The sequence below is a fragment of the Vanellus vanellus genome (assembly GCF_965231255.1).
Source record: "Vanellus vanellus genome assembly, chromosome: Z".
Taxonomy (NCBI): domain Eukaryota; kingdom Metazoa; phylum Chordata; class Aves; order Charadriiformes; family Charadriidae; genus Vanellus; species Vanellus vanellus.
Window position 1 is genome coordinate 60830549 of NC_138908.1, and position 121414 is coordinate 60951962.

General features: G+C 41.9%; 4 protein-coding genes across 5 annotated transcripts; 2 read left to right on the forward strand and 2 right to left on the reverse strand.

The window, feature by feature from the left end:
- Positions 1 to 32916: 32916 nt before the first annotated feature.
- On the reverse strand, positions 32917 to 34711 carry ENC1 (ectodermal-neural cortex 1; the record flags this gene model as incomplete). Its single annotated transcript, XM_082497634.1, has 1 exon — positions 32917 to 34711. One exon carries the CDS (start codon positions 34709 to 34711, stop codon positions 32942 to 32944), a length of 1770 nt encoding a protein of 589 aa, XP_082353760.1. The 3' UTR covers positions 32917 to 32941.
- Positions 34712 to 73065: 38354 nt separating this feature from the next.
- HEXB (hexosaminidase subunit beta) lies at positions 73066 to 91464 on the forward strand (the record flags this gene model as incomplete). Its single annotated transcript, XM_082497029.1, has 14 exons — positions 73066 to 73352; positions 73460 to 73617; positions 76473 to 76538; positions 77324 to 77370; positions 77585 to 77695; positions 80103 to 80204; positions 81244 to 81373; positions 83116 to 83296; positions 84364 to 84450; positions 85043 to 85115; positions 85747 to 85921; positions 86748 to 86838; positions 87054 to 87158; positions 91239 to 91464. The coding sequence occupies 14 exons, from the start codon at positions 73066 to 73068 to the stop codon at positions 91300 to 91302; spliced, it is 1677 nt and encodes a 558-aa protein (XP_082353155.1). The 3' UTR covers positions 91303 to 91464.
- Positions 91465 to 91593: 129 nt separating this feature from the next.
- GFM2 (GTP dependent ribosome recycling factor mitochondrial 2) lies at positions 91594 to 112012 on the reverse strand. Of its 2 annotated transcripts, XM_082497491.1 has the most exons (22): positions 111946 to 112012; positions 111762 to 111829; positions 111582 to 111671; positions 110931 to 111015; positions 109124 to 109169; positions 108050 to 108147; positions 106894 to 107019; positions 106409 to 106497; positions 105160 to 105248; positions 104854 to 104914; positions 104572 to 104757; positions 101656 to 101736; positions 100816 to 100964; positions 100153 to 100293; positions 99972 to 100071; positions 98956 to 99145; positions 95816 to 95892; positions 95194 to 95332; positions 94866 to 95051; positions 93305 to 93420; positions 92963 to 93145; positions 91594 to 92511 (listed from the first exon to the last, which is right to left on the reverse strand). In XM_082497491.1, the coding sequence occupies exons 3-22, from the start codon at positions 111642 to 111644 to the stop codon at positions 92383 to 92385; spliced, it is 2334 nt and encodes a 777-aa protein (XP_082353617.1). In that variant the 5' UTR covers positions 111645 to 111671; positions 111762 to 111829; positions 111946 to 112012; the 3' UTR covers positions 91594 to 92382. The 2 variants fall into 2 exon arrangements, 1 of the variants encoding a protein (XP_082353617.1); XR_014270193.1 differs by lacking the exons at positions 91594 to 92511; positions 92963 to 93145; positions 93305 to 93420; positions 95816 to 95892 and having other exon boundaries at positions 94913 to 95051; positions 111762 to 111967.
- Positions 112013 to 112710: 698 nt separating this feature from the next.
- NSA2 (NSA2 ribosome biogenesis factor) lies at positions 112711 to 117317 on the forward strand. Its single transcript, XM_082497163.1, has 6 exons — positions 112711 to 112860; positions 113141 to 113328; positions 114424 to 114574; positions 114800 to 114979; positions 116178 to 116370; positions 117028 to 117317. The coding sequence occupies exons 1-6, from the start codon at positions 112858 to 112860 to the stop codon at positions 117093 to 117095; spliced, it is 783 nt and encodes a 260-aa protein (XP_082353289.1). The 5' UTR covers positions 112711 to 112857; the 3' UTR covers positions 117096 to 117317.
- The last annotated feature ends 4097 nt before the right edge of the window (positions 117318 to 121414 follow it).

Below are 121414 nucleotides of genomic sequence, written 5' to 3' on the forward strand. Positions count from 1 at the left end.
AAACAAACCAAACAAATAAATCAAAAAAACCTCCACTATGTAAAAACTGCCCAGCAAGACTCCTCTTTTGTGGCAGGAATTGATGGGGACATTCCAACAGATTATTTTGACATCAGAAGGAGCTGAGATAGCACAGTGATATAAATGCCAGAGCACAATTGTTACCAACCATTGGCTCTCAATTAGCCCTTTGTAGAACCAAGATTATTGGGGATTAATACATGAGTCTGCCTGCTTACACACAGAACTGCACAAACAAGAAAAAGAGTATCTCAGGATACAAGCTGTTTACTAGATCAATACAAGAGAGGAAGGTACCCACATTTAAATGATAAAACATAATAGGAGACAATGTAGACAGAACAAGTTTTTCCAAGAAAATATCAGGGGAAGCAATCATGAAGATAAAACAAATATTAGGGAAATAATCTCACTCAACGGACAATGAAGTGACAGGGCCACAAAAGGAACAAAGGACCTGCGGAACATAAGTTTTACATCAACTCACTCTGAATAACGGATAGCTAGGAGTCCTTTCCAAAGTAAGCAATTCTTATACTAACACTGAAGGGGCAAGATACAGTAAAATAAAAAATATATCATAATGGAAAGAGTATAGAAAAAGCAATACGGCTGAAGGTAATGACTGCTGAACAGATAAGCCACTTGCCGGAAAGATCCTAAAAGATCCCAGTGGCAGCTTTATGATATTCCGTAGATTAAAAAGTGCAAAGTGCATCATAGGTAAAAGGTGAGGAAAAATGGGGAGAAAAACGTCTGTAAAAAAACCTACCAAAGCTCTTTTGTTCTACCTTAGCTATTTCAAGGCACTGTAAAATCATAAATGAAGTCTTCCACCACAAGAAAAACAAAGGTCTTCAAAGCGATTGTTACCAAATGGCAAGAGATGTTTAATCATTTGCTTCAGTAGACTTGTGAACTGACCTTGGGGCAAATTTTGGAAGAATTAATACCGTTAAATGAAACTTCCGATTCCACTCTGACTAGCCCAACTGCAATCATATTCACTCTGCATATGAGAAAACCCTCTCTCTGGTGCTGTTTTCTGCATTTGTGTACTCATATTAACAGGTATTTCCTCCTCTCAGGGAAGACAGATATCCACAACATCAGCAAGAGAACCTTCTGGAGCACTTCTTACGTAGCCCAGGAGAGAGAGGGAAGCCCAGTCTGCACACCTCATGGGTCACTACAAGTCAGAAGCAGAGAGCAATGATGTGGGTTGTGGGATGTTCCTCCCTAGAATTACCCTAGTGGGCTGCAGCCATTAGACTCCATACAAGCTTAGGAAAATATCATCCCCTTAGATTTGTGCTTTTGATTGACCCTTTTGCATTGTGTCAGCTGATGACTCCCTCAGGTTTTGTTCCCATCGTGTACTAAGGAAATCTGCAGGGAGGACCCCGCTACATTCACCTCAGTGGTCCCCCCCATCCATTTCCCAGTGTGAACAAAGCCAGACAGCAGCCAAGAACAACTCATGCATTGTACGATCCCTGGAGCTGTGAGAAGACAAGCCTTTTCAGCAGTCAGCAGGCTGGGTTCTCTGAAATGGAGGTTTCCTGCTGCTTTCTACTAGGAAAGAGTTGTCTGAACTTTCTCCAAAATGATGCACAAACAAATCTGGAGGAGCAAACAAAAAGTCTGGCAATCTACAAATTCCTCCAGACAGTAGGTTTCTATTTCAAAGGTAGGATGGTTTCAGTTGCAATGAGGTAATTGCAGTCAGATGCCTCACAAGGGGCAATCAGGGTATCTCTGTGATACACAGGGTTATCTATGGGTATCTATGGTTGGGTCCTGATGCTGAAATTGTTTTAATTCTTATTATCCAATTTCTCCTTGTTTGTGCTTGTGAAGGGCATAAAGGCTACTTGCCCAGAGTTTGGCCTGTAACTGATTGAAATATGGACACTGTGTTCATTTCATTTTTAAGCATCTAGCTGAAAAAAAGGCTTGAGATGATTGATATGAGGATAGTACTCGATAAAGTCCTATTACAACTTAAAGCATAACAGATTTCACTTGGCGCTATTCAGTGGGAAATTGAAATCAAATACAGTAGCAGAGCAATCTGTCAAAGAAAACTTGTTTCACTGAGCAGCAGAACCCACTTAAAAGTACATAACTCAACAGCATATGAAAAAAATGACATTTTCATTTCTTTCATTCCTCATGTCTTAAGGATATGGGATCTAATGCATAAGATCCATTATTATAAATCAGAAAAACTGTAAGTAAGAGGCAACGTCTATAGGTTACTCTCTATTTAAGATTGTTCTGCACCTTTACCTTCTTCCCCAAGGCTTATCTCTCAGCCACATCTGTCTTAGTAAGAATGACATAATGGGAAATTGTTACAGGTTTGAAGAATTTGTAGAAGAATGACTGACTAAAGGATTACTCATTGAGCTTCCTGCATTCCTCAGATAATGACAAGGTACTATCTTCGTCACTGAAAATAAATGTTCAGGGTGGCATATTAAAGTATAACACGTGATTTGGAAGAAAGGGCAGGCTGTGTAACATACTAGCTTTTCACAAGAACAACAGAAATATTTTGTCATTCAAAGTCACTTCTGGTGATGCTACAGTACAATTCTTGCAGGAGAGTCTGCAAGTAATTAATTTGGGCTGTAATTTCTCAAGTTTACCTACGCAGAATAAAATAGACAGTTCAGAAGCTTGTTGAGCTCCAGCGTCCCAATGTTGATTACTTGAAAACATGAGGAAAATGATAGAATTCTATTTATCTTTTTGATTAGAAAAGGGGTATCTTGCCTTTTTTTTTGGCAGCCTGAGCTTTTACTTGCATTTCCTGCTGGTTTCTACGACAGTAGTTGAGACAGGTTAAACCCCCGACTCTCTACGAGCCCTCACTCAAAAGTTGTCACTTTAGAAGAGGCAGAAGATCACATGGATTGCCCAGCAACTTGAACCCAAGTGGATAGTAGTTGAAATTAGTAGGCAGGGCTGTGCAATGTGGTATCCTTTGGCAAGAGGGTGGCTGGAGAGGGGTACAGTGATCTCCTTAGCCACTACAACCAAAGCAGGCAGGAACCATAGCTCAGAGACCTTAGCAGGTAATTTCCTCTTCCCCTACCCCACATCACACCTTTTCATGCGTGTTCTCTTCCCTCCCTCTTCAGGACCCAATTTGGCAAATATAATTTGTGGGATTTATCTTGGGGTTAAATTCCTAACCTTGTCATATGAAACCACCAAAGTGCCATAGCCGAGCACCAGCTCTCTCCATCCTATTTTAAACCACCCCCTGCTCCCTCCAGGGCTGCAGTGCTCTGAAAAGTCATCTATAGAGTGTGAACATGTATATCACACATAAGATCTCTCACAAAAGGACGTGCATTTTTTCATGGCTTTTCTTGCATTGCTGAGCCTGTGTTTTCCTCATGACACTTTGCCTGCCACTTTATATTAAACCTGAGCATTACATTTCTGGAGTGAGGGAGAAGTCTTCCGGGTAACAAAAGTATTTTATCAAGAAGAGAAACATGTGCAGAAACATGTAAAAGGTACTTTCGACTGTAACATTTCCCGACAGTTTTTTATTGTATTATTTGATATCAGAACAAAAAATTGCACTTGGCAACTATAAATCATTAACTGCAGGCCCATCAATATTGTGCTTCACAGTGTCACTCTAAAGCAGCTAGAAATCAAAGACATATTGATCCATGTTGTGGCATGATTAAGCAACACATCACTTTTCAGTTTTGCAGTCCCAACTGTTTTTCTGCTGCTGAATACACATCAGATTTTATTGCAAGTTAGCAAAAGAAAAAAAAAATTGCTCTTCAGGGTGGGAAAAGGGGTATGTTTTTTCTTGTTGTGTCCTTCAGTTACATAAAATGTAGCACAAAAGTACTAATGACGAAAATACATACTCAAAGATATCAGAAAAGTAGCCCACCAGAGTAAAATGATATGGATATATTTTCACACATATTCTTTGTTCCAAAATCTTTGGTTTCTGCTGTCACACCCAGCATAAGTCACCAGGCCAATGAAATGTCTTCTCTGACCGCCTGGGAAAGGGACCAAACTCTGAGACGGGAAACAGACAGTTTGATGGGCCAGCACCAAGCAGTAGCTAGCAACAGAATTGGACTTACTTCAGACCTTGGAACAGAAATCCAGATTTCCCAGTCCTAGTATGTTCTCACTTAGCAAAGAGCTCTGCAGCTCATTTGCCCGGACTGTGATAGATGCTGCTCTTAACATTTGCCCATTATTAATAGGTACTATTTTCTTACCCAGGTAGATCACACTGCTGCACTGCCTTTGTATCAAAGGCACTAGTAGTCTCTTTTGATATGGTACCACCACACCCAAGAACAATGAGGAAGACACTTATCTGATGATCTGATGGAAAGAGCAAAGAGGGAGATGGTGGAGACAGCACTGCTGTACAAAGCTCCCAGCCACCAGAAAGGGAAAGATACCTCTGACTCTAGCAAACAGCATGTGACAGCAGTGGTGGAACAAGCCCAGAACTGGACACAGTATGCAAATCCCACTTCGTGGGAAACTGCGTGGTTTTGGAAAATGTATTCTTTTTCAACCAGAAGAAATGTTTGATGAAAGGTTAGAGCTGCACATACACGCTGCCAGTGACACTCTTCAGGGCACACACTTACTGGGAAGCCCAGAATACAGCTTTTATTGTCCGATCTGAGGCTGGACTTGGGACCTCCAAGTGAAATCCCTCACCACTGGGCTGCTGTCTGGCTCAAATGTGCTCAACGTCTGTCTCTTCCCATTGCTTTTCAATAGGGAGTATGCAAAGAAAGGCATCACCACATACATCCTCTGTTCTTAAATGCTCTCCATGGGCATCTAGTTCCAAGCACTGGCAGAAAATAGGATCTTTGGTCTGATCCAGTAGAATCAGATGTATGTGCTCCCTCGTTCCGTCTTTTCCCTTTTCTCTGTCACCCTCTTCTGAAGTCCCAGTCCTCAGTGAGAAGGCTTTTCCAGCCATAACTTCAACAAATCTGTTTCAAGAAAGCTTCCTTTTCAACAAATCAGCATCTTACAATGATGTTTCTTATGACAGGAAAATTTTCCAGCACAGCCTCAGTAAGAGCTTTCTCTGAGACAGGCAGAAGTTTATCCTTACACTTTGCTGGTACCGTTTATCTCATCAAGCAAATAAAGTCTTATTGACTGTGTGTGGAAGCCCGTGAAGTTAAAGCCCTGGCTTTTTCCTATGTAGCAGCAGTCTGTCTTAGGCAGCAATGTTCCTGGCATCCCACCAAAGTCCATGGAAAGATTGCTGTACATTTCAGCAGGCTTTGGTTTAGACTCTCTCTGCATGACTAGCAGGCTAGGCCACTACGAGATATACCTACCTGCATTAAAAAAAAATCATGGCATATTAAAATTCAAAACTAAATGGTACCTAGTAATTATCCTACCTTGACACTTGTGTGGGTCCCTTGAACAAATTCTGCTTATTTCAAGAGTACTGCAGCCTTTTTTACAACACTGAAGCCAAAATAGATTTGTTCCTCGTGGGAAGTAAATGTGGTGCTCTATAAGGATATAAGGCTCTGTGCACCTATAAGGATAGGGTGGATAAAGAAGGCAAGCGTCCCGTCATCCTCTGACCCTGGAGCTGGCCGAAGAACTGCAACCATAAGTCTGGACAGCGCTGAACATACTGCTGCCCACACCAGCCTGTCCCAGCATGTCCCCAGTTCAGAACAGGGAGGAAATGTAGGGTTGAGCTGTCATAGCTGAGACTCCTCCAGGCTTTTAGTGCAATGGACCATCACAAAAGGGCCATAGATGTTTTAGGATCCCATGGCCCTGAAACACTCCCTAGAAACTAACTGGTTTCCAGTGACCCAGATAGCCAAACCTGAAAAGATCAATTAATTGCTCTGCTACATTCTCCAGCGACCCAGAACCCAGAACTGCGACCCTAGAAACTTGGTCTGCTTGAACCTTGTGACCAGCAAGTCCCCAAATAACTACAGCAGGCAATTCTGCAGTATGTGGAGTTGTCATTCTGACCCCAGGCTCCTAAGAGCTCTAGTGAAGCCGACTGCCTTTTTCCTTACGAGATGTCAGAAATGACTGCACTGAAGGCAGTAACCACACTGAATGAACCTCCTGCTGAAGCAGCATTGAGCACTGAGAGTCTCACAGTACACCCAAACCTGTACGGCTGACTGGTGCTATGGGGGGGAATTCAGGCTTTTCTGCCACAATGAACATGTGAATTGTTCTGCACAAACTGGACACTGACTGCATTCCAGTAAGGAGGCGGAGGATCGTACAAAATAGGGCTGGAAGGGACTGCAAGGGGTCACCTCATCCGCCCCCCTGCCCCAAGGCAAGCTCAGCTCTACCTAAACCATTCCTGACAGATGTTTGTCTAACCTGTTCTGAAAAACATCCAACGACAGACATCCCACGGCCTCCTTAGGCAGTAAAAATAACTTTTTCTGATCTTCCAGAACTCAGCTCAACATGTGTACCAACTTACTTAAAGTACAAAGATGAGAGGGACATCAACTTTTAAATGCGCTAATGGGATTTAACTTCTCTATTTTAAGGAAAGCCCTCATGGATACAAGGGTGACACCACAGTATCTCACACATATTTATATTTTGGACTTGATGATCTTAAATGTCCCTTCCAACCTCAGCAATTCTATGATTCTATATTAAAAGAGGAGGTCTTCCAGAGCAGCCAACAAAGGAGCACAGGCCAGCAGCTGATCTGCTTTGAAATAACAGCCATAACTCCAGACTATGCCATTCCCCTGTAATCCACCTCAGTGCACACAAGTGCATCGGCCCCTTTGTGCTTTGCAGTGCAGTCTTCAGCTGCAACACCAGCAAAGCTTACAGCCTCAGTGCCTGGTAGGATTGGTCTTGAAGAAGGTGCCTGAGATGGCCCCAGTGTCAAGGTCCCACACACTCTCGCTGGGAAAGTCACCAGGAGCAATCAGTGCATACAGGTGCTGCCATTTCCAGGGGGTCTTCCCTTCTCTGGGAGAGAGGAGGGAGACTGTTGCCCCACAGCAGGCTAATAGTTGCTTTAACTGACAGTGGAGGGAAAAGAGGAATAAAAGAATATGACACTGTATGACAGTGTTACCCCATTCAGTATAGATATTTGTGTATGTGCATTTGTATGCATGTGTTCAATAAAGTGAACAAGAGACAAGTCTCATAAAGGTCAACTCCCAGTTTCATCCTTTTCGGTAACTTCTGACTTCCATTCTGCTTGCTGAAGTCGCAGAAACTGTAAAACATAGGTCCTATTTGATCTCAAGACAGTTTTCTGAAAAAAAAAAAAAAAAAAAAAGTTCCTTGATATCCTTGGCCAAAATGTTTATTCTTTCATGTGGCCTTTCTCTCCACCAGTAGAGTGGCTGCACACCAGTGGTATTGAACACAATTAGAGTTTCACTCTCCATCCCTCAAAGTCAACATGTCTTGAAGTTGTCTTCAAAATGGCTCTGAGGCAATTTATAACATTATTTTTTAATCCTGCAGGCTAGAAATTAATATAATAGGAGAATAGGTGATTGATTTTAGTATAATTAGATAAGCCATTCTTAGAAAGAGGGGAAAGATATGATGGCTAAAAAGCAAGTAGTGTAATTTATAATAGAGAACACGGCCGAGTGGGAGAGAAGCTCCTTTGTGACTGGTGGATTGATTGGCCTCATCCAGTTAAAACACATAAGGAACCTGCATCACTGATCTTCCCCCTGGAAACATGCAGTTAGGTGAGCCATAGCCATGAGTTACTCCCAGGCAGAAATGTAATTCTTGAGCTACATGACCGCCCTGAATTCACCGTGTAGCACTAGCTGCACGACGCTGGATGCCCCAAAGCTTCCCCCTCACACATGGCTGCGAGTTGCTTTTGCAATATCAGTGACCTGAATATATGAGAGCAAAACTCTCAGAGAGAATTAGATTCAAGAGTCTCGAAGCTTCCCAGGAATCTGAAAGAGCGGGCATTTAGGTCTTCATGGCCCACTAGAGCCAGTTAAAAGCTCAGAAATAAAAGGTTATTGACCTGTGGATTTTCTTGAGACTCAGAGGGCACCATGACTTCAGCCCTTGAGTTCTTCTCACAACACAGGGATCATAAAGGGGTTTGCAGGTCACCGACCCCACAGCATATGAAATCAGGAAAATGACTGGTAAATTTACTCTATATTTTATTTGATTGCCATTGAATTTAAATAAATTACAAAGCAATTATCACTAATCGGGAAAGCTCATGAAGGGCACAAGTAACGCTCACTGCAAGAAATAGTAAATGACATTCTGCAGCCTAAATTATATAGCCAGTCAAATGATGAGATCATAAGGTCCTGTCTGACCTTACAGTCTATGAATCTCTGTTGTTTGCCTGTAGCAAAGCTAAGTCTCTGTGTCTGAATTTAGTTTTCCCTGTATTCCTTAAGCTATATCTCCATCCTAAAATCTATGCAGTTACCCTTTCTTCAAACAGACACAGTCTATGCAACAAATCATATTATTATATATTACGCACAAGAAGGGTTTGTTCTTGACATGTTGCCAAGAAAGCTTGAGAACACAAGTCTCTCTATCACTTTGATCATGAAAGACAAGTGGCTCCAGTTATTTGAAACTGTATTTGACAGGATGGAAGTGAGATAGGAAGTGAAATGTTAAACTCCACCATTAAAGATCAATGCTTGAGAAACATATAAGCAAAACAGAACAGAAGAAGTGGATTTTCAAAAGTCAATACAGGTCGAGCAGGGAAAGACTCTGGTGTACATTTTATCAAATACCCCTTTAAAAGCCTGGCCCTGGTGCAAGTGAACTCTTGATTGTTGCTGTGCTCAGAGCACTCTGGCTAATTCTAGAAAGCCACTCGCTGGCAACAGCAGATTGCTAGTGTTTAACAGTGCTAATCTGCATCAAAATGCTGCTGCAGCTTTATGAGCACCTTTTCACCCACATTCTTCCCTCACAGCAACTAAATCCTTGAAGTCAGTAGAATTAGTCCTGATCCACGCTGGTGGAAACGAGACGAGAATCAGCGCCTTGTCCCTTCAAGTCATAATCCTTGTAATCGTCTTTTCCTAACAGGAAAGCAAAAGCCACTGCCTGAAGAAGTCACCCCAACTTTCAGCTGGACCTCAAATATTTTGCACACAAAGCAAAGCCTTGGAGAAATGACATCAGAAGTGGGTGTTTATTTTAGTGTGGCTCTCCTGACATTACTGAGCAACTCAAGCTTTGCTTCAGGCCAAAAGCATATTATATAGATGGAAGACTAATAGCTTATCTAGCCAGCCTGATGACTGTTAGGATAGGGCTGAGCAAGAGCAAATATTTTAAATGGAAATAGTTTCAATTTTTTAAAAGATTCAAAGAGCTGAGAATTTTTTTGTGTTTTTCTCTGTATGGAGTTTATGTTTAACGGCCATTAACAGCCAATATACTAATGAGACAGAAGCAGGCATCGTGATGACTGCTCAAAGTAAACTGGACTAATAGCCCCGGAAGCGCTCATCTTCCCTCTAGTCAGGAGACAGATCCTAAGCAGTAACCGCTTTATGTCCCACTACTATGGATCCCTTCACATGAGAGAGCAATGCAATGCAGCACAGCTGCCATAGCCATTAACGCTTTCTGCACTCTGCTTTATACTCCCGTAGACACAGAGGACAAGGACACATAACATGTAATCATTGAATAGCACACTAGCAGTCATCTATTTTTTCCCACAGAAATTGCCCCTTCGTGTATGTTTCCATCCCACAGTATCACTTGGCAAATGCAAACTGGTCCATCCATTTTTCATCAAAGGGCACACAATTGCAAACTACCTCACCCTTACCATGGAGGAGGAGAAGGCACGGGAGCCTGCAGACCAGCTGATGTAGAGTAACCTGTTATCTCCAGTATCTTCTTCAGATACCCGTGGTTTGAGAACTCCCATGCAGTTCTGCAGTATTGACACCAGCCTAATGGGAAGACATTTTCAGCTCATATATGAGAATCAATGGCCTTCAGTCCATTCTAACCAGAGATCTATGAGCCCTGAGCCTAAGCCACCAACCTTCCTATTGTTTTATCTACGAAAATCCGTTTCAGCTGTTCGCTTTTTTTCCTTCCTCTGGTGAAAACCCAATCATAATTCCTTTGAAACCAAAGTTCCCATCAACGTTTGCGATATGAAGCCTGGAATAACATATTAAAATGTCAAGAGCTGTTGTAGAGATCTCTGAGATAAAATCGGTGACAGACGGCAGTGCAGCAATCTGCCTGGTAGGCCAAATTGGAGGCTGATATATTTTCTGACCTGCTTTCACTCTAGCCAGTTCTGAGCAGACTTTGGAGAAGCAAGGAAAATAGGACATTCCCATCATGTCCTGCTAAGGAGAATAAAAGAACTGGAAATGTGTCAGTAGGCCTCAGAATGACCATTTAAGAGCCAATAACCCTGGCCTGACGTCTGTAACTCCTCCACAGCAGCATAACAGTAGAGCCACCAAAACGTATCTCCACTTGATCTTTCCTCTGTTTCCTTACACTGTGACGTCTGACAACACTCATTATTTGTTTCCCATGCTAGATGTCTTGTTGGGGGTGTTGGAATCATCTTTTGGTCCGTGTTGGAACATCTGCATACACCAGGCAGATCTCATTGTGTGTGGTGGAATATCTTGACATGTGGTATTACAACAATAAGAAACGACATTTTGTTTTTGTTGTATTTAATAATAGCTAGAGATACTGCAACCATTAATCCCAGCTCTGATGTGAAGCCAGCGGGCCTGGATCTCTTCTGTTTGTGTTGTTCCCCACCATTTACTACTGAATGCTCCCCTCTGTTCCCTTCCTGTCCAACAATACCCATTGATCCTCTCTTTTCCTTCCATAATTAGGCCATTACTAAGAGCTGAAAGCTTTCTCTTCCACAGCTCATTATTTACTAGCTGTTTTCAAATTACATCCAAAAGCAGAGCTGGCTGACATACACACTGAAGCAACAGAGAGAAAGAGCAGGAGAGAGAGCATTCCCCAGAAGAAAGAGCCACAGGACCCCATCCTGTGTTCTTCCACAGCTGTTCCAGTTAAACATTTTCCTCCTGCTCTCTTAGCTTTTCTCAATCCCATGCTTGTAGAGTCGGGGATTTGGGCACTACTACTGCTGACGCACTGATTGGGCTAACCCCAGGCACCAGTGCTGCTCAATAACTCTTGAAACAGAGGTAAAAAGGTTCATCCTAGTGCATTGTGGTGGTGACTAGAGTAATAGGGGTATTTTCACACAGATTAATCCAGCAATGCTAGTATATAACTATTTAAACTGTTCTCTGAATTGCAGTAACTGGTCAAACCTGTTCTAACAACAGCTTCTGGCTTTGAGAGCAACTCCAGTGAAGCTGCGGCTGGAGAGGATCTGATCTTTCGAATGGAAATATTTTACACGGGCTTGAACTTTCTCCAGGCAACTGTAAATGATTTTTGGGAGAGGGCAAAGTCCTACAGCTATCTCCCTAACTCAATCATCATTCTCAGTTTGCAGCATTTGATACATTTTTTTTCCCACCTTAGGAAAACATATCATTGTAGGCAGAGCACATATTCCCACCAGGTACTTTAACGTAAGCTGTTAATGACTTGTGACTTCCTTATGCAGTCAGGCAGAGAAGACTTGTTTCACACTAAGCAGGTAAGCAAAATTTAAACCAGATGGTTCCAAAAAGGAGGGGCATTGAGAGAAGCAGGATTAACATAATTTTATACACCTAAGCAGGGGGCCCAAAGCATGGGAGGAAAATAGCAATACATTTTCAGCCTTCAGTGTTTACTTGGAAGACAAGACAAGCGGCTCACCATCTGGAGTCCTAGAAAAACCTTATCAGTTAGGAAGTTCTTGGAACCACTTATAAACCTTGACCTAGAGCATTCATTTATTGGAACAAGATTCTTGGTCAACTTCTGGCCTGTACAGTTGGACTGTAAAGACACACTGTGAGGCATTAATCGTGTAACAAGCAGAAATCAGCCATGAGAAGACTGCTTTAAATTTCATGAGCCACCATGTGAATCCAATTTCACCTGCCTTTCCAGTTCGAACAACAGAACTACACGGATATGTGGATTTAAACAAGGCCTCCCTTTATGTAATAGCAGCTTCAGCTGGAGTGGAGGGATGATGCAAATGAAAAAATTTTCGTAACACTTTACCAGCACCTCACTTCACTTGAACAGGGAGCAAACTGGTATTTGCAATCAAACTTAAATCTGGTTCCAGTAATTAAAGGGATCTTCTAAATCTCCTCCTCAGTGGCAAAAGACTCTATTTACTGGTTAATTAAAGACTGTTTCTTAAGCCCTTTCAGAACAGACATTAAAAAAAAAAAAAGAGTGAGAATGCGAGGCTGCAATTATTGGTTAGGCTCTAACCAAAAGCAAAGATTTACATTTATCCACTAGCTCATATGTGCCTGTGTTTTGAAATATCTTGTTTCCTTTGATACAGCTGAGGGTGAGAAGGAAGGTGCATGTCTTTTAACAGCTTCGTGAGCACAACTGAGCTTGCCAGAGCCCCATGCCCCAGCTGTGGTGGGCAATGGGCTACAGTGGCAGCGCACCTGGGCTCTCACATGCACTGACCACACGGCAGGTCACCCCGTTATCAACTCTGCAGGGGACCCTGAGCACACTCCAGATGTCTAGGGACATCCTGTACGAGACAGGGGGAAGGACAGTAAGGGACAGATTAGCACAGCTGCAGTATTAGCACAAGTCTATGACTGTCATACCAATTGAGGAAAAAGTATGTATGTCGTATCTTCAGTTGTCAACATCATTTCACTTTGAACAAACTTTCCTATGTTTCATTCCAGCCATTGAGGTCATTAATTTTGAGAGTAAGGGTGGTCCGGCAGTCTGGATGCTGTTTAAGGCTCTGGCAGATCAGAATTTCTTTCCATCCTACACCACAAAGTTCCTTTGTAACCCCTTGTTATCACAGCGTAAGACAGTACAAATTACAGTTTACATGGCCATACTCCTGTGACTCCCTGTACTGCAGTGATTGCTCAGTAAAATTACCTCACGTACACAAGACACCCTGTCCCTCTTTGCCAATGCACAGCATGAAGCCTTCCCTCATGGACCTGTTATAAGAACAAATACACTAGAAACCATCTGGTTCCTGGGATCCATTTCAGTGGACACAAAATAGATTTTCAGCCAGAGGAGCATGTTTGGGCTGTTCTTAGTTCCTGACACTAAACTGCAAAATCAAACTTTCCAAAGGCAAGATCTTAAAACTTTTCGCTAATGCAGCTAATCAGTTAAAGGTAAGTTCTTGCAGATCCAGTGCTGCATTGTCTGAGGGGGTGTAGTTCAGTCGGGCAGAAATGAGTCCTCTTCCTGCCCCGAGCCAACAAGCAGCACCGTGAGCAGGTCAGCACAGTCCAAGCACAAGCTGCTACTGCTTCTGCTAATATACTTTGACCCTCTACAAAGCTTAATTCCTCCAACATAGAATAATGTTATCTACTCCTACACAACTTTCTGTCAGTCCAGGCTATGAACAGAAAAAGTGGGGGTCTAGCCACAGTATACTGTAGGGATTTGCCAATTTTCTCCAGTTTGTTGTTAAAAAAAATCTCAAGCATCCTTCCTCATAAATGTAGGACTCTGAATGTTTGCAGTAGATTACTGCATAATATAATATTTAATTTGATAATACTTCTCTACCTCACAGCCAGGATTAGAAATATTTATTCAATTAATTACAATGCAGGTGTCTGTTGTGTCATGTGCAGCTTCTTACTCTATCTTTATCAGCATAAAACGGAATTAATTCAAGCGGTGTCTGAGCACACATGGGTGTTGCAGAGGACAGCTGAGTATGAGGGCATGGGGTGGTTTGTATGTACACACCTGTGTTGATACATGCACACATACACACAGGCTGCTACGCTTTGGTTTAGAGAATTTGAGGAAATCTGAGCATAAAGGCAATTTAATGGGTCTTTGATTCAAAGGAAGTTAATTTCACACTTTTCTAATTCTTATTCAGTGCCCCACACACCCCAGGTCTCCCTTCCCACAAAAGTCCCGTCTCCTGCCCAGGCCATCCTCACCTTCCTGTGCAGGTGCTGGGGAAGCGACACAGAATCCAGCCCGGCACCTGCAGCACTTGTGGAGTTGACAAAACACCATGCACGGCAAGGCTCACACACCACAATGCAGCTTTATGGAGACAGCCATGGACTACTGCAGTAGGTTAGCAGGTAGACATGAAACCAGGATAAAATCTGATACAAAAACATCTTAACCTCTTGCATTGTGTACCTGAATCAGCTGCCTTTTTTTCATATGCTTAAATCTTGCTGAGTATTTCACAATAGAGGCTGCATAAAAGGTCTCCAGGGACAAGGGCAGTTGTATGGTGGTGCTCCCTACGCTGGTTGTGTTCACAGTCCTGAATTCAGCACAAAACTACACTCCTGGTCTTCAGAGGGCCCTCTGCCTTCTTACTGGCCCTTGCCATCTCATAGTCATTTGCTTTCCCAGCAGGAGTAATCTCCTGTCTCTGCTGGCTTGAATGTCTCCCTGTCCTCTGTATAGTCTTGGCTGTTAGGAAGTTTCTTTCTCTAACAGCCAGGTTAGCTTTGGGAAAGCTCTACCTCATGCTCCTCAGCCCTTCCTGCGTATCTCCTTTCAGCCATTCTGCTTATTTAATCCTCCCTTTGGACTCCTTTCTCATCCATAGCAGGGAAGTGTGACAGACAAGTAAATCTTCAGCTGTCGTCACTTCTTCCCTGGCGAGAAGAAGGACTGACAACCTGGCCTTTTCCCACGGCTGAGCAAACTAGAACCCATGGGCTATACCTTTGCCAGAAAATTAAACCACTAATCTGTTGTGCTTAACTGTTACAACAGGTCTAAGCATACTTTCTGCTAAGGCAAATTCACATCTTCCTGAATATTACTGATTTATATACGTTATTGATTGATTAGCAGGTTCTGTTCTTGTAAGGGGATGTTTTACCTCTTTGCTGCACACTTTCCAACAGGAATGATCTGTCTCAATTCACTGGTCAAAAACTGATCACAACCTGCAAAAGGCAAACCCTGCTGTGGTTAAAGCCAGCAAAGTGCAATGCCATGCAGCTTGCTCTGTTTGTGTAAGTCACTCCAACGCCCAGCATCAATCAAGAGGTGAAAGTTGCTGACAAAGGCCACCTTTCATAAACATTTCCTCATCCCACCACTTTCACAGCCTTTTCTTTCTCCTCTGGGAAACAGGTAGTTTTTTCCCTTTGCTCCCAAGTTCTCCCCAAAAGTATGTTTCCCATCAGTGCCTAACAAAGTCCTACCTTCCCTTTGGAGCACATTGCAGTCCCATCACCTTCTGGTGTCCAAAACAGTCAAAAAGTTATGAAGTCTCATCCTTCTATTATTCAGAGGGCAGAGCATATGGAGGTCACATACCGTCCCCTCTGCAAGACCCTGTCACATCCTGCAGTGGCAGTCACATATGCCCAAACTCCTCCTCGCTGACAGCAGGTACACTCAAGCAGTACTGATCACTCTTTAGCCAAGGCTATTCAATGCTCCATCATGAACCGGGCACAAAACGTGAGCCTATTCAAAGCACGTAAGCATGTCTTCAGCATGATGCATCAGGTAAAGAAAAATTCTGTCTTGGAAAACGGGGACATTTGTGAAAGCTACTCTAAAACATGAAGAAAGAGGTCCAAAGAAAAGGAAAAGGCTTCTTTAGGCTTTTGTTTGCTTATGTATCGGTGTGACCTTTCAAGTTAGCTGCACATCTAACTTGTTGTATATCCTTGGGAGGGTCTCTTAAGCTTTGAATTTCGGTTCCCAGCCACGCTCAGCCATCACTTGGTGTTTCCCAAGTAACTCCATCTCCCTGGAAACACAGGGGAGAACATCCAACATGTATTCTCTGTAACATTGTCAACAATTAACATTTAAAGGCAATAGTATAATACAAACGAGATAATTTGATTAAATTATATAGAGTTATGGTTGCTTCCAGATGGGAGAAATTTCTTATCTTTTTGAGATTATATGATAAGAACAGTCAGTTGCTTCTACCCTTTTAGCCTTTTTAACCGAAAATGAACAGTTTTCATTTGATTCTACTGGATGTATGTTTAAGATTTTTAGCAGTAACTGTTGGACCTTAAATCTCATTGCTTTTGCAGTCAGGAATGAATCCTGACCAAAGAACACGGTTTTGCATAATGCTATATTCTCACAGTGTGCAGACACTCCTGTAGATTTAAAAACATATATTTGGGGGAGAAATAGCAGCATAAGAGTTTTTCAAGTTTCTCAAGCTAATAAAGACCAATTCTCAAATTAATTTAAATGCCAAATTCAACGTCACCAGCAAGTTGGAGATTGTTCCATTGGAGGCAGAGGGATTCCAGCTCCTGAACACCTCCAGCAGGGCTTTTGGACAAAAGGCACCCTGTTGAGAAGACTGCGGAGAAACTGTGTATGATCAGAGGAAAGTGGGACTGGATATGCACTGATCGGATACACCTAGCAACTCTCTACAGCTCATTAATCCCTTTGTAGCTACAGCCTATATAACTGTGATCATGGTTTTTTTCTGCAAAGAGAAAAAAGTGAATATCTACAACTATTTTAAGCATGTTTTTGAACAGTGGATATCTTGAAGATATAACACTCAATTTTTTGGTTTAAAATAATTATTTTATTTAAGCCATGGGGGGACAAAAACAATAAGTGGAAGGCTGTAGCTACAATTCATGGAAGAGGGGAACAAAGATAAATCTGAGTCTTGAATCTGCAAAGGCTGTTCCCTAGAAAATTCTCACGGTTCTGGAGATCTGCTTACCCACATAGACCTGTTTGAGAGAATGCTTGTGGACAATGGCCACAGTCAAGGCAAACTCCAAATTTTTCCGGACTTTTTTTTTTTTTTTTCAGGAGTATTGTTGGAAGTATTCCTCAATGTCAGCAGCACAGTCAAGACAAAACACAAGCAACTAGTTCTCTCTTTCTGATCTATAACACATGTTAACTAATCTACTTTTTAATTTACCAGTAAACCAGCAGTTAACTATCATCTGATGACCAGTCCTGCCTTCATGGCAAACTGTTTTGTAGGTTTGGTTTCATGATTTAGCTAACAACATATGGAAGCTGAGCCGCACTTTTTCCTTCCAGATCCTGACAGAAATATAAGGTATTTGGCTATAACTATCCAGTTAAATAAAAACAATCTTTTGATCTCAAAAGTCCCAACAGCACCATTGTTGCCACCCTCCAGCAGCACAACAGCATGCACGTGTTTTTTTGAGAGTGAGTCCAAAGTGTAGGTACAGAGATCTGAAACACAACAGGAAGGTTTAGGTCTGAAATCATTATTTTCATAAGGGCTGATGCCTTTGTTGATGATTTGCATTTCATCTCTACACACTGGCCTGATGAATAAACCATCTCTTCTACCCTCTGTGTCAAACACAATACACTATTTACTCACTTGCCAATAAACTTATTCCTCCTAACAAAGCCTCTCAAACCGTCATTTTAGGACTTGCAGCAACACCTTCTCTGCCTACAATATATGAGTGCCACAACAATGCAGTATTAGCAAGATTTGTACTTTGTTGACTGTAGTTCCATGTAAGTCCTGCTCTGTTTCACACACCCATTGCCCACTCATTTCTTTGTGAGCACGAGGTTACCAAAAAGACACAGAATCAAGACCTCAGCTACTGGCAGAAAGGGAAACTTACTATCTAATAACAAGAAATATTTTCCTTCCAAACCTTACATATTTTAATGTATTTACTAGCCAACTTCCCTGCCCCAAAGATTACCTACCTCACTCATTGGAATGATATAGCTTGTCTGTAAAATAATACTAATTTCTAGGTGTCTGCCGCCTTATAAAAAAAACGATCCTTATTTTATTACATTCTGAAAATATATTTTCAGTGGTGGAGCAGCAGACTATATCTCTGAAGCTCATAGATATGGTTAATATATTCAGGGTTCATATAGTAAGAGTCCTGGTGAAAGAAGACAAAATACACGGGGTTTGTAATTTAATAGATACCTCCTGTTCTACAAGAGACGCGGAATCCATCAGCTATATTATAATACATAATTCTTGTTTTAATTTAGTACCAAATCTTGGTTAGATGGGTCATAGATTATGACTAGATTATGCATACCACACACATTCATTGTAAACAACTTCAATAAAACATCCTTTCTACTGTAATGTCATTTCAGCAGATGATTTAAAAAAGAGAAACATTTGTCTATTTTTAAAACACAGCTGAATTGAAAACATGTAGTCAATGACCTGATGGGAGGGTGTGGAGACCTATCCAGACTCTTCAGACAACTGCCCAGGGACAGCACAAGAGGCAATGGGCACAAACTGAAATATAAGAAATTCCACTTAAACACAAATAAAAATATTTTACTGTGAGGGTGGCAAAACACTGGCACAGGTTTCCCAGAGAGGCTGTAGTATCTCCATCCTTGGAGATATTCAAACCTGACTGGACATGGCCCTGAGGAACCTGCTGGGAGCTGGGGCAGAGGTTGGACTGCACCATCTCCAGAGGCCACTTCCAACCTCAGCCCTTCTGGGATTTGATGACTGTGTGATGCTTGAATGTGCTGGATAGACACTTTTTCAGCTCTTTATACTAATACTATACTAAACTATAAAATTATTATATGCACTATTTTCCAGGTCATGCATGCATGCAGGTCCTGGGTTGAGATCTTCTGTCCCCTGTTGCAGTCTCAGGTGAGGAGGTGGAGGCGGAGTGTTTCCCTGAGCTGTGTGGCTGCTGGCAGACAGGGTAACTCTGAGATTTCTTGCAACTGCTTTGATGCATTTTATAAGGTGACTAATCCATGCAGGATCAACTAGAGTTACAACTAGAGTAACAACTATCTGCCCCAGCCTGATGGTAGCCCCAGTCTATGCACCTGATCCCAAGAACATGTCCAGTGCTAACAGTGCATTCACTGGGCACGTCTCCATCAGAGGTGCTGCTGGTGTTCAACAGCAGCAGAGAATGGGTAGATCACTAGCTGTCATGGTCGTAAGAACAGAAAGAAATAGATTTAAGACTTTTGCATGTAACTCTTCACAAATACTGTGAACTCTCAGACTGGGCTGTCAAGATCACTACGTAGCTAGTCTCTTCCTATTTATTCAGAGAAGAAAAAGTAATGCCATTTCTGCCTCTGCCAATACAGTTCTTGGCAACCTGCTGGAAAGTATTTTATATGTTTTTTTTTAAATGCACACACCAGTGTTTAGACAGGGGAAATGTACACAGAATATGTTTTTGCATTTTATCCTGTACAGAAACTAATATAGCATAACTAGAAAAGAATGCTAAATAAATTCTAACAATGACAACATAAAACTATTAAAATTGTATTGCTCATATGGATTATTAGGATTTTCCAAGGCATCTTAATTGCTTTCTGTCTATTCTTTTGTTCAAACACCCTTAGGAGCAGGTAATTTCTGTTTGTCACAGGAACTATCTGTGATACCCTCAATAGAAAAATTAAACAGTTTGGCCATCCCTCAACCCTTTATATAAGTACCTTGGAATGCTCCATCATGAAATTGTTTCCTATTAGCATGGGTATCAATTCTGCAAGTGATGAATGCTAACGTTATGGTCTTTGAACAAATCCACTGACCTCAACCGGAGTACTCAGACTTTGTGAAGTTAAGCACATACAGACATGCTCTCAGGGTAAAGGTTGTATCTGAGATGACAGGGGGAAAACAGGCATTTTATAGACCAGCTTTTAACAGAATAGCTCAACAAAAACAGGAAAGAAAGTCTTTATCTATTTTAGAGATCAAAAAGAATCCATTGTTTGCTATTCCAACTAAATAAAAAATTACCCTTACACCTTTTTATTTAAATATTATTGTTATGGGTCTTGACTGTACAATTGTCTAAACAGCCAGCTAGTTCACCTCTGAATTTATGAAGCCCGTATCATAGTTTTTAATGTTTGGGGGGTTTTTTTGAAACCATAAATATTTTTTCTCCTTGCAACTTCGAAATGGATTAGAGCAGGAGAAAGAAATGACTTCTTCTTCCAAGGACCAAACTACCTGCAGGGAGTGAGAAAAATGTGCCTTAGCTTATTGGTAGCTGCATTTGTAGTTACCTGAAGTTGAACCTCAGCGTAGTCAGGATGCAGCGCCGCATCCTCAGTTTCTGGGGCTGCAATCAGCTCTGAGCCATCTGTCCACCAGGGCCAGTAATTATAGCAAGTCGTTTCTCCCCATTTTCTGTTCAAAGTCCCATGCAAGCAGTGCCACACAGCAGCTCAACACAACCCTGAATGAGGCAGAGGCTTGAGGTGAGCATGCCCTACTCTCTCCTGAAAGTGAGACAGACCACAAACAACCACAGGCTTTTGATCAGTAAAGTCATATTTTATTATAGCATAAGATAAAAAAAAAAAACAACAACTTTTAAATAGAGACACCTGAATAGACCACATGAGCAAAGTAGAGGTGCTTGGACACAAATATTGTGTTTTCTTGGAGGAAGAGCATGACTCAGAAAAATAGGTATTTTTTCCTGCAGCCTTGGCCACTAGTCCAGCAACTCTGAGCACTGAAGAAACCCCACAAAATCTCCTCTGGGTCCCTCAGAAACTCTCTTCTTTCAGCATCTTGGAGTCTTTGTCTTAGGTCTGCTCCAACAGGAAAAAAGCTCCTGTATTTCTCAAGGTGTCGCAGTCACCACTTATGCTATCAATGGCTCCACCCCTACATCCCAGGCTGCACAGCCAGAGTATCTCCCACAAGCAGCCGCTTTTTACTGGAGCAGATCTCCTTCCAATCCACAGTGCCCACCTCACTGCGACGCTGCAGCCAGGAGGACACAAGCAGGTCAGTTCCCTGGCGGCTGCCAAGTCACACCTAGAAAAAGAGTTCCACTTTCTTGTAGGAAACCAAGCAAACCAAATGTCCATCACAAGGAGATTGGCAAAAAATAATCTGAAAAAAAAACCATAAGGTGAGGAAAGACAGACTTACCTACTCTGTGTCTAAATGGGCGGTATTTTCATCTGGGTGGGAGATGGAGAGAAGGGAACTGTTTCTATCAACTCGAATCGATTTGCTGAAAATGCAAAGTAGCTAATAAATCCCAAAATAAACCGCTGGTAAGAGGGAGGGTGTTTGGGTGCCCGTGAGCAGGGTACGGCGGTCCCTGCGAGAGCGTCTGCATGCGCCCAACTGTTCCAGAACCCCGTTTGCAGGATCAAAGAGGAAAGGCATGTTTCAGCTAAACAGAAGAGGACGTACATCAGCACTGATGACTAACCCTTTTAAAGCTAACAAAACACTAGCTAACACAACACATTGGATCTTACCTTATGACATGAGTATTTTCAGGGTTTTTGCAAAGTTAACCAGAAACAGCTAGAAACCGGCCTGTGCCAAACAGGGTTGCAAACAGCCAATAGCCGTGAGCTGTGTGAAAAAGGGGCTAAAGCTCTGCTATTCAGGTAGAGCGAGACAAAGGCAGATCCTCTGCAGGGTTATCAGGCCATGGGATATAGCTCCTGGACCCCAGTCAACGGCAATATGTAAGCAAATGCCATCAAGAGCTTTTCACCTCCCTTCCTCCCAATGCCTTCAAAACTCACTGCTCTCCCCATCTAACTGTACGAGCTGGGGCGATGGGTCTGGGAGGAGCTTATGCAGGGACCAGCTGAAAGGGAAAAGGCGGGGATGAAGGAAAGTAAGGGCTAAGTTGACATGGAAATGAAAGCTGGACCCTTATTCTGTGTGCCCAGGGACCCTTCCACCAACTCACTGACCTCCTCTCACCCCGCTGCTTCCCATACCCTGAGCCAGGCCGCTCCAGCCAGCCACTCGCCCCAGGAGAAAAACTGCATTGCCTGGGTCCCTTTTACAGCAATCCCCAGGTTTTATACTACTCTTTCCTGTATTTGTAAGACAATATGTTTCCATTTTTGGAATGGAAAAGAAAGCCTGTTGCCTTTAAGATAAAATGCCCAACCTGCATCTTTCTTTTGCTCAGTATGTCTCCATACTGGTAGGGATGCTGGGCAGCAGGATCACCTTTTGAATATGCTACCAGCAGCTCCCCAAACCTGTCTGCTTCCTATCAGCACTCTTTAGCTAAAGAGTAACCATCTGCCTGAAAGAACTATTGTCCCTCATGGCTATATAAAATGCCAGCTCGCTTGTGTTTACCATGTGGCAAGTCCCCCCTAGTTCTGCTAGTCCTGAGAGACAACATGTCTATAAATAGTTTAACCCCTTCTCAAGCCAATTAACAACTTGAATGAGTGGACAAGTTTTCAGAGCCAGTCTCTCAAAGCAGCCTGACATCTCATTGACGGGCACTGCATACGCAGTGGCTCCAGGAGAAGGTGCCAGGAGACCCCAGGAGGCTCTGCTGCGATTCCCATTGCATCCTTCAACAGATCCCCCATGTCCCGGCTTTCTGGCCTGAGGCTGGGACTGAATATTTTTGCTCCCTCACAAACCTGTTTTTGAGTTGAAATGTGATGAGAGATGTTGAAATCTCATGGAAACTTGTAAAATCTTAGTTTGTATTTGTGACTCTGGCTTTTATAAATGTATAATCGCCACTAAGTAACACAGTCAACCATAAACTTTACCTCTGAATCAGAGCACAGGCTATGACCCACAAATTCCGCACAGTGATTACAAAATATCTAATGAACTTCATCTAATACGCAAGCGTTAAGTAATTTACTAAATGTCTGATAAAATAAGAGTAGGATTAGGAGAGGTCCTGGCAGAAATTCCAGTGGCTTTGCCTCCTTCACAGCTCCCCATCGCTTCGGAGATAAAGATTATGGTTTCTAGGGTAACTAGACACACATACACACAAAAAGGACACATTGTCTATTTTGGTTTCCTGAGACTGTCAGAGCATTGTCGGGCCAGAAGCATAGCCTAAACATGATTATGAAAGAAATTTGTGATTTATTTAACCACTTGTTTTAATTCACAGTCATGCCTTACATACATTTTTAGTTTTAAGGATAATTCTCATATTTAAATGTACAGTTTCTAACAAATACTGACACTCTAAAACTCACAGACCATTATTAAAGACGCAGAGAGGACAGATGGTCCTGTTGTGTATGTGCATATGTTACCACTGAGGGAGTTTATACTTTGCTTCATGCCACACCCACACATATATACAAAGATTTTAATAAACATAATTTTCCTATGATATTTATGTTTCTGCATGGCTTAGGTGCAGACACATGCACAGATGATAGACCAGATTACCATTTCAGATCACAGCCTTTCACACTGCGGAGGGGAGTAAATGATGCAGCTCTCAGAGAGGCGTAAGGGCCAGAAATGATGATATACTGGTAAAGCTGGGGATTAGTGTTCCTTTAAAACAGAAGAGACTTAACTTTGTCTCATTTGATATTTGCTAGCCAAGGGTATGGGCACACATATGCGTTCTCACGTGGACACTTGAGCTGTCTCTTTCTGACACAGCTCTGCTCCATTTTCTTTGTTTGAAACCAGGAGGAGAAGACACCATGCTGCTGCCGCAAAGCCCGCAGAGTGCTGCCACATCCTCCCGTCAGGCCCACCAACCGTTCTTCACCCGTGTGGGCACTCCTGCCCTCTTCTCTCTGCACTTCCAAAGCTTTGTGTCACAGCATTTGAAGAAGCAGTGTATCTCCACCTCTTCAGGACTCATCTTTTCCACTTATCAAGGTCCGGGTGACTCAGAGACAGCATTCCTTCATCCTCCCTCAGCAGCATCTAGGTCACTAATGCTGGGTCAGGCAACTTCCACCCAGTTATCCAGGACCTAAACATGACGTTACTCAGATATCCCGGCTGAGGCAATGGCAATATGTTAAACTGTGCTCAGGAACATTCCCAGGTACTGGAAGGTTATCGTCAGTTCTTCTAAATTGTCTGAGAGGCCCTGGCATGTTTTTGGCCTATGCAAACTTGTACTCCTCCCAGGCAGGGTTCAGGAGCCAGAGCACTCCAGCAGCCACCCCAAGCAGCTCACATGCAGTAATTCTCTCTTACCAGGACGAGGGGCTGCTCAAAGAGCTCAGGGCAGTTTCATCACAGCTGGCCTCAGTGCCAGAGATCATTCCCAGGCATGTTCAATTTACTAGTATAGACAGAGCCTTTGAGACTTTCCCAGGTCAAGGCTGATCACTCAGGTATACTTGATGGAGCCATACTCAACCCTAATGAGCCGACTCCTTTCTAATAATTCAAGGCGTTTAGTATTCATACTTACTGTGAATAGAGCGAATGCCTTGCAGGTGTCTATTTTACAGATTATCAGCTGTTTTAAATCTAAGAATAATTTTCTATTTTAAATTCTCACCATAAACATCAGACCTCCAGTATAAGAAGTCTTCATCATTCAGAGGCAAGCAAAAGAGTTTGAATCCACCACCAGACAAAAGTCCTCCAATAAGTAACTGGACACCCTAGCATGCCACCAGTGAGTCACTCTACAGTGATCTGTTCATGCCCAGTGCTGCTGTAAGCATCCCAGGCCATGGTGAAATCCAAACGAAAAAAAAAAAGCACCCAGGTTACTGTCCAGCAAAGAGCTTGCAATGGGCACTGTAACTGATTTAACCGTATCCTGTTCTGTGGGAAGGCTGATTTCTTCCAGCATTTCACATTTCAAGATTCTCTGTGACAAGCGTCCCACTCCCCCAGCCAAGAGCAATTGCAAAGGCCTCAAGCACAGGTTAACTGAGCAGTGCCGAGGCCTGAAAGTCACTTAATACTGTGGCCCTGACTCTTTGGGGCAAATAAACACCCCAAGAAACCTGTGACTTTTGGGCAGCTGCAGGAATTTTTAGCAGAGGTAGATTAGAAGATTTCAGAAAACTTAATTATTGCAGAAAGCAATACTTCCTGCTACTGCTTTGCCTTTCTCCAGCTCTGCTGAACTAGCGCTACCATTTCTTTTCCAGGGCCACGAACCCATGTTCTTGGTTACACAAGTCACACCGTTCAGGCTAGTGATGGCAACCGAAGCATCAGCATCCTCACTGCACTGTGCTGTGACCTGTGAAAACCTCCTACTCTTGTACTTCCTCCTTCAGAGGAAGCTGTCTAGGCAAAGGGATGAGGTGATAGCTAGTGAAACATCTCAAGCAAGGAAGAAAGGCCGTGTTCCTTTGCTCCAAAGCAATGGATGCACGCTTGAGGAAAATGCTCTTCCAGGCAGGACAGCCAGTCAGTACTTAGCAGGCCGGAGCAACTGAACCTCCAGGGTGTGTGCAGGAGTGCCCCTGCATGATGTTTTTTAGACTTGGACAGTGGTCAGCAACACCTTAAGGCCAGAGAGGTGCTAAGCCAACAGAGAAAATCAATAGCATTTAAAAAAAAAAAAACAAAAACAAAAAAAAAAACCAACCAACCACCCTGTATACACATAAAAATGTAAGCAAGTTTAAAGATCAAAGAGTTTGGCTATATGTGTGCATTATATAGAACAACTGGAATGTTTTACACACAGCCAGCATTTTTTGCCTTGAGAATAATTAGGAAGGATTTGAGATGCTTAATTCCGCTTCCAAGTAGTATCAGGCACTAGCTAAACTGTACTGCAAGCATCAACAAACTTGCATTTCCTGTTCTGAAATGTTTTGAGGCTCTCCAGTTTTAACTGCTGAACTTTGAGATACAGATCATAGTAACAGCAGCAGAACAGAACAAAGGGAAGGGAAGTGCAACTGAAGCAGAAGCTTAAACCAAAGCAGTAAACTGCATGTAGTCGATGCGCTTTTATTAAGAGGACATGAAAAGGACATTACAAGGGATTCAAAGCGTTCGGGGGTGGGGATAGAGGGGAGGAAGAGACAACACTTGAAATAAACATTCCATGGAGAGAAAATCTCTAATAATTTATTGACCTTCGGTTTCACATTGTGAAAAAAAAAATAAATGCAAGTTTTACAAAACCTTAAGATGTAGTAGCAAACAGAAGAGACACAACATAGACAATTTTACTTCTTCACTTGCACAGTTTTCTTTTAGCACATGAACCACATCTTCAACAGCCAGGAAAGGGAACATTATTCTGCTCTAATCACTCTTATTCAGACAGGTGTCAGACCTAGAGAAAAGGGGCTGCACAATTATACCAGAAGAGGAAGGCTGTCCTTTGTTATATGTTTCTACAGCAACCAGCCTTCAAAATAAGAGGAACCTTCCCGTCTTATGCCAGGGTTTTTGTGTGCACTCCGCTGTGAACTGCATTTGCTTCAAAGTGTGGGGTGTTTTGCAGGACTGGAATGGTCAAGTAGCTAGCCAGGATTCTCACATCAATTCAAAGAGCAAGAGCCTAGCGTATTCCCTGCAGAGCCAGAGGCCCACCCTGGCTTCAGCTTCCTTCAGCCTACACACAGGAATCAATCGAGGACTTGAAAGCAGACCACAACTTTGGAAACAGCTGCAGAAAATTCATCCCACTTTCGGAAGCTGCATGGCACTACACAACAGATTTCACAAGCTAAGTAGTTATATGCAGCGCAGCTTCACGTCTGGACTCTAATCAGTTTGACGGACAAAACAGGTCTTGAACCTGTATGCCCTTATTCAAACAAGGGGGCCCCTGGGGACCCCGTCCTTCACTTCCTCGCGCAGTCACTAGCGCCTGGGGAGAGGACATGCAGAGCACGGGAAGTCCGATTTTATGGCTCCCTTCGCACTCCTGGGAGCGATCCAGAAGACGAAAGGCAACAGCAATTCAAAGCTCTTTGCTTCAACAGGGCAACCCGTGCAAGTACAAGGATATAGAAAGGAGCCCTAACCTATCTAAGATGTTTTCCTATTGCTTAAAAGCCATCTAAGAGAAAAGAACAAACGCTGGGGGTGGGGGGAGGGGGGAAAGGCTGTGGGTTTAAATACTTTTTCAATCTAACATTTCAAGAAATCAGTTTAACCAGAGGAATTAATAACTGTTCACATCTAGCTGGGCCTCACCCTTTAAAAAACGGCTAACGCCTTTGCTAATTAATCCACGTTCTCTTAGTATTCACAGAACTCCAAATACTCTATTTCTGAAATGTACGGGTCTACTCCAAACGGTCTACTCCAAACAGCAAGTCAAATGTAAGGCAGCACAGAGAAACTTCCAGTGACCAGTGTAAACACTTTCAGATGACAAAGCTTTCACAAATACAGCTACATCACTGTCACACAGAGAAAGGCAAGCATCACCAATGTGACTATTTTTGTTTTGCATGCACGCATGCAGCTGTTTACTTATACTGCAGCACACACCAACCATGTAACTTAATGTGCCAGTAAAGTTGGGCTCCAGAAACATTTAGGAAAAAACACAATACATGCTTCATGACAGGATCTGGCAAAGAAAGCACCTGTGAAACATAAGCTTCTGAAATCCAGAAGAAAAAGAGTAGCTTCATCTCTGTCTCAAGACCAGACTGGTAAGAAACAAATTTATTTAAAAATCAACGTTCAGTTTCTCAGGATTGTATCTGACGCTTCTGAGTGACCAAGTGTTTAAAGACACACCTGGCTAAGGAAAATAAAAGGCAGCAGAGTTAGAGGGCTATTTTTAAGATTAAGAGGTCGGAAATTCATTTTCTATCCCCATAAGAATTTTGCCAGAGCACTTGGGTCTTTGACATCTGGCCACTCAGATGATCATCTGAAATCCAGACGGATGAGGCAATCCAGTCAGTGCAAAATTGCTGCTCTTCTCTTTTTTTTTTTTTTTTTTTTTTAAGACTATCTTGAGGTTTTTTGTTTTTATTCTTGAATCACCATACTCCACTCACTCAGCTCAAGGTGGCTATATTGTAGGTACCCCTCCTCCAACCCAATAAATAAATAAATAACTTTGGACAATGACTTCATCTGGGCTTGGTATCCAGAAGCTCTTCCACAGTATCTGCGTCGCAATCAGGAAGCTGCACAAAGAGAGAGCTGCAAGAGATTTTGGCTATTTCCAGATTAGAAATTGAAAGGCATGACCAACAAATGAAATGTAGCAAGGACACCATCCACAAGACACACCACATGCAACCTGGGGAGCTGGTGGCCTGAGAAAGTGACCTCCATGGCTTCTTCCTTTAGTACACGTGTAATTTAAGATCCTGCCTTGTAATCCTTCCATTTCCGACCGGGAAGCCACCCCTCCCTCCCACCTCCAACTGTTACCCAACAGTTTTCTTTCTTTGTGCAGCAGAGCAAGTCAGAGATCACAAAATGTGCAAAACATACAACAATTCACACAAGCCCTTGCAACATGAAGACAATTGCAGGCATTGTTTCAGCATGCAAGCACTGAACAATAAATAACTATATCTACAACAAATAACAGGAATGGGACAGTTTGAATTACTTATAAATACAGGGGAGGAAAGGGAACAAGGAGCATTTGGGGGACATCGTTCGTTCCCCACTGTTGCAGAAACATTTCACCACTGGGCTGTTCCTTATCAAGCGGAAGGTCACTCGCTGCACGCAGGACGATGCAACGCAGGATCTAAGAGATGCTGTAGGCGCTGCCCACAGACAAGCACACTCCGGTTCACAGAGTTCAGCAGCAAGACCGCTGTATCTTCATTCACAGCAGCATCTCGCTGATTCAGACCTGGCCTGCTTCCCCTGCAGCTGGCGCGGGCACTTCAAACCACCATAAAGAGAGGTGACAACCATTTCAAATTTCACATACAAACAGCGGAGTCCATGGAAATCAAGTGCTGTGTGCTGCACAGCTCAGAGAAGTTCTGTCTCTTTTTCTCCTTTGAAGGACTGATTAATATTGGCATTAATCCACAATTACTAGCACAACGACCAGTTCATAGGTTCGTCCATTCATATTTAAACCATGTGCTGAAGCACTGAAGACAGTTATTTTTCCTCCCATTCCTTCATGTCTAGGTTAGATAATTTACAAGGTGCAGATGACTTTCTTCAAATGCAAGAGACGCTGAATGACTTTTCTTCATTAAAACCATTTCTCGAGATCTGAGGTTCCAAATCTCTTCTCCAAATAAAGGAGTAAACTAAAAGCATGGGAAGACAGGGAAGGAAGAAAAAAAAAAAAAAAAAAAGATGAGAGGGAAGACTTAAAGGGGTTTACTGAGACAATGTACCATAATGTTTTTGTTAGATGTCAAAGAAAATTTCAAAGCTATGCTGAGGATACAATCCCATTGATAGGCTTCCCCCCACCCTCAGTATTCCTGTGCGAACCACTGATAAATAAGCCAGCCAAGAACAGAATTATTTGTGGTCAGATTCTGCCTTTATTATTCTACTAGCCTTACTCTGCAAACCATCCTACTCTACCCCAGAAAGACTGTTTAATTTTGGGGGTATAAATTCAGTCATTTGAAACCCAAACCAAACCAGCCCAATACAGTTCAACATGATGGGCTCGGCATCCGGCATGCTTCAGCACTTCTATGTTCCCCCCAAATCTTAAAGCTTTGTGGATTTGTTTAAAGCAAACAGAACCATGTGCAACTTCTCTTCCACAAAAGTCCACGTGAATGCTTGATGCAAAGAGTTTTTTCTACCCCTGGGCCAAGGCAAACCTGGTTGGTGTAAAGCTGAAGTGGAGGTGAAGGTGTCTCACCCCAGTTCACTATGAAGAATTCTGAATTGAATTTATTCACAATATAGAAAGGGACATATAATCCTCTTACTTAAAACATATCTGCTATTCATTGGAGCAGAAGTCTGCTCATTTCTTTTCACACAGCAATGTACCATGCATCAATAATCCCAACGTAGAGTCATTTATAAAAATTGGTTATTCAATGAGAAATTCAGCCTTCGGATCCTGAGATTGTGCTTTGCTTTTTCACTATGAAGCTGTATTAAAATGCCAGCTTCCAAACCATCATCGGCTCATCACAGTCATTTCTGACAGCACTGCTAGAATTTTAGGAGGCAAATCCTACATCATTACAATGCAAAGGAGCTCCAGTGAACTTAGAGTTCGTTTGAACATACCACATCTCTCTCAAGCTGTGATGTCTAAGAACAACAGGGAACACTCAAAGGGAACACCACAGCCTACATAACAGCCCAGAGCATCAAGCCTCTTTGCAACTGTGGACTTGAAACACTATCTTCATTATGTCCAAAAAGAGGGCTCTGCACTTAGGGTTGATTAGTATTTTCTAGACATTCTTCAGCATAACATGCTAGTCTTCCCACTGAAATACACTATCAACACTAAAACCTAAACAATGTTCCCTGTCATGGGATGACCTTTAAAAAAATATTATAAACAATTCCAAAACGGAGGGGGGGAAAAAACGAAATCCCCAACCTACTCAAAAGCCCCGAGTTTCAGGAACAGGACAAAGCAGACTGAAGTCTTCCTAAAAGCTGTCAGACTGGGGCCACACAGCACCATGAAAACAGAGGGTAATCAGAAGTAATTTCCTCTTTGTCCCTCCCACCCACTGACAAAGCAGCAGGAGCCAGTAGAAAAAAAAAAATCCTACTTTCTGGATGAGCACGCAGCATTGGAGAGATTTCAGTCTATGGCTGCATTCAGCCAGTTATCTTGTGTGTTAGTTAAGCCAGTTATCTTGTGTTAGTGAAGCTAAAATAATGGCTTTTAACAAGATACTGCAGAGCAAAGGAAAGCTTTTTGCACCGTTATATTATGAGGACTCTTTTTCAAAATAAAGCACTCCCTCTCATGTAGTGTAAACTTCAGAACAATTAAGTCAGTCTCAGAAGAATAAGTCAATATTTTTCTTGGCACAGACCTGAGTCCGGGCATTCAATACTGCTGCTCTGATAACACTGAGAACTGCTGAAAGTCAGTAATAACAGAAATTAACAGAAGATGTCAAGACATTGTTCCCAGCTAGGGAGGAAGCCACCACGCAGAAATCAGGGCTTCCATCTGCCAGCTATCGGGGGGCGTGATTACTCCCAGCACCCAGGATCTGGTTAAGTCTCAAGGGTTTTCCCTGCTTTCCCAAGAGTAAGTCTGGAGAAAACAAAGCAAGGAGTGGAGAGCGGGCAGTGTCTTCCAGACAAACAACCACCTGAGACAAGAGCAGCTGATGGCTCAACACAGCCCAATTTCACACTAGATTTCCACACTGACCTGCTGCTTTGCACCAGCCCAGCCTCGTAGTCTTTACTCAATCAAAGCTCCCAGTCGGCTGAAAGACAACTACAAGACGAATCCTCAGTGTAACACAGAGAAAGGAATTTCACGACTACCCTACATTTCTAGTTAAATACTTCTATCTACTCTGCCTCAAAGACATTTGGGTTTCATGTTTACTGCAGGAGTCAGGCAAATGTCTCCAGCTGCAAAAGACACCAGAAAAAAAGTACAGTCCGTCCCAAACAGAAGAACCTAAAGTCTTTATACGCAAGCTGTTCTTCCTATTTTCTGGAGAACTTCCATCAGTCTGAACTTCTAGGTAACTTAGATGCAAAGGCAGAGCTCATTTAATTACTGCAACTGCATTTATTTGCCTTGTTCCTTCTAATCTGCCTGCTTTCATGGTTACACTATACACTGTTCAAATCCAAAAAGAAACTACCACTCACAGGGCATGGATTATTTAGGATTAAGCATGCCACTATATTTATTTGGTTGGCTGGTGGTAACTGTGATTCTGCACTAATGTCTCAAGGGAGGAGTGGGGGAAGACAGCAACACAACACTAAGGGGAGTCTGCCAGACATGTTGCAAAACACACAGATTAATAGTTCTGGAAAATGTCTGTGACTTATTTTAAGTGATGTAACTCTAGAACAGACAAAAATAAGGAAAAATTAGTAATAGCTGAAGTAACAGTTAGTGGTTAGCATGAAAACAAACAGATTTGAAAAATACTACGTGTAAGTACCCAGATTTTTTAGTGTTATTTTTTAAGGAACCTTTTTTCCCTTCCTCCTAAAAATCAGAAATTCTCAACAACCAAAACAAGCAAGGCCAAATTCAGACTTGCTTGTGAGAAGATACAATGCTGAAGCTGCACTTGGTAAGAGCTTGGCCCATTATGTATAATTAAATTGTTTTGGAACGGTGTGTGTTATAGACTGGTAATTATTTCAGCCAGCAATATTAATTATATGTCTTCCCAACACTATATCTAGTCCAATATATATGACCGTAACTATTTTGAAAAAATCTGTATTTTAAAGTGTATCAATGGAGCAAACACAACCTTTGTCCATGCAGGTGCAACCATGCTGTCTGGATGAGATGGAAAATTAGGCTTGAAGTGCCTGTAAAACACCTTTCATAAGATAGCAAGTTTCCCCAAAGGCTGTCTGCATGGAGAAAGCATGCTGCCTGCCTGGAAATTCAAGTGATTTCACTATCGGGCTTGAGATCAGAATTTACAGTAGCTTTTTGGGGCCCTGTTACTGGATATGTGGAACGACCTGGCCTCTGTCATCAGGAACACAGCACCGAACCCTTGTTTAACATGCATTTGGTATCTAAACACCGAGCAGGATTCAATTTCTGAATTTTCTGCCCTTCCACACAGGTAAAGGACTGAGCAAAAATAACATTTTCAACGTCTAAATTACGCAGGAAAAGGCCCTGTAAAGAGAATTGGCTGCAAGATATGTGGCAAAACTACTTCCAGCATCTTGGCTTTGTCACAGACGCGGTGCCTGGCTTACAACAGCCCGTGTATATATTTGTCTCAGTTGCTCCAGCGGTAAAATTGCATTGGATATACTCACCCTCCTCAAAGCTGCTGCTGAAATGCTTTGTGAAAAGCTTTATTACAGAGGAATTCAAAGGTGCTATTTCTTACCTGATAATTTGTAATTGCAACACACACACAATTATGAGGGGAGGTGCTTCCATGTGCTGACAAATGCCGTGGGAATTAACGAATAGGGCACTGTTGTTATGCTGTTCCACACATCTAACGTGGGATCGTAGCAGTCCAACGTTTTGCACCTCTGAATGCCAAAGTAGCCTCCAACCACGTACAATTTGTTTCCAGATGCCACTGCATGGCAGCTCATTCGCTTCGCTGTCACATCTCCCACCTTAGTCCACTGGTATGTCTCACTGTTGAATTTATAAGCGGAGCACGCAGAGAATTCGGTATCTCCGCCCATAATAAAAATCTGGTTACCCAGAACAGCTGCAGCTGTGTAGCGCCAGGGCTGGGGGCAGGTGGCTGGTACTGTCCATCTGTTTTCACACTGATCATAGCACTGAACTTTGGGCAGCTTGTCATGGCTAACGCTGGTACCTCCAAAGGCAAACAGCTTGAGCTTTGCGCTGACTACAGCTGCATTGCTTACTCCCTCTCGCAGCGGGGCAACCATGGTCCATTTGTTGGTCACAGGGTCATATTGTTCTACTTGCTTTAAGGATACTGAAGGGGAAGCTGGAAGGCAACCAGTTGCTGCAGTGTGCCCTCCTACTACATACAAACAGTGCTTAAGCTCGGCAGAGCCATGCCCAAACCTAGCTACCAGCATGGGAGCAGCCTTCGACCACTCCTCGTGAAGGGTGTCATAGACCCACACGTCTTTGGAGACTCCGTTTTCTGACCCTCGTCCCCCTGTGATATACACTTTGCAGCCTATGGCACAAGCGCTGAACTCTTTCCGTGGACTTGGTATGTCAGCCTTTGGAATGATCTCCTTTGCCTTTTGGTCCACCAGGTACAGCTTGTCACACATAAAGGTTTGGCCACCCAAAAGAAAAAGCGAATGTCCAGTTTTACGGGGTCTGGCACACAAACTAGTGACTACTCCATCATTCTGTAAGATCTTTAACTTGCATCTTATCGATTCTTCTACAATCTCCTTGCTTTTCCTTTGCTTGGTGATAAGTTCTTCCATGGCCACGTTCTCCATAAGGTAGATAGCTGGCAAGAGGGCCAGTCTCACCGTCTGCAATAGCTCGGGCAGATAACAGTGACGCTTACTCAGGTCATAGTTGACCCAGTTGATAGCTGATTCATACACCAGCCTTTCATCTTCAGTTTCTAATTCTTCACTGGAAAGGAGCTGCACTACCATGTCTTTTGGCAGCTGGAGGAAGTCTTCGCTTTTACTGATACTCTGGAAGTTGCTAAGGCACATCCTCCACGAGAGTTCATACAGCTTGGTGCACTGGTGAGCATCCGACAGCAGCAACATGCCAAGACAGTTGGTGGGATGAAGGTTTTTCTCCAGAAATTCTGCACAAGCATCCCGAATGTCCTGAAACTCCAGCATGTCACCAGCCTCCAGCAGCGACTCTGCGTTCTCCTCATTGATGATAACCCTGGAGGAATACGCATAGTCCAGAAGAAGCTCCAAGACTTCTGGGTGAATCGAATTATGAAAGTTGACTTCACTGTCCTGGCTCTCCTTCAGTCCTCCACTGAACATTGCTTCGAAATAGCGGCTACAAGCAGCTAGAACGGCTCTGTGGCAGGGGAATGACCTGTTCCCAGCATGGAGAAGTACATCTGTAAAGAGACGCTGCTGACGCAGAAGGTTCAGGTGAGTAAGGACACTATCAGCATAGGATGACTTGTGGAACAAGTATATGTTTATGGAGCCAGTGCTGGCCCTAGATTTGCGATTTTCATGCATGCTGACTGACATTTTCTTTCACACCTATAAAAGAAAAAAATTAGTAAGATTAATGAGACAGTTACATTCGTTATTATTTTTTACATACCAAAAAGTGTCTCTATTATTCACTACAAGATGGAAAAAAAGCCTTAATTTATACATGAGTGGACACAAAATTGCATCTACCTTTGGCATGTGTTTATTTTTTTGTAAGATGAGTTTCACAAATGACATACTCTAAATTTGTTGCCCAAGAGCAGGTTTATCTTGGGAAACCTGATCTCCAACTTTCATAGCAATACAGCAAGCAAGTAAGTCAGAGGAGAAAGAAAAGGAACCAGGACTGATTTTCTCACCCTTCCCCAACCTAGACCAGCTGATTCATTACATATGTACACATGCACATGCTTGAAACATTCTCCTGTACTGAATCATAGCAGGAAGAGCTACCAGACAGAATACCTAAGGAATGTCAAAAGCTGCACGGGGAACAAAAACCTACTAATCCCATTAGGAAGCTTCCCTTTGGTATAATGATTCCATATGCAACAGCAGAGAATGAAAAAAAGGGAACTTTAAAATAAAACCCTAGCAACGATCACAAACTTACACTTGCAAAACCTTTACAAAAATATGACACGCGAATTGTAGAGATTACATCTTGAACTCCGCCAGCGGCCGCCTCTTATAGTGGTACAGTGTATACACAGGCAGAGTCAGCAAAAAAACGTGTTTTGACTATCAACTGAAGTCACCGAGGCATCGCCTCTGAAGTTGCCTCGAGAGTCAGGTACACGGAGCACAAGACATTGGCTCATTCTGAGGTTTGGAGGAGACATGAAACACAAGACGTATCCTATCCTACTCTGTTCCTAACAGACACAGTGCTATGCAGTCCCTGTTTGTGGAGGTGAACGTTGCTGTTATCTGCCATGATACGCATGCCTATGTACGATTACAGCAGCAAGTTTCTAGGTTTAATTAAGTCAAGCCAAAACCATATGGAGTGTAGGGAAAGGGAGGAATATTGGCAGCCATATAAAGCTAATGGCCAAAAAGCCACAGTGTGAGTAATCGGAGATGAAGCACACGGAGCCCAGTGCAAGCTGTGGCTGTGACCGCTACTGTAATAATCTCACCTCTCTCTCCCCAAACTGCAGAGGAAGCTTGGAGAAAGAAGAGAACCAAACTTCCCTAATTACTGTGATATTCACATGCCCAGCATCCCCTTTTCTGCACCTTCAAATAAGGAACAAGGCAAAAGCCTAGCTGGGAAGCACCCAATGCTCCAGGTCAGAGCATGACCTGGGGCCGCTTGTGCAGGTTTTTAATGTGGATACACTTCCCTCTCTCCCAGACTCGAACATTTTCATATTGCTAAGCATGTTTAAGCAGTACAGAACTGTAAAACTCTTCCCACATTTCACGCTTCAAGATGACACAAGAGCTTTACAAGCCTCAAAAAAACCCAACAAAATGGCATTTTAAATTAAATATATGTATTGTGCTAGATTCATATGACCAGAACCTTCAACAAAATCAAAACCCTATACAATTAATTTCAGCAGCAGACTCCATTTCAGAACAACCTATTTGTGCATATGCAATATACAACACCCGCAGATTAACTGCTGCATAGCCAGTACCATCCTCCTCCCTACCTGTGCTATTGTACAGAATAATTGATTCCTCACATCAAACAGCAAGTTTGTGTTACACCTTTCCCTTCAGTCACAGCAAAAAAAGCCCCTCAAACCAACATCAATTAAGGAACAAAGAGACACTTTACTGCAAAAGTACCAGAGCCCATTTCCTTTAATCTGGAACATGACTTCCTGATGCAATTTAGCTGAGATTGAAAAGAACAAGCAACACAGCTCAGTACACAATGCTCAATCCAAAATCCTCTAACAGAGAGAGGAATCCTTCCCATCGGAGCCACAGGGCAGAGTATCTGTCTCACTCTACTACACAAAAGTTTGGAAAGTTATTTTACCAATGCTCCCTAGACCAAGCTATTAAATGCACTAAGCACAGAAGAACTTAAGGAAGCTGGTACATCTTCACAACACAAATCCTTTTACAAGGAAAATTAAGTTACCTTTAATGCAATTGTATTGCCTAGCAAATAAAGACTCAGATGGCATTCAAGGATCCTGAGCACTAATCTCAGACTAAAATTACCCACTTAATCTATAGCCAAAAAGATTATACTGACCATACAGAGGTCAAAACCTGCTGGAACTCAAGGATTACAGAAAGGGTCATGGCTTGAAATACTAGCACATAAACAGTTTGGAGACGCAGATGGGAAGGTGAACCCTTTACTGGCAAAGCACCATCATAATATACTATTACGATGCAGTGCAAAGCATTCACTGGATCTCTACAGATTGGCTTTCCTCACATTGAGGACCTACTCCCGCAAGGTCTCCTGCCAGGGAGCAGGACAGGAGCTAAACACCCACTGATCAGAGACAACAGAGTCACCAGGATATAAACCTGCTCATTGCCCCCCAGGTCTCCATCCTAACTAAGTGAATGCGTAGACACCACAGTCTAGGCATGTCAAGATCTCTATAGAAACACGGTTCCTCTCCTTTCCCCCCCACATATAGGGGGAATTTAGAGCATACTGAAAACTTTCTTTTATCGTGCATAGAGTTCAGAAATGGGACAGGTAACATTCACGTCAGAGGCTGCAAACACAAGACATTCAGATCTTTCAGCGGGCTCTGCACTCCGGCGAGCACCACTTGCTCTGCATCATTCAGAGTGAGTCCATAACCACAACAAAATAGAGACAAACATAAAAAACCCACCCTGCAATTATGCGCACATTGGAGGCTAGCAAGCTACAGAACATACGCAGAGGGGAAGAACAGATCACTGTGTGTTACTCAAGCCCACCCACATCCATAGTAATGAACACCACTATAAAAAAAAAATAAATTGTAAGAGCCATTCTCAAACAGCTACTCAGTATGGCACTCAGCATTTCACCCCACCACTTGGTCTTCCAGTGGGCAATACCATTTCTTACAAAGCACTTGCAGATTTCACATATGCCGGTCTTTAACTGTTCCAGTAACATTGCTTTTATCACCACAATGTCATCTATTGAGAAGAATTCAAAGTATGCGAATTCACATTTAAGATAAGCTAACATATTTCCCCAAACATAAGAAAGATACATATCTATACATATCTTTTTTCCTCCACTGTGGTTGCTGAGATGAGTTCACACATGGAGTAGTCGAACAAACACCCTTACAAGCAATTACCATAATTTACTAAACAAGCAGTGTTTCTGTAAACATGTGCTTTTGCAGTTTCTGACAATTAGCTCAGTCCGGAATCTTATAAAAATATTAAAATGTATAAATGACATCTCTGATTTCTCTATTTGGTGTTGGAAATTATGCAAGCCTCAAATACTTCAGCAGAGGTAATTTACAGTCAGTGAGCAAATGTTCATCTTGAATAATGAGTCAACTCCCTTCAGGCATTTTTTTCCTTAGAAATAACAATATTTGTATGTAAAAGACAAGAAGTGGTCAGTAAATTACAGATATAGATTTTATCGAGGAACAGAGGTCGAACCAAGACTTTGATTTATAATTACACTTCAACAGGCTGCTTGTCACAGCAGCCCAGTAGTAAACACTACTTTAAGACTAAACAACAGACTCCCTGCCCTACTTCTCAACAGCTCTGCAACATGCAGGTCTCGGCCTAAATCAAATGAAAAATTAAGTATTTTCAAATTAGTGACACATCCCTGATGTAGGCTCATTTTAGCACGACTCTGTAATTACACGGTGGTGGTTGCGTTTTTGTTTAGAATCAGTGAAACAGCTGAAGGAGTGGAAATCTGCTAAACATCCCAGCGATTTAACCAACACCGCTTTCCACTGCTGAATCTGCAGCGATACTATCAGTTTTGCGGAGCCAAATCCGGACACCCTACCTAAAGTCCTCTAGCACAAACCCAGTGGCTTCCCAGGACCTGGCAGCGAGACGGAAAGCAGAACACGCTGCTCCTGCTCGGAATGCACCACTGCTCACCACATGCAGACAAAGAAACCCCAACTCTAAATCCCCCTCCGGTCCACTCCATCATAACGCCTGAACAGCTCCCTCTCTGAAAAGAGACTTGCTGGGTTTCTTCCCAACCTGACAAAGGAGCAGTACGAGAAGTTAAAATCCATCAGAGCAACAACCACGTGCAGAAGTTTCTGCACCATGGCAGGGAGCTCAGCGTTGCAGCCAGCTCCGGCAGCAGCCGGGCGCTCCCTCCTCCCCCTGCCCTGCCTCCCGCCGGCCGAGGGATGCTCCGGCACTCCCGGGGCACCCAGCAGGAAAATTAAGCCCACCGGAGTTCCGTAGCAGCCTTCCTAACCGGAGCCGGCACTCTCCGAGGACAGCCGCGTACCGCAGAGACACTACACAGCCACCGCGGATGCCCACCCACCGGCCGCCCGGTGCCTGCAGACGGGGCGGTGGTCCCCGGCGCTCCGGCCCGAGCGGAGAAGGGCCGGGACTCCGCTTGTGCCGGGGACCTGCGGGACAGCCCGGCTCCATCCGGGGCGGCAGCGCAGGGCCCCGCGGGCGCGGACCCGACCGCGCTGCGGACAGCGCCGACCCCGCGCAGCGCCCGCCCGGAGCCTGCGGCGGCTCTGCCCGCCGGCCGGGCCCCCGCCGCCCTGCGCACGGCAACGAGCGGGTCCGGCCCCTCGCCCCGCCGACCCGCGCTGCCCACCCCGCCTCCCCACCGCCGCCGGTGCTGCAACAGGTCGACGGCCACCGACTTACAGCGGCGGCGGCTCCCGGGCGAGCGCGGACGTCCGTCTGCATGGGATGGGGGGTGGGGGGGGGAGCGCGGCTGCCGGTTCGGCTCGGCGCGGCGGTCCCGCGGAGAGGCGGCCGGGCAGGCTGCGGTGCCGGGAGCCGCGCAGCGCCGGGCGGGCGGGCGGAGGTGGTGCCGCTGGCGGGAGGCGGGCCGCGGAGCGGAGGGCGGGCGGGAGGGAGGTAGGAAAGAGGGACGGAAGGAAGGGGAGAAGGCGGTGGCTGCTGCTGGCACCGCCGAGCCGCAGCTCTGCCCCGGCGGCGGCGCGAAGAAGGGGTATATGGGCTGGGGGGCGGGGGGAGCGTTTATGCAAAGCGGGTGAGTGACAGGCGGGGGAGGGACGGGAGGACCGGGCAGCGCTCTCGCAGAGGTTGCCGTCCCGACTGGGCGACAGGCAAGGTGCAAAGGTGCCCCCGCGCCGCCCCGCCGGCGGGTTGCAGGACGGCCTCCCCCGCCCCCGCCGGCAGCGCAAGGCGCCGTCCCGCACCCGCACCGCACCGGGGGGGGAGCTGGGGCGGCGCGGCGCGGCGGCCCCGCGGGGTTACAGCCGGGCACCCCCGCGCTGTGCGAGCGGGGCGAGGCGGGTGTTCCGCGGGGGAACCGGCTGCCAGCGCTCGGGGTGACCGATGAGGGGACGCGCTGCTCTTTGCGGACACCGAAATGACTCCACGGCGGGGGGGGGGGGGGGAGCGGGGAGCAGAGCCGGTCAGAGGGTGCGGTACCGCCCGGAGGGGCCCGAGGGCGCCGGGGGCAGCGCCGCTCCTGTCCCGCGTGGCCGTGGCCGAGCCCGGGGGGCCGTTGAGCAAAGCAGCCGCTGGGGAGCCCCTCCGCAGCGCCCCGAGGCGCGGCCGGGTGGGCACGGCGGGGGGCCGAGCGGCGGTGCCGGGCGCGGGTCCCCCCCCGGGGCGGCGGCGCGGAGCTGCGGGTACCGCGCTGCCTTTGCGCTCGCTCTGGTGAGGCCTCCGCAGGGCCGCCGCTTCGTGGCCGCACGCTGGGGCGGCACGGCAGCACAAAGCTGAGCCTGGCTTTAATTATTCACCAATTAACAAAGTATGAGAAAAACGCACTTGTGCAAAAGGCCGATTTCAAACGTAAACATCTTCTAGACATAACAGTAGTGTTTACATAATGTGCAGCTCTCTACCAGAAAAATACAGGATACCATACCAAACATTGTACATATTGCTAATTTACCGTTTGCTAATACCATTTAAAGCAATGGTATTAGTGTAAAGAGGCTTCAAGGAACACAAGAATAATTATTTTAGTCCCACCTGGAGGAAACTCCTAGCTGCATATAATAGTTTGGAGAATTTGTTCATTCCTCATAATGAAATGTCAGCCAAATTTCTCCTGTTAAAAAAAAAAAAAAGACCTGCAAGCAGTTCACTAACATGCAGAGGGTTACTTGTACTCCTGTGCTGGACTCCAAAGTCTGCAGATAAGCACAGTCTCATGTACAGCAGGACACATCTGAAACTCCAGAGAGCCTGGGGGCATACTCAAGCCTGGAGAGCACGGCTCTAACAGGGAGCAGATGAAAGAGTAATTTGTTTCATAGATTATTTCTTTTTACAATATTGTTTGATTACAACACAAAGCATTGTGGATTGGAAAGTCTAAAAATGCTGCACATCTGTATGTAATAAAGTGTGTTTCAAAGCTGTTTAGGTGTGAGAAGGTGCTGGAAATTGTAAACGACCTTATGCAAGGGGTATTCACGGACACCACGGGTCTAATCCAGTGCTCACTTGAGTCGTGTAGCTCTAGAGGATTTTGGTTTAGACTGTGAATGTTCGACCTTTGTTGCACATTGCATTGTTCATGTTATGAGTCCAGGTTTTTCCTCCTGTCATAATATTTCCCATAAAATGCCTTGATCCTGTTTTCTCCCATTTTCCCCCAAGAAAACCTGCAGACATTCCACCCAAATCCTGTCCCCTTAGAGCTAATTCCATTACAGTGAATTTTCCATAGTCTGGTGTCAGAAAGTCAGATTGTATCAACTGAAAACACAGGGATGCATCACGTCACACAGTGTCAGGACAAACTTCAAATAGTCAGAATGAGTACCATGAGTGAAAAACGGGAATGGTAGAGTAAAGTCACTTAATCTACCACTCAGCGACATCTGATTTTGAGCATAGCTATGAGGACTGGTCAGTGACAAATGAGGTCTGTAGAGAGGAAAACATACAAGGCTTACACAGCTGCCCACAGCACGTGGATTTGGGCAACACTGCACTAACAGAGCGAGGCAATAATCCTGTAAGAGAGTGACCAGAGTGATCTTTCTTGTCCCATATAAAATGAGGAACCTGTTGAAGTTAATCAGGGCAGAATGATTGGATGAAGCTATACATCATCTGTTGGGGAAACAGCTACACAGCCAGACAGCCCCTTCTGTGTGCGTGGAATTGGGTGCATATGCACTGTGTAAAGCAGTGCTACTGGTGGGAGCAGAGAGAGAAGAAGAAAAAGTAACTCCATAGATCTCTGCCTGTAATTCCACACCTGGAACGCTTACAAACCACAACAGCGGTTCTCTTGAACGTGCTCACAGGAGCTCCTATTTATGCTCAGGTGACAAAAAGCGTCCAAAGTGCCTCTGCTCCTTTCTGCACAAGAGTAAAAACTACGTAGCTCTGGCTGAATACAGCTTAAAACATGCTTAGAGTAAGGATGCTTGCTTGGCTAGCAGGGAAAAAAACACTCAAGAAATTAACCTGGTCCAAAGTGAATCTTTGGCCTGGTTTATGTTGGTCTAAGAACTAAGTCAGGTCACATTTAAACACAGTTCCGGTTAAGCCAGTTTTGTAGATGGGCCAATCTGTATTTTGACACTGCAGAAAACAAAGCTGGTCTAGCCTATCCCAGGACATAGTTTAACATGCCCACTGAACTAGTTTAAACATGTTTCTCCTAGCATTCATATGCCAGGGTAGATAGGATCTTTGAAATGTTGCTAAATATCATGATTTTATCACAAATCACAAGATAATTGGCCCTTTTCTCAAAGCCCAAGCTTCTAGAGTCATGTGAAATTGATAATCTCTTAGGGTTGGTTTTGTTGTTTGTTTCTTTTAATAAGAAGTCTGGAAAAATGACTGTGAAATGTCAGTGTGGCCTTCAAAAACAGAAACCATGTAAAACCCCAAATATTTTCATTTTTAATCTCTTGAATTGTAAGTGCCACATTTGACTCCAAAACAACTGGGGTAGCAAAAACTTCTTTGTTCAGGTTAAATCCAGCTTGCTACGCAGAGGAGCACTGCTGTTTTAACTAAATGAGTTTCACCTCACACTTTATTTAAATTTGTTTGACTTCTGTGTGGAGTCAAGTTCTTGTATCCTTGAACATATAGCAAACTTTATAATATGGCTTGATTGACACTTAAACATTTTGCAGGCATACCTACATAGCCAAAACACCTTCCAGACTACTCTAGCAACACCAGGAAGAGTTCTAATCCTGGCAGAGCTGTACCAGCAATATAATCCATTTACCACGGCAGGTTATTTCATTCAGGAGATGGAAATACATTTTTTTGTTTTGTTTTGTTAGTATCAGCTGCATCTACAGTAGCAGGGTTTGCCAGTACAGCTATCTTGGCAACCCTTTTAAATGCAAACAAGCAGTATGTGCCCGCAGCACAGGCTGAGATCTCATTTTTAATGCTATTAAACAGCTGTGTCTTGGGCTTTTGCCTTGTTAGACTCTTTTTAACCACATTATTTTGTTCAACTGCTAAATAAACAGCATGGGGTTAAATGTATTAGTGTAATTTATCTTCATTCCTTCCTAATTTACACTTCGAATGAATTAATTAGAATGATCTAATTAACAGTGTACAATAGCAGTACCAGTGCCAAAGATCTCCCAGGGGGATGGGGCCAGGACCACCCCCCCCTCAGTGACCCACACCTGCTTTCCTTATCATTTGCCTTTGATGGGTTGCTCCACCCTGGCCTGCAAAGAGAGGTTTGGGTTGATTACAGCCCAATGTGGTACAATGCTAGTTTAGTGCCAGAGACATATTTAAAGTGTTTGGTGGGAGGTCAACATTCAACAATTCTTAGCAACAATTATGCCAGCTTACCCACTAGTTCTGGGGGGAGAAACCCCTCTTAGCCCTGTTCTCCTTTCCTCACCTCTATGTACGTTTGAAAGGATTACATTCAGTCAGGCTGGCCCTTTAGATGTCATTCCTGTACGGCATGGCAGCTCAGACTGAAACGAAAATCTAAAAACGAGCAGCACTAAGGGGCAAATGTTGGTCTTTGTGACATGTAACTGCTCCTCTCCAAAACATTTACATTGCATCAGTGTGACCAGTGGTTGTGAGGTGTAAGTCCCTTGTAACTTGTAAAGAATATGAACACTGGCCCATTCAAAATCAGTGAGTTATGCCATCACCTTATGTGTAAGAGATAAAGTCAGGCCTCAGTTTCTATTTAAGGCTGAACACATTTTGTACAAAAGATTTTCAGAAGGGTCAATTTGGCTGCAAAATAATGTTATAGATGTGGATAATGTCTGGAGTGAGAAATATTTTCACCTGAGGTTTCTTAATCCTTGGGGGAAACCCTTGGAAAAGCCTGACTATTGCATCTAGTCCACAATTCTGCATTATTCCAGCAGTATGTGCTTATACAGAAAAGTAGTATTGAGAAAAAAATACATCTCAGACTATAAGGAGAAGCCATCCACTTCTGTTTTGTATGTAATTCCTCTGTCCATCTTACCATTTTCCAGTTTGTCTTGCTTCCAATTACTCCCCAAAAAGTCTCTGGTACCAGGCTTCATTTTCTGCCTGTTCCATATTGCCTGTTCTCCCTCTTAGCAAGAAAAGTCAGTCCTGGCCAATGAAGACAACAGTGATGATGACCCACTTTTGCCCAGGTTTGATTAGCAAGGAGCCCCAATTATTACTGGTATGCAAGCCCCTTCCCACAGATATGTGGGCCAGCACAGGAGTGGGAGTACCGCTGCAAAGAGCAGTTGGTGCCACTTCTGCCATCAGTCATGGTGACATTCAGCAGAATTCTTAGCATCTCCTCCATACATTCATTCTCAGGAGGTTTCAATTCCTTGTGCATATCTTTGCTGGCTATTGCCATCTCTGAACAGGGACTCCACACAGGGACACTTCCTTGCTTCTCTCCAGAGCTATCTCCAGTCAGCGCAGACTCCAGGGCTTGCAGCAACTTCCCTCTGCTTCTCTCTTGCTAAGTAGCAGTGGCCCCCAGTGGTGACAGCTAAGCTGGCTTCTCATTTCAAGTTTTCCCACTCCCTAATGAAAAGCCTCCATGCTGTAACAGAAACTTGGCCTAAGGACTTGTGAGTTCCCCCTATCTTCCAGTTCTGCAGGGACCATGGTTGAGTTCCTCCTGACCCCTTCAAGCCCCTACAGACATAAGCTTGGAACCAACCAACACCAATGAGCCCCTGAGAAGAGGGCTGTTTAGTCTTTGAGAAGGGACTAGGTAATTTAAACAGAGGACAGCATGTCATCTAGGGAGACTCCTAAATGACGGAGATTTTTTGCTTATCTTCATCTTTTATGTTAGTACTTAAAGCAGGAAGACAAAAATGTATTCATGCAAACAAATAACTTTGGCTTTGTAAGGACAGGAATACACATCTAAGTAGCTATTCTTACTTTCATGAGTAGCACTACGCATTTAAATACAACACATTTATGGACTTCTCACACTTAAGGACTATTTAAGGACTTTTATTCAATGTATTTAAGGACAAGGATTTTTGATGTGAGATGGAAATACCCACACTTTTTTAGTGGTGCAACTTTGAGTCACTCAAGTCTGAAAACACAGATATGTATGTCTCTAAAAGAATTTACATTTTCGCTCGGAGACTTGTTACACTGTTCCCCTCAGTTAGATGCTATTTTCCCTGCAAGTCAGGAGGGAACTAGCTCTTCACCTCTTCAGGCCTGCTGAAAAGTCAAGCCCTACACCGACAGATGCCAGAAAAAAGAAGGCAATGCGTAGGAGCTGAAATGCCCTGACTGTGTCAATTACTTAGGAGAGAATTTTGGATTTCTTCAGGTGGATAAGAGCAAACATGACAGAAAAACTTTTTTTGCTCCTTCTGTTTTCCAGTGCCCAGGGGACATTGAGCTAATCTGCCCTTATGGATATACAGGTAGATCAGGACCTGGGGTGTATATCCAGGTTGCTTACCTGCAAGAAGTCTATGTCTCAAGGCTGCTATCATCCACTGCATCAAATTAAAGTGACAGCCAACATACGTCTTCTAGTCATGCTTTCCATCATCATATACATACCTGTTAGAGGACTAGTTTCCAAACGATAGGCTGTGAGGTCATGGGAAGTGGTCCACAGAACCAAAGTGAACTGTCAAGTCTATATTGTTTACAATTTTAAAAGTTTGATGATAAGAATGCATGAGAAATTTGGAAGCTTAACATGTTTTGTTGGGGACCACTGCTTTAAAGAGACAGAGAGTGCAGAATTTCCTGATTTTTACTGGTTTAGGACAAATCCAGACAAGTATTTTAAAGCAAACTTGTTTGTGTAATGTTGGCTTTATTAATTTTCCTGCTGAACAATTCACCACAAACATCTGGAACAGCATTATTAGCAGTTTTGAGGCCACATTAATCCTGGATGTTCTTAAATAGCACTTTTACAGATACTTAAGAACACTTAAGAAAGGAACACTTTTGAAGGCTCTTGGCAGAACATGAGAAGGTTAAAATAGAGTCTCAGTTACCTAGTTTCATTCTGTGAAGCTTGATGATTGTGAGGACTAAGTAATCTGATTCCAGACATTTTAACAGAATGAAATGTGTCCTACGGAGCTGGTATTTCTGTGGTTGAGATCTAACTTTTGAACACGTTGCCTACAGCAGGGGTTGTTTCCCAGGCGTTCTTATATGCACAAGTAGCCTCAGTATCCTCATCAGCCTATGTCTGTTTAATTCGAAGGACTTAAAAGGACACATTTGCTTGTTTTAAAAGACTTGTTTATGTACTCTTTCAAAGCCTTTATTTGAGACTTTATTGTTCTTGTGTACAAAGGAAACCAGTGAATTAGATCCTGCCACAGAGCCCGTGTATTATCCAAAGGTTTAAATCCTTCATGGTGTTGGCTTGAATTTTTTTATTATCTTTTTTATAAGCAAGCCTTTGTAGAAGATGAATTCACTGTCAGTGCAGGTCTGGTGCGCTTAAATCTGCAGCAAAACCTTTTTTAAAAAGAAAAAACAGTTTATAAGTGAAGAATTGTCACGTCATAATAGGCAAAACCTTGCAAGTTTCACATTCAACAGTAAGGGGTAACGAGATTTCTTAGGTGAACTGTATTCCCAAAAGACCTGTTACCTCTCTGCTCTAAATGTTAATTTGGACGATTTAGTTAAGTAGAAGGGCTTAAACTTGGAAGAATGGGTATTGCGGGCAAAGCTTCAAAACTCTCTTAATACAGTCAATGTGGCATTTAGTCTGGTTATTGATTTACATCTTCAAAGCTCTGCTTTATTTTAGGCTAATGGAGTTTAATTAGAGATCTGATTGATGCTGAAAGTAGTAAAAATGAAACTGTTAATGCTTTATTTGAGCTAAACATTTTCTGGCGAATTTCCCAACCTCCAGGACATGTCTGAACATGTTTTTACTTTCCTACCTGCAGAAGGAGACACTTGGCATGTCAACATATGTATATTTTGGCTTAAAGAAAAGACAGTAGTTTGGAAATACAAAAGACAGCTTCTGTCTTTTGTAACAGGTCGTGTGTTAAGATGTAAAAGAGGTAATACATTAAATTAGAAAGAATTTGAAGTGTGTAGTTGGAAGATAGCTAACTGATCACTTGGGCTTTCTTAAAGAAATGTATTTAAGGTTTTAGTTAACAGGCAATTTCCTTTTCAGAATCTACTTTCATCTGTATGTAAACTGAGAATTTTGCCCAAATAGAATAACAAAGCCTCATGACTCAACACATCCAAATAATTGATTGGAAGGAACATCGGGTTTTCCTTACAGAGGTAATGCACATTCAGCTGTGGAAGTAATCGTATCCTGTTCTGGCTAAAAGATCAGTAGATTCCCACTAGTACATTCTCTAGATATCTTTAAAATTCATTGGTTATTGTGATAAACTGCATATATCACAAGCATCCTGGATAGAAAAATACTTCCAAGCTTTGTCATATCACAATAAACACATGGAGGCAGGTGCTGGCAGCTTTAAGACGGTGGTCCTCACATAAATGCACACATAAATGGATTTTGTAGTTCAAAAGTAATAGTTCACCAAAATATCTAAGCAGATATCTCTAAGTGCTCAGTAGCTTGCATGAAGTCCCAGTTCACTTTGGGCGCGCGCGCGCACACACGCACATACACACACAGAGCCCAGCCTATGGTATGCATAAGCCCAGCCAGAACTTGTGTTTGTACAAGGGTAGTCTCATTTTCTCAGCTAGAATAAAAAAAAATATGAAATTTAAGGATGATCAATTATATGAAAATTCATCAGATTTGGAAATCTGGCTTCAAAAATTTCTCAAGCAAATTTTACATGTTTATTGTTCATATGAAAATTGAAAATACCTAAAAACCTCGATAAGTGTTAATACAATTGCCAGATTTTCATGCAAATGAAAGCTGCGTGTATATGCAAACATTTGCCTAGAGGATTACCTGAGCTCCTATAACTAAAATACTTTGGAAAGATATGTTATCTTCTGCTCAAGTACATTTCAAGAAGCTTTCCTTCTGCTGGGGGTCTTTCAGATTCCAGTAAGGGAGAAATCTTCGAGGCACAAAATATCTGACAAAAATCGTAAGTGCTTTCATCAGGTGCCATTGATTTTCCCAGATAACAGTCAGATCAAAAGGAAAAAAAAAAAGATTAAAAAAACCCCAAAACAACATAGAAATCTTCTTTTCGATTGACACAGCAGGTTCCATACAGTTTTTATAAAATCGATAAATAAAATTATTTTATGTTGCTTCTCTGAGCAGCTCTAGTGAAGATGTGTTCCTGCAAGAGCCGTGTTGTCTGAGAGCAAGAGTTTTAAATTTTCTAGAGTTCCTATGTCTTATTTCCTACCAAATAACATTAATGCGTGAACTTCTAAATGTGCATTAAGTAATGTGATGTGGTTTAGCTTTTTCATGCTAATGCGTCTCAATAAGCAGACTACAGAAATGAAAATACGTTTAAAACACAGGGCTCCCAGCCCATCCAAATATCAAGCATAAAATTTTGTCCATCACCTTCAGAGTAAATTTAAACAAGGACTAATCTTTAGACTCTTTAACTTGTCAAATTTTTCCTTTCAATATCCCAAATATTCTGAATATTTCAGTGTACCCTGATATACTCCTGTATGAGAGATAAGCTCAAAAAAACCCAATCCATTGTTTTAAGGGACCAAAAGGAAAAGATCTTTTATCAATTTATACTACCACAAGGTTTGTGAGAAGAGGAAATCTCTTCAAACCTTAATTATTCTTCTAGTGTTCTACTAACACTACAGAATTGCCATCACGTTCAACCATTTACTTACTTTAGACACCTCTTTTTAGACCTGGGCTGAGTTCTGCAGCCATCTCTCCCTGCTCTCTCTCACAGTGAGGTGGCAGATGCCCACCCCAAGTCAGCACCCCTGCAGGCATGGCAGGACACGAACACCCTCCCCATCTCTGTCTGGGAGAAAAGCACATGGCACTAGGCAAGGCAAGAAACTGCCCCAAAGCTTGTGAGAAATGATGTTAAACTCACTGTTTAGGCAAACCCTTATCATGAAAAAACATCAGACATCTGAAAAGGGATTGGGTGAATCCTGGCTTTGTTGAAGACAGTAGACAGATGATCGGAGACGTGGTTTTGTCTCACTAATTATTACAGAGCTAGGCAATTATGTTTAGTGAAACAGACAGGCATTTATATTACCTAGGCTCAGAAATGTAAAACCAACTCCACCCTTCCCTCCTGAAATACATCCCTCCTCCTTCTTTTATTATTACTTACGGTACAATTACTTATTCTTTATAGATAAACACATTCTTAAGGAACTCATGACAATGGTATTTCTTCCTTTCTTGTTTTCTGCATATATTTATTTCTCTTTGTGCATTCCTGTCTTGCACCATCTTGGCACAGCGCATTCTGGTTGTGTCGTAACTGTTAACAACATATATATTTCTCTTAGCTGCCCTCCTAGCTTAGCAGTATTTGTCCATAAAGGTAAAAGGAGCTGCAGAGAGGGGAGCCTGCCAATTGCACAGCCAAAATATACTCAGTCACACCCTGGTAATGGACTGATTTTGGAAGGATTGCACAGATTCCACCCTGATAGGTTTTGGTACCACACCCCCTATCTGATCCACTTATTTCAGTAAATCCCACAACCATGTAGAGATAGGTCTGACCTGTTAATGCCTGCAGGCATAGTTGTCCACTGTACCCTGATCTGAACCAACAGATTAACTCGAAAGTTTCTGAAGCCCATTTTCTCAATGTTATTCATTTAAGACTATAACCCAGCTCCTGTGAAGTCAATGGGAGTTTTGCCAGTGAATGTCAACGCCTCTGCTATTTTATTCTTTGGCTTTCTAAGCAGGAACTGCCAATCATGCTGTATTACACAGTAATTTTATTAGGCATCCAACCATGCTTTCAGTGAAGTAGAGACAAGTTATCCTTTGCCTTTGCCGGCAACAAAATCAGGCGCCTTCAGCAAACCACCAAATTTTCTACATGTTTCTTTTGTTGAAAGACACAACTCTAAACGACTTCAAGCCATTCTGACTTCAAACCATTCTGACTTCTGAACTGATAAACTAAAACATTATGCCATCACATATATGTAGTATCAAACTCCTCTCTGCAAGCCTATTTTCTGACTTTTTTCCTCTCCTTCAGGAGATAAGTATTTTTTTGTTTCCTTCTGAATAGCAAAGCCTGTAAACTAGACATTGGTAGATTCTATGTTATATCATTCTGCACAACTAATATGAAGTGTCAAGAAATCATAAGATAATAAAAAAATCCAAATCTCACTTTTCATCAGAAAATAAACTTGAGCTTTATAAAAATGTGCAGTTGTTACTGCAAACTCTTTGCCTAGAGGTATGCATTTTTGACTAAGCTGTCTTTTTGTCTGATTATTTTAAAAAAATAATAAATCTACATTGGGCAAAACCTATGGCTAATGACATTACGCAATCTTCTTAAAATATTGGCGCCTTGGCACAGCAGCTCTTGGCAGAACTGAAAGCAGTAGACAGATATGGGTTTAAACTGTCTTCCTTTCTTTGTTTCCCTTTCTCCAGTTCCAGTTACAGCCAAGGCAACAAGCCACCTCCAAGCTTCTTTTCACAGTGTTTACATTCAATAGCCCTCAGGGAAGGGAAGCAGAAAAATGGCAGTACATGTGTGCTACTTCAGGAACATGAAATGAGAGTAGCATGAGTCTCCTCCGTCCAGGGGTTTGCTTTAAAGCCGTTTTGCACTATCTCTATCGGTAGAGGCAGTTCTAAGCACCTGGTGCCATTCGACTGCACATTATCCCCATCCACCCAATTGACTTGAACGAAACTGGCTTTCTGAGCACTCTTCAGCTGACCAAACATAGTGTTGAAAATTATAATAATAAAATGCAGTATGGATTAGGATAGTTTATTTCTGATACCATGTATTCATAGCAGTACTATGAAGAAGATTTACACAAAGCATCCCAGGTAATACAAGTAACTAATGACCACAAGAAGCAGGACTTAAATAACATGATCTGACCACTGCTTCTGACACATTAAACTGCAAATACAATACACCAGCGTTAGAGCTCACTGAACAAAAGAGATTACTTACAGACTGCCAAAAAAGAAAGCAACATCTGTTACTGGGGACTATACAAAGAAAATATTACTGTTTAACTGCAATCAAAACCATTCTGCAGCTTTTAAAATCCACAGTTCACTTTAAATGTATTGTATTTTTTTTGAAACTCGATATTTTGTAAGGTTTTCTTTATCGTTTAAAAAAAGCTTTTCTCCAAAATATTTCACAATAAATCTTGAAATTCTTTTCAACAGGTCTTACTCAGTATACTGAATAATACTGCTTACAAATGCCTTTTAGTTATATTGTGGTAGCTCTCTGGATCGCGAATCAGTCTTTAGTCATACCTTTATTTGAGACTCTCCATAGTCATAGCTTTCAGATCATAACTTTCAGGCTCCACACCATTCTTCTAAATGAAGTTATCACAATAAATTAAATATTCACGGTAAAGATTAGGGGCTCAGGGAGGTGTGTGTATCAATAACTACATTGATTATGTATTAAAGTATTGATCATTCATTCATTTTATGAATACACAGAAAGTTAAAAATATTTCAAATCTGAAGTATTTCTTATATACACAGCACTTCTAAATATAAACTCCATAAATTCCATAGAATTTACTCTGCATTTCTCCATTAAGTGATTAAATTAATTTTGAGAGCTGAGATTCCTCAGCTGGTTGAAGTATATCACATTATCTTCTTTAGTGTGTCAAAATCATAGAATATTGGCTGGAAAGGGTCTTTGGAGGTCTCTAGTCCAACCTCTGGCTCAACAGAGGGTTACTTTTGCAGTTAAATAAGGTTGCTTGTGGTCCTTTTGAAAATCTCCAGGCAAATTCTGAGAAATCTCCAAGAATGGAGGATATTAACTTTCTTCAGCCCACTGAGGATGATCTTGCTTATACCACACAGGATACTGTTCGCCTTCATCACTGCAAGGTCACACTGCTGACTCATGTTTGGCCTGCTGTCCATCAAGAGACTCAGTCCTTTTCTGTAAAGCTGGTCTCTCACCAGTCACTGCCCAGCTTTTAGAAATGCCTGTTTTTTCTCTGCAGGACTTCACACTTGGTTTTGAACTTGTTACTGCTTGTTCCATGGCTGCAAGATTTGATGGATTCATTTAAGTATTTCCTGATTTGATCCTCCTCTACTGTGGGTAATATTTCTCTCCTCCAAACTTTGCGAGTAGTCAGAGAAACCTTATTATAATAGAACAGAACAGAATAATATAGAATATTTCTGTTGGAAGGGACATATAATGATCATCTCGTCCGACTGCCTGACCAATTCAGGGCTGACCAGAAGTTAAAGCATGTTGTTAAGGGTGTTGTCCAAATGCCTCTTAAACACTGAGAGGTTTGGGCCATCGACCACCTCCCCAGGAAGCCTCTTCCAGTGTTTGATCACCCTCTCGGTAAAGAAATGTTTCCTCATGTCAGGTCTGAACCTGCCCTGGCACAGCTTTGAACCATTCCCACGTGTTTTATCGCTGCATCCCAGGGAGAAGGGCTCAGCAGCTCCCTCTCCACTTCCCCTCCTCAGGAAGCTGTAAGAGAGCAATGAGGTCACCCCTCAGCCTCCTTTTCTCCAAACTAGACAAACCCAAACTCCTCAGCTGTCCCTCACAGGACATGCTTTCCAGCCCTTTCACCAGCTTTGTTGCCCTCCTCTGGATGCATTCAAGGACCTTCACATCCTTCTTAAGTTGTGAGGCCCAGAACTGCACACAGTACTCCAGGTGAGGCTGCACCAACGCTGAATACAGTGGGATAATCCCCTCTCTTGACCGGCTGGCTAAGCTGTGTTTGATGCACCCCAGGATGCAGCTTGCCCTCTTGGATGCCAGGGCACACTGCGGGCTCATACTGAGCCTGCTGTCAACCAGCACCCTCTCTGCAGGGCTGCTCTCCAGCCACTCCTCTCGCAGTTTATACTTCTGTCTGGCATTACCCTGTCACAGGTGCAGAATGCAGCAATTGTTCTTGTTAAATCACATGCCATTGATGATTGCCTAATGCTCCAGTCTATCTACATCTCTCTGCAAGGCCTCTTATTCCTCAAGACAGTCAACAGCATCTTCCAGTTCAGCGTCATCAGCAAACTTACTAATGGTGCATTCAACTCCTGCATCCAGATCACTGATAAAAAGATTGAACAGAACTGGCAGAACCTGGAAGGCTTAGCAAGAGATTCTTCTAGTAAAGACTGAAATCAATAAACCATTGGGTACCTTAGTCTTTTCTATACCCTTCGTTAGTAGATCACCTGCCTGATTCAGCAGCAGGTCCATATTTTCCCTGGTCTTCCTTTTGCTGTGAACACACCTGCAGAAGCTCTTCTTGTTGCACTTCACACGCCTTATCTGCTTCAATACCAGCCAAACTTTGGTCTTGGGAATTCCATCCCTGCATGCGCAAGTGATGCTTCTATACTCCTCCTTGGTAGTATACCCTGTTTTCCACTTCCCATACAGTTCCTTCTTGTCTTTGAGCTCAGTCAAATGGTCTCTGACCACACTGGTTTGCTGCAGTGCCTGCTGTATTTCTTGCACCTTGGGATAACCTCACTAGTCAATAAAGATGTTGGGTAGGTGAGCAGGTTGAGTCTACTTGAAAACCCAGGGGGGAAGGAGAGGCAGGGAAGGGAACAAATTAAAAAAAAAAAAGGTCCAATTTGGGCTTTGAGAGCACTTCAATATTGTGGCTTAGCATGATTTTTTTTCTTCCTAATAGAACCACTTCACGTTGTCCCTCATATCTAAATTATGCATTAAGGCTGAGACTGCTAGTGCCTTAGTCCCTCTCTGTCAGGGCCATAGATCACGAGTAAATCCATATGTGACAGTTTACTTATTACCACAATCAAGGGGTTGACAGAAACACTGTTTGAATCTTGGACTTGAATGTCAGGCCTTTTTCTCTAAGCCATGGTTTCCTTTTGCTTTCTTCAATCTTGTTACTGAAAAAGCATGTATACCTACTCTGCTTATTACAGACTCAAAATCAGAAAAGGAAACACAAATCCAGCAAAGTTCTGAAAAGCAAAAGCTTGATGTTAAACCTGAATTCAAAGATGTGTGGCTGGAGCGACGGATGGAGAATATACATGAAAAAGCAATCAAAGCACAGTATTCTGGGTCTCCTGAAGCTTAAAAGTATAGGGATTTAGAAGAACTCTAAAAGAAAAAGCTGAAATAGTTACCAGGAAATGATTCAAGAATGAATAAAAATTTCAGCAGAGCCAGAGCTGAAGCACGAAAGTAGCCTGGCAGTGCTGTAGAGATTCTGAGAGGTCAGTGACACACAAGCAAGCGGTAAAGAGGGTAGCAGGCTTAAAAATCAGTTCAGGCTCAAGGATGTCTTCAAGATTCCCGGCCTTCACTACTGCAGAAGATAATTAAGCAAATTACTGCATTAGATGAAGTAGTCTTACAAAATAAAATAAATAAATAAATATTTCATAGCTACAAAGTCAGCATCCCTGCAGGCTTTTCCTCCCTTTCAATAAAAGTTAAGGCAAGGAGGGATGCAGTAGAAGAACTACAGTGGCATTCTGGTACTGACGCCTGTCAAGGCTGGCCTCAGTGCACTTCCTATAAAACAACCTATAACATAGATTTGGAAATACACATGTGGATACACATGTAGAGGATTTATTTGTTTGAGGAGCTATTGCAGAGTTAAAAAAAAATAAAGAAGTTGTAAGAGATTTGACATTGACGGCTCTTCTACAGGTAATAATAATGGAAAAGTTCATGGAACAGAAGGTTTATAGCAAATGCAGAATATTGTGAGATCATCTCACGTAGACAGGGCTCAATGTGCTCAACAGAAATTGGAACGGTAAATAAAAGAAAGTCGTAGGTGCCATTCTTGAAAAAGTAGTGATGATTCAGACTGAAAATACTAAAAACCTGAGATGAGGAAGAGGTGTAGAGGAGAGATCAGCTCAATTATGTGGTTTTCAGGGCTGTTTGGAAAGTAACAATGACAAAAGCAAGGTGGACCGGGTTCAGTGGAATCCCTTTTCCACTCAGTAGAAGTTTAATTCACCTTACTTGAAAATGCCATGAAAGACTGTAAAAATGGAGACTGTGCAGCTGGCTTTTATGCAAAGCTGTTGTCTTAATGAGAAAATGTGAAAGGCTGAAGAATAAACATAAAAGAATAATTATTTCATAGACCTGTAAATATAACAGAACACAGTCCTAGAGAAGAAATAAACAACTCTTAGATCAAAGGATTCATAGATCACCTTCACTGGAGGAATAAGTAGAAATTTATTAGTTGCCTTTTTCTTTTTCTTTTTTTTTTTTTTGAAGCCAGGTCACAATAAGTATACAGCTTAATGTCAACTTAAATTACATCTATAGTTTTCTGACAGATTCATTTGCTTTTTCAGGTTTATGTCTAACACACTGACAGTTTCTAATCAATAGGAGACAATTCCCTTTGAGAGTTATTAAAATATACCCTGCATTTAAATGCAATAAAAAGCATGACTGAACATGCCTCTGTTCCTCATAACACATAAATACCACATCTGGTCCATAAAAAACATGCATTATACAGAGGTTGTATGAATGCCAGATACGTATTATTACATGGAACTGTTTTATCCATCTAGCCTAATTTCCAGATGTTTTATTACTTGTAGACAAGAGTATTGTCAAAACTGTTGCTGGAAGTCCATTTATTTCAAGAGGGCAAGGGACAGGGATAGTGAGTTAAGCTACAGGAAATGTTTGTGATACAGTTAATGTCAAGTCATATGACTGAAGCATCAGCGCTATCATGTTTAAAGAGATGCACTTAAAAATTCAATTTCAGACTAAAATTTCAGTTGACTGCATTTTAAATATGTACTTACTTATTCTTCCAGCAGTAAATGGCACATAATTGCAGGTAATATTTACAAAAAACAGAGCAAGCAACTAATGGAAATTAAATGGAAACCATTAGTACAAAAGTTGCTGGTAACTATAACCCTATCCAAAAACACATCAAGCAGTTAGCTAAAAATTCTGAAGACATTGAAAACTAATATCCTTTAATTCCTCCAATTTGGAATTGGGCTGTGGGATTTTTCTTGTTGTTTTTTTTTTTTTTTCTCTGTAAGGAACAGAAATGTGTTTTCAAATATTATTTGCAAAGAAAGTGACAGTTCTGAAGGAGCCATATGACATCTGAAAAGCTTGTTTGGGTCCCCCACAAAAGCAAGGTTTCTAGTGCAATAGTAAAAGTATGAGGTAGAGGAGGGGATGAAAAAGCATGTGGGTGAGCACATAAAGGAAAGGAAAAGCAGCAGACAGTATGTCATAAAAATGGTGTTCCACCGAGATGTCAGAAGAGACAGGACTAGGTCTAGTTTGAGTACAGCAAGGTAGAAATGAAGCAATTGTAAGAATGCCACTAGAAAGTAGGCAGTAACATAAGGGTTGGGCAGTAGCCACTAGTTTTCCTTGTAATGAAAGTACATTTCATTAAATGCGGCGTTTGGTTTAGTGAAGTAAAAGCTATACAGAGATGTGAAAATTCCCAAATGAAAACACACTGATTTTTAGAATATTTGGCGTATCAGTGTAACATTTCTGATTTTATCGCTGAAAAAAATAACTTAGAATGACTGTAGTAAGTTTACTTTACAATCCCATTCAAAATGGCATCATAACATGATCTCATAAATTCTGTTCCTAAAAAGTGACATTAACTCCAGGCTTTTCTGTCTGTAACATTTCCTATACTGGCAGGGAAAACCTAAAAGTTCCTCTCCATTCATTGTGGGTCCCGTTTCAAATTACGTACTACTTCTCACACCATACCTTCTTTTTTAGTAAATCCTGAGCAGGAGCACAGCCATGTAAAAAAACATTTCAACAATCAGGTAAAGGGAGGCAGTCCTAATAGTGTCTCAGAGAAACCTGGAGGCTACAGTCTATAATTCTAAGGTCAACTTCTCAGTTAAATGATTAATTTGACTACATCTCTTCAGATTTACTAAACACCAACAATTAAAACAGGTTTACACTATATCCACTGAAAACCTAGAAAACATTTCCAAATTGTTTGAGATATCTGACGGCTTGGAAGGTAAAATTAATTTCAGTCCTATGAATACCATAACACCATAACCTGTATTTACCTGAAACCCAACATAGTCTATAAACATGACCCAAGGCTTAGAGACGGCTCAAAAAATGGGAAAATATTCATCATCCTGTCCATGAAAAATATGATGGTTACTCCACTATCACTGATAGTTCCTCAGAAATCGAATTCATAAATGAATCATAGAATGGTTAGAGTTGGAAGGGACCTTAAAGATCATCTAGTTCCAACCCCCCTGACATAGGCAGGGACACCTTCCACTAGACCAGTTTGCTAAAGCCCATCCAACCTGGCCTTGAACACTTCCAGGGGTGAGGCCTCCACAATTTCCCTGAGCAATTTGTTCCAGTGCCTCACCACCCTCAGAGTGAAAAATTTCTTCCTAATATCTAATCTAAATCTACCCTCTTCCAGTTTAAAGCCATTCCTCCTCCTATCACTACATGCCTTTGTAAATGTCCCTCTCCAGCTTTCCTGTAGGCCTCTTTAGGTACTGCAAGGCTGCTGTAAGGTCTCACTGGAGCCTTCTCTTCTCCGGGCTGAACAACCCCAACGGTCTCAGCCTGTCTTCATAGAAGTGCTCCAGCCCTCTGAGCATCTTCATGGCCCTCCTCTGGACCCACTCCAACAGCTCCCTGTCATTCATATGTTGGGGGCTCCAGAGCTGGACACAGTACTCCAGGTGGGGTCTCACAAGAGCGGAGTAGAGGGGTAGAATCACGGCCCTCAACCTGCTGGCTACTCTTCTTATGATGCAGCCCAGGATACGACTAGCCTTCTGGGCTGCGAGCGCACATTGCTGGCTCATGTAGAGCTTCTCATCAACCAACACTCCCAAATCCTTCTCCTCAAGGCTGCTCTCAATCCATTCTCCACCCAGCCAGTATTTGTGCATGGGATTTCCCCAGCCCATGTGCAAGACTTCACTCCTGGCCTTGTTGAACCTCATGAGGTTTGCACAGGCCCACCTCTCCAGCCTGTCCAGGTCCCTCTGGATGGCATCCCTCCCCTCCAGCGTGTCGACTGCTCCACACAGCTTGGTGTCATCAGCAAACTTGCTGAGGGCGCACTCAATCCCAACATCCATGTCGCCAACAAAGATGTCAAATAGTACCAGTCCCAGTAGCAACCCCTGAGGAACATCACTCATCATTAGGATGATCATCAATAACATACCCTACTTTTCAGGTTAAAGCTTGTGCTGCTGCAGCCATTAGCCCTCTTCTGTAAAGACAGTTTCAGCAACTGCCTTATTGATTAGCATTTCAGCAGGCTTCTTAAACCAGTCAGAAAACTTGTGGTTTAGTGTACTACCAGCTACAAGACTAGGACATCTAGAATCACAGAGTGAGTAGCACAGCAGAGGAGACTACCCTTAGTAAACACAAGACCCCTTGGTGGAAGTGAATAGGCAGCTGAATGGCTTCTCAACGTGGTCTATTGCCAAAGCCAGGAGAGTTCTCGCATTCCCTCTCAAAAGGTTACGTGTAATGATTGAGATAGCTGCAATAAGACTAAGGAGGTAATTAATATTTCTCTCTGTATGTATCAGCCTAATCACTAATGCATTCCCTCCCCTTTCTCTTTCAAACTCTTTGTTCTCTTACAGTAAATGGAAAGTGGTCTGGACAGAGAGCATGTCTGATTCTGCCTGAACAATGGTTAGCTCAAAGAGGACAGAGTACGCAGAAATATCCTGCATACGAACACCACCAAGAAGAGAGAGATAATGCACTTGTGCAGAGCTGGAGGAAAAATATCCTGTACATTCTCTGCAATGTTTCTGTGTTGGAACCATAAGTGAATTGTTCCTGTTTGGATCCCACAAAGAAGCACTGGTTAAATTAATCTTGAGACTCTGCATGACTCCTGCTATTGAAAGTAAAAAAAAACCCTCAGCTTCTCTGCACTGCTATATATCCTGACATCACTAGGGATCAAATCTGTTGCTTAGAATATGTCTATAGCATATCTAACAAAACAAAATTAAATTTGATTGACTACAGCAACATAAACACATAATAGTAAGAGAATTCAAAACAAGCAGCTTGTTACAAATATCACAAGACTTACACCTTTATGCTCAAAACAGACTTTTTTCCCAAAGCTAAGAACATAAGAACTATAAATACTAATAGCAGTGTTTATGTTAGGAAGTCTCCAAATACCTTGCAAAGGAGACACAGCTCTCCAAATATAACATGCTAGCCAAAAACATGCTAACCAAGTCACAGAGATGGAACAATCCCAAACTAAATCAGAACAGCTGCAAATTATATGGCAGGTAGAACTGGCCTCATCATCAGTCTTTAGAGTAATGCATTCACCTGTGTCCTACTATCAATTTTTATTGAAAGCATCTGCAAGCTTTCACTGCAACACTCTATTGTCCAAGAGAAAGACAAAGTGTTGTTAAAACAAAACCAGTATCCTCAAAGTTTGCCCCTCTGGGGATTTTTCAATATACTGTTACCTATACTATTGTCTGAAACATAGGATATTCCTTTTGCAGTTCTCGTGAAATCCAAGGAAAAAAGAATATACATCTATCTTTGATTTCCTGGACTAGAAAATGTGTCTACCTTGTATGTACTCTGGGTCCTGTTTGCATACATGCTATAATCCTAACACATGTTCTTGTTTCATTTTATAAGGACCAGTGGAAGAGATTGTATCCACTGGCTTCTTTACTGCTCCATAAAGCATGCCTCTTCTGTAATCAAAGTTTGTGATAAAAATGAAATGAGCCTACAGAGGCTAATTCATACCTCCTTCCTCCATATCCCCCATCCACTCCATCCTGCATTAAGGAATCTGTATTTGACATTGCAAAAAAAAGGGTTTAGATTATTTTCTTCTTAACAGACTACCCTGCATGCAGCTTGCTGCTTTTTGGGATCACAGTCCTGTTTTGAAATAATGGGAATTCAATAACAATTTGCCAGCAGTGAACAGTGCACCAGATCTAGTTTGGCAACATGTGAGAACACATTAGTGGTGAGCAACGCTACCTGAGCTTTTGGACATAGAGATACCAAATAGATATCATAACACAAGCATCCCAAACATTTTTGGAGCATCTCTGCCCTTCACCTTTTGCTAACCCCTTTCTTGCTAGGTGATCTGACTGCTCTTGAGCCAGAACTTGACTTACAGCACTCCACCTCAATGGAAAACCTGGAGCACTGAGTGACACGCATGCCCCTCTTCCTCTCTTACTGCTCTTCCTGCAAGACTTACTGGCCTTCCAGGACCACATAAACACAGCAGTAACTGTGCTCCATGTCCAGTTAGCTTTTCTTGCACCCTGCCTACCCCAGCACACCAAGGCACAGCTACAATGAAGCTGCAGGGTTTCTCTCTCCAGCTGGAACAGGGAGAGGCACAGCATGGCCAGGTGGCATAGAGCATCTGAACCTAGTTAAGGGTATCCAAGGAGGACAGATGACAATATCTAGGGTACTGTGCCTAATAACTTTGTTGTCACACACATTTACCTCATTAATCAGTGCATATACTTAATTTAACTGTAGTGTATAATATAGATCTACTGCAGCTGGCACTAAGCCACAGCAGCATTGATCAAAGAGTATTGGCAGGAAAGAACTACTTCTGCACAGAGTGGACTAACACCAGCACCAGATGAGGTCAGCCACAGCTTTACATGGCCAAGCTCTAAAGCCCCTATGGATGAAACCCTATGGTCTCTCCAGATAGCTTGTTCCAGTGCTGCACCAAATAAATTACCAGCCTGTATTGATGCACAGGGCTGTTCTACCCCTGCACACTTACGAACATTGAAGTTCATGAGTTTTCTGTTAGTCTGATCCTTAGGTTTCTCAAAGTCTCTCTGAACTGAAGTTCTACCTGTAGGCCTGTCATCCTCTCCTACTAAATTGTACTGTCCACAAATCGGACATCTCATCACAACAGACCCAGCATAAGCCTCCCTAGAGAACTGGGACTCCACTTGAAACCACTGTGTCTGTTGGTTTAGTGAGAACTTAGTACAGTAAAATCATTAGGAGAAAGAGATAAAAACTTTTCCAAGGCTCCAGCAATTTAATTCATCCTAAGTTTAACATTTACAGTGACAGCAAGGAGGGAGGCAGGAACAAAACAACACTTAGATCCTGAGAAATAATAATTTTGTTTCTTGCCTCTCTAAACATAGCTGGTGTAGCTTTTTTGCTACTGGAAAATTCTTTCAGTGTCCTTAAAGAGCATGTGCAGTGAATTTTGCCCTGTCTCAGAAACTGCAACAATTACACAATTAAATTATTATCCTGCAGCCTGTACTCAGTATATTTGAATGTCAACTACTCAGAATACAAGTAATCATGAAGTAGGCATCTGATTTGCATGTATTTCTTCAGTGACAAAATGCAATAATATTTATTTTGCCTTATATGCACAGCATGGAGGAACTCGGCAAAAAAACCTCTGCGTGTGGAATCCCGGGACGGTTTCTAATCAGCTAACAAAAGGTGTAGACGAGACTAATTGCTGTCTCCAGTACGCCTGTAGTTCCCCTCACAGGGTGATGTCCCCAGCAATGAGACCCAAACTCAGATTCAGTGAGAGCATAGCACCACCTGCTGCTGAAGACAAGGCTTCAGAAGGGAGGAAAAGGTTTTGCCATCTTTCCCCGTAATATTGCTAAGTTTAATCAAGAAAAAAAACAAACAAACCCAAACCAAAAAAACAAACCACAAACCTCTCTGTACAGACATCATCCTCTTTGATTATTAAAAAAATTTCCAACATACAAAACTTGCAAGGGTTCTGCACCTCACATGTTTTGTGGAGACACCCACTAGGTGTTTCTGGGCCTTTTCAATTATTCCATCATGTTCATATTCAGCGCTGACAAGGTGCTTCTCTAGAAAACATCCCTTTTAGAGCTTGTACACACAGGCAATTTAGCCTAGTACAAAGCGAGGGATGTAGAAGGATCTGTGTCTTCAATGTGTAATTTATTACAATGATGCAACAGATAAGTGACTAAGATGCCCTGACAGTAATTTAACCTCAAACAAATGTACAGTAGTTATGTTTGTGTGGGTCTGCCTTTGGTTCATAATACATTAGCAGGTGCCTTCCTGTACCGCACCTCTTTCTGATTCACCAGCCTGCTCATGTGGATGCATTCTGCTCTCTTGAGATCTTAGAAGCCTGATGTCACCTATCTGAAAAAAATGCTGCCATGCAGCCAAGCTTGATCAACTTCCAGGAGACAGAGCATCTAACTAGGAAACTCAGTACCCGGTCTATGTGCTAGGGTGCCTTGTCATGTTATCAGCTGGAACTATGCTGGGATTTTATTTCCTCCAGGAAGCAGCAAAGAGGCAGGATGCCTTGAATGCCTAACATCAGAAAACTTCAGAGGAAATTACTGTCTTGCACTGCTATTATAACTGTCTTGCACAGAAAAACTAGTGGTACCTTCTGAGTCCTCTCTCCCCATCTGAATTGCACCCTCTCTCTATACATACAAAGAAGCTCTAACACAGTTAGAAGTTTTGCACTAAAAGACGTTTTAATAGCACACAGTTCCATAACTGAAGGAATGCAGTTGCAGGAAAAAAGATAGATAGGGGGCTGGAGACTATAGTGCGTAACTGTGAGGAAGCCTGCCCAGAAGAAAGCCAAGAAGAACAACTGGAGCTATTTTTAAGGACAACTTTATTTAGCAGAAGGCCAGAACTACTTGAATGTTTGGGCTGTAGTGGTAAATGATCTGGAGATCTTCAGGGAAGTGGTCCTAGAAGTGTAAGAAATGGTGCTTATGCTTGAATAGTCCTTATTCCTCCATGCTCAAAATAGTGACTCATTTGCTGACTACCTCGCTTCTAATCCGGGACAGCTCTACCCTGCCAAACTGTGAGTGCAGTTGATCTGAGAAAACAGCAGGTAACTATCAGGCACAAATCATTACTCAAAACAGACTGTACAGGAGCCCTTACTCCAGCCTTTTCCCCTCTCTGGTATCTCACTGGAATCACTGCAGACCAAAGAACCAAGGCTGATGAAACTAAAGACCATGGAGCCATCTATTTCCGAGCAGCAGTTCTCCACTGGAATAGGAGACTCCATCAGTCTGAAGTCCGCAAACCGGAGTCAGCACAGCTCCAGACCTTAGAATTCCCAGATGGCTGAGAAGCAAAAAGACAAATCAACACAAGACCATGAGGAGTTTTATAGCCAGCCAGTACACTAGAACATTTCTACATCTGGCATATGCTGGTGCTTTCTCCCAACATGTTTTTCACACCTTCTAGGGGCTTAAATACTGAAGCCACAGGCTTGACTCAGTACTAGAATCATTCAGATTTTCTTGTATTCAAACAACATAGCAAACACTGAAACACTAATCAGACAGTAACAATGAAGCTGGCAGCCTAAACCACAATTCCCTTTACAAAACAATATGCATGTATTATATATGCTGCGTCCAAAGTTTGCTTTGTAGCTGGTTCACATACTTACACTAACCATGCGTCTGGCATGTGCATCCATCCATTCACAAACTGTCCTTGCTACTGTTTGAAGCAATTTTGGCCTGTGAGTTTTCTTCAAGTTACACCAGTTAAACATCCTGTTTTGGTTAGTTCTTATCCCTAATTACTTACGTATGTCAACATCAGTACCAGCATTCTCAGTGTGTAACTCACACACAGCTCCTGTATAATTTTATTCCATTTTGAAGTTCTCCTCAGTCAACAAACATACTTGAAGTCAGTCAGTCCTAAGCCCATGATTCAAGCACTGTCTGGTCACACATGGGATTTCTAGGCCGTCGAGCATTTCCAACCTTCTAGGTCTAATAGGTGCCTGGATACCCTGATATATAAAGAATGTCCTCAAAAATAAATTTGTACAAAGTGGCCAAGAACAAAGAGAAGATAGGTCTGGCAAAATCTGGACATAAAGTCACCATACAGATGACCATGTATAAGCTAGGTTAGGAATTTACAGTACAGGAAGTCACTCCCTGCTGGAAGTTTATTCCACTTCCAAACTGCAAAATCTTCACCACCTTTCCCTATAAGAAATTGATGTGACCGGCTAGTTGTAGCATGAAATCATCATCCTACCTTACTCAGCCACACCACCTCCTTGTAGGCAAGCCCTTCAGCTGAGGTACCCTATGCCATTTACCTAGAGAGTAAGCTACTGCATGTAAAGATTCAGGCTCATCTGCAAGGGTATGTACTACCTATACTTAAAGCATATGTTCCACTACTCATGTAGTGGAACAGCTGAACTTCTTACAACCACAGTGAAAACATTTACTTGTAATTTTAGTCAGTTTCAGTTAACTTGGGAATTTAGCTTAGCTTGGAAACTCAGCAAGTAAAATATCACCTGGTTTCCAAATAATAGGAAAGTCACATTTCTTGCTAATGGTGATAAATTTCTTTCAAAAATTAATGGACAGGCCTTTAACATACTCTAAAAACGTCTTCAGGAGACATCAATGTGGAATTCCCAGTCTGGTGTCAATTCACACCCTAGTTTACTGGCCATTAACATCCCCATATGTTGACCAGACTACAGTGGCCACAGAATATTACTTGGTGATAATAAGTCACTATTTCCTCCCTGCTGCTTTGTTATTTCTCAAGTAAGAGGGGATTCAGCTGCAGAGACTATATAGTAAATTTCTTTGCACACCTGGAAACACTGCTGAGAGATCTCCAGTCATTTTGAAGTGACTGCTCTAGCCACAGCAGAATTGGAAGACCTGAGAGCCACCTTTACCGCTTCCTCCTTTAACAGATACTGCTGTCCAGCCCTGTTCCACCATTTTGATTAGCAAAATCAATCTTTGAGATTCCTTAATGTCCAAAACTGCTTTTGTTTTTTCTCCTATTTAACACAGGGATGTGTGTGTGAAGGAATCTGTACAATTCTGTTGTAGAAGTCAATCTCAGTTATGTTCATACCATGGTTTATTTTTCACTGTATCATTTTTTTCCCCTTCTCCAAACATCCCAGAAGAAAGGGTTAGACTATAATTAACTTATAGACTTAACTTTTACCTTAGTGAATGGAAAAGCCACCTCTGATAGAACCAGGGGATACAGGTTCCTTATAAGGATTCATGTTTGCACTTTTGAGCTTTTAAAAATTTCCACAAAAATGCAGAATAGTACTTCTAGTACTTATTCACTAGGTAAGTCTAAGCTATAAAGCTATAAAACCTTTACAGGCATAGCTAAGACTACATTCCTGTTCTACACAGTTTACAATCTAAGCAAAAAAGTCTACAATAAAAGAAGATCAAAATCCATTCCTCTCAGGAGCACGACGTCAGACTTACAGAATAGGCTAAGGATAAAGCATGATAGATTTCCACACCCAAGACTTTGAGTTGATACTGGAGCACAGTGATTTTTGAGAAATATTCTCATTGCTTTCCCAGGTTGTCCTATGAATTAGAGGTATAAAGTCATAAACAACTCACAGATACTTTAAAACAGCATTTGCTAAGCATAGTACAGTCTGGAAGCATAACCATATCTGTCATGATTAAAGTCTTAGCTATCACTTGATGTATCAGCCTACCTACAAATTTCAAAAAGAAAACCAAACAAAATAGAACTATTCTCCCCCAAACTGTGACACTTCTTTAACCTACTGTAATGAGTATCTAAAATAAGGTGTACCTCTTAACTGAAATCTACTTCCATTGTCAAAGCTCCTTGCACAAATGAGGTTAAAATGTCTCAGCTGGGCTGTTTTCTCCATCACTGTTCCCAACTGTTATGGCCCCATTTCCTTGTTTCTACAAATAGACACAAAACATTCCTTTCTTCCCAGACTCCTGCTTCATCCACATTTATTCTGTTTACTATGTCTCATCTTGTCTCTCTCCTCCACTGCCAACATTCATATCTGATTCTCTAAAAAAGACAAGTCAGAGACAACTCGTAATTCTGTAAAAGACAGAAAAGTTACTCAAGAATTAAATCCCCAGTGCATACTCTTCAGGTGAAGGAAATGATCGTGCCACGTCTTGCCACTTACATGTTCTACTAATAACTTCCACTAAAAAAGCCCTTATCTCCTAGAACCCTCCCCACAGACTAATAGGGAGTAACACACCACAAAGAATACCTATTTGTGTCATACCGTCTCCTGAGAACATACGGAACCATTTGTTCTGCCAGTGCATGCAGATGTGTTTTCAACACTGACACTAATGTTTGCCATTCATGCAGCAGAGGGGGCATACTGTGTTTGTTTGGGAAGGGGGAAATGGAAAGAAGTTCTCTGGGTAGTCTATGGGGTGTGGTTATGACGTTGATAAAAGACAAGGTAACTAAGACATGCTGTCTGGCCAAGGAACCTGTCATTTCTTTGGCTTTAATAATAATTTAACTGTGGCTATTTTCCCTGTACCCTTCTGAACACCTCAGACTCCATTCCTCATCTCTGCAGTACTAGCCCAGTCTCTTTATTGTTTTTAAATTTCCCCTTGATATGGTCCTTGGATCGACTAAGGCTTTTTTTTTTTTTTTAAAATAATGAATCACACTGATGTCTTCTCTGCTTGTGCACATGCTGGAAGCAATTACAGTCCCAGCTCTGCAGTCTCATCAGTCTGCTACGCTCAGAGGAAACCCCACTGAAATCAGCAGGCCTCTGAAGATGCTGACGTACTGGAGGGCTGCAGCCTGCAGTCAAATACTATTCAATTCTACGGCTCCCTGTTTATCCTCTACTTCTCTGTGAGCTTAGAACCAGTCCCCAGATGCAATATAAAACTGGGTTACATTACAGCACTTCAAACATAATGGCATCTAAAAATATCAATGCAGATTGGTTGCAGTTATTAAAGACACTACAGTCATGTTTCCTCAGAAAATGAGGATAGCACATTCACTTCTCCTCCATCCTTCTTCCCAGTAGCTTTTAAATCCCAGTGGCCAATTTCAAGCAAAACTGGCAGAGACATAGATGTCTCAGAGATACTAAGTTACTACGAGTTTGTCCAATATACAAATGAGTAAAAGAAAGAAACTATATTCATGGACTTACACAAGGAAAGACTAGACTACCTGCTCTCTTTATTGATCATCAGAAAATCAACCCAGAGAAGAAAAAAAAAATGCAGAATTTATTTAATTAGTTTTCTGTGCACAGAATAGCTTAGTTAAAGAGTGACAAAAATAAATAGGTGAATATTTAATAGGTGACTAATAAATAAGCACACTTAATTGATATAGAACAGCCTTGCTCTATGGAAGCTACAACTACTGAAACCAGAACTGAAAGCAAAAATGCTCAGCATCTATAGCCACCAGCCCTTTGGGATGGCCAGGCTGGTTAACACTTACCTGTGAACAGCAGGCTTAGTTTAGTATCTTACAGCCCCCCAGCAACGTCAGCTACTCATCCTTGCCCTCTGCTTCCCCAACAGAGTTTACTGATCTCTCACTTCTGCCAAAGAAATGTATGAAATAATCCAGATTTTCTAAATATGCCTAATAAGATGAACAGAGGTAGGCAACACAAACAGTTGAGGAGACAGTCACACCAGGCAACAGGAGGGGCGTGGTGTGTGTGTAACAATTGCCTCCAAGAGGGACAGACAAGACTGCACTGACATTTCCACATATCTCACGGCATGCTGGGGGGCATGAGGGGAGATGTGCAGGCATTATGTGCCTGTTCGGTATCAAATAATAAAGAATGGCTTTTTACTTACAGCGTGACAATCACAGAATCATAGAATGGTTTAGGTTGGAAAGGACCTTGAAGATCATTGAGTTCCAACCCCCCTGCCATGGACACAGACACCTCCCACTAGATCAGGTTGCCCAAGGCCATGTCCAGCCTGGCCTTGAACACCTCCAGGGATGGGGCCTCAACAACCCCTCTGGGCAACCTGTTCCAGTGCCTTACCACCCTCAAAGTGAAAAACTTCCTAATGTTTAATCTAAACCTGCCCTCTTCCAGTTTAAAGCCATTCCCCCTCATCCTATCACTATATGCCCCAGTAAAAAGTCCTTCCACAGCTCTCCTGTAGGCCCCCTTTAGGTACTGGAAGGCCACAATAAGATTGCCCCAGAGCCTTCTCTTCTCCAGGCTGAACAGCCCCAACTCTCTCAGCCTCTCCTCATAGGAAAGGTGCTCCAGCCCTCAGATCATCCTCGTGGCCCTTCTCTGGACACGCTCCAGCAGGTCCATGTCCTTCTTATGTTGGGGACTCCAGAGCTGGATGCAGCATTCCAGGTGGGGTCTCACGAGAGTGGAGTAGAGGGGCAGAATCACCTCCTTTGACCTGCCGGCCACACTTCTTTTGATGCAGCCCAGGATACGGTTGGCCTTCTCGGCTGCGATCGCACATTGCTGGCTCATGTTGAGCTTCTTGTCAACCAGCACACCCAGGTCCTTCTCAGGGCTGCTCTCCAGCCATTCCCCGCCAAGCCTGTATTTGTGCTTGGGATTGCCCTGACCCAGATGTAAGACCTTGCACTTGGCCTTGTTGAACTGCGTGAGGTTGGCTTGGGCCCACCTCTCCATTCTGTCCAGGTCCCTCTGGATGGCATCCCTCCCCTCCAGCGTGTCTACCTCGCCAAACAGCTTGGTATCATCGGCAAACTTGCCAAGGGTGCACTTGACCCCACTGTCCATGTTGCCGACAAAGGTGTTGAACAGTACAGGTCCCAGTACCAACACCTGAGGAATGCCACTCGTCACTGCTCTCCACTTGGACATTGAGCCATTGACCGCAACTCTTTGAGTGCAGCCATGTATCCATCGAGTGGTCCATTTGTTGAATCCATGTCTCTTCAATTTAGAGACCAGGATATCGTGTGTCAAAGACTTTGCACAAGTCCAAGTAGATCACATCAGTTGATCTTCCCTTGTCCACTGCCTCTGTAACCCCTTCATAGAAGGCCACCAAATTTGTCAGGCATGACTTGCCCTTGGTGAAGCCATGCTGGCTGTCACCAATCACCTCCTTGTTTTCTATATGCCTCAGCAGAGTTTCCAGGAGGATCTGCTCCATAATCTGGCCAGGCACAGAGGTGAGACTGACTGGCCTATCGTTCCCTGGGTCTTCCTTATTTCCCTTTTTGAAAATAGGGGTTATGTTTCCCCTCTTTCAGTCGGCAGGAACCTTGCCAGACTGCCACGACTTCTCAAATATGATGGCTAGTGGCTTAGCGACTTCATCTGCCAGTTCCCTCAGGACCCGCAGATGTATGGACTATGTGCACCTTCAGGTTCCTCAGGTGGTCTTGCACTTGATCTTTACCTACAGTGGGCAGTTCTTCATTTTCCCAATCCTTGCCTTTGTATTCTGCATCATGGGCAGTGTGGCTGCAGTCCTTGCCAGTGAAGACTGAGGCAAAAAAGTCATTGAGTACCTCAGCTCTGTCTCTGTCCTGGGTAACCAGTTCTTGTGTTTCCTTCTGGAGAGGGCCCATATTTTCCCTAATCTTTCTTTTCTCGCTGACATACTTAAAGAAGGCTTTTTTGTTTGTCTTAATGTCCCTGGCCAGATTTAGTTCTATCTGGGCTTTAGCTTGTCTAACACGATCCCTGGCTGCTTGAATGATTCCTCTGTGTTCCTCCCAGGCTACCCGCCCATGTTTCCACTCCCTATAGGCCTCCTTTTCCTTTTGGTCATGTCCAGGAGCTCCTTGTTCATCCATGAAGGCCTCCTGACTTTTCTGCCTGCCTTCCTCTTTGTAGGGATGCATCGCTCCTGAGCTTGGAGGAGGTGGTCCTTGAATATTAAACAACTTTCTTGGGCCCCTCTTCCCTCCAGCGCTTCATCTCATGGGACCATACCAACCAGGTTCTTCAAGAGGCCAAAGTCAGCTCTCCCAAAGTCCAGGGTGGTCAGCCTGCTGCGCACCTTCCTCGTTGCCTCAAGGATTTCGAACTCGACCATTTCATGGTCACTACAGCCCAGGCTACCCTTGAGTTTGACACTGTCAACCCAGCCCCTCCTTGTTGGTAAGAACAAGGTCCAGCATAGCTCCTCTCCTCGTTAGCTCCTCAACTACTTGGAGAAGGAAGTTGTCCTCAATGCAATGTAAGAACCTCCTGGATTGCCTATGCCTGGCTGTGTTACCCTTCCAAAAGATGTCGGGGTGGTTGAAGTCACCCATGAGGACCAGGGTCTGTGAACGTGATGCCGCCCCTATCTGTCTATAGAGGGCATCATCCACTCAGTCTTCTTGGTCAGGTGGCCTGTAGCAGACCTGCAATGTAATGTCCCCTGCTCCTGACTTCCCTTTAATCCTGACCCATAGGCTCTCAGTTGGCTCTTTATCCATCCCTAGGCTGAGCTCCATGCATTCCAGCTGCTCGTTAACATATAAGGCAAAACCGCCTCCTCATTTCCCTTGCCTGTCTCTCCTGAAGAGCCTGTAGCCTTCCATGCCAACACTCCAGTCATAGGAGTCATCCCACCAAGTTTCTACGATGCCAATGAGATCGTAGCCTTGGAGGCGTGCACACATCTCTAGCTCCTCCTGTTTGTTCCCCATGCTCTGTGCATTTGTGTAGAGGCACTTCAGCCGTGTCTTTGTTGAGGCTGACTTGGCTGGAGCAGCTGTAATTTCTTTGCGCTGCTCTCCAGGCGGCATTCCTTTGCCATGTATTAACAGTGCCTCCCCATTGGCTCCTGTTAGTCCACGAGCTCCTGGATTGTCTACGTAAGACTTTGATCATGCTGCAGTGTAGCCAGCACATTTCGGAGCGAATGGCTGCAGGCCTCACCAACACCCCATTCCTCTTTCCTTGGTACAACATCCCTTGGTGTTATCAGGCAAACCTGATAATACCTCCTTCCCCCGTCAAATCTAGTTTAAAGCCCTGTTAATAAGCCCTGCTAATTTTTGGGCAAAACCCCTTCCTCCCCTTTGAGTGAGCCAACCCCCATTGACAAGATTAAATAACATATGGATAGCCTCCATCAAACAGCTTCCATCAAGCTTTCATACTCCAATTGCACAGATGGGCACAGCAAATGACAAAACCAGGATGTTTTGTGATTCACTCCCTTCAGGTGCAGTTTGCAGTCTAAACAGGCCTGGCATAGTCCCAACCTTCCCCTCATCCTGTTATTTATTCCCCCTCTTTCCCGTGTGCTGTCGCTTTTTTTGGAGAGGGACGAGATTGGATCAGCTCCCTGGACCTGCTGAGTGCGTGATCACATAAATTTGACCGCGTGACCTGGAGCAGCACGGGGACACCTGGCAGCTGGGACTCACCTCCTCGTAAACTGCTGTGCAGCCCAGCCCTGCGGTGATTCACAGCGTGGGCGAGACACCACGGTCTCCCGGGGAGCCTTCTGCACAGCAGGAAGAGCTTCTTCTCCAAACTTGGAAAGCAACATTGGCCAAAAGAGGAGGACAAACCCTACTGCAGAAGAGGGTTTTTGCTTCTTCGTAATTCTACAGCAAGACATCTGTGTTCTTTGCAAACAGATGTAATCTTTGTTATGGAGACGCTATTTTTTTAAACTGAAGAGTCTATTTTGTAACACTGAGAACGTGACTACAGAGTTAACCTTCCACACAGGGAAGATCGCTGAGGAAGATGGTTGACCAGTTGCTCTGTTACACTGCAATAACGGCATGCAGGTGTCAGCTCCCTCATCGCTATGGGTTTAACCAGTGCATCAACAGGCTGCCCAGAGTGGCTGTGGAGTCTGCTTCTCTGGACTTACTCAAAACCCACCTGGACGCCATCCTGTGCAACTTGCTCTGGGTGAACCTGCTTTGGTGAGAGGGGTGTGTGTGGTGTTGGACTAGACGATCTCCAGAGGTTCCTTCCAACCCTGCCATTCTGTGATCAGCTCAGGCAAGGGCAATCACACGTCAGTGTTTGCGTTAAGCATTCAGTTAGAGGTGGCTTAAATTCCTCTCCACTGTGACTTCCAGCTTTCAAAATGCTCGATTTGCCTCCTGAAGACTTCACAACTTCCCAAAATTTGTACTGGGATCAGTCAAAACACCTAGTTTGTTTGGTTACAGCTTGAAATACTTCACCACAACTCAGGCTTCCATTTACTCACAATACAGTTTACAACTTAATCTGCAGAAAAGTCTGTTAAAAAGTTGTTTCTGCTGAGACCGAAATTGTTTTGCAGCAGTACAAGAGATGCGTTAGTTTTCCCTTTACAAAAAACGTAACCCAAATCAAGACCTTTCCAGACAGAAATGAAACCACTCAAATTTGCCCACGCAGCAGCACTCCCCCGTTATTCCTCCCAGCGGTTTCATGCCCAGGACGAGGCGAGGACAGCTGAAGGAGGAAACCCCTCCAGAGAGGCGAGGAGCGGCCTCCCGCCCTGTCAGGGCCATCTCCCCGGCCCCGGAGGAGCGAGCGAGGAGCAGCCTCCCCCCGTATCGGGCCCACCTCCCTGGCCGCCCACCCGCGGGGGACCCTGAGGAGCCGTTGGGCAGGCGGTACCGCCGGCGGGGGGGCGCTGAGGCGCGCTCCCGAGGCCCGGCCCCGCCGGTCCCGTGATGGCGGAGGCGGAGCCGTCCCCGCCCTTCGAGCGGGTGGCCGCGGGCTGAGGGAGCCGCCGCAGCCGCCGCGCCATGGTCAGAGCCATGGGACTGGCCGGGCTGCTGCTGGGGCTGCTCCTCCTGCCCGCCGTGCTGGTGAGCACCAGCTTTCGCCGCCCGCCGGCCGAGCCCGCCCCGGAGCCGGCCGAGTGGGAGCTGGCTTCGGGCGCCGTCCGTGAGGACTCGCTGTGGCCCCTGCCGCAGTGGCTCCGCACGTTCCCCCGCCAGCTGCAGCTGGCCCCCAGCCGCTTCCAGCTGGTGCACGGTGCCGGCTCCTCGGCGGGGCCGGACTGCGGCCTGCTGCAGGACGCCTTCCGCAGGTGAGGGGGGGCGCGGGGGGCGGCGGCGGCGGTGTGGGGGCGGCGGGCGGCCCGGTGGCGGGAACGGGTACCTCAGGGCCCCGCCGGCGTCTGTGCTTCCCCGACAGGTACTACGAGTACATGTTCGGGCAGTCCTGGCGGCGGCAGCGGGGCCGCAGGCCGCTGGGCCCCCGAGCGGAGCCCGAGCTGTCGCAGCTGCAGGTGGTGATCGAGGCCCGGGACGCCGGCTGTCACAGCTACCCGCACCTCGCCTCCAGCGAGGCCTGTGAGTACCGCGCACGGCCCGGCACCGCCATCCTCTGCTTCCGCGGCGTCCGCCGCAGCGTTAGCGCTTCTTTTCCAATCGTGTGTCTAACGTAAAAGTCAACAGTTCTGTTTTGGTGGGTGGTTTGGTTTGGGTTGTTTTGGGTTTTTTTGGTTGGTTTTTTTTTTTTTTTTTTTTAAGTAGCTGGAAATCACAGGCTCGCTGAGGCGCTCGAGAGCATTTCACAACAGGGGCAACCCGAACATAATTCTTGCTCTTAGTGCTGTGGGAAGTCTCAGCCCACAGTGAATCATGAAGCTGGTTAGAAGCGTAACCTGTGACTTCTGCAGTTTAGCTAGCATTCAGCTGATCTACCTGCTGCTATCCTTTCTAGTAACTGTCATTAAGGATCAGAGGTATCACACTATGCTGTACCCAATTATGTGTGGTGAGGTCTGTGCGTAGTCAAGAGATCATCCTTTCTTTCAGTACAGGGTGTTGCATGAAGGCTGGCTTTGCTTATTCATCTGCTCTCCTGAGAAATAACTACATTTGAATTGAAGCTACATACACTGGCTTATGTACATGGTATTTCTGGTTTTGCTGGAAAACCAGAAAGTGTTCATTGAACTGCTTGTTATTCGTCTTGCGGTATTATAAATCCACTTTCTTTCTGTCAGTAAATCCAAGAAAGGATTTGAAAACATGATGGTTATATTGGATTTGCTGTGCTATGCTTTACTTCTACGACTGAAGTCCAGTGTGGAGAAGTACTCTAAAATCAAGTCCTAATCACCAGAGAAGTTTCTTAACAGAAATAAGGATAAGTCAATAGTATTGCTTTTTGTCTGTGCAGGTTAGCACAGAATTCAACGTATTCAATTAATCTAGTTCTATCTTGAGATAATATTCTATACTAGTGTCACGGTTTGGGCTGGGCTGGCCACTAAAACAAATGACAGATACTCTCTTAGTTGTTTGGTATGCAGGATACAGATCCTTAGAAAAAGATCCTTTCAGTCTGAAATCATACACCTGCAGCAGGATTAATTCCACCTGACTTGCGATGAAATGTACTCATTTTAAGTTTACTCAGTCATCTTGGTACATGTAGCCAAGTAGTGGAATTTTTGTGTGCGAGTTTATAATACATTTCAACGCAAATGAGATATAGCAACAAAATTGCTAATGCTTTAGAATTCTGCCACAGTGAAGTTATTATACTACTTTACTACTAGTTGAACTTTGAACTGATTTGTGAACTTCAGATTTTAACCAAAGCTGGTTCTGCTTTTCTGTCAGGGAGTGTGTCAGATCATGTGATTTTTAGATTGTGTTCTTCAGAACAGTCAGAATTTTTCCCTCTGGTGTAGGAAAGGAGTTTCCCATTACAAATAACATGAAGGTTTCCTTCTGTAGGAAGTGGAGGTCTCCAGAATTCAGCAAGGTTTTAATTTTCTATTTTTAATGGGATAGCTTGTTCGGGGAACAAATGCTGAAATATGCAATTACCAGTCACTTGCTGGATTGAGCAGCTCGGCTCCTTTTCTTAATAGAGGTAGTATGGATCAGTCAATGACTATCCTGTAGGAAGAGTACTGGATATGTAATCAAAGTACAAGTTATCTGCCATTCTCCCTGCTGGCTTCTCGCCTGCCTGTGTAAAAGGTTCCAAATAGCCATACAAAACTTGTTCTTCTGCCTTCATTTAGGGTATGATATGTGTTCAGAAAAAAGCCTCTGCCTTTGAAGTAAATCACTGACTGAACTACAATTTACCACAGAAAGACTTGTGGAGATTGCAGTATCTTTTAAGTTCTGTTTCTTACCCAGAAGTTCCCCTATATGCAGTCTGTGTTTAGCTTAAAAGGGAAGGTTAAGATACTTTCTTTGTGTTGCTGAACGGTTTTTCTTTGCAGTTTGAACAAATGTTTGAACTGTATAGCTTATAACCAGCCATTCTTTCATGCTGAGGCAGATCCAATAAATCATTATACAGCAACTTACCCCACTGATTTTTTCTTTCCTGCTTCAAATGTGCAACTCCAGTCAGTTTATTATTGCTTTAATATTCAAATAATAATACAAATTTATAGCTCTATAGATATCGTGTGTTTTTATACATATATGTGTATGTGATTTTTTTTAAAAAATTAATATATGTAAAAAATATGTGCTTCTTCACTAAAATATACTGAATCACCTTAGATGGAAAAACAAAATTATTTTAACTTTTTTTTTCCAGTACTTTGTACTATGCTTCAGTACTCAAACGTAAGGGAGGGTTGTTATAGATACCTTCAGATACCATTCTTTTTACCTTACTTCATCTCACTGCCCCCGTACACATGCTCATTAGTTAGTGGGATCTGGTTTATTATTTTTGCTTTGTAATTACACCATTATAGTAAGCACTTAACAATATTACTTGCTATATCTTTAAAAAAATATGTAAGCATAATCTATAGAAAAGGAGAGCAAAAGGAGAAGTAAACTTCTGTGGTTAGATCTGGCTTAGTTACCCAACCCTTATCGCCTGTGTCTTAAATGCAAAATTATCAGCTGATGTGTTTTAGATCAGTTGGGTTAAACTTAGCTGGAATTCCAGCCTATGTGCAATGTTTAACATTGCCATTATTAAACACCATATTTGTTTTATCATCTAACTGCTAACTGTCTGACTAGTAGCTTGCATTATTTCAGCAGCACATAAATGAAAAAGAGCGGCACAGTATCACCGTTAAAAACAGCATTGGTTAGAATTTAAAAAAAAACAAAAGAAGATGTGGCACTTGAAGAATCTTTTTAATGCCTGTTAGCATTGTGCTGTCATTCCATATTTCCTTGAGGAATAACTTTTTTTTTCTTTTCTTTAGATCATTTAACTGTAACTGAGCCTGTGGCTATACTGAAAGCAGATGAGGTATGGGGTGCTTTAAGAGGTAAGCTGATACTTTTCCTATATGGCTGTTTGGTCTGGACTTGTCCAAAATCCATGCTAGACTAAGAACCAGCTGACCACTGAGCCTTTTCCCCATTCAGTCCTTCCTGGGAAGTAAGCTTGGGCATAGAGGCCAGAAGGATACCCAGATGTGCGTTGGTCAGACCCTTGGTTCAGTGCTCAGCATCTCAGGTCCAGTGGCACACCAGAAGTGCACCCTTGCTGTGCCAGAAATCGGTCAAGCCAACCAAATCCTGGGTGCTAAAAAGCTCTCTGATCTATGGTGTGAAGAACAAATCATTCTCTGACTGCACCTAATAACTGAACATGCAGGACACATCACCAAGAAGACCATAACGCTGAAGTTTTGGTCTGCTGTTTTTACTGGAATGTTAGTCTAAATTAGCAGATTCTTCATGCTAAATTAGAAACTTCGCCAGTTCCAGAAATGACAGGAATAGATGCATGACAGCACCAGAAATCCCTACCGTACTCTAAGTAACTTCCATAATATTCAAGGATTAATTTGGTACAGCTGAGCTGTACTGCTAATATTCAGTACTTGTGTATAATGGAGAGCTTGAATGGTTCTCTCTTCAGAACTTCATTAACTGTGGTGCTGGAGCAATTAAGGAAACTGTGCTAAAGAGAAAAAAACTCAGCTACAAAGCATTGTTTCTAGCTAGGTGAACACCTCTAAATAGTTGTGGTCCTGTTTTTAGCTAAAACTTTAAAGACAAGTACTGGGTTGTACTCCAGATCCCTTTCTTGGATTTTTTTTTCCAGGTTTGGAAACCTTCAGCCAGTTGGTTCATGAAGATGACTATGGAAGTGTAAGTATAGCTATTAACTAAAACCACATTCCTGATAACAGACAACCACATTCTTTATTAGGTGCTCTTTTAGAAGCAGCACATCTACTAGTTCCATTAAGTAATTTTTCAGAAAATTATCCTCAGAAAGCTGTTAAACTGAAAAGTAAGTATTTCCTGTTTGAATTGATGAATATAAAATGATAATTCTAATTTTTAAATCTTATTCTCATAGTTTCTTGTCAATGAATCTGAAATCGACGACTTCCCAAGATTTGCTCATAGAGGAATCTTACTAGACACTTCGAGGCATTACTTACCATTGAAATCTATTCTTACAAATCTTGTAAGTGCACAGTTTTGTATCATTAATAATGAAGGCTTTTTGTTGTTGTGGTTTTCCCCCTGAAGTAGGTAGCAACTGGAACTGGTATGAAAGGAGAATCCATCTCCTCTGGCTGAATTCTGAAAAGACAGAGTGAACTTTGCTAGGTAAAGGTCAGAATGTACACTGGAGAGGAATTGAGTGGGCAGACACAGTGAATCTGGGATTTGTGGTACCTTGGGCTTTCTGTATTTTCTGTTGCCTAACCAGCTCACGTATTTCTTGGAAGCATGTTTTGAGACATCTGACTTGTCACCAAGCAGTGCAGGGGAGACCTTAGAGGTTCTGGCTTCAGTGCCAGCGGTTGCAGGAAAATTCCAGTCTTTTCAATAACCGGGCTTTGGTAGTCCTTTCTTAGGCTGCTAAGGGCAAGCCAGTAATTAAGTAGTACAGAGCAAGGCGGGAAATTGGAAATAATCATTGGAAGGTATTGATTTCTTTCACCATGTGTCTTCAAAACGAAAAAACCCACACAAATAAAAAACCCAAACAAAACTTTCTCTGAAAAGCTTACATAAGCACACTAATAATTGTATGCTCCCACATTCATGGGAAGGTGATGAGTTTGTGCAATCACAGCAACCAAAGCTGTAGGGTTTTTTTCTGTTTTGTACTCCTTTCTGCTGTTGAAATCCTTGTAGCAAGGTTTATTTGGTGGGTTGAAATGGAAGAGCTTTTGAATGGAGGAACATGCAGTTTCTTGTCTTGTCTCTGTCTTGCTTTTCCAAGATGAAGAGTGTTAGAAATTTGCCTTCCGTGTTGCAGAACTTTGCAGAGCAGGCTTAAGATGGGCAGGACAAGAGTGCAGGTAAAACCAGTCTTCGTTTCTGAGGTCATCCTTGAACTGGGCTCATAACTTGCTCCTCTGTGGGTATTTACCAGTTGTATTTACCTTTAAGATCAGTCTCTGTTCAGCAAGAAGTGTTTATGTAGTGTTTCATTGACAACTGAGGGTGCTTCAAAGACTCAAGTAGTTAATTGTGTCAGTATTTGTTGTCTTTTCTAAAAGAGACAACTATGTCCAAAGAGTTGGACTTGACTTTTGAGACTTGCATTTCTAACCGTTTTTGTGTTTCTGTAACTGTTGCTATTCTCTTTCCTTTCCTTAAATTATGCCTGTGGCTCCAATAATTTCACAGCGCTACATTTTATGACATTTTGCTGGTTTAAGAACAAGTGTGCTTTTCCTCCCACCTCTGTGCCTTCTTGAATCCAGGCTAACCTAATAAAAAGCATCACTAATCCCTTCACTGACATGTGGTAATTAGATGCTTAAGGCAGCAGTTCAAGTCCATTTCTTGTTTGTGTTCAGCTGCTGTACTGTATTTCCTGGAAGGGCATTGTCCTTGAGGAAGGAGTGGCTGAGGGAGAGGTCAGGAGATATAATTTTCTATGTGGAAAGATGGTATTTGATAGAAATGCGTGAAGACGTGGCAATTAAAACTTCTGCTGTGTAATAAAATAGATGAGATAATTGTGGGGAACAGACAAGGTATAAATCTTCCTTCCTTTGGATTTGGTGGGAGTTCCTGAAGAGGTTTTGTCACTTTTAACCCAGCTTGGTGAAAAAAAGAAAGGGGGAGGAGTGGAAATAATTGTGTTGTGGCAAGGGATTGGAAGCAGCTGTGTTGCAATTACTCAGTTCCGAACAACCTAGAGAACATTTATTCCATCTGCTTGCAGCACACAATGCGTCTAGTGACGGACAAACTAGCATAACTTGGGTATGTGTGTAACTGTCCATCTGGAGTCATAATTCTAAAATAAGTATGTTAACATTTCTCTTGGTTATCTTCAAGTTCAAAGAAGGGAAGTGATGACACTGTAATGACTGAAAACATAAGGGAACACTATCTTCTTTGTGGAAAATGTATGCATTTGTTTTGCATGCATTTGAAATGGATTCTGCAGAAGTCACTAGCAACTAGGGATGTACTAAATAGTAGGAAACTCTGTTGTGTGGTTTAGTTTTCGAGTCCAGAGTATTTAGGTAGAAAAGTATAGGCTTTTCTGTAAGCTGAAATAGCTGGTGGTGCGTGAAGAATTACCCAGATATGTTCTGAAGTGGAAGAAGTTAATAAGCATTTATAGCAGTTCCCCTTCTACCAGCCAGGGTAGCATGAGTGGCGCAAATAGATGGCAGAGGAATAGAGCAGTGGTATAAACAGGCAGGCATGTTCTGGTGTATGCAACCCTGATTCTGTGAAACATAGTATGCTTTTTCTTTCTTTCTTTCTTTCTTTTTTTTTTTTTTTTGAGTTGTTGCTTTAGACAGGTGGGCTGTACTGGGACAAGACCACCTGTTTTTGCATAGGTTTTCTGTGGTAGTGAAGTGCTTAACTAAACTGTATTGCGTTATTTGTTACAGGATGCCATGGCTTTTAACAAGTTCAATGTTCTCCACTGGCATATAGTAGATGATCAGTCATTCCCTTACCAGAGTATTTATTTCCCTGAATTAAGTGACAAGGTAAGTAAACATCATTGGAGCAGGGTGGGAGAGCAGAAATATGGCATGTATTTCATGAAAATAAAATGCAGAGCCTACCAATGGTTGAATACGTCTGCCTTGGCAGATTTGTTTCTAAAACAAATACAGTTCAATGTGTCTCTATTTCCTGATTCACAGCAGATTTTGCTAATTAAGGAAAGCCATCATGAGGTTCTTGCTCAGTCATGGTACAGTAGTAGCTAAATCAAGCATGAATAATTAAGTAGACAGAGCCTAAGCACAAGGTTTATAATTCTGCTTTAAAATGCTTGCTAGAATTTGATCCTCTTGAAAATTATGTAGCAGATGCCATGAAGAATTTTTTAATTAAAAATTTGTAGGTGGTGGATGGTGCAATCAGATTATTTTTCTTAGTAATGCTGTGGAGTTCTGTCCTATTCCACACTGACAGCTGGAGAGAGGGAGATGGGCTTTGTCTCAATAGCCACCTTTTTGAAAGGCTTCTTGTTTACCATTATCTTTTTGAGTAACTCAGCTGTGGAAACCGTTTCCAGATAAATAGAAGCTTAAGGTGCTATTAATCATGAGGAGTCATGATGCTTTTCTTATGTAGTTTGACTCTTTGTCCAGCATCTCTTTCACCAAACTGTAGCAGTCTGGGTCATTTGTCACATTTGTTGGCTGTGGGGCATGGAATAACACTCAAATTCAGCGTCACAAAACAAACAGGCCCTGATGCTAAATTGGGTGTTTCATCCAAACTGACAAGCAGAGGTGTTGGAAGAAGATACCATTCTTTCTGACTTGACAGATTTTTTTCCATTAGCCTTGCATATCATGTAACAAGGGCCCTATGTTTCAGAAGTAATGATGCAGAGGTGGAGGGGAAAACTAACTTGCTGCTGTACAGAAGAATTGAAAAACATCTTTCAAAAATCTGATGGAATAGAAACTAGCCTTTCCATTTCCTTCAATAACTATGAGCTAAGGAGCTCCAATCTTGTGAGCTGCTGGTATAATGTTTTGTAAAGTGTTTCTAAGTGTGAATACTTTACAGGGAGCGTACTCCTATAACCACATCTATACTCCTGCCGACGTCCGTCTGGTGATTGAGTATGCCCGGTTAAGAGGCATTAGAGTTATCCCAGAGTTTGATACCCCAGGACACACGCAGTCTTGGGGAAAAGGTATGTCCAGAAAAGTATTAATTATTAAAAGATTGTGTAAGTAAGGTGTAGCAAGCAAATGAACTTGTTAAAAAGCAGCCTTTAAAGTGCTTTGAAAGGCCGTTGATAAGAGAGGTAAGCAAGGGGCAGACTCGGTGATGGCCGTGACCTTTACGTGTTAAGAGGAAATAATGTGAACAGAGAAAGTTGATACTTCCCGTGCTGGCTGTGCGTGCAAAGGCATAGATGTATTCTGTCTGCCTTAGACTTCATGTTGTTGTTATACCCCCATCCAGTACTCCTGAGTTTAGAGTAATAAGGCAGTGGCTAGAAACAGTGAGTTGCTGTCTCTGCAGTAGAGATTTCTGCTTTGGGAAGGTTCTGTCAAAGTGGCTAATGTTTCTATTAGTAAAGTGGTAATTGCGAGTGTACAAAACACAGCCAAGTTGGATGCTTTTTCACTCTGTATCTTCTGGGTTTCAGAATAATACTTCTCTTGATAGAGAATCCTTAAATCTGAGGGTGGTGGCATTTAAACATACTGAAGGACCAGGGAACCTTATGCCTTAATTCAAGGTGCACTTACTGCAGTTTCACTGCAATTAATGTAAGATGAGTTTGGCCAAACTGGAAGTAGTTAAGGTTTTTCTAGTGCTTCATAGCTTTAGTTTTACCTGTGGGGCAAATTTTATGCTTATCATGTGGGGATGTAGCCATAATGTTGGAAGATGCCTCAGGCTCTTTCTCACTAATTTACAATGAGGGGAAGGGAACAAAGCAAAAACTAAATTCGCTAAACTCATTCTGAATCCTTCATATCATGGGGTCTTTGCTGTTACAGAGCACTAATAAAAGCCAGTGGGTTGCCTGGTGATATGTGAGGTAGTCTACATTCATATTAAGAGCAAGGGTTATTCCTGATAGCTTCTTGTATAATAGCTTGTTTAATGCGATGCAGAGGAGGTGGTCCTGGCTTTGCCTATGAATCTGGATAGCTATGCTTTGTTTGCATTCAAATTCAAGATAGTGGGGAGAAGTCTTTAAGGCATGCAAGGAGGGTAGTTGAAACAATCTACCACTAGGGCCCTGTTTGGGGGAAATGTGCTCAGAGTAGGAAACACAGCCAGGAAGGTGCTGCTGCTGCAACCACAGTTTACCAAGTAAACTGGACTGAGGAATCTCCAACCTATATAAGGTGACTTTTTCCTGTATTGTTATCCTGGCTTATGTTGCTTCAGGTATCTTGACTCAAGAACCAGTGCTTCGTTTTGATGTGTGTCTAGCCTTCTTTTCTTGTGTAGATGTAAATTCGTAGCAGACTTGAGGTAGGACATCTACATTGAGCCATATACCTTCCGCCTACTTAGGTGTTAACAAAGCAGAGTAATAAAAAGAGAAAAGAGGCCTCCGGAGCACATTCGTTATATTTGGTTTCCTTCTAATTGGCTTCCTTCCTAAATCCACTAAAGCTTTTTTATTCAAGTAGTCATCCAGAAGCTGTTTTGCAGGCACAGTAACATATTCCATAAATTACTGTCTGTTAATTCATAAATCTAAAAGTCAGAGTCCTTATTTCCAGTTAGAGGTTTCTTCAACCATGGGCAAGTTGTTTTATTTCATCCTGCCTCTATTTGATTATTCTTAGATAGATGAGCACTTGCCATGAATATTAGCCTTTTTAATATGGGTAACTGCCTCTTCCTGCTAGTAAAGTTAGCATACCAACATGGAACTGAATATCCTCTATTAATTGTTTCTATTAGGTCAAAAAGATCTTCTCACTCCTTGTTACAGTGGAGAACATCCAACTGGGTCCTTTGGACCTGTAAATCCCATTTTGAATACAACTTATGACTTCATGACTAAATTCTACAAAGAGATCAGCAATGTATTTCCAGATGCATACATTCATTTGGGAGGAGATGAAGTGAACTTCGATTGTTGGTATGGTGACAGTTCAAAGAATAAATACCTGGTGCCTCTTAAACTTGCCTAAATCCATCAGTTATGGAACTCAGTTGCATGAGACAGTTTTCATTGCTTAAGCCAAAGATCTCCACTCCTACTTCTGTAACTATTTACAGGCAGAGCGTTTGTGATCTTCAACAAGCAAGTGATGTGCAGAATTTTGCTTTGACTAATAGTTTCACAAATGTTCAGGTACTCTAAAGGATTTCTTTGTGAAAATTAATCTGGCAGGAAGGAGAACTAGTATGGTAGAAAAGTACTATATGAGATAATTAACATTTAAATGCTTTGTGTTGAAGGAAAAACAGTTCTTCCCATTGACTTCTGCCTTTCAAAAAAACTGCTGACATTAACTATTACAGTACTGACTCCTTGTGCTTGTATTAAAAGTATGGCATGTTCTAATAGGGTTTTTCAATTAGTTGTGGATTTTGAATATTTTGGAGTCTCTCTGCTGGAGTAACTAATAATACAGAATTTGGAGCTGATCTAATTGCATGAGTACTCACATTGATCTAGTTGGTATTTGTGCGTCCTCTTGAAACACCAAATCAGAACACTCAGGACTTGCTTTAATTTTTAAAAAGAAAGAAAATTTCTGACAAATGCTTTATCACAAAAGTGTTGGTTTGCTTTTGGGGTATTTTCCCAAATTCTTAATGTCACTCCTGCAGATCCCCTGTTACCATGGCTGCTCAGTTTCCAGACCTGCTGGCAACCTTCCCACAAAGTCGCAGAGAAGCGAGGAACCCCAGAGCTCTTAGGAGCTTGAGGCAGCCTGCCAGAGACTGCTTCAGAACAGGGACTCCAGTAGTTCTACCAGAGAAGCAGGACTGTTGGCTTTATTTCAAATCGGGATGAAACTGTTTCAAAATACCTAAATCATCTTAGCCTGCTGCTTCTACTCTGTTGTGCATGCCAGGCTATGGCGTGCCTAAGGCATCAGCTAGTCTGCTGTGCATAGGTGGAAATGGTTGAGAAGCCTGGTTTAAAACAAAATTATTCTCTTTTTTTCCTAACTTGTTTTGTTGTTATTATTAAAGGAAATCTAACCCTGAAGTGAAAGAGTTCATGAAGAAGCAAGGATTTGGAATTGACTATGCTAGACTGGAATCTTACTATATTGAGAAGTATGTTGTTTTTTTAAATTCTTGCTCAGCTTTTCACAGCCACTGTCTCAGGGTGGTGTTGAGGTGCAGATACTGAAGCTGATTTAGGTTAGCCTATATTGTTTTCAAAAATTGCCATGTATTGGGGACTGCCCACTGTCTTTTATTTTAATACACTGAATGTGAAGTTCACACTTTTAAAATGTGGGACACAACAAATACACATAGTTTAGTTCTACCGACACTCTGAATGTATTGGGTATCTTAAACTAGGTGTCAGCTGTAATGTCAACACACAGGATGGGGAGGAAAAGTGCTAAGGTTTTTGCAGCCATTTACTTCTCTCATTCTTAAAAGATGTGGATTTAGACACCTGTCTGAGTTGCTGGTAGTTCTGAACATCAGTTTGTGTTACTGCGTGTGCATATCTTTATACATGGGATAACATCCTCTTCGAGGAAGAGCGCTGAAGGCCAAAATCAGAAAAAAAAATGGGTTTTTTTTGTCTCCTATGCAGTGCTGGGAAAGGCCTGGTGTGCCTTAGGGTAGAAAACCGTGTGCCTGTACTGATCTCATTGAAGTTCACAAACATGATCTTATTTCTAAATTCTAGGATTTTGGACATTGTTTCCTCCTATAACAAAGGATATGTGGTCTGGCAAGAAGTGTTTGATAACAAAGCACAGGTAAGATGGAAAAATAAATAAGATACTCTTGCATAACAGCACAATATTGTGGGAAGCTCTAGTAGACTATTAAGTAGTTAACAGTTGTGTCTCATAAGAGTTAAAGCAAGTCTGCTGACTTTAGCAAATCTCCCCAGGTGTGGGGCTTGCCTTGAAATGATCATTTATTGAGCATGTAAAATAGGTGTAACAGGTACACCAGCATTGAAGTGCTTTCTAAAGGTGAACACAGATAATATGCTTTAGAGCATCAGAGTAAAGGGTAGGGAAATTTCTGTGAGTTTCCATATTTTTTTCTTTTCACACATAACTGTGGGCCTGGTCTAGTAACACCAGGTGCTTAGCTTTTCAGAGCTGGTCAGATAACTGGTGCATGTAGGAACCCTCTTAGGGCATTAACTGTTTGTAGTATAACCTAGGCTTCACTTTAGTGTGAACTGTTTAAAACCAGCAAAGAGCTAATTAGCTTTAGACTGCAAGGAAAAAAAAAAAAAGACAAAAGGTAGCTTCCAAAATGTTCCTCTTCAAAACAAAATACCCAGTTTTGAAATCCATCATCCTTTTTCCTGGTAACAGCAATTAGGATTGTCTTTAATGTTTGGGGGTTTTGTTTTGTTTTTCCTCCTTTTAGCTGAAACCAGACACTGTAGTTCAAGTGTGGATGGGAAACAACTATGCTCATGAACTGAGCAGTGTCACTGGGGCTGGGTTCACTGCAATCCTGGCAGCTCCCTGGTATTTAGACTACATTAGTTATGGGCAAGACTGGAAGAAATACTACAGCGTCGAACCACTTAACTTCCACGGTTTGTTACTTTTTTTTTATACACATGTTCTGTGCATGAAAGTCTTTGGTTCATAGTAAGGCATAAATGGAAAGAATAAGGCTATTTACAGTGGTCATGCAGTCACTGTGATCAGATAGGCTGTAATCACAGGACTTTAATGTCAGCTGGAAAATTTTCAAATCAAAAAAACCTGCAATTTTCCACTTCTCACAGGGAAAAGTGTTGCCTTCCTCAAGCATCTAGCACTGATGCTTGTGTGAGACAGGATACCGGACTAGGTGGGCAGGGGCATCATGAGTTAGGGGCAGAGTTGTGCAAAATGGCTGTTTGGTAGACAGACATTGAATTCATATGTTGGCAAGCTTCTAAAGTGTTAGACTGTTCTAGAAAAATACGTTCTCTCCCTCTGGCTAAAGCTGATTGATAGAAACATCATCTTATTTCCCCGGGGCTTTCATTTTGTGCAAGGTAGCTCTCAGACCTGATCAGGAAGAACACCTGACTTCATAGCTTTTTCAAGGAATGTTCTGTATGTGATAGAATGAACAGTTTCAATCAGGACTGAAATCTCTGAAGAAGGTCAGAACACTGAGGAATGTCTTTCAGTAGATAAAAGGTAAAATCCTTTCTGACAGAGAAGGGAAACAGGTGTTCTGGGCAAATGGTCTGGTGGTTCTCATACTGAGTAACAAGACTACCAAAACGTTAAGTTAGTGCTCAGGATAGGTATTTTATATGATAAAACAAACAACATCAGTCCTCTCTCAGTATTGGAAAATGAAATTGTTGATATTTGCCCAGAAGATGGTCATATAGAAATTCTAACTTTCTGCTTTTACTTCAGGATCTGAAAAACAGAAAAAGCTTGTAATAGGTGGAGAAGCCTGCCTGTGGGGGGAATTTGTCGATGCAACTAACCTCACACCAAGATTATGGTATGAACTGCTTTATCTTTAGATTTTAGAAAGCCAGCTACAAGGAGCATTAATTAATCCAACAGAACTGTATGGTAGTGGTAACAGTGCTCTGTGCTGAACTTGAGCAGCTATAAAAATTGATGCTTGCAGATATGTGAGGCCTACTATTAAAAACTTTAATCCATTCTTGGTTATAGACCATACCTACTCTAAAACTCAGTGTATCTTTACAGGCCTCGAGCAAGTGCTGTAGGGGAAAGACTCTGGAGCAGCAGTAATGTGACCAACTTGCAGGATGCCTATGAAAGACTGACTAATCATCGATGCCGCATGCTCCGGTAAGATTAATTGCTATAGTTAAAGCTTGGTTCTCATGCCTTATAACCAGTTGAGTTCAAGTACAGGCCTAAACTGCTGGCCTGGAAACAAAGGGAGGAGAGCTAGTAGTCTCATCTGGCTATGTACATGTCATCCCACATGTTTTTTGTATCCACAGAAGAGGAAGAACAGGTAATACAGTAAGATAGGGGCTCCAGACAATCTTGCAACTAACATTTTCAGTACTCACTAACTTTCTTCAGTGAAATACTAGAATTCATCTATGCCTTTCTTTAAAGGAGAAAACAGCACCATGATTGACTTATTTTAGACAAAAAGTATATTAAAAAGTACATGGGAGGAGTGCACATACAGGAGAAAAAGTAGACTTTTAAAGAAAGCTGTTAATTATTTATTATAAATAATAATTAAAGACCTGCAGCAGGTAATCAAGTGGAGCTGTCTGCATGAGAGGTGAGCTTGAGTGAGCTATTCTTTCAAGTATTGCCTTAGTGTAGGGACTAAAAGGAGTGGATAATATGAGAAACACGCTCACTGTATTGAATTTTAGTCCAGGGCAAATTCAGTGGAGCAAAGAATATTTACTACTGGGAGTTACACAGGGGATTTCTCCTCCTGTGGCTCATTTTTTTCCTTCACAAACGCTTGTTTTTATTTCATATTCCTTATACTTATTCATGTTTCTTCTTCAAAAGTAATTTGCATAATCAATGAGTTTTCAGAACACAACCCACCCTCAATTACATAATCAATGAGTTCTTGGAATGCAACCCACCCCCGAGCACGCCCCCTCCCTTCTAGTAGTGCAGGCACTATGCATCCTCAGGGGTATTCCTGGTAGTCGTTGGAGGGAGGCTTGAAGTCTATCACCATGTCCTTCTTGTGGCTGCTTTATTCTTTACACTCCTGTGGTTATCTTGGCTAACTACACCACCCTTTGTTCGGCATCGGTTTGGTACTTCCAACTGTTGCTTTCGTCTGATATCCCATCTAACACTATCCCTTTTCCAAACGCATAGCAAGCACACACTCAGCTGAAGCCATAGCAAGCACACATCCCTTTTAGCTGAAGCAAAACTCTTTTGCTAAATTACTTATTACAATAAGGAGTCCCTGATAAACTTTAATTTATGACTACTGTAAATAAAGTCAGTTCATTACATAGTCTTCTCTGCAGCTTTCCTAAAAAGTATCTAGACAAGTTACTGGTTAATTATTGCTAGTGCTGTCTTTGTATATTCGCAGTTGTAGAAATGAGTGATTTCTAGGTCTTAAGTCCAAGTTTGACTCCACTTTTAAAAGTATAAAGGCAGAACGCCTTTTAGGTTTTCCCAAATGCTGCTGCAAAGTTGGACTGCAGCAAGAATGCAACGTGCCATTTAATTGGTCTACAAAAGTTTATGACAAGTCATTGAAAAACCCAAAAGTGTGAAGAAGTATTTTGAGGTAAATACAAATCAGCTTTTTGGAGAACAACATACAATGGCAGTTACAGTCAGCACTTAAAACTCAAGCACTCTGCTCATGTTCCTGTAGATGTCTTAGCATGATTATCTGTTGGAATCACTGGCTTTCAGCTTACAGTATAAACTACCTCTTTAATTAATCAAGTTAAGAGTGACCAAAAAGACTCGTAAATTTTGACTTGTTTGGTTTATTTCAAGGTGGCTTAAAATAATGCAATAGGAAAGTAACCTTATGTAAATTGTGTTATCTCCCTCAGTCATGAGAAAAATAGATGCCCTAAGAGAGTTAATAAATGCATGTTAAAAACAAGATTAAAGGGCTTTAAAAACTTATGGCCTATCAGTTAACAGGATGGTGCATCTCTTGATGGGGCTTAGAGAAAACGCTGATACAACAGAACAGCAAAGTGTACGGTGGCCGTACCTCTAGGATTAGGATTTTACAGTGAACTAAGCCATGCTATTTCTGGACCTGGTTAACTAGCGCTGCATCTCCATCTTCTTCCTTAATGCTGGCACTTGTATTGCCGTGTAGGGCGCTGATCCAGATAAATGCAGCTGCTGTGGTAGTGCTAGCGTGAGAGGTGCAGAATGCAGGGGCAGACCAAAGACTACTCCTTGTACTTGTTGCACACTTTTTCCTTAAACTACTTTCTGGTGCTAAAACTGCTTTGCTGGCATATAAACTTATGGTGAACAATTCCTGTTATAAACAGACTACCTTAATAAAAGGACATGTGCTCCTGAAAATTATTCCTTTCATATAGCCTTTGAACCACAAAAAGGTGAGAAAAACAGCACTGTGCCCTTGTGGCCAAGAAGGCCAATGGCATCCTGGGCTGTATTAGAAGGGGGGTGGTTAGCAGATCGAGAGACGTCCTCCTTCCCCTCTACTCTGCCCTGGTGAGACCGCATCTGGAATATTGTGTCCAGTTCTGGGCCTCTCAGTTCAAGAGGGACAGAGAGCTGCTGGAGAGAGTCCAGCGTAGGGCAACTAAGATGATTAAGGGAGTGGAGCATCTCCCTTATGAGGAAAGACTGAGGGAGCTGGGTCTCTTTAGTTTGGAGGAGAGGAGACTGAGGGGTGATCTTATTAGCGTTTATAAATATATAAAGGGGGAATGTCATGAGGATGGAACCAGGCTCTTTTCAGTAGCAACCAATGATAGGACAAGGGGTAATGGATTCAAGCTGGAACACAAGAGGTTCCACTTAAATTTGAGAAGAAACTTCTTCTCAGTGAGGGTGACAGAGCACTGGAACAGGCTGCCCAGGGAGGTTGTGGAGTCTCCTTCTCTGGAGACATTCAAAACTCGCCTGGACGCCTTCCTGTGCAACCTCATCTAGGTGTTCCTGCTCCGACAGGGGGATTGGACTATATGATCTTTTGAGGTCCCTTCCAATCCCTAGCATACTGTGATACTGTGAAAACCATTCCCTTTCTGCTGATGAAAGAGCAGTCTTTGGAGCTGCAGTTCTGTTGCGCCTCATGTATACAGGGCTTCCTTAGCACTGTGTGAAGTCAAAGAGCTTATTTTATTAGTCAGACTGTTGTAAAGTCTTATAGCATGGGCAAAAAACTATGTCTGTACTAACATTTTTAGACATGGTGTATACAGACTGTGGCAGTTGTAGCAGGCCAGAGAGTGAGGGAAGGGGTAGGCAGAACTTTCTAACAGCTACATCACAGTCACTGGAGTAACAATAGCTCTGCCTGTCCAAGGCCACTGCCATTGAAATAGTACCATGAAAACAGCAGCTGCTATTCACATCTAAACTCGGCTACCTGTAGGATACAGCAGCCCAAACTGCAGAGAAATGGTGAGGGGAGAAGGGAAACAAAAAGGTGGGCGTATGTTCTAGAGGCCTAGGTGACAACCCTGTCTTTACTAAGAGTAGGTCTTGCTTAGGGGCAAGCAATAGTTCAGCTGAGCTATTTCATTACTTAGTTTCTTCCACTGCAGCTCTTAAGTTCAATTTGAACACCAGTATATATAATCCTACAAATCGCTGTAGCAGTACTGTCTAGTTCTTAAATATTCAAGCAGCAGAATTTTGACTATAACCACTTTAACTCTGAAACACTATCTTACTGCACCATCATAAGCTAAAGGGGTTTTTTTTGTTTTTAAAGCCACATGAGAACAGAATAATTTACATTAGCATAGATGGAAAAAAGTTTCCTTTACTAAAAATGGATCCCCCACCAAAAAATTCATGAAAATGAGTTAGAGCTGTATATGAAGGAAACATTGGGGTTGGGGAATGCAAATGTCAACTGATTCCTATTTTCACATTCTTATGACTTCTTTTCAATAAAAGCAATAGATTTTGCAGAACATCAAGACAATTAGACCCTGAATTTAAGCTTTTTAATCTGTTGTCTAATATACTAGTACACCTTATTGAAAGGGAACTGTACTTTACTTAACAGAAGTACAATGAACTGTAGAATAGGGCCCTTTTTCACTCCCTAAAGAGGCCATCTGTTATTTCTTGGAAGTAGTTTTGTTTACACAAAGATTAAAATAGAGTGCCAGTATCTCTCTTCCTGCCTACACAACCAGTCAGGTGTTTGATTATAATTATACACATTCTACTTTATTTTAACAGCCGTGGCATAGCAGCTGAACCTGTGTTTGTTGGATACTGTGCCCATGAAGCAAGAGGGCAGTAACTGCTGCAGAGACTTCTAATCAACAACCTGAAGTGCCTCTGGGGTATGAATGTATGTGCATGCAGTTTGAAATTTGAACTAAGACTTAAAATTTTCACTTATAAAATAAAGTTATTTGACATTGTTGTCAGAGTAAAAGTGACATTTTTTAGCTTTCATTAGATATCATGATTCTTCACTGTGAAATCCTGAAACCTGGTACCATAGCTACCAATTCCAGTTTCCTTACATTTTAAAGTTGAGGGAAAATAAAGATAAAAAGATAATTTGCTCTTTATTTAAATAGTGTCTTATTTCAGAGTATTTTATCATTTGCCACTTTTCTATGTAACCAATTTGCAAATAAGAACTGACTTGTAACACATAGCAAACCAAAACCATTACAGCTTAAATCACTCATTCCTGAAGGTCAAAAAAAAAATCCTCCCTCAACATACTCCAAGGTGGTGGGCAGGCGTCACTGTCCTGGGAGAACTATGCCTTTCTTGTATTTTTTGCACAGATCCTCCTCAATTTGCAGAAGTATCCATTCTTCTTACTTGCTAAAGCAAACTCGGGTAGAAGTTACAGCCAGTTCTGAACTCTGGTTCAAACCGGTTTCTAACAATACAGGAAGTAATACTTACCATTGTACAATTCAACACACTTATTAACCATATTCTTTTATTCAGCTGAAAACAAATGAAGATACAGACTGCAAAAACTGTAAAGTTATTTCATTTATAGACATAAACTTCACAAACTTTACTTATTGAAGTAAGAAACAGTCTTAATGGCCCTTAGTGCTCATTTATATCAGTTCTCAGAGCAGATATCTGCAAGATAAGAAGTTGCAAGCAGCACATTGTGGCTGCATCTCTGGTTCAGCTGCTTTGCAATTACAAGGCTGTGCCAGAAAAACACAGTCTCTTGAACCTTCCCTTGGACAGTTAAAAGCACCATCTGCTCATACAGCTCCTAATTCATCATTTACCACAAGCAGCTAGTCCCAGAAGAACATACTGGTGTACATAAACAGCCTCCTGACAATATGTATCAGGGGGATAGAAAACATCTTTATTGTCCTACAGAGTAAAGCAATCACACCAACCCCATCCTCCTCTGAAGCAGCGCATTTTGCTCTTGACTGTTCAGGGCTTGGTAACTGGCGAGCTCCAAAGTGAAGGTTGCTGTGCCTGACGTTAGAGAGCGCAAAACTGTTGAGTAGCCCTGGACAAAATGGAGAAGACATCACTCAATTTAGGATAAAGGGAATATAAGCTGCTTAAGTCACAGGGAGAGAGAGTCAGAAGTATACTGCAACATATTAGTAAGTTAATTGTTTAATATTACTCTATTAAAAGTGTAATACATGCATAAGTCAACCTAGTAATATACTTTTATAAAAACTATTCTCTGTAAAACCTGTTTTAGTAGTATTTACTACTTCTCTGACTTACAGTTGAAAACATGCTGGTTTAACAATCTGAATCAGGCACAAAACCACTATTAGATTTGTGGGAACTTGCTTCAGACCTTCAATAATTAAAATACAGTAAAAAACATCCATTCCAAGTTTATTCATCCATAACAACAGGAAAAGTGAACTGAAGCCTAATTATTTTTAAGCATATCAAAAAAATCAGATTTGCATTTTACCATTAATAAGATAATCACATACCATCGTTTCTGCTAGTGGAACAGCAGCAACCACAACTCTGTTATCTTGACGACTCTGGATTTCCTGAATACTACCTCTCCGCTGTGCAAGGTCAGCGAGTGCTGCACTGAGATGATCTTCACTTACTGTGATCTCTAGGTTCATCAAGGGCTCCAGTATTTGTATACCAGCTTTTTTCAACGCCTACATGGAACGGAAGGGGAGTTATGTTGACTATTAAGTCCCCAGTGAGAGCATTATACTTTCAGAGAAGAACAACTACCAGATACTGATATACATATATTTTCCCAGTAGGATTATCATGCTGCTGTGTTCTACAACAGCTTACCAGTTTCACTGTACCTTTTGCATGCAACGGGAGACACAAGCTGATATCATTGTGTGGGAGGTGTCAGGATGCACCATCAGTGATTGCACTGTCACATCTATATCCTGAACTGGGAATCCAAGCAAGGGTCCTAGGAAAAAAAATTAAAAAAGGAGAAAAAGAAAAAAGCATATTTGTTTTTCAGAACATTAAGACACATGCAAAAAAAGTTTCAGGATTAATTTGGAGCTTCTCACTTTCCTCTTTCCCTTCTCCTTCCCCTTCCTCCCCCAAAGGGCATGACTACTGGTTTTGTTCCTCATTTTGTCATTAGATAGCTTTGCATTCCTTTGTCTCTTTTGGCAGAGTCATACTTTCCTTACTCGCTTTACCAAAAGCACAGATAATTTTCAGAGCCAGAAGTTCCTGAGTGTGCTCTTCCACACTTCCCAAAAATGAAGTTCTTTTTTAATACACGATATCTAGAGCTTGTCTATTGAAACAACGCCTCATTTGAAAAATCAGTGAAACCTTTTGTTTAACCAGAAACCAGAATATCTTCTGTATTTTCCTTTTCAACAAAATGTGATCACATAAAAGCCTGAGACTAACCCACTACCAAAACTACATGGTTAACTCAGTTCCATGAGCAATGAGCCACAGAGTGTCTTGGCTGGGTTACCTCCCTCCAACACAGGACTCTCAATCAGACCAAAAACTGTATTAGACTGGATGGGAGCCTGAACCTTACATGAGAAAAAACACATAGCTTTTTTCCTACAGAGAAAGAGAACATGGCCAGGTCTATTTTTTTTTTTTAAAAGAAAAAAAAAAAAAAAACACTGAATGCCATGAATTTTAGGCTAGAGACAGCACAGTTCTGAAGTGCCTTCAATAAGTATGAAGAAAGCACACAGTCAAGACTCATTCCACAGCCAGAGATGAGAGATGCTTTCCAACTCAACTAAGCAACATGGAAAAAACACCTCATGCTGTTGCTTCCAGGGTAATTCTCATCAATGCACTGCCTGTTAATTTTACTGGAAGGGAGACTTCTTTGGCCACAAATTATTCAATACTTCCTATTTTTAATCAAACGTAAAGGACAGTTTTAGTCCTTCAGAAAGCCTATGCTTTGCAATTAGGTAAGGCTTGTTATTGTATACTTTAATGGATTTAACATATTTTAAAATAAAAACATAATAGTCACTCTAATAGAAGTGTGGTATATACATGCTGGCCTCCGAATCCCCTTGTCACATCACTGTGGTTTACATGATGTCATCAAGTAATCTGGTATAAGAGATAAGGCGTTTAAAAAACAAACCAAAAGAACCCCAAGCTCACTGTTGAGTGACTGAGAAGAAATTAATGTTAAAAACGAAAGGCATGCTGACTTCCATTCCTGGCATAGGAAAAGGAGTGTTTGGCAATTTTTGTCATAAGGGAAATTTCAGAATTTTCCTTTGCATCTAATGTTAATGTGTACTAGCTTTTAGCTTTCAAGCTACCAAGGAGTCTTTACTTCCAGAAACATATTAAATAGTTTCTTACAGAAACATTAGAGCAGTATAGCTGTCATAGCACTTCCTTTACCTTGAATGCATGAATTTGTGACTCCATTTTCTATAGCTTCTTGGAGTTCTTTGGGTAGCACTTCAATGACACTGGCAGCGTACTTGATGATGGGTTTTGTCATTGCTCTCTCCCCTAACCTGGGCCTCACTTCTAACTCTGCAGTTACAAAGTGTCGTTTATCTCCTACTGTTTTGTCCAATGTATCTGCAGGGAAAAAAAAGACAAAACCACTATTTGGAAAAAACCTAATACATAAAATTAATCTGAAAGTTACTCAGAAGATCATTTAAAGTAAATCAAGCTACAAAACCAGAAACAAGATGGTCTTTCCATTCACTCATTTCACCTGTAGCTTGGGCAGCATTTAGGATGGTTTCTCTGTATGCTACTTGAAGAGGTCCCAAATAAGTCTCAATTCCATATTCACGTTTGATTCGGTCATGAATGATCTCTATGTGTAGTTCTCCCATGCCACAAAGAATAGTCTATCAAGAAGAGTTAAGAGAAAAGAGGAAAAACATGTAAAACTCAGGTTTTAATACGAGCTGTTTAAGCAAGGACTTGCATGCTCTTAATAGTCTCTCAGAAATATTTCAAGCTCTAAGTAGCCTAGAGAGAAAACAGGACTGCATTAGGTCATCTGACATAAACACCATATAAGTGAGAGGCCACTCTGTACCACTACTGTAACCACTATAAAAAAGATCATCTTACATTATCTTAAAGACTATGTAATTCAAACTTTTAAAAATACAGAACTGTCAAAAACGTGCAGAGCACAGGATGACTTCCGCTACTCTGTAAAGCGCAAGTGTACAAGGTTCCATTGTACATATATGATATGAACATTTAGAGAGTACTTCTTATTCAAGAAAACCTCAATATGCAAAGGAACTAAATGAAGGGTGGTCTTGACAGTTCTAAAATAAAGCTTGGCTATAAGGTGAGCAACAGAAGATTCATCTTACTTGTCCTGTATCAGGATCTAGCTTCACTTTTAAACTTGGATCTTCACGCTGAAGGCAGCTCAATGCGTTATCCAAGTCTGTACATAAATATCAAACATTATATCTCAAGAGACTTCAGTAATTTGAGAATCACAATGAATGTCTAAACATCACTTTCCTCATAAGGTCAAATCATTCTCAGAAGGAATCAAAAGGACCCTAGAGAAGTACAGATTTTGGCAGTCAACTCAAATTACAATTAACTTGCAACTTCTGATTCTCTCCAGCAAATTAACTGCATGCTACAGACTGCTTTAATTTAATTATTAAAAATACTATTTTCAGAGTTATGTTTTGTACTTCTATGAAGACAGAATGGACCTTTAAGTGGTTCATCAAGTCAAAAAGTACTGCTACCTTTTTACAGACATGAAAAATTGTCAACTAACTTGTATATGATTCACCTAAATATTTCAAGATTAATTCAACATGAAAAAGTTCAAATGCACATTTTGCTGATTCCCCATTCATTATCTTAACTGCTGAGTACAGCAGCTACAGAATGATAAACTCACAGCTGAGATGTATTTATCTACTTCACAGTCTGAAAAAAATAAAATACACCCACAAAAAAACCCAACCCAAACCAAAACACCCCCCATAAAACAAAACATCCAAACCCCCCAAACCCAGGCACACTTTGCAACCCAGTGGCTCAGCCCAAAGATATATTTCTCCACACCTGTCTTCCACCTCACTCCTTTCCATCATACTGCACTGGCACTTGTCCTTCCTCTCCTCCACCCCCAACCAAGCTCAGTTTTGTTGGAATGAAGATACAGAGTTGAAGGTAACTGTTTCCAAAGAGTCATAGAATCATTTTAGTTAGAAAAGACCTTTAAGATCATCAAGTCCAACTGTTAACTTAGCACTGCCAAGTTCACCACTAAACCATGTTCTTAAGCACCACTTCTACACATCTTTTAAGTATCTCCAAGGATGGCGACTCAGCCACTTCCCTGGGCAGCTTGTTCCAATGCTTAATAACCCTTTCTGTGATGAATTTTTTCCTAATATCCATCCTAAACCTCACCTGGTACAACTTAAGGCCACTTCCTCTTGTCCTATAGTCTGTTACTTGGGAGAAGAGAACAACCACCACCTTGCTACAATCTCCTTTCAGGTAGCTGTAGATAACAATAAGGTTTCCCCTCAGCCTCGTTTTCTCCAGGCTAAACAACCCCAGTTCCTTCAGCTGTTCCTCACAAGACTTGTGCTCAAGACCCTTCACCAGCTTCATTGCTCTTCTCTCGACACGCTCCAGCACCTCAATGTCTTTCTTGTAGTGAGGGGCCCAAAACTGAACACAGTACTTGATGTGGGGCCTCACCAGTGCCAAGTACAGGGGGACAATCACTCCCCTAGTCCTGCTGGCCACACTATTACTCATACAAGCCAGGGCGCTATTGGCCTTCTGGGCCACCTGGGCACACTGCTGGCTCATTTTCAGCTGGCTGGCAACCAACGCTCCCAGGTCCTTTTCCTCTGGGCAGCTTTCAAGCTATGCTTCCCCAGGCGTGTAGCGCTGCATAGGGTTGTTGTGACCCAAGTGCAGGACCCGGCACTTGGCCTTGTTGAACCTCATACTATTGGCCTCAGCCCATCTATCCAGCCTGTCCAGATCCTTTTGCAGACCCTACCTACCCTCAAGCAGATCAACACTCCCACCCAACTTGGTGTCATCTGCAGACTTACTTAGGGTGCATTCAACCCCCTCATCCAGGTCATTGATAAAGATATTAAACAAAACTGGCACCAGTACTGAGCCCTGGGGAACACTATTTGTCACCGGCCACCAACTGGATTCACCACAGTTCTTTGGGCCTCGCCATCCAGCCAGTTTTTTACCCAGTGAAGAGTACAGCTGTCCCAGCCATGAGGTTTCTCCAGGAAAATGCTGTGGAAAATGGTGTCAAAGCCTTTACTGAAGTCTAGGTAGACAACATCCACTGCCCTTTCCTCATCCATTAAGCATGTCACCTTGTCATAGAAGGAGAGCAGGTTAGTCAAGCAGGACCTGCCTTTCATAAACCCATGCTGGCTGGGCCTGATCACCTGGTTGTCCTGTACGTGCCATGTGCTGGTACTCAAGATGATCTGCACCATAACCTTCCCCAGCACCAAGGTCAGGCTGACAGGCCTGTTGTTCCTCCAACCCTCCTGACAGCCTTTTTGTAGGTGGGTGCCACATTTGCTAACCTCCAGTAAACAGGGACCTCCCCAGTTAGCCAGGACTGCTGATAAATGATGGAAAGTGGCTTGGTGAGCACTTCCACCAGCTTCCTCAGTACCCTTGAGGTGGATCCCATACAGCTTCCTGTGTGTGTCTAAGTGCTGTAGTAGGTCACTAACCATTTCCCCTTGGATTATGGGGGCTTCATTTGGCACCTTGTCCCCGTCTTCCAGCTCGGGGGGCTGGGGACCCAGTGAACAACTGGTCTTACTATTAAAGACTGAGGCAAAGAAGGCATTACGTACCTCAGCCTCTTTCTCGTCCTTTGTCACTATGTTTCCCCCTGCATCCAATAAAGTCAAATAGAGTCAAATGGAACCAAGTTCTCTGGTACAGATTCTTGGGAAGGCAGTAAGATTACAGTTCACACTGCATGGGTGAACCCTAACTAGACACATCAAAGTCTTGCGAAGTGAAGACTTTACACCATAGAGTAAAACTGCGAGTGCTGACTGAAAGAAAACCACATTTCAAGGTTGGTTGCACTTAGGATACCGCATACAGCACACCAGCGTGACTGCTGCAAAACTAAGCATGACAGTAGGAAATGAAAGTGCCTCCATCCCTTCTTTCAAAATTAAGAAGTACTACTCTTCTAGATGCAACAACTAGAAAAGTACTACTACTAGTGCTGCTTGATGTAGTAATAGCAAAGGACACTGACAACCACAATCTAAAATATAAATTTTGTGCAAAACACCAAAAAGGTCCTTATTAGATCACTGCTTGATAAACTTGTGCAACTCACTCACGTCAACCAGGTGTGCATGGATTGGTGATGAGCATTGTTCCTTACATATGAGAATATGGTTACGCTTGACTATCTCATTTGTAGAATATCTCATGATATTCTTATTCTACATCACACCTTGTTGTTTGGCCATTGAAGGAGGTTCAATTGTACAGAAGAAGACAGGGTCAGGAATCTCAACGCCTGCCAGCAGAAGGCTCCCGACATCACCAGTAGACGACTTCTCTCCCGCAGCAACCCTTCCAGCCCGGCGTGCTGCAGCTACTGCTGAAGCCTTTGATGACACTATGGTATCTCCAGTTCCACTCTACAGAGCAAAACCCAGTGACACAAAAGACACAGGAGAGGGAAAGAAGGGGATATGAAAAAACAAACAAAACCCACCACAGAAAAAACAAAACCACAAACCCTGACCACTTCTCTTCCTCATAACTACGTGTGCTAAAACCCACTTATTTACTTATTTATAAACAATTACTGTAACTTCTCTCTTCAACTAACTAAAATGATCTGGAAGAGGAAAAACTGTGCTCAAATTTAGACTAACATTTCTTTGTCCAGCTCACTGCATTTTCAATCTAACTTACCAGTCAAGATATAAAGCCACAAAAACCAGCATTGGTAAATGAAAATTTGCTTATGCATGCCAAAGTTGGTTACGTTTTAGAAAACCTGTGCAAATGAGATCTATGCAGCCTGTTCAGACAGCAAAACAATGAATTAGTAAACTAATAGAAGGAAGCATGAAACAAAAACTTATTTGAACTTGTAGTTAAACTTATGCTGTTGGGTACTTATTGGGAACACTGCTCTCCTTCCCCATAGGAGGTCTTTCCACAGCATTACATTGTATTTTAAGAGTTGCAATATAAATACAAGCTCAGAACCCTTCTAAAATACAGCTTCAGTTTTCAGTCCTTTCCATGTAATCAGCACTGCATCTCCCAGGTCAATAACTGACATATATACCTTGTAATATTTCATTTTAGGAGGAAGTACACGTACACGTTCTTCAAATAAAGCAAGTTTACATACGTCACAATAATCAAGAACACATCTGAGATACAATACCATAAAAGCGGAAAGCACACTAGTGAAACAAACTCCCTTACAGAATCAGTATTTTCCATTACCTGTTTTAACCCAACAGTAAGGGCAATGTTGCCAGGCATTAGTGACGGTATTTCAATTTGCTGATCAGCAAAAGGCAGGAGCAGCCGGCTCATTCTCTCCCTGAAAATTAAATTTTTGTATTACTCAGGACTTTAACAGACATTCCAATGCTACACTAAACCACACCTCTATCTTACTCACGTGCAACTTTTGTTAATATTATATATAGCTGATTGAGGTTTCAGTGAGCCTGAGTAAACGCGAATGAAAACTAGTGGTCCCCGACATTTATCATGGAGAACTTTAAACGCTAGGGCACACAGGTCATCCTTGTACCATTGTCTGCAAAATAAAAAGCACAACAAAAAGTGTACTTGTAGGATTAATCCACTCAAACTCACATTTACCTAAATTTCCACTCATTTAAGAAGCAATGTTTCTCCTTGTAGTATTAACAGGGGCAGATTTTAAAAAAAAATAACCATAATTTATACCAAAAAATATTAACCTAAGCAGTTCTAGCTCCAGTAGGATACGCAAGATGTCAGGTGACTCAGCCAATACTAAAGATGATCCCTAGACCCTAATTTTGTAAAATGGCAATATCCTCAAATCAAAAATAAACTTTAGAACTCTAAAGCACAAGTCTGACAACTGAAGATAAACGCATACAATTCCAGTAGCACCAACCAAAGCAGGTTTAGTACTCAAGTGTATTTTTATGTCTATACATCTTTACTGTTATTTAATACCTAAAATGAGTAAACATTTTTAAAGATATGAAGGCTTTATTAACATTTTTCCTTTTATGCTTTCCTACTTATTTTTCCTTTTTCCTGACCCTCCTTTTCTCGCTGTACTTACAGAAAATCATATGAACGCTCATTAGGTGCAGGCAAGTACATAGTAACAGCATCCAGTAATGGCTGCACTCCTTTGTTCTTCAGCGCGCTGCCACAGAGTACAGGCACCGCTTTCTGAGCTAGCGTGACTCTGCGGATAGCAGACTGTAACTGCAAAAAATAATTACTTTCTGTTAACACATGAACTACAATTTAGTCTTAACTTGCATTTCATCTATCAGATATTGCTAACAAATCCCCAAAAGTTAAAAAGTACGTTCCATAAACCCAAACGTTTATATGCTAAAACAGAAGACACTGCTTTTAAGATTTCTAAACATTTCATGCAGATCTGCAGCTGTTCTTGCTCTTTTTCCTAACAGTCCTTTTAGTTCAGAATGTTGTACCTCACCACCTCCAACACGCAGTGTCTGAAGATCCAACCAATTCATAGCAGTTGAGATGCTACTTTTGTAAGTAAGAATCAGCAGCTCGGACACAAACTGCACTGAGTCTACCTGGAAATTCCATTCACCTTGCCCTGAATTCTTTTGCAGCGGCGTAACTTTCAAGAAAAAAAAAGCAAAAAACGAACCTTCCTGAACAAAGGTACCCTACTTTTAAAATTGTGCATAGCATGTCTGAGAATAATAGTTGATGCACTATTGTATAAAATTCATACTAAGCTTGAATATATTTTGCCCTAAATACACAGTACTGTAAATTCACTACAAAAGCTGGTGTGATTTTTTTGGTTGTCATTGATAAAAAAAATGCACATCAGGCCAAGGAAGAAAAACCCACCCCTACAGAATAACAGCTACTAAAAACTTGTTTATAAATAATGAAATGTAAATATTACCTTGTCAACTGGTATTAAGTCAAAATGTTCACTATATTCTCCTAGAACCAGTTCAGCAAATTCATCATCCAGATCTGCAACCTTCAACAGAATAGTTCTTTATTATTTGGCATATAGTAGTTTCACAGACAAGTCACAAATCCTCATTATTTAGAATATATAGCTAAACAGAGCAGGAAAAGAGCCTTTAAAGACATCAGAGATCATAAACCCAAACCACAGAGAATTATGGAAATGAACGTTTCAAGAAAGGACATGGGGGGGGGGGGGGGGGGGGGGGGGGCGGGAAATCAACTTGTAAAGCTGCTGTCAGGCAAAACATCAGCAGGAGAGAGAATGCTTGCACTTCTCCCTGAAACTGAAAAACCCTGCAGCCGTGCAGTGACAGCCATAAAGGGTATAACTGAATGCATTTTATTTCAGATCTGCTAACAAGGCAAAGTCTGAAGTAAGCTGCAAATAACCTTTGCAAACCAACAGATGTACAGCTGGGAAAAAAAAAAAAAAAAAAAAAAGACAAGCCTTCAAGGCATTTTAACCTTCTTCATGTCAAAGGCTTGTAGGTCCAAGAGCTCATCTGTGTTTTCAAATTGTACCACTTAGCTTAACAAATAATTTAACTGCTCTTTAAGCCTTGTCTTACATACACCCTTGCACTGTCACAGACCCAGGCCACCCTCCGTGGAAGAAAGCACTTTGCCCCCTCTAGTGGCTACAACAGCAATTGAACAAATACTGATATGAATCATTGATAAGCAATTACAAGTCTAATCAAGCTGATAGTTAAAACATGAGACATAAAGGAAAGCGTTCATTTAATTAAGTGAAATGAAGTGTGCAAGATGGCTGGTATTCAAACTACTAAATTTTACCGTGTTTCTGACAAGGAGCTTTAATAGGATAGAAACCATATAAAAAAAATATTTTACAAACACGAAATTATCTCAATTATCACACTACTGGTCCACTCCTACCTGCTTCAGGAAGGGCCCAGAAACCAAAGAAAAAAAAACAACCAACACTGTTCTTGCAAAGCTTTCTATCTGACAATATATTTCTTAAGATAAGAGGCTGAAAAATAACACCCCCATTTAAAACCAGGAAATTTTGAAGACCAGATTGTGTATGTGTTTTACTGAACTCAGAGCAATATAAAAATCAATCTGTCCAATTCTGATGTTTCAAAGGAAACTGAAAGCTTGGCATTGTCTGTTTATGCACTTGCACAGTGTTACTCAAAGTTGTATGGAGGGCAGCCCCTCCTCAAAATGGATCGACACCTGAGCTAAACGTAGTTGTTAACCTCACAAATTTCACTTCCAAAAGTATGCATTCAAAAGTAATCACTACTACACTTTAAAGTTGTATATAACCAAATCAAATGTAATAAAAAACCACCTCTTTAGTTGGAGAAAAGACTTGCTTAGAGTCTCTCAAGTACAACCAAATCTTCCAATATCATTATCTAAATTACTCAAAGTAACGTAAGACCTTAAAATGGCAGTTGACGGGAGAAGAGAAACACTCTGGACACATTATTTCAAAACTTCTGCACTGCTCAACAGGGAAATTTTTCTTTTACTTCCATTAATTCTTCCATTCTCACCCCTTCTAAACTGTCAACTGTGCAAAACCTGGTATCAAGCAGATAACATTTCCATTCTCTTTCTTAGCTTCACAGTATGACAATCTATGTTAAAAAAATATTTATACTGTTCTTTTCTCATCTCTCCCAGGACTTTCTGAATGGATCTGGAACAAGATTTACGGTGGGATCCAGCTGCCTCTAATACAGTATTGAGTGCCATTTTGACCAGCCTGCAACCTCCCATCCAGCTTCGAGCTGCTACTCCAGAAGGGTATGGATATGCTGCAGGTTCTGGGTCACATCTGCCAGACCTCATGTGAATATACCAAGTACCGTTTGGCATCTAAGAAAGTAAAAGATGCCATGTTAGCCAACTGAATACTAAATTTAGTGTCTGATTTCTTCCATTCCCTATTTTAAAGCAAGGAGTATTTTTCATTTTACACATACTGTACAGCCAGGGAACCCAACTCTCCGTATTCAGCACGTTTTGCCATCACGCATTAACATCTCCAATGAGCATTAAGCATCTTTGACAGATGGAAAAGAAGTGAAGACAATCTGAAATTAGTTCAACAAGGACAAATGCAGCATCTTGCACCTGGGACAGAACAAATCCATGCACTGATACAGAGTGCGGATCAACTAGCTAGGAAATGGCTCTGCAGAAGTCAACCTGAGGGTCCTGTTGGACAAGTGAGCATGAATCAGTAGTGTCCCCTTCTAGTGACAAAGGGTAACAGGATACCAGGCAGCCAGTGGACTGGGGCAAGTGGTTAGTACCCTCTACACTGCACTTGTGAAGCTGCATCTAATACACTGTCTATTTTTAGGTTCCCCAGCACAAGAGAGACTGACAAACTGTGCGAAGTCCAGTGGAAAACCATTGAGGTGGTTGGAGTGCAGCTGAAGGCACAGAGAGATGGGTTTGTATAACTTGGGAGAGGCTAAGGCAGGATGCAAATGCTCTTACTACTTGAAATGGTGGTGGTGGGACGACTTAAGGGAAAACACAGACAAATTCTTCTCAGAGATACACAAGGAAAGGACAAGTGGCGCTGTCACAGGCTGCAACATGGTAAATTCCCACTGGACAAAAAGAAATAATGTTTGACTACAAGGATGATCAAGCACTGGGACAGGCTGCCTAGGCAGACTAATCACCATCCTTAGAGACTTGAAAACTCGACTGGCCTGAGCAACCTGATCTAATGCTGAGGTCATCGGGTCACTGCACCAGACACCTCCAGCAGTCTTTTTCAGCCTGTTTTTTCCACTGTTCCAAATAACCGTTTTAAATATATTATGTATTTACTTTAAAACTTTACTTGTTCTATTAAGGCATTTCTGGCATCCTGGACTTCTTGGAACAGGCTGGGATCATCAGCTTCCAGCAGCGGCTTTTGCTCAAAATTTTTTCCATCATCCAAATCAGAAGTAGGTTTCCAAATTATTTGTTCCTTAGTCACAACATCAACCAGTCCTCTGAAGGTCTTGGCTTCCCCAATGGGCAACTGGCAAACAGAGCGGAGATTTTAGACAGCTGCAAAAAATTAAAAAAGGAGTTCCATTTGAAACAAAGCAAATAAACATTTAATTTCTCAGCTTACCTGTAAAAGCAACGGTTTCGTCTTCAACTTTTGTTTGATACTCTCAACAGCATATGTAAAACTATATTAAAACAACAGATGCTAAGTTACACAAAACGTAATGATATAGTAAAATAGGTTCACCATTCCTTATTTACGGCAAAAATCACTCCTAAAATTACAGAATATGCATGTGCATAATCAAAGATCTATATAGTAAGTATTAACATAATTGGTTTACTGTACGCTTAACAGAAAAAGTTAAACTTGATTAGATACATTTTCTTACAAGGTTTTTAGCAACAATCAAAATAACTGTCTAAATACCTTGCCCTGTTCTTGTCCATCTTGTTCAAAAAGCAAATCCGTGGTATCTGATGTTTGTTCGCTTGTCTCCACACTGTCAGAGTTTGGGCCTAAAGCAAAAGACAAAAGGGAAACATTAGTGCTGACAGCCAAACTATACGCTCGCCAACACCACTGAGGGATCAAGTTCAGAGTACAGAAGGAAACTGTACTGAATGTGTTGCACCAATTCTGTATCGAGCAGCGCAGATCAACAGCACAAGCAGCTTTGTCGCATCTCTCCTCTCAGCTGCCATCAATCCCTGTCCTTCACTAAGGGCACATAGGCATATGGGCAAGGGAACACGGAAAGAAACTAAGCATTACAGGTGATATAGGTGGAAAAAAAAACTCAGTAGAGACTTAAGACTTTATTGCCAAGATACTTAAGCACACACAGGCAAGCATTTCTGTGGCTACATGTACACCACTAAAAATTACTGTGGTTTTTCTAGTAATTTGTGTACTGCTGAAACATTCATGATTGCATTTTTATTTGAAAGTTAAAACAGGTATATATGAAAATCAGTTCAGATTCAAAAGTAGTCTCTTACCAATACATGGAAATAAAGCAAGCATTTCCTACACAGTTTAGAAAAAAAAAAAAACAAACCACAGGAAGATCTAATTGTTTTGTTACTCAGTTCAGGTTCATATACCAAAGTACCTAAATGCTTTACAACAGCAAGTTAAATAATGTGACTCACACTGATCAAGAGTTCTGTGATCCCTCATCTATGAAAAGATATGTCCCACAGAACACAGTGATTTCACAACATGTGACTCTTCTACAAGACTGAACTACTTAAACATCTCATGCTATAAAGTCAAGTTCCAGCCTGCCTCCGCCCTTTCTGCACTATGACCCAAAGGTTATGTCAAATAGGCCATCAGGGAGGGAGAAATTCTGGCTGAAAATTAGTAATTTTCTACATGAAAACTGAAAATGAGAAATGAACAGCTATTAATTTCTTTCCAGCGGTAGAGCTAGCCAGAAGCATTCACCTCAATCAATGTTTGTAAAGGACAGCAACAAAACAACAAAAAAAAGCCTCAGACTTTAATGGGAATCCCACTTATTTGTCCCTTATTACCATGGAAATTCCTGCATGCTAAGCATCAAAAGAGATAACACAGAGCAGAATCTCTGTACTATCATTATTATTATTTCAACCTGATTTCAGTCATTAGACAAAAAAAAAATAATAATAAATCTACCAGTTACTTTTACCTCGACACCAGCTGAAGCATCAAACACTGCTACAGCTCCATCCAGGACTCTCAAGCAACGCTCAACTTCCACTGTAAAGTCCACATGACCTAAAAAAATAATCTTCCTTTTACACCACCATAAATCAAACAGGCAACGTCAACAGGTCATTACAATTTATTTTTTTTTTAAATCGTGTCAAGACAACCTTGTCTTCACTTGCAGAGAAATACACCCACCAGTCCTTGAAATACAAAAGATTGTTACATTGCGAACCCAGAACTGAGAGCAATTTAGTGTAGAAACATCTGAGCTCAGTTTAAACAAGCTAGATTAGGCACTGGCAAACAATAATCAGCCAAAGCTGAACAGAGGTCAGTATAGGCCTTTTTACTGCCACAATTAAACCAACTAAATATTGCACCATATTTAAAACCAAGACTTGTGTTCTACAACACCCCACCTTGTACTCTCCCCTAATAATGAGTGCTGCTAAAGCGTAGTACCTGGGGTGTCAATTAGATTGATTCTGTAGTCCTTCCAGTCAAACGTAACAGCAGCAGACTGAATAGTAATACCACGTTCTCGCTCCTGTACCATAAAATCTGTCACTGTGTCCCCATCATCAACATCTGTGAACAGAGAGCAGGACTACAGCTGGGTAGGTAAATAATTCAAAAGCTGAAATTGTCTTGGAATACAGATGCTAAGAGATTTGGAAATAATGTTTCTTTTATATATGTATAAACTATGAAAACTAGCCTTTTTCAGAAAATGATAATGTCAGCTAATTTACCCAAGTTCCCTTTCCATGGAAAAAATGCTCTGTAAGTCAAAGACAAGCAATTCCAACCACCCTTTTGTTGTTCTTAATCCTAGTAACACCATGAGAAACCTAAAAACTAAAGCAAAGTCCAAAATCACAAACAAACAAGTTTTAAAAAACCTGGCTGCACTCATTGTATGGAATGTGACTGACATTTAAAAATTTAGTGATTAAAAGATAATTAAGTAAGTTTAAAAAAATAACAAAACAAACAAGTAAGAGGTTGGGTTTTTGCTTGTGGTTTGTTTTTTTAATTTTTAATAAAAAGAGAAGCAGTTCCATATTTTTAAACAAGCAGGCCACCAAGTTCAACCACTCCACAAGCCTAACATCTTCTACCATTCTCATACTCAGCAGAGAACAGGGAATTAAATTTAAAAGGTTAAAAGGCAGCACAAATGAAGACTGCTGTGACCCTTTGAATCTTGGAAGAATTCCATGAGAGTTGAAGCAAGGAATTCTTCCTGTGCTATGGATTTCAAAAGAAATGGTTACTTTTTATTAATCTGGTTTCTTTACAGGTCAAAAGAGAACTGAAGAAACAGCTTTACCACAACAGCCAATGAGCAACAAGTAAAACAAGGAGAACCTCTAATTAAATATTAAACAAATAAATACACTAAAATTAAAAGAAAAATACAAACCTATGATTTCTCAAAGTAGAACTGCCTTAGAACGTAATGGAATGTGCGTTAAAATTTCGTTATATTGCAGAACAACTTTGGAACAACTGGCTTCTATGCTAAGTATTCCAGCAGAAACTTCCAACTGCATTGCATGTTATTGTATACTATTAAATCTCTCAAACCTACTGAAATACAAAAAGTATTTCTAACCTCCAAGTGTTCTTATGTATCCAGAATAATACAGCATTCTCTCTGTTGTTGTAGTTTTTCCTGCATCAATGTGGGCCATAATGCCAATGTTTCGGATTCTGCATAAAGCAAAAACATTGCTTTTATTGAGGTATTTTTTTTTATTCAGTGATATTGTTACTTGTATAAGCAATTAATATTGAGAACAACATAACAGATGAATAACATTTTTCCCCTGTTGTGTATCTGATACAGATACATTCTGATACTGAAGTACATTAGTATTGAAATGGTGGATTTTCATCAGATAAGCAGTACTCAAGAGTTTTGGAACAGGTTTCCACACTTCACTTCACGGGAAGGACACTTCTTGGCCTCACCTTAACCAACTGCCCCCCTCCAGACAGAAACAGGCTCTCCACCCTCTCATCAATCCCAATCCCTAACCTCTGGTGCCTGAAACAATCCATCGCATATATACCCTTTACGCCCCAAATACAGCATCCAAGTACCCATGAAGTTGTCCTTGATTCTGTTCAGCCAACTCTTCCTTTCTGAAGTACCTTGCCAGTAGCTTCCAAAACTGCTTCACTAGCTCTGCGCATCACAGGCTTGTGCTCAGCCCCCATATTCACCAAATTCACTGAATTTACCCTCAGGACAGAAGTAGTCTTCCAAGAGAACTTCAGCCCCAAGCTATTTCTTTGGCAGCTCAGCCCCTAATTCCCTTGCCCTTGTTACTAAGGCCCTCATCTAACACAGCTGAGCGCTCCCATAGATGCAAAGGATACAGCCCTGCCCACAGCAGTGGTCTGGCTGCCAAGATATTCCTTCTCTACCATGGATTTGGAGCTTCCCTAAAAGCCCAGTTTGGGTTCTGATGATGTAAACAAGAGAGAGTCCAAGACCTCCTCGACACCAACAACCATTCTATATAGAAGTGTCAGATGGGTAAAACTGAGGAAGTTCTGACTTTAATTTAGAACATGCACATGAACTATGGATGTGACTGGCATAGCAACAACCCTTGACTTTTTATCACATCCATTGCTCTGGCTGCCAGTTACCTCTGAAAAATAAGCTAGCATGACATACCTGGATATATCAGGATTAATGACAGAACGCAGAGACTTAACATCTCCTGGAGACAAACAAAACAAACCAACAATCTGTAAGATTGATCCCAATGTAGAAACGATAGATTCTAACAGAATTAAATATATTTGAGAAAAATCCTAAAAAACTTACTAAAAAAAAAAAAAAGATTTGGAGCCACAACTCATGACAATCTATAATCTCTACAACCTCAAATTTCTAAAGATATCTACTTAATTTTTAATAAATCTCTCTCTCTCTCAAAAAAAAAAAAAAGATAAACTCTTCAAAGCAGCTGTAATTTAAAAACAAGAGGAAGAAGTGAACATGGAAAAGTATCATCAGCACAGTAAAATCTTACTCTGTAGAAGCAATAGCAAAAAGTTCAAGACAACTGTAGTGTTGACATTCATCTGAACTTGCTCTTGGACAACAAATTTCAAAAGTCATTTCTCCTTTAAATGCTGAAGCTAGACAGCATAATTCTCAGAGAAAATGCAGACTGAGCTAGGTTAAGAAAACATCGGACTGAGGAGTTTTAAATGCATATTTTCTTGAAAGACATTTCCTCTCTCACACCCTATTTAGTTGGAAAATAAGCTGCCAAGCTAAATTTTTATGAAACTAATCCATAATTCAGTTACTCAAGCCATTTAAATTGTGTCTCAGGAACTCACTTTCCTAGTACTTTAGTTTATCTTTGATAGACCAAACAGAATTCAACAATATTTAAACTAACATTCCTTAACCACCTACAGATCACCCCTCTTACCAGAGGGGCAGTAATGAGGCATCTTATAGGTTAATGTCTCAATGAGGACAAAGACTGAAGCAAGGCAGCAGGCTGGAAATTCACGAACATCCACCAACCCAAATAAAAACACCAACTAACACTGTCTTTTTCCCTCCAGTTTCTAAGATAACCCACAAAACAACACATTAGTATGTTTGAGATTTCTTGCTTCTCTTCTCGTGTATGGAATGAAGCTCTGCCTCCATGCCACATGCTGAGGTATTCAGCACAGCAAAACCAGGATAAATACAGGAGACAGCAAGGACATTGCACAGACAACTACACAGAAACAGCAATACGTAGCAACAGAGACTGTGCAAAGAGTAAGTCTTCTTTTGAGGTACACAACTGCAGGTTACAGACTTTTGCTAAGATACACAGTACTGCATCCATTTTTTTTTCTTTTTATTAAAAAGAAGTTGATTACCCACCAGTTACCAGTATTTTCTTCCCATCTCCATCTTGATGTAGAAAAAGCGGCCCTGACTCCCAACACTACCTTATATCAACTGATTTCCATTCAATCTCAGTGCAGTTATTCAAAGACCAGGAAAATTTCCTTCTAATTTAAGTTTTGGCTTTGAAGTATCTTATTCTTTTTACTCTCTTTTATCCTGAGTCTGCAAAGAAAATACACTAATGATAACTTAAAACTTCTTTAATCTGATTTCTGTCTTTCTCCCCTTGTCCAACATCCTGGATATCATCAGTTACTCGATAACCAATTAATACTTCAGGCAACTGGACACTTAACAACTGACCCGACTTCCTATACACGTGTACCTTTTCTTTCTCTTATTTTCTAAGGGCTTTATACCATACACCTACTGAGAAAAGAGCAGCAATACAAAACACTTCTTCTCAGTCCCTGAACCTTTTAACTGCTCTGTTTGCGCTTAATACACCAAATTCTATAAATAATGGCCAAAAGAATACAATAAAACACATATCAGAAAGCATTCTTACTCATTTTTAGAGTAATCCATATGATTAAGAAAAAATTTAAACTTATACCTGGTGGAGAACTGTAGTTTCGTAAACTGCAGTTTTGCTGTGTCACACTTATGACTCTGAATTTTGTCTTTCTGAAATGCACATGCTTAAAAGAAAAAAAAAATCTTATACAATATTTATCATTATAAATAATTACTTTGTAGCTAAATTTTTACTAGTTGTAGAAAACTAAACTCAAACAAAATATCTACAGGAACTGATACTGTTACTAAATATTTATATATGCTTCAAATACCAGCTATTTGGAAGCAGAAGCATGAAGATGGTAGCACCAAGGTTTAAACCAAGTCTGATCCCAGAATTATTTGGGAATTCCAGTAAAAGTCTATGCTAGCACCAAACCATGTTGTTGGTAGCCACAATATTTTAAATAAGTCTAATTCTTTGTATAAATAATATGAATTTAACAGTGACAACTGTTAGGTAATCAAAATCACAGATAATTAAAAAAGTTTACAGAAAAATTACAAATTCAACTTCCACATTCAGACTTATAAGAAGCCAAATTTTAACGTGAAATTACGCATTCTGTTTGGATATCAATTATTAAAGGAAACACAAAAAAAACCCCAACTTAAAGTGTTTAATCAGAGTAACCCAAGTATTTCTTTTGCTCACAGAGGAAGCCTCAAAATTTGGTAAAAAGTTTACCTCATTGCACAAACTGGGTAATTTCAATGCATTCACTGAAAACTTCCTTGTGATTCTCAGCATTCTGGATCCTGTCTCTAAAACCGCTCCCTGCCAAGATAAGTAAACATTGTACAACACATTTATGACAGCAAGCAGGTAACTATATGACTTTCACATAAATCAATCGAGAAACTTAACTGTTTTTGAAGTTAGATCAGGTTACTAGTTTTCAAGTTACTGCTTTGCAGGTTAAATCGGTGTCAGATCTGCAAAAATAATGCAAATATGCAGCATAAATGTGTGCCCACAAACGCTAAACATACTTCTCAAAGGAATTTGCAAGCAGTAAAGCAGAAAAACTAACATCAGAGTTTACACTCACACTCAGAGAAGCTCTAGAGCACCGATTACCGACCAGTGAAGTGTAAACAGCTCTTCTGATCTTGAAGGAGGAGAGAGTAGGCTGAGAAAAGTATGTATTTGGGACAAAAATAACAGAAAATATGACACACTACAAGATTTTTAAGCATCGCCCAAACCACTGCGACACAGAGCCCGAGCCCAGAAGCTTCAAATGCCTTCCTAGCTGGCTACTGCTCACTTAAGAAGACACCAGTGTCCAGCTCCAGTGAGTACCGTTCGTGTTTGGGAAGAAAATTTGCACACGGGGTCATTTCCACCCCCCCACACCCTCCCAGCCGCACACCCGTCCTCTACTGCCGCCGCCACCCTTAGAAGCGCAGGGCGGCGGGGTCCCCTCACACTGCCCGGTGCTGGTGGGCCGCCCAACCCAGTCCCGCCCCGCCAGAGACCCAGACAGCCGCTTTGCCAACCGAGGCTGCCCTGCCCACCGTGTTACAAGCCACCGGCCCCCGCGCTACCTGCGCCTGCCGGGCGGAGAGCTTTAACGAGCCCAGGGCCGGGCTTGCGCCGCGGGCCGGGTCGCCGCCGGGACAGCCGCCATGCCGCCGGAAGGTGCACTCCTTCTTCCCCCTCCCGCGCCACCGAGCCGCCCTCCTGCCGTTCCGCCCCCACCTCACAGATCCAGGGGACAAAAACAGCGCTCCGACCTTTTTCCCTCCGTTTTTCCTCTCTTTTCGGCCCCGCCAAGCCGGGGATGTAGGCCTGGGGGGGCGCGGAGCGCCGCCTCCCCCCCAGGAGGAACCAAAGCGCAGCGGGGCAGCGTTTCTAGCCGGTGCCGTTTCTCGCCGCACCCGCCCTTTTCGCGGCGGAGGAGGCGGCTGCGCGGCGGAGAGTTCGGCGAAGTGCGGAGAGTTGCTGTGGGGCCGCCGCCATGGTGGGAGCCGGGGCGATCGGACCGGGGACAGGGATGGGGACGCGGACGGGAGGGAGGGAGGGAGGGAGGGAGGGAGGGAGGTTGGGGTGACGGCCGCTGAGCAGTCCGTGCCGCCCCGCGCTGAGGGTGCCGCCGGGCCGCGGCCTGCTCGGGCCCCCGCCGCGTGTCCCAGCGGCGCTGGGCCCGGGTGAGGGCGCAGCACCGGCCCCGGCCCGCCCGTTCCTCGGCCGGCGGTACCCGCTCACCGCGCTGCTTTGTCCCCCCCGCTCCCGGCCTACAGCCGCAGAACGAGTACATCGAGCTGCACCGCAAGCGCTATGGCTACCGCCTGGACTACCACGAGAAGAGGAGGAAGAAGGAGGGCCGCGAGGCTCACGAGCGGTCGCGGAAGGCCAAGAAGATGATCGGGCTGAAGGCCAAGCTCTACCACAAGCAGCGGCACGCTGAGAAGATACAGATGAAGAAGACGTGAGTACCCGCCGCCGCTTCTCTGGCGCCGTCCAGTCATCCTGGCGTTTGAGGGATGGGACAGGGCGTTAGTAGCTTTACAAAAGAAGTATTTGCTGCTTGGGCCGTGCGTTACGCTTTGAAGGAGCGCCCAGGTTGTAGGGGAAAGTGGGTTTTGCCACTGTGAAGGCATTTCTGGTGTCCGGTCTTCTCCATGCGTGTTAACTATCCTGCTCCTAAAAGCGTTCCTTAAGATAAGTGTTAATTAGCAATAGCAGTGACTAACGTAATGATGAGAAAAATATGAATGCATGTACTTAGGGCTTTTACATCAACTGCTGTATTAGTGTGGCAAGAGGCAGCAGGCATTTTCTAAATAGCGTTAGTAGAAAAAGTACATTAACATGCAGTGTTTGTGCAGAACATGAGGTTTGTCTTCCAGGGTAAATTACAATATCAAGCACAGATAAACAAAAGCATTTTCCTGAAAATTTTCTGTTGTTCAGAAGTTGAAATCAAAGCTGTTAACAATATTCTTTGTTGCTAATGAATTTTATCTACCATGTTCTTTTGGTTGTTTTGCCAGTGTAGATAGTTATTTTACTCTGCTACTTCTAAAAGTATTTGGTTTATTAACTAGCTTGTGGGTCTTTCCTCCCCCCCCCCCCCCCCCCCCCAAATGGCCTCAAAAATAAAACAAAACCCCACAGACACGTTCCTCAGATTTGTAAGCATTGCCGTCAAATCTCAGAAGAGTAATATTATGTTATTTTTTGTCAGAGAGGAAGGCTACTATCTCTCAAAAGTGCTTGGCTGCTTGTTTTAAGTCACTCAGAAATTCCTTAGTAATATGTGTGTCTTGTGTTCCTGTCATGATGGGAATTGACGAGCTGTTACGCTTGTCTGTCAGTCTGTCAGTTGTTACATTAAGTGAGATTACTAGGTTACCTTGGAAATTATTTAGAATTATTCCTTAAATATAAGTATGTACTTGTTTACAAGGATCTCTTAAATTAAAATTTTGAGCAGACACAATCTAAGTTAAAAGGATATATCTAACAAAGAGCCTTTTTTTTTTTCCCTTCTACTCTTACTATTGGTTTTCTTTCCTTGCAGCATTAAAATGCATGAAAAGAGAAATACAAAGCAAAAGAATGATGAAAAAACACCTAAAGGAGCTGTACCTGCATACCTGCTGGACAGAGAGGGGCAGTCCCGGGCTAAGGTTCTCTCTAACATGATCAAGCAGAAAAGAAAAGAAAAAGCCGTAAGTAACTGTATTGAAATTCAGATACTTATAATTACTTGTGACAATGACAAATTTTCATAACTTTAAATGCTAATTAAAATAAGTAGTTATGATAGTTTAGTTGTATAAAAAGTATGGTCTCCCACTATGCTTTAGGGAAATTTTATTTTATGCTTTGGTTATCCCTTTTCATTTAGCAATGCGGCATGTAAGACTACTGACTTTTTTTTTTTTTCCTTCCAGGGGAAATGGGAGGTTCCTGTGCCAAAGGTCCGTGCACAAGGAGAAACAGAAGTTTTAAAAGTGATTCGTACAGGAAAGAGAAAGAAGAAGGCCTGGAAGAGAATGGTTACAAAAGTTTGTTTTGTTGGAGATGGCTTTACTAGGAAGCCTCCTAAATACGAGCGATTCATTCGACCAATGGTAATGTTCTTCAGCCTTAAAGAATGTTTAAGTAATAATTCTTTTGACTTACTGCTTTGAGTTCCTGTGGCGAAGAATATATTCTATGATAATGCACTTGTTTACTACTGATGTAGAAGATTCCTATTAGTTTCCCTGCAGAAATCTAAACTTCGAGTAGCCTGAGGGTGGGGAGGTGCCCCTGCAGTCGAAGTCTGTGTTGAAATATCTCTGCTCTTACTTCCATTAACGCAGATGATGCCAGTAAGTTAAAGCTACAAGCTGTCAAATTAGCATGGGAAGGTCTTTAGCAGAGGCAGTTTGAATAGCTTTTAAAGTTGGAGGCTTCTTTTTCAAGCTGCTGTGATTCTGTCAGCTGCAGAGGCCAACTCTGTTCTAGGACTCCAGAACTCCCTCCTGTCTTGTTAAGAAAGCTTGAAGCACAGTCGTGACCGTATGCAGGGGAAGTGTTGTGCCTCCTTTCTCAACAGTTCTTACACAGCTGCAGGACCAGTGCCTGGGCTCTAGCAGCCTGGCAGTGCACAGGAGGAAAAACTAGATTCACTAAGACAGTGTATTTTTTCTATAAATACCTGTTCCTGTTTTATTACAGGAATCAACAGAATCACTATGCAGGCTGCCTGTTGGATCATACCTCATTACTGGTACCTCATTACTCATGACTGGATGGTCATCTTACACATAAGCCTTGGATAGATTTTTTTATTGACACAGAAAAGTTTATGGTACTTAATGGTAAAGTACCCTTTACAAAGCACAGGTCGCTAGACGAAGTGCTATAAGAGATGGCTATTTAATATTTTACAATATGGGAAAGGTTTTTCAGTTTTACAAGGAAAAAGGAAAAATTTCAAGTCTTAAAAACCAGTAATTCTTAAACACTGTGTTATAATAAATGCCTCATTTCTTCATGGAGCAGAAGCCATCTGAGGTAGAGAGTATTATTCTTGTACTACTATTAAAAATTGACGTCTTGAAAATACACATGGAAAGCTTTATCTTATCATTAATCAGGTTTTTAAACAAATGTGGCATTTTATAGTAGGCAGATAGCATTCTGTATTCTAAGTTGTTTGTTTCTTCTCAGTCTCTCAAAACATGTAAAGCTGAGGACAAAAATGCTGAAAGTGTTAAAACTAGATTAGTCATGAGGGCTTAAAGGAAATACTAACTCATTCTAACACTCCTTGTGCAACAGGGCTTACGTTTCAAGAAGGCACATGTGACACATCCTGAACTTAAAGCTACTTTTTGCCTACCTATACTCGGTGTAAAAAAGAATCCTTCTTCTCCTTTGTATACAACACTGGGCGTAATTACCAAGGGTACCGTCATTGAGGTCAACGTAAGTGAGCTTGGCCTTGTCACACAAGGGGGCAAAGTTATCTGGGGTAAGTAGTTAAACTAGCTATACTGCAGAACTACTTTAAAAAGTTTTAAGTCTTCATTGCTTGATGTACTGTTAAGATCACATCCTATAGTCATAATTAATCCATTGTTAAATATTAGGTTTGGGCTGCAGCAGAAGCAACTATGAGGCAGTTCTAAAAATGGAAACTTTTAAGTTTTAATCTTAGGCTTTCTGTTCATGCTTTCAAAATCAAATTAGGTGAAGTTCAGAACAAAGAGTTGACTGGCTTGCCTGTGTCTCACATTAGGCAAATGCTGCAAGTCTATAAAGACCTAACCACGTGAACTATGAAGAATTGTATTATCTTTTCAGTGGTAGTCCTATGTAGAACTGTCTTCATAGGATCAGGCTGACTTTTAACAGAGAGGTTGACTTGGACAATAGCAGAACTTATGATTTTTTTTTTTTTTTAGATCTACCTAGAATTCTAAATGATCCACTTATAAAAAACAGCCTGAATAAAATATTTAAGAGAACCTAAGTTTGCAGCTCAGCAGAAGGTAGATTTAGATTTCAAAATGCATTTCAGTTTTTGAACAGGAATTCCCTATGCTTTAAAGACTTGTGTATTGAACTTGCAAACATAGAAAAATCTACTTAAAGCTTTTGTAGACATTTAATTCCCTTTTTTCTTTAGGGAAATATGCACAAGTAACAAACAATCCAGAAAACGATGGCTGCATTAATGCAGTTCTACTTGTTTAAATTGTGTTTGATACTAAGCGTTGGACGTGGGCTCCTGCAAAATCAGTGCAGTTTCAACAAGCTTGCAAGATCTTTGGAACCTTCAACCATTCAAGAACACTGACCCCACAAGATGGTGAGGAATTTAAACATGCCAGAAACAACTGTTCGGGTTTTTGTATTTGTGTTTGCTCAGCTGCAACATTGTCCAAATAAAATGACTCAATTTTCATGTTTTGCTAACATGGTATGGATTTGATCAAAACCATCTTAGTGTTTTTACAGCAGCAGTTTCCTGGCTTAGATGTATCTTGTAAATACTTAATTCAGTTCACATTCCTAGTGATGGGAAATACAGCCACTGTCTCGCATGATGGCCTACTGTAATAGCTAAAGGTACAGATGAACATACTAAGTTGTATTCTGCTTCTGGGAAAGCAGAAGAGCTGGAATAATGCAGCTAAGTCTTATTGCAGACTGACATCAGAAATGAAACAGTCACTTAGTTTGATACTTGTGCCTACAGAAGCATGGGCTTGAGAACACATTAGCAGCAGGAGGGGAAAATAACTAGAAGGGCAGCCATTTCTCCCCCCCGCCCCCATTACCTCATGTCTTTCTCCCCTTTGCCTCTATGACTGCATTAATGGAAAGAATAAGGGCTACAGGGTGTACCACTGTAGTAGTTCCAGGCAAGAGGAGACAGTTTCAGAAGTTTAAATTTATGAAGTTGTAAGGGGTTTAAGGTGTGAAATTTGAAAATGGTGTGACAACCCTGATACAACCCCTTGTAGCTATTTTGGTGGCTTTAAGCAACGCTCAAAAAAACCTAAAGGCCACAAGCATCAACTGATCAATCTATATTTAGCTTGCATCCTCAAAATAGAAGAAACAAAAGCTACTTCTAAACTGGAAGCTTTCAGTGATGCTACGTATAACTGCATCAGTAATCTTCCAGTCAAGAATTTGGTGGTAAACAGATCATGTTTCAAGATCTGGAATTCTAGCCAGGAAGTCAAGCTACCTGCTTTTGGGCCAGCTTTCTAACTTCTCTTATGCTATCTGCACTAAGAGGCAGTACTTTAACTATACCAAAGTCTTCTCCTCTTACGGGCTATTTTGTTAGTTTAACACATCACCCTAGTCTAGACTCAATATGTTACTATGATTTTTGTGTAGTGATTTGAAACTAAAAGAGGGTCACAAGCCTGCAAGTCGTTTGCTTGGAGAGAGGGCATTTTGTCAAAACAGATAAGCCTCCATTTAAGTTCTTGTTGCTTTACCCTTTACTGCACATTAACAAATAACATGGACAGAATACTTTAATTTTCTACAGCTGTCTCAAGAACATTACTACATTTTGTGCTATAAATACATGATTTGTTGGCTGAATAACACGATTGTACTTAAGACATTTTAATATATCACAATGTAGGGAGTGCGTTACAGCGTTTCTAGTTGGCTTGTCTACTACATTAACTACGTTAATAACTACGTTATATACTGCTAAGTTTACATTATCTTGCATAGTTGGTATAAACAGCTGTAACATTCAGAGCAGCCTATTCTGCAGCTTTTTTTATAGGATTTTTTTATAAGCATAAGCTAATTAAGTACAGGAAATTGTTTTAATCAATAAAGATTTTTGGATTAATCATTTTTGAGCTTAGTTCTAGTGAACTGAACCACTTTAAAACATGCCTCCTCTATAGCAGAAAACTCAAATACTGAAAACCAATAAAAAAAATAATCACAAAATATAAGTTTAATTACTACTTCAAAACATTTCAAAAGCAGCCAAGACAGCACTAAAAAAGGAAAAACACTGTAACAAGACTTAAGTAGCATACTCAGAACAGCAACACATCTTTCATAAGATTTATAAACAGGGTATCACTAGTTTAGAAAATATCTAACACCACATTTGTGAAAATAAATTTAGAAGTGTATCCTCTTGGAAATAATTTTTTTAGAATGGATACTTAAAGCAGAGAAGCTGAAACAGACCTATTTGTTGCTATGTTTAACTTAGTAGTGCTGATGACATTGTAAATGATCAATTTGATTACTGACATCTACAGGTAAAATGCTATAAACAAAGCAACAAACCAAGGTCAGACATCATTTCAGATAAGTTAAACACTTTTCAAATAGGATATGTATACATTTTTATGTAAAGGGCTATGAAACATGAGAACAGCAAACAAGAATTCTGCATGAAATGAAAATAGACCAAAAGAGAATTGTGGGAGAAGCAAAGCAAATCCTGTTAAAAATTAACAAGCAATACAAAAGACATTTGAACAAATGTTGGATTCTAATACAAAACCATTTATCATTTAAGTGCAAAGCCGAAGTCACAAATTAATGTTCTTTAAACTCTATTTCTAGACTAAGTAAAGCTCAAAAATAATACCGCTTGCATTCACTGTACACATGTAGTTCCACAGCATGTTGTAATAGCATTTGGTACAAACTTGTATAAAGTTGATGTTTTAATCATTGGTTGCTGGTGCAATAAGATCTTACAAATTGGTAATAAGACAGACAGTTAACAGAAGAAAAAGAATTGAAATCGTCTAAGCCTAAAAACCACTGGTTTTCCCAAGGTAAAACACTTCAGTCAATACAGTTGTCAGATATGTTCCCTTCCGTTAGTGTAACAGAAGGTATAGTCCATTAAACTACTGCTCCAGTGGGCCATCACTACAGCACTGAAAACTATTACTTAAAAGTCAGTGTTTTGATTTTGTATTTACTGCTGACTGATGCCAAAAAAGTTGTTATAGAAGTAAACTGCGCCCTTTAGTTCAAAGTACTGCTGCAATCACAATTACAACAATGTCCAGTTTTCAAGACTGCACTGGTTAACAGCATCACTAATTGCACCCCAACTACCCATATTCTGTATCTAACAGTCTGTCCATCAGCTGTCTTGGTTTCCCCAGATTTACAGAGGTATCTACTCAAGAGTATACTTAGAGATGTGAATTTAAGTTCAGTATCTAAAACTGACTCACTGAAATGAGATCAGAAATCTGATTGTTCTCAGTAGAAACCAAGACTGACCTAATCTAATAATCTTGTTGTAATATATATGGATTCAATATGCAAGTGTCTTAAAAGAAAGATACTAACTGAAATCAGTTTCAACTTAGCCATGAAAAGTAAGAGCCAGATGAGTGACATTACCTTCCCACAAACACTGTTTTCTGACATCACAGGGAATACAAACAATAAACATACGTATCAAAAATCCATCCAGAACTAAATGAAATAACTGGGACTCACTTTTCATAAACAAAAGAATCCGTGGCTTTTTGAAAATGAACACATTTGTATCAATTGAAGTATTCGGCAGATTAATCTTCAGTACAACTTGCTCTAAAAATAGAAGATGAGCCACAATATATGAAAGAAGGGACTGACCACTTAGGAAAAGAGTGCTGTCAGGGTACGCAGGGATGGAACAAGTAAAGCCAAGGCAGCCTTGGAATTGAACCTGGTGAGGGATGTTGAGGTCAACAGGAAGGGTTTCTTTAAGTATATAGGAAGCAAAAGGAAAACTAAGGAAAATGTGGGCCCACTGTTGAACAAGACAGGTGCCATGGTGACAGATGAAGCAGAGAAGGTGGGGCTGCTGAATGCCTTCTTTGCTTCTGTCTTCACTGCTTGGGCCAGCCCTTGGGAGTCCCAGACTTTGCAGGTAACAGAGAAAGGCTGGAGGAAGGCAGACTTTCACTGGGTTGAGGAGGAACAAGTTAGAGAAGAATTAAGTAAACTGGATACCCAAAGTCCATGGGGGCTGATGGAATGCACCCACAAGTGCTGAGGGAGCTGGCAGAAGTCATTGCTGGGCCACTCTCCATCATTTTTGATAGGTCCTGGAGAATAGGTGAGGTGCCTGAGGACTGGAGGAAAATCAACGTCACTCCAGTCTTCAAAAAGGGCAAGAAGGATGACCCAGGAAACTACAGGCTGGTCAGACTCACCTCCATCTCTGGGAAGATGATGGAACAGCTTGTTCTGGGCATCATCTCCAAGGATCTGGAGGAAAAGAAGGTTATCAGAAGTAGTCAACATGGATTCAACAAGGGGAAGTCATGTCTGACTAATCCAACAGCCTTCTATGATGGCGTGACTGGTTGGATGGGGGTGGATGAGGGGAAGGCAGTGGATGTTGTCTACTTTTACTTCAGCAAGGCTTTCGACATTGTCTCCCATATCATCCTCACAGGCAAGCTTAGGAAGTGTGGGTTAGATGAATGGACAGTGCAGTGGATTGAACAGTTGGCTGACATTGCTCAGAGGGTTATGGTTAGCAGTGTAGAGTTTAGTTG

Coding starts and splice junctions, on each gene's coding strand:
- GFM2 (XM_082497491.1), bottom strand. CDS start 111,644: ATGCTGAGAATCACAAGGAAGTTTTCAGTGAATGCATTGAAATTACCC. Junction 108,148..109,123: donor ATTAATCCTGATATATCCAG/GTATGTCATGCT, acceptor TGCTTTATGCAG/AATCCGAAACATTGGCATTA. Junction 95,333..95,815: donor TAGATCCTGATACAGGACAA/GTAAGATGAATC, acceptor TCTTCTTGATAG/ACTATTCTTTGTGGCATGGG.
- NSA2 (XM_082497163.1), top strand. Junction 113,329..114,423: donor AAGATACAGATGAAGAAGAC/GTGAGTACCCGC, acceptor CTTTCCTTGCAG/CATTAAAATGCATGAAAAGA. Junction 114,575..114,799: donor AGAAAAGAAAAGAAAAAGCC/GTAAGTAACTGT, acceptor TTTTCCTTCCAG/GGGAAATGGGAGGTTCCTGT.